Below are 105,675 nucleotides of genomic sequence, written 5' to 3' on the forward strand. Positions count from 1 at the left end.
TCTTCTTAACAAAAAAAAAAAAAAAAATTTACTCAAAGGAAGATGGAGCATAATCAAGGACCTTCTGGTTACTTACTGTGAGCACAGGAGAGAAGGAAAGGCATAGGATAATTGGAGCCCAGCACTCCTCACATAGTCCCTCCAGGGCTGTTTTGTGCCATTTCAGCTATCCTGATAATCTCCAGGGAGAGCTGATCTACCACCTTATCTCCTTGTGCTGCTGGCGTTGTGCTTTTGGTGCTGGCTGGAGGCAAAGGTCACTTCTCCCAGCAGCACCTTGGATTGGGGGCCTGCCCCTTCTGCTCTCAGTACCGTGTGAGGGAACGCAGATGTGTCCAGGAGAGGAAGGAAGGCAGCAGGATTTGTATCCATCATCTTGGAGAAACCAGCTGACAGAAACAGCACAGCAAGCCTATTCAACAATGTGCACGTTGTGGAGTGAGCACAGGTGTGTCTCCAGAGGGACAGCTTGGTACCTGCTACTCTGTCTCCTGTCAGATTACTGCCTGCCCTGCTTTTCAATCCGCTAGAATCCAACTTCTTTTCCAGTAACTTTTCTATCAACTGCAATCTTGTCCTCAGGTAGGGACAAACAGCTTAGAAACACTAGGAATAAAAAAAGTATCAGGAGTAAGTTGGTAGCGATCACCTTTCTGAAAAAGAGAAGAAAGGGAGCTGATAGATCTTTTACCTCAGAGTAGATTGACTGATTAAATACAAAAAGGTTCAAGATGCTCCCTGTGTGGTCCCGGGCCCTGAATGGAGAAGATTCTTCCCCGCCCCCCCAGGAATGCGGGGCATTCACATGCAAAAGATGCTGTGGCCGCGCCCGGGCTCGGTGAAGGATGCGGTTGTTTCCCAGATAAGGCACCTCTTATCGCAGCACGTGAGCCGCAGCCCCCGGCCCCGCTGCCCCGAGGCGGCTCAGCCCCCACCCCAGCTGCGGGATGGACGGGCGGGGATGACGCCTCTCAGCTTTCACCGTTTGCTATGCACAGAAAGGAAAAAATAAATATCAAAACACGTCGAGGGAGGCAGCAGCCAAGGGCCTGGATTCTCCCTTCAATCCTTTTAATCTCCTGTAGGAAAGAAGTGAAAGTCAAGTAAAACGGTGAGCTGTCCTTCGGTAGAAAAACGGGGAGCATGAGCAGCCCAGGCTCGGCAGTGGGCTAAGTTAGTAAACCCAGTAATGCTCAGCAGTTGGTTTGGGCTCCTACCTGAAGGAAAGGGTGTCTGTCCCTCTCCCCCCACTCTCCCCTTACCTCCAGGATCTCCCCTGCAGGAGCACAGAGGCTCATATTGCCAGAGCAGGAGAAAGGGCGGCGTTCCCTTTTCCCCCAGCACACACCACAAGCATTGTTGCTGCCTCAGGACTGTTCCTGCTCCGTGCCTGTGGCCACTGCTGTTACCTTTAGCTCTGCCCATGGCCCTGGTGCAAGGACTGGCCAGCACTCATCCAGCAGTGTCCTGAGCCATCTCCTCGTGTCCAGAGAGCTTTTGGGTTGCAGCTGCCTTCAGGAGGGCACGGAGGAGCCAGGGGAATACAGAGTAACACAGGAAGCTGGACAAACTCACCCGGGCAGCCTTTGTCCCCACCTCCCCAGGGCCTTCTCCCTCCCTCCCTCCCACTTGCAGGGATCTCCCTACTCCTGACATATTGCCAGCTGCTCCAGCAGGAAAAAGGCAATGGCCTGGTGAAGAATTTTGATGAATGGTGCTGAGAGCCCTACAGCTGTACAGTTGATGCCCAGAAGGCATCTTGGCTTTGAAAAGCTAAAGCAGCCAGTGCTTCCAGAGCCTGGAATCCACCTCCACTGCTACCCATGCTGGGAATTCAGGCAGTGGCTTTAATTCTCAACCTCACTTGAAGAGCATCTTCCTATGCTCGCCCTCTCTTTTCAAACCTTTTCCAAGGTAGTGAGGAAAAATGGCAGCTTTCCACCAACCCAGCTTTTGTTGACAGCCTGCCCTGTAAGATGCCAGAGAGACTTATAAAATGTTCTGGTGGCTTTGCTTTACACTGCCATGCAGAAGCAGCATTCTTTCAGTGGCCAAGGTGAAGGAAAGGAAACCTAGAAATGGACCTAAAAAAGTTAAACCAGAAACTTTCTGGCAAAATATTGGGAAAAAAGGATGGAGTTTGAAGCAGTGATTCTTTTTCTCCAGTCATGACAATGAGGACTTTTTCTAATAACACAGACAACTAGGAGGGGCTTTGTTTTTTCTGCATCCTGATAGAAGAGAAGGCTTTTCCTGGGTGGTACAGAAACACACACACACAGAGGTGCTGTGAAAAAAACCTCACATTTATTTGATTAAACAAAAATAAAATAAACTGCATAGGAACATTTTAAAGTCCAGAGAGACACTGACTTTGTTTTAAGGCTGCCAGTAGCTGATACATCGTCTCCTTGCTACATCCTTCAGCCTTCCCTATGGACCACAAAGATACATTCAGAAGCCTCCATTAATACAAGGGTTCTAACACTTTGTTCACTTATTCTACGTAAAAGTTTGCACATAACCTGTCATGATTTCTTCTCTGCAGTACTCAACATCTGACAAGTAAAAATTGTATCACTTTTTGTCCAAGTAGAAATGTGATGCCCTTTTTGGAGCACGGCAATTTTTGTCACAGTCTGACTCATTTTTAATTAGATAGAAAAGCTCTGAGCAGCTCATTAAAAGCAGAGCACTGTCTGACCTCCTGAGATATTTTATTATTATTAGGAGAGCAGCATGATTAGCTACTAAAGTAGAAAAGAAATAACAGAAGAGGAAACTAAGAAACCAAATCAACTCAAGATGCCCAACATCCAAAGAATGACAAGATCAGCCTGGATCCCAATGCAAACCTGCACTGAGACAATGCTACTTATAAATCAGTAGTGAAAATTTTCTAAGATGGGGCATACGTCTACAGCCAATTAAGGGGGAGGGGAGGGAGGGAGGGAGGGGAGGGAGGAAGGGGGTAAAAAAAGCATGTTTGACATTGGCTTCATGAGGCTGAGCTTCATTTTGTTCAAGGCTTGCAATTTTTATTTGAGTTAAACTGCAGGCATGTGTTTCACACCCTCAACTCCTCCAAGGACCTGTGCACGAAGCGAGCAGGGCATGACAGGTAATGCACAGTACAAACAAGAGTCACAGAAACCCCCACCAACTCAGGTGACTAAAGCAAACCTTACAAACTAGTTAAAAACCTCTTAGTCATTTTAGAGAAAAAAAACCAAAACAAAACCAAAAAAAAACCCCAAAAAAACCCAAAAAACAAAAAAAAACCACTAAAAAACCCCTCAGAAACAGGCATCTCTACCTCTGAAGGAAAAACTACTACATTGTCTGAAAAGTACTCTACAAACCTATAAAAGGACTTTTTTTTTTAACTAGTCTGGTAGTTCAAAAGGAAGTTACTTAACTACATCAGTACACAGACACTTAACATTCAGTCAGTAAGGCTCTATGAAAAGAGCTTAAAAAATTATCTACCTGAGTTTGTAAGTTGATACAATCATTAATAGAAGGTCTAAGACCATGCAGGTACACAAAGCATTTTTAGAACCATTATTGGTTGAACAATGATGGAAAAAGATGCCAGTCTGGCTTGTTAACCCGTAAGATCACTTAGAGACATCAATGTACATTTCCCACCATAACATTTACCAAACCCAACACAGCCTATTGTCATTAGGGGTCTCCTGTACCCACTTCTGCCACCCCTTAATATGAGCTGGGGAGGAAAAAGGACTTCTTCCTCCAACATAGTCTGAAAATATGCTTCTGCAACTTAACTCCACAGGTAAAACGGGGTATGTTGCACATCACTATTTAACTTGCCTAAAACCCCAGGACACTGGTTTTAAACTGCCTCTCCTGAGTATGTCTGAACCTAAGCTGCCCTCCAGGAATAGGAACTTGATTGCTTTGTCATGGTGGAAAAAATCCCATTGAGTCAAGCAAGCTACAAATACAATCACCAAGTCAATAAAATAAAAAACCAGGACCTTATTCCCTTCAAGCATTTGGTATAACATTGTGTTTACAGCAATCATAACACCAGTCCTCCCAAAGAGGACACATTGGTAGGTATGCACAAAAGTTTTTCTCTTGTAGAGAGAAGACCTAAAGGTCTTAGGGACATAAGAACACTGCAAATCAACATGAAGGATGTCACATCAGCCAGTAGTGTCATAATACTGAACAAAAGTTTACACTTCCATACCTTGTAGTGAAACCAGAACAAATTCAGAAGCATTTCAGGTCTCAGCCCAGTTTGCCTGAACATTTGGTTTTATTTACAGATTCTCTAGCAAGGGCAGCTTAATATCTCCATAGGCAGGCAGCAAAAACAAAAGCAAACAAAAGCGAGCAGTCACCACATAGCACACACTTAGTATCTCTGTTTCAATTAAAATGCTTTTCCAACAGGCAGGATGAATCCTTCCCCCAGGCAGATTCTCAACTATTTCCCAAGCCTGTCTGATGCTAAATTGAGGTAGATGATTTACTTCTGCAAAGTAAGGTAGAACTTCAAGCAAAAGATAGTGGCATCTCTAGTTGTGCATTTTGTACCACAGCAAACTGGGTTTCAAACTCCCAAGGACTCAAAGACCAAAGGTACAGTATTTGTGTAACTCAAGTACCAGTGTTCCTTTTTTATACAGTTCCAAACTGTTTGTCTAAATATCTCTACTTTTAAATACCCTATTACCTTTTGGCACCATTTGGCTTACACTCCTTTAAAAAATAAACAAAACTTTGGCACAATATTTTTTAAAACTAGAACTGAACAAAGAAATCTTATGATCAAAGTTATGGCAAGGTGAGGCTATAAACCTGCTCTCTTCAGAGATCAATTTTGGTTTAACTAACGTAATGCACTGGGCCCACTTTCCTTCAATTCCAAGGGAATGCCACATCCAAGTGACTTGTTCTTTCTCTCAGGTTGGTTATGTCTGGCCCTAATATGCATTGGTTTTCAGGTGTTATCTTCCTTTCCTTGCTTTGTTTGAAAGTTTCAGGTTTATGGGCCCTCCTTAAATAAGTTATATTTAAAACATACTAAATCAAAAGGAGCAAGTTATGTGAAGGACCTGCATTATCAAATACTGAATCTGCTTCAGTTTGCTACTAAAGTTCCTGCTTAAATAATTCTGAGAAAGGACAAGATTGCTTTATATGCTGAGCACCCAAACCGGCCACACTGATTGCTGATAACATTTTGTCAAGCAAAAGGTTTACAGAGAGCCACTGGTTTAACCTGGCATAGAGAAAATCCTTTGGGAGTTTGAGTAGACAGCTCTGTCCCCCACATTTGCTGTTCCCCAACCAAGAGGCACACACTCACTTTACCCTTCTCCAGGCCATTTCCCCTAGTTAAGAAGGTTACTCTGAATGCTTGTTTGGTTTGCAACCCAGCTTCCAAGCCTTGCTTTTCCTCTCTGCATGCATGTACATTATGATACTGGGGCATTGACCTGAGAACATGCATGGAAAATCAGAGCAAGGTTGGAATCTCGTTTATTACCTTTTAATAAGCCTCTACGGGGCATCTGATGTTGGCATTGTATATTAGCACTACTTTGTTTCATTGCATATAAAACACTCCATTTTATAAGCTACACTACCACTTTTCAATGAGACCAAGTGTGCTTAGCACTATCTATCACAAAGATAAGGAATTCTTTCGGGTAGCTAAATAGTAGTGTTTTTAAAACAAAAAAGCTCCCCAACAACATGAGGTCAAACACTCAAGGTTCGGTTTGCAAGCAAATCCCACTGAGTTAAATAGACAGCAACTTAGAGTTTAAGCCATTCCTCTTCCTGACTGAGCTGGGCTGGGGGGTTGTGCAATGGCTCCATTCAAAAAGCAAAGGGCAACTTCAGGGTCTGTCACCTTCCACATGGTGCAGGCTGGGGGGACAAAACGTTCCTCCAGTTCAACACAATCCTGACTGCACACTTAACCTTTTTTTTTAATGCCTGGAAAAACAACTCCGTTCTAGCCACAGAGAAGGGCAAACCCCACAAGCATTTAAGCACAAGAGCGTTTCTAGGACACTTCAACACTGTCAGCCACTCTGGTCAAAGCATTTAGAGACCGGGCATTTTCATTAAGACATGATAGGATAAATGCAAGGACACTGCAGACTAAACATTAAAGCTTTTTAAACCACTGTTCTTTGGTATCTAGATCTTGCAGGCTGTTAGTTTTCACAGCCCAAGTTGCAAATAATTCAGGGACATCTGTCACAGCTGTAGGCCACCCCCAAAAAGGGAGGTGTGCACACAGGCAGAACTTGCAAAACTTGAAGGTAAACTAGCTCTCTCTGATACATGTTTTGTGTGGCCACAGAAATTTATTGACAGACATCTGTATAAAAGATTATCCTTTCAAGACTGTTTTTAAACCATGCCATCCTAAGATTAAGCCTAACTGAAACACACTGCTTTGAAGAGTTTGCTTCCTTGAGGCTTTGGCTGAAAGGCAGCACAGTTGTTTTATACCATTTAATTTAGGTGGTTTTCTTCACCCTTCTTTTGAAAGAAGTTTTGCCATCTCATGAATCTTTCTTGTCTCTTTCTGGTCCTTTAGTTTAAGCCTCCTCTATAGTGGCAGCTCTCTGTCTGCACACATCATTGGTATTTCTACAAAACTCAGAAAGTTAACGCTCCTTGGAGGGGAAAAGCAGCAAGAAGGAAAGTGCACCTTGTGATTTCTCACAAACTTGTAAAGAGCCTTTCAACCTCAGGTCACTCTTGTGCATGGTGGCTGGCAGAGAGAGGAATCCTTTCCTTGCAGGATGGTTAAGGCTCTTCAGACTTTTTGACAACGACCAAATTTACATTTCAAAGATCTTCTCTTGCAAACAGTAAGGTAAATCCCATGGCATTTCCAAACTCAAGAGTACTGATACATGAGTTTTTCAATTGCAGAGAGCAAGAAGAGCCCTCTCTTGCCCACTTTAAACAATTCTTGTTTGCCAACATCAGAGGGTGAAGCTACAGGTCTGTAGAGACCATATCTGCTTGAACAGCTAAACTGGAATGCAGGAAACGAAAGAATAAAACCAAATCCTTCCAGGGACTCAAAGTCACATTTTGCTAAAGAGATCTCTATTCTCCCCAAAAGTTTCTGCTTCTCAGAACACCAGTTTCTATATCCCCGCAAGGGCAAACTTCCCCCTGCCTCCAAGCTTTTAAGGATCATATACATTAACTTTACACAGAAGTCTTTGGTACTGCCCTGGGAAAAAAAGCAGCAAAGTTTCACCTTGATGCAGTTTGCCTTTAGCTGGTACTGGTAACTCTTCACTTGGATCTGTAGCCAGAGATCCTGCAGCAGGGAGCTCCAGGCCCACCCCACCCATCCTAAAAGCTACAGTAGCTATTCCCAAAATTTTCAGTCCAGCTCTCTGGGGAAGCCAGAAGACAAAAAAAAAAAATTATCAGTGATAGAGTTATTGCAATCCTCTCTCAACAAAAAACCCCCAAACAAAACAAAACAACTGGTGACTTCTCCAAATCACACCCTGAAACTCCAAAGCTGTGCTTATTTCTTTCTTTTGGAAAAAGGTACCACTTCTAACAAATTAAAACATTATTCCCTTAAGGTTTCTCTATGGGAAGGGGCAAAAAACACTAAGCCATTTCACAAGAAAGTAAATCAAAAGGGTTTGATTTTCCCTGTTTCAATGCCTCTCCTAACCTCTTCTGTTACCTAGATTAGGGGCACTGCTAAAAAGAAACAGTAACTTTTTTCAAACTAATTTAGCTTTCAGGTGAAAAGAGGTAAATATGAAATTCTCAATGACAGGATACACTAAAGGAAGCCTTGCTTTTTATCTAAACTTTACAATGACCGCACTAAGCCACTAAAATGAACAATTTGGTTTAAAGAATTTTTGTGCATTTTCATCAGCTTCACTTTGTGCTGTTAAATTACTGTGTTTCAGTAAAAAAATACACAGAAATGCCAAAAAATATGCAAACTTGCTCTTCCTGGTGAGTGAATCTCACTCACTTTCATAAAAAGTTCAAAGTCGTCTGGGAACAAGATGCTGTGCTCACCAGTAAATCAAACACACTGAGGTATAAAAAGGAGAACAGGAAAAAGTTCTCTGCTGCAGCAGCAATGAAAAAAAAAACAACCAAAACCAACAACAACAACAAATGTCCCTCCCTCCCATGTCCCCACCCACAGAACTGCAGAATGGTCAAGAACACAAATTTCTCTACAAACACCTACTACCATTTTCTCCATTTAAAAAGTTACATAGCGCCTTTCTTGGCTTAGTCTAACAGAACTCACCACACAAACCACCTAATGTGCACGGCAATTCTCGTTTGTGCATGAAACCCCATCGGGGGAAAGAGGTAAAACGTTCTGAGCTATGAGTATGTGGGGATGGGGAGGGGGCAAGAAATCGGGGAAGGAAGGGAGGACAATGAGGTAGATAGAATTCAATTTTACAGGCTCACTCCCTGCAGAAAAGGTAAGTACATTCATCTGTAAAAAAATTAAAGATGAGGTAGGTTTGAATTAACGTTGTATTTTTTCATTTTCTCTTAGAAGAATTTCCCTGAGACAGTTTCTTCCTAATTCAAACACAGATTAGAAGACGAGAATTCGATTGTTTCCGAAGTCGACCACAACAATCATGCCATCAGGGGTGACAGCTATACCTGAAGGACGGTCCATCTGACCAAAGCCGCTTCCCTGAGCGCCAAACTTGCATAAAAAGCTACCATTGGACTCGAATATCTGCACCCGGTGGTTCCTGGAGTCGGCCACAATGATGCGCCCTTCCTGATCCACCGCCACTCCCTGCGGGCGCAGGAACTGCCCGTTGCCGGTGCCCTCGGAGCCCAGGAAGCGCGCCGACTGGCAGTCCGGGTGGATGACCAAGAGGCGATGGTTGTTGAAGTCCGTCACTACCAAGTGGCCCTCGTGATTGAACGTCACGCCTCTGGGGGAATCAAAGTGCTTCCAGAGTACCCCTTCGAAGCCGTACTTGTTCAGGAACACGCCGTCGGGCCCGAACAGCTGAACGCGATGGTTCCTCGTGTCAGAGACCAGGATCTTGCCCTCTGCATTGACGGCCACATCCCACGGGTAATTGAACTGCCCGTTCTTCGTTCCTTTCTCCCCGAACTTCAGAATGAACTGCCCCTCGAACGTGAAGATCTGGATGCGATGATTGTCCTTGTCGGCCACGACGATCCTGCGCGAAACGTCGCAGGCCACGCCGGCGGGACGATCGAACTGGCCCGGCCGGGAGCCCAGCGTGCCAAACTTGTGATGGAAGGTCCCGCACGGCTTGAACACCTGGATGCGGTTGTTGCTGCGGTCGGCGACGATGATGAAACCTTCCTTGTCGACGCTGACCCCCCAGGGGCGGCAGAGCTTGCCATCGCTGTCTCCCTCGCTGCCGAAGGACAGCCCCGGCAGCCCGATGCCGATGTAGCTGCGCCCGGACTTCACCATCACTTTGAAGGGGCTGTTCTCGATGTGTTGGTTGCACACAATCACGGACACCAGGTGCTCTCCCTCCAGCTGGGGACGGTAGCTGACCAGGTAGGTCCCGTTCTGCTGATCGCTGACGTCCGCCTCGAAAAGGTTTCCATCCGGGCCCATGACCACGGCAGAGATCATGTCACCCCCTGAGAGGCGAGGCTCCCCGTCGTGGTCGTAGCCGATCACAGTGAACGAGGCCACCTTGCCCTGCAGAGCACGCTTGAGACCTTCCCCCGTGGCTTTGGTCAGGGGAGCAAAAGCCCCACTGCTGACAAAGCCCATGGATTTGATGGCCATATACAATGCCTGGTCAGGGGGGGTGAACATGATCCTGTCGTCTTCCTGTGGCTGGAGAAGGCCTCTGACGTTCTTCAGCTCCTGCACCTGAGCCAGCATGCGGTCCCGAGCCAGAAGAATGTCCATGGTGCGACCCTCCTCCAGGACCTGCTGAACAGCACTAATGGTGTTATCCAGCTTGTTCAGGTTCTGACGTAACTTTTCAACATGCAAGTAGAGGGACTTGGCCTTGACTTGGCGAATCTTTTCCACCTTGTGGGAAATGGGGGAGAGAAAAGCGCACTTACATCAGGAAAGACAGACCACAACACAGATTTCCTTCAGTCTTCCTTCTACATAAAAGCCAGCTGGACAGTTGCTATAGTATGCTGACACACAGCTGCGGAACAAACCTCTAAAAATCACAGTGCAGACAAGAAGAAACAAGGAAAACAAATTACTTATCCAAATTTAGGATTATTAGTCTCTCCTACCCTCCAGGCAACAACATACATTCCTACTCTGCAGATCTGCTGCATCAGAGTGACATTTGAGAGCGAAAATCACTTGCTTACTAGTAATTATTTGCTTCCTCAAATGCTATTCTGTTTTCTAGTTGCAAGGTACTTGACAGATCATCCAAAGGCATATCTCATTCAGCCCCCAGGGAGGACAGAAGTTATTGCAGCCTCTGGGGAAGAGCAGAGGCTGAGGCTTCACTAACCAGAACTGAGGCCAATTTCAGAAGGTGGGTTGTTGTCCCACTGGGCTGAGCTGGGAGTCAGCACCAGCTAATGCACATGGGCTCCTGTCATTCCCCTGCCTGCCAGAACTGTTTTTGTGTGACTGGATAGTACCAGACATCTATCTCCGTGGATTTTTAGGGTCCAATTATTTTAATATTTTCTTGTAAATACCAGCAGTCATGCTGAGCTTGTGCTTTAAAACAGGATGTTTTGTGAATGTCACTTCAAATAACACAGAAGGTTGCTGCCAGTCCCTGCTTGAGGGACTGAAGTTGGTGAAAAAATGCCTGTTTTGTAACTCATCTATATAAGCCGATGTCTACCCTTACTTGTGAAAAACCACTTTGGACCATCTGGCAAAGACACCTGCTGCATAAACCTAATGTAACACATCTTTGTTTTATTGTTGCAAAAGTACATTTCCTGATGTCTGAATACTTGCTTGGCCTCAGAACAGTATCTGGAATGCATTTTATTGGAGGAAGACTCAATGTCTGAAGACTCCTCAGCTAGACACTGACTAGATAACATATGTACAAACATTCTGTAAGTTGAAGGATGTAGGTTTTATCAAGCTGTAAAAAAAAATTTGGAGATACTTCTTCCAATCAGTAATGCACCCAAGACACATTACTGATCTTAGGTCTTAGCTAAATCCATAGACTCAGTCCTGGTATACAAAATTGTTTATTAGCATGCTTGATACACAGTTTGTTTTGCTAAAATCATTTACCACCACCATGTTTCCTTCTTAAAATAATGTTTTTCAGCTTAAAGAGAACTTGCTCTCAGTGGATAGTCCAACAAAGTGCATTTGTACAGCACACTAGGATAAAAAGAGCTTAGGTGCAGATCTTACTCCTCCTGTATTAGGAGTACCTTAAAAGAGAAAGCTGCCAAGCTTCCTGCAAGAGGTTAACAGTGAAAATCTAAACCCAAACTCTCAAGGAGCATTCAAAGTACACTAACTATATAAAGCGCAATTTTATTCTTGCTATTGACACTTACAAAAGAAAACAAAGCTTCTCTTGCAGGGGACCATGACCACTGAATTACTTTTCTGGAACAAGAAACTTGCCTGTTACTTCCTTTCCTCCTCTCAAAATACCACACATGCATTGTTGAGCTGAAATGAGACCACCAGGTCAGAATGGTGCAGATACTCTTTTCTTATACTAGTTCAAGAATTATAATTACCTTGATTGAAAGGAAAGGGTTTTAAGGATGGGGACAGTGAAAGTTGGTGTCACAGAATTTCTACCAGCCTTTCTAAAAAACAAGAAAGGACAGGATAGGACATACAGCTTTGCTCCTGTCCTTTATGAGGAGTGGATTGGAAAACCAATTATACTATGTACCTAATTCTAGAGCAGCCCACTAAAGATATTTTGAAGACATTGTTTGGAGGGGATCTCCTCTCGGGGGCAGCTGCGGGGCCAGCAGGGGGAGTGCCCAGCCCGCGTGTGGGGCTGTGCTGCTCCCAGCATCCAGCAGCAAAAACCCCACCAGCAGCTCCGGTCAAGGAAACCTGCAGCTTTCCTCGGATATCAGAATCTCACTGTGTAGTAGTTTGAGCGATTTTTCAGTTTGAAAAGCACTTGTCAGCAGTGCAAACCACAAATGTAAGGGTGCGTACCTTCCAGAGCAGCTCACACTCCCGCTCTTCCAAGGCCTTCTTGTGTCTAGTGGTCACTACTTTGACTTCAGACTGTATCACCTTTGCTTTCATCTCGACTTGCTCTGCCACAGCCTGGGCCTGCTCAATACTCAGCTGGGGAGAAAAAAGACACACACACGCTTAGGGCTTGACCAAACCAATTAAAAATACACTAGAGGACTGCTGCTTACGTCTTACATTACATGCTACGCCTTCAGGTGAAGGCATAAAGTGACAACTCTTAGTTTCTTACTAGGCCTTCTTCACACATTTCATACACTGCAGCCTAAAAACTGACAGGATTGTTTAAATACATCTATTACCTGGAGTTTACACCTTCATTGTGCCTTGCACCCAACACAACAGCACTAAATCCCTGTGCAATTGCAGCGAGCAGCTAATGTGGTGAACAAGAGACTTGCACAGAAATTCATACTCATTTTTTCTTCCATGTAGAGAACCCAGCTTTTCTACCCCCTCAAAATGGTTCAGACTGTTGTTGTGTGAAGTTCTAGTAAAAAATGACACTGCACAGAACAAGACTGTGTTATCTATGCATTTGAGCTGCACAGAAATACCCCTAAAAGAGTGTGGAGATAATCAATTTTAAAAGAAAAGAACAAATGGTTATCAGTAAAAAGTATTAATGTCGTTATGCCCACCTTGGGTAGAGACCAAATTATTTCTAATATAACCGTGCAATGTTAGTATTTTAAACACATCCTGTAGTAGTATTCTGCAGAATGGACCCAGAAGGAGCATGTCTCTTCCCGCCCCCCCCAAGGAATTAAAAATGGTTTCCTCAAAAAATCTGTCCTAAACTACTCTCAAGTTTCACAAAATATTACAGAAAGAGGCATAAAAACAAAGACCAGGCAAATCTGAAGGATCACAGTTCCCAATGGAACAGGTTCAATAGCAATGGGTAACAACTTTTTCAACACCTTTGTCATACAGTGAACCAGCAGATGAACCTGTGACACTCAGAGAGGTTAAAAAGATAGTAACTTATTAGTTACAAAATTCTAGAACAAGATGATGACCTGTGAAGATATTCAGCCTAAAAAAGAGGGAGTTCTTACAAATATACACACACTTGAAGGGAGGGCACTGAGAGGGCAGAGCCAGGCTCACTCCAGTGGTGCCCTGGGACAGGACCAGAGCCAATGGGCACAAACTGAGACAAAGGCTCCCTCTGAGCATTAGGAAACACTTCTTTTTCCTCAGAAATGCAGGCTCATTGAGATCAGCTAAAAAAGGTTTTATCATACATTCAGAACCTTCAGGAAGACGCCCTCATTTTAACTGTACTTATGAGGATGCACCAATCTAAGAACCACCTGTTGCAATGGACTACCCAGTGTGATCTAGCATCATCTAGAACATCAGACAGTAAACACTGTCATATTTCACTAAATGGTTGTTAGTATTTTTGAACTCTCCATTCAGCAGCATCTAGTTTATGCCAACAACTGGAATGCTAAAACATAAAAACTTAAATATAGCGTTGCTTGGACATTTTCATTCCAGGTAAGCTATTTCAAGACAACTAGTCTGAACTAGACTTATTTTCCAGGTCACATAGGAGGTCCTTTTCTGAAAGAAAAAGGAAAACTAACTTGGCCAGGTGATTGCTCTCTGGAGACAAGCTGAAGACAACCCTGACAAAATCAGACAAGACAACATTTCTATCTTTACTCCAAAGAATTCTCCTGCAAACTGTCAGGGGAAAACAGGAATGGTATTTGACAGCCAGCCTGCAGCCCAGGGCTCAGTAAGAGGAACAGGTCTTTCAGCTCTTCTTCCTTCATGAACTTCACTACAGTTTTAACAGGGAATGTCTTCAAACTCATACAGCCAATATATCCCAGTCCCACTGGAGGCTGACCTGCCCCCTCACAAAGCTTCTGGCAGGCAAATTTGACAAAAAAAATTATAATCTTATTACAATATTTAGCAAAGTAGACATGAAGTCAACACTTCATAAAAGTTTAAGACTTCATAAAAGCCAGTAGGCTCAGACCTAGCTAGAACAGGCCACACATAAGAATACTGTGCCTCTATCACCTCTTCTATGCTATTTAAATACAGAAGCTGCCCTACAGCAGGGAAAAGGCATGCATTTCTTCCAAAACAGACCTGGATTCCCATCAAGTACAGCAAAACACCTTCCTTCTCTTGCAAGGGGAAAGAGGTATCACCTTGAGAAGTGTCAGGGAAACTATCCAGTCATATTCCAATTCTAACAATGATGTCTGTGAAAGCATAAAAATCTCAATTTACTTATTTTTGTTTTTTGTACTCAGTACCCATTTAGAACTATGATCTACATATATGCATAGGGATGCATTCCTTATTTTATCTTAGGGATAAGAGCAATCACAACTTCCCTCATTAATCCCCACTAAAACCAGAGTCCACCTTTCAAGAACTCCATCATAGCAGGAGAGATAGTAATTCTCTGTGGATGCTGGGATCTTTCAGCTATAGTTATGCACTAGTTGGTCATCTACCAACTACCCACATCATCATCTGGATTTATTTTTACTTGCCCAAGTATGAACAGCCCGGATCAGTGGGGGATGCCCAAAATGCTAAGATTCTAATACCATCCAGGATATTGGTGATGTTTTGGTAAAATTCAGGGGGCTCTGCACTCTGCCCAAATAAGCTAGAACAGCCTAGGAAGGCTGACAGCATCAAACACGCAGGGGTATGATGGGGGGAACAGCAATACAAATTTATCTATATCTGAAGCAAAAGCCAAGAGCATTAAGTACAACTTCTGGGAGTCTTCTTCACATGGAAATCCCTTGTTCACTTTGATTACTGTAAGGTGTCAGAGTTCTGCTATGAAAACTCGCTCCTGCTGTTCTGCAGGCATTTTCTGTGCTGAACTTGTCTTGGAGAGGGCAGCTTTTTAGGAAGCCTGTTAAGCAGCAGAGGTTCTTGTTCTGGTCAGACACCACACAATCTTTTTAATAACAAATCATTGTAAAGAAGAATAGCTTTTATCATGCTCTCTCCTCATGGCATGTCAATTTTTCCAGTGCTAGTGAATTAGATGGTCAATCAGTTCACACACTTGGGAGACAGAAGACAAGGCCTGTGTTTATCCAAGAATTGTGCAGGGTTACTGAGTGTGAGATGGAAAACAACTGTTTTGTTTCCTGCTGTTGGCCAATAAAGTAAATCATCTATTTGCAGCTGTACGTCTCCAGCTCTGGCCTCTCAGGGTTCTAAAGATGGCCAACATCACTCCCCATTCTCTTAGAGATGTCACCAGTGCCTTGTGTTTGTTAAAAACAAGTAAAAACAAAAACAACACTGCTTTGCAGTGTATCTTGTAAACTTTAGGGTTGAAACTGTTACTTCCAATTCCTCAAGAGTAAAACTGCAGCAGCAGCAGTCCTTGTGCAGGTGACATGTTCCAGGGGGCCCCCACCCACGGACACTGCACACAGAGCTTCCAGTGAGGCAGACAAACGTGTTTGCACGAAGGACAGCAATGCAGACATCCATCACTAGCTACTGCTACCAGCACATTTCCCTTTGGAGTAAAAGCTGAAGGGCAAAGTTGTATCAGAACCTGGGTGTCCTTCACAAGCTCCCTTTAGGGGGACACCTCTGTGAGCTCCCCTTTATCTACATTTCACCACCTGAGGGAAAAACTAGTGATGATCTTGCTCCAGTGGCCCCAGCAACTGATAGTACAACATGAACCTATGAAGGAACCAACTGCAAGAGCCAGAAGCAGCAGGGTAGCATTATAGAACTTGGCCATGCTTCTGGATGACTATGCTGACTACAGAGGTGCCCAAATCAAGACTTGCCATTTTGTAGAATGGCAACATTCAGTAATTTTTTGTATTTCTTGTCTTCTGTTGAACAGTAGGAACCAGAGTCTCAAGCTGAAAAACAAAAAAAAATTTATGATTTAATTTTTACCTAAATATTCCTGTGGGATATTTAATGTTCTAGACTTCCTCCAAGTTTTCACTAGTGCTGCTTTGTTAAATGAAAAAAAATATGATAGAAGCATTAAATGCTCCAGAAGAAAGAAAAACTGTTACAAAGCTTGTGCTCTGAAGAGCTACAACAGAGGTGCTGATGCCCTCACTGAGTGGTTTCTGCTGTCTGATGCTCAAATTAAATCAGTATGTCCACCCAGCACACAGTTATTTGAAGAGGCTACCTCAGGTCTCTGAGGTAGATCCAGGCTCTGAGCCATGATGTTAGATCGCACCAATTTAGTCCAGGAATTTATCCAATTGGACAAACTGCAGCACCACACAACACAGTGGCAGCACCATGAGAAAGGCTGCTTATGGTAACTGTACTGCAACTCATCAATGCTGGCTTGCATGAACATACTTGGAGAAGTCCCTAGGATTTTTTTATTCCATCCATCCAAAGAGGGGAGGGAGCTATAATTTTTCAGCCATTAATTCCAACACTTAAGTTTCCCAATCTCAAGTTTTCCAATGAAGGTGCAAACCTCTGGAAATTTGAAAAAATTCAAATTCAAAAGCAAATTTTGGTTCTACTGAGGAATTCTTCAGTATTTGAGGGGTGAATGGACCACAGGTATTGAATAAAGAATATTAAATATACACTTTCCTACCTCAAGTATGGAGGATTTGCAGTTTAACCATTAAGGAATTTAAGACTAAGTTACCCCTAATCAGAGGGGAACAAACAGCTGAATGCTTCTTCTCTGACAAACTCCTTTCTGGACTTCAAAAGCACATCAAATACAAAAAATCCTGAAGGAAACTTTTTGGTATGTCTCAAGTTAGCCCTCTTCCACCAAATGGAAGGTGTTCCAGCCATAAGTGGTTTGTTTTCAGTTCCTTAAGGCATAAAAAGATACAGCGGGCTTGTTTCACTGAACTTTTCCAGTTACTTATCACTGTGCCCAAGCAGGATAAAACAACCAGGACATAGCAGCTGGCTTTCTCCAGCATCAAGAACTGGCTACAAACCTCCTGATGTTCTTACCCTAGGTAAATTAACTGGAAGATCCTACATAATTGCAGTGAAAGGTACCAGGATTCGCAGTAATACTGGTGCAGCTATAGCACAAACCACAGCAGCTGGACCAATTTAAAGGTTTCAGTCTAATGTGTGTAAAACACTACAATATCCTCACTTGAAGTTCCTCACAAAGATAATTTTAAAAGAAACTTTGATGGAGGGAGGGCTAGAGGCTAGGTTAAGTCATGCCAGATACAACTAAACAATCATTTTGGTTTGTGCTGCAAGAAAAGACTTTTTGCCTACAGTTTTAGGCAGAACAGTAGTTGGGACAGTGACACATGTCAAATCCATCTCCCTCAGTAACCATCTGCTCATATGCTGCACTGAGGAACTCACTGAAATACCACACAAAACAGAGACTAAAAGTACAAAGAAATTCAGCCTCTTGATATAAATCCCAGCTTTAGAAAAGCACAATTGACTCCATTTTGTTGCCAAAGCTTCATTTCAGATTCTCAAACCTGCAATCCTGACTTCAAAGCCACGCACAGGGCTGCCTGAGCTAACTCAATGTGACAACCCCAAAAAGATCCCTTGCAGCACAGCAGTGCCATCCTTCTCAGGTATCGACCTCCCAGCAGCACACATCCATATGGCAACCCACAGGGAAGCTCCCACCCAAGGGCAGAGGCTCAAGGCAACAGATCAGCTTCCTCCTCTGGCCAGCTGAGTTTCTTACAGTACCCCCTCACCCCCTGCAAAGGTGTTAATCTATTTCATACCACTTCCCCCACAAATTTGGGAGGGAAGCTCCTAAGCCTTCCATGACAGATAAGAGAGCAGCTCCTGCTATGTTCTGCACATGCAGTGAGAAGCTTGCATGGTCAAGCACCCCAGCAAAAACAATTATAGGCTCAGCTAAGAAAGAATCTATTTTGTTTTCCAATAAACCCACTTTTTAAGGCATCTGAGCTGAACAGATTAAAATTTATTTTGACATGTTCACCTGGAAATTGACCCTAAACGAACACGAGCCCTCAGTGCTTTACTGTTACGCAAGTGCATTAGATTACATGCATACATCCATACATATATATACAGTTACACATGTATAGATGTATTTTAAGAAGGTGACATTTTGAAGAAGCCATCTATCTTTCACCATAACAGATTTACGTTCAGTTTGTGACCTAGTCCTTGGAAAAAATTCTGAAAGAAGACAGCTAAGTGTGCACTTTCGTGAGGTAAAACAAGGCAGCGGGACACGCTCCCCACATATAGAAAGGCAGCAGTCCTGATTCCTCCCACACCACTTATCCAGCGTCAACTTTGGCTTTCATATCACCCTGTGAATCAATCTGAGTCTCTGAAAAGGCTGGAAAAGTATCCCAGCTAGGAGTATAGCTTTCTGCTGAAATAAGAAAAGAGTCCTACCATCAACCCTGTTGGATGTTGCTGCTTCATTCCCTGGCACCATCAACAGCCCTTGCAGCACAGCAGTCAACCAGCCAGAGGGCTGACCCAGCCAAAAAGTAAACCCACAGAAAAGCTACCCTTTCAGCTGGATCAGTTCATCACACAGGCACAAGTTCTCAAGTTAGAGACAGGCTCAGGAATGCAGGCCAGGACCATCATAGCACAAGGAAGCATGGAAGGCTTTCTACTGCTGCAGAAATATCGCTGATGGGGAAAAAAGCAAGACTCTTGCTCTTTCTTACAGAGGACTTCAACTTCCTTGAAAAGTGATGTTTGGACTCTTCTGGAGTGACAGGCTACATCAGGCTTCAGTGGATCAAGAGGTTGAAATGTATCCCAACTCACAGCATTTTTTTTTAAAGTCTGAAAAACAATCTTTCCTCCAAAGCCACAGGAAGAGCTTAAATAAACATTTCTTCCTAAAAGCCTTCAACTTTGCTTAACCAGATACTCTCCAGCCAGTTGACTCATGGCTTGATTTCCTCTCTCCTGCAACGCCGCCCTTCAAATTCCACCTTTTCCCATTTACTCTCAACTACCCCTCCTCATCCATCCTCAACATCCCCTGTCAGGGGAGCTATCACTTTCAGAGCCTATTAAGAAAGAGTTTCTGGTACAGCAGTATGTATCAGTCCCACTAAGAAGTGTTACTACAACGTATTACTTTTCAAGCCTCTTACAGCTCCAGTCTTGTGTCCCTCATATTACAGCTTGTACTGGCATTTAATTCTCTGTTGGCTATTTCCATACTTTTAAGAAAACCACTCACACCAATTTCTTTTAATTTAGAGACTACTTATTTTAGAGTTTGTTTTGAATTCATGCTGACACCCTGTCTCCTCCCTACGATAAACATAGCTGCACAGCCATATTGTCCCAAGAATAAGGAGAGCTCTGCTCCATGAAAACTTTGAGTTGAGCACCTCTGCTTTTAACAGCATCACATGCTCTTCTGGTTGCTGCTGATGTTGCTTGGGAGTAGCTGCCTTGGTCTGAACAATTTCCCCATTCCTGCACAGGTACATGCAGATTTCCTCCCTGTTAACTTTATCACTGATCTGTTTGCTCACTACTCTTCTTTTGTGCACTGGTCCAGATTAAGAACCCCACTAAACTAATGAAACAACTCAGCTCTTGAGAACATGGTTCATTTTACAGATCTTTACACAAGCTGCTCAGCTAATACTTCCAAGACAGCCTCTTAAGCTGGATGGGCTGTAGCCAGACCTGGGCAAAGCTGCACGAGCTAAGTTCAGTAGAGTTGCTTGTTCAATTTACATGAGCATAGCCAGTACCATGACACTTTTACCTGCACCATCAAGCAACAATCAGCCCAACACAATGGCAGGAGCCTCAGCATAAAAGGCAGAAAAAGGTAAGGGAGGAATGAGCAAAGTAAACTCAGTGGGAAGAAAATCAGGCACAAAAGCATTTATGCAATAGTAGCAGAGTGGTGCTCCATGATCTCCTGCTAGTTTCTACTCCAAAACACAGTCCTTAGATCATTTAGCTTACCAGTTAGATGATTAAGAGCCCTGGAGGTCAAAAGCAATAATTTAATTACTAACAGGCAAGCCCTTGTCTAGGACAGCCTGGAGAAATTCAGTTATGATCTTTAAACTAGTATAATTCCTTCCTTCTTGTCATTTTGGGGGTGTGTAAAGCATTTCAGTATGGATACTGCTGAAGAGCTTTACAACCCAGTTTAAAACAAATCTTGGAAGATGCTATGTTTTCCAGGATTCTGCCTGAAGCTGCAGTTTAAAGTTAGCCATCCAGCTCCAAAAACTTGTTTATTGTGCCAGTGTAACAAATTAACATCAGAAGCTGAAGGAAAATGTCAACAACTGATTACTATCTATAGCAGCAGAAACTATTATCATTCCACTGGTGCAAAGACTTAATGAGAGACTAATTAGTTGCTCTTGTCTCACAGAACAAGCTTATTTCCTTCATTTACTAGAAACAAGCAGCAGAGGGAAGACAATGAGCTTTGGGCTATTTTAATTATTGTTTGTACCTTGCGTGTGCCAGGAAAGCCCACCCAATGTTGGAAAGTAAGTTATCTCCCCATCCATGACATTCTACAAGAGTTTACTCAAAAAATAAATAAAATCTTAGTAGTTAAAGCATATAGTGTTGAGTTTTGTAATATCCAACTCAAATTTAGGACATGACACTAACAAAACTACATGGCAACAGGTGTAGAGTGAAGTTTCCCACTATGGTCTCCCCATCCAAAGTCTCCCTATAGACCAAACTACTACTAATACAATATCAAACCTACCACTGGGTATTACTCAGCAAAAATAATTATCTACATTTCACTGCAGTTTAATTCCCTATGAAAATTCCTTCTCTAGTTTGAAGCACTGTGCTACCTTCTTTCCAGACCTTGCCAGGTATTTGTATTCGCACTACAAAACACAGCTGAGGTAGAAGAGCACAGTAATAGGCAGAGCGTGCCTCTGTGTGTGCAGAGCAATCCTCACATGGAGATAGATCTAGATCCTCTGCACATGCAGGTTAAGGAATTTCACAATAATCCAGCAGCTGATTAGTATTTTGTATTTGGTGGCAAGACTGAAGACATAACAAGAGTCAAAGGTAGACAGAGTGCTAGAAGCTATAGAGGCAGGAAGATCCTCAAAGAAAGTCTGATTCGTGAAAACAAAACCAGGTTTGGAACTGCCACATAAGATCTGAGCTTTCTTGAAATGCTTCACACTCCAGTGCATTTGTACAGAGCTTCATATATATTGTGATTTACATGACAGGATTATGCTGCAAGAATGCAAAACTCATATAACAGCACTTTATTTTCAGCTCCACTGCCACTTCTGTCAGAGATCTGAGAAAACAGAAGGGGTGAGAAGACTGACAGCAGAAGCAGAGAGCTTTTTGCCTTGACACCTTGCCCTGTAACAGACAAGCTGGGTGGGAGAAGGGGGAGAGGAAGGAGGGGGAAATAAAGTACTCAAGTTGGGAGTATCTTACTTGAATAGCCTGTCGTCCTTGCTGAGCATCTGCCAGGAGCTGAATGGTGAGAGTCCTGGAGTCTTGTAGGGCGTCTTGGAGGTAGATAAAGCTGTGACCCACATGTCGTCCCATGGTACATTCCCGACATATGGGGACAGAACAGGTATCACAGTAGAAATGCAGTACCTGGAAGAAGGGGGGGGAAAAAAATTCTCACTGCATAAAGAAGAAATTAAAACAGAGCCAGGATGTGTTAAAAAAAAATAAAAAATCCAAAAGCTCAATTATAAAGGAGGTGTTAGAGGCAGTAGCAATAGGCAAAGACTTCACAATAGTTTCTCCACAGAGGAAGAGCTATCCTTCCCAGTAAACTCCAAACCATGCCCTAACAGTTAGATGGAAGTGTCATTGTTTTCTTTGCAATACAATACTAGGAAGAGTGTCCACATCAGCTCCTCTTAAGAGGGGAAGCCATCTGCCAACACTTACAGACTGGAGATGGCATCTATGGCAAGTTTCAGGTGAAGACTTTTCCTGAAAATACAAACACCAAATTCTCTTAAGAGACCATTCAATAATCAGTACACTGGAGAGCTGCAACAGCAGCACACCCACTGCTCACAAGGGGAAAACCAACCATGCATGCCAAGAACCATCCTCTCTTTTCAAAATATGCAAATCCCTTATGTTCAGGACAGCAACAATATTGGGCAAAACTCCCCCCTGCCACTTCCATCGACAAAGCAAAAATCCTTTGCTATGACAGTGTTTTCTATGCTAGTGATGCTTCAAGATGCTTGAGTTGGAAAACAAGACTGGAACTTTATCACGCCCATCAGAGCGTTTGAATGCTGCAGTGACCTGTGGGTAACCACTAAATCCCCGTTCTGTTCACAAAGCACTCCCAAACCCTATATTCAAATCACAACTTAGACCAAGATGCTAGCCTAGAAAGCGGGATCCATTCATCAGCCGTAGCTGCTCCCATTCCATCCAGTAGAGGGAAGTAGCACACAGAAATAGCAAATTCCACGGAAGCCTGCCTTCTTAGAGGGAAACAGAAACCAGCTCTCTTAAGTTTTTCTTTCCAAAGATGCAAATGAAGGAGCACAACACTCCAACACAAGAAAATTCTGTACTCAAGTTTTGCTCTTAACTATACACACTATTTTTCTAGAGTGTAATAACAGAAAGTCTGTATTACCATGGAACAGTACAATGGCACAAGGTTTCATACTATGAACAACTTTTCCATCACCAGATATTTGAAGCCTACTTCACAGAAAGGAGCAAGAGCAGAACAAAGATTGGACACGTGTTTGATATGCCTGTCTTCTCCCAGCTGTCATCCAGCCACTCCTGACTCCAGCTAACAGCTCATGACATGGGGTGCATTATATCCCCCTTTCCCTTCTCCCTCAAAAGCAAGGGAAGGACAGGACAGGTGATTCCCCCCTTGGATTGCCTGGGCTGCATAAAGTGACATTTTAAGCTCCTACAAGCGCAACAGCTGAAGTGGTATATGGATTAATTTCTCAAAGGGGTATGTGTGTGTTCGTGTGCACATGTCAGATTTTACTAAAACCTGCCCTCTTTTTTTCTGAAATTAGGTTTTGCTGTAGGAAAACTGGAACAGACTTATGTTTGCTTCTGTTCAAACACTAAATCCTCAAGCAGTGTCTCAGATTCCCATTTTTGCAAGTAAAAAAATGCCTTAGGTCTGAAATGCATTGTTCAAACACATCATCTTCCTCAACTACAGGGATCCTTGTCCTTACACTGTGGTTGTCTAAATACGTATACCATGTCCACTTGCACATGAAGTTCTGTAATTTTTCTGTTGAAATTACAGGGAATGTTTATTACATGCTCCTGAGTAACTCCACTTAAACAACTGAGAAGTTGAGGGAGAATGAAAACCAAGACAAGGTATCAAGTTAAGTCATATGAATCTGATATACTTTAAAAACATACAGCAGGGATTTGGGGCCTCAGTCAAGCAGAGCAGCTGAAAAGAAAATGGTGACCATATGAACAGAAGACCAGAAGCAAGTTAAATCCATTACTAGTCCTACACAATAGTCAATACCAGGAGCAAAAGCTCAGTCCTGTCCTGCTGCAAGGTAACAGCATCCACTGGATAAGAGTCACCCAGCTGTTCAAGCCAAAGAAAAAAAACAAGCTTAAACTGTTTAGCTGCCTCTTGCCACCCACCAAAATGTGGTGGGAAACATCAGCCCTGAATTTTGAATGAAGAGTGACAAGAGCCATATTCTCATTTAGGAAATGGGCAGATTACACAGGACATGGCAGGGGAAGGTCTTGGGTAAGTAATATAGAGCCATTGCTAAGGCCTTATTTATTTCTTAGTCAAACAAACAAATAAAACAAAAAAGGAAAAAATAACATAGATTAAAAACAGAGAGCAAAAGAGTTAGCAAGCTGGGGCAAAAAGAAGTAGATATGCTGGTCTGATCTCCATCACTACACTTTACCTTACGTACACAGAGGGGAAAATCACAAATGTGCAATCCCTAGTGCTCTCTGTGGGGAGGGGGGCTAGCCAGCTAGCCACCAGAAGAGCACTGAAGCAGTCAGCTTCAAGGTGAACTAGTAACTCCCCATAAATTCCTTTCTGGGCACAAAGACTCAAAGACTACAAGAGAAGCCCCAAACTAGGCAGGGCTACAAGGAAGGGCAGGTCTCCTCCCGCAACCACTGTCACACACACTTGTCAGGGGCACCCAGCAGGCTGTACCCAGCAAAGGGGGCATGCTCCCAGAGAATAAACCTGGGAAATCTCTGGCTGTGCAGGGCACAACAGTGAGGGGGGGTTGTGCCAGCTGGGCTGCTGGGGCTTGGGCACAGCATCCAACTTGCCTGTGCTTGCAGCCACAGCCAGGAGTTTATTGTTAAGCTCAAGCCTGCTCACATCCCAGTCCCTAGGTCATGGCCACAAAGGTCACGTACTGCTAGATTAAGTTTCTATGCCTGGTTCTAAATAGAGGGGGGTGAGGGGAGCCAGAGCTCCCCTTTCCCCCCATCCCCCAAACAAGCAACTCCCTGGAAAAAAAGAAAAAAAAAAGATAATCATGCTGAGGATAGGTGTAGGACAATGCACAGCTGTGTTCTCAGTTCAGAACCGATGCACACACACTGCACCCAAAGCAGTTCCAGTTCCAGCAATGTGAGACGGCCTCCCCACATTTCAGTTCTCTGCTACTGCAGCACTGCAATGCTCCTCCGGGACAAACAGCTCCTGCTCCTCACAGGACAAATAACAAGACTGGTCTTGAAGGGTGGATGGGCAGAAGAAGCAGGAGGGAAGAGTCAGACTAAGTCTTCCTTAGTGGACATCGGCTTACACTCAGGTTAAAAACAAATTACACACCACCTCAAAAACAAACAAACAAACAAAAAAAACCCCACAAAAAAAAAACCAACCAAAAAAACCAAAACAGTACCTAAAGCAAAGTCCTAAAAATTTTTCCCCCTCCTTATCTGAAGAGGCAGAGATTATACAGCCAAAAGATCCATCAAACTGTAAATTAACTATTGTCCTGTTGATTTCACTATTTACCCAAACATAGGAAAAACTGGTTTATAAGCAAACACCTTCAAACATTGCGGGTTTTTCCAAACCACATGAATGCTCTGATGGGCAGCAAGGAAAGAAGTATGAAAGCAGAGACATTTCTCCTTTCAAAGAAGTTTATAATCTGTGTAAATTGCATTTAATGAATTGTTTCTTTCTGTAGTAATTATTAAGTAATTAAGTCAAAATACCATTTTAAAGATAAAAACTAGTGCCCTACAACACCCTATCCAGTAGGGGAAAAAAGATTAATAAGCAAGTTTAGGAGCTTTTATTTCTTTTTTTAAACTGTTCTACTCAATTAATTAGTATTTTAGAATTTCCACCAGAATTAAGTGAAGAGAGAAATCAGAAGGAAGAGAGGACTAGTTTTAGAGATAGTTAAAAGTGATTTATTTTAAAATAAATCAGCTATGGGTTGATTATTTCCCAAACAGGAAATATTTCCTGAATTGGTGGCATACAATTTTAGACACAAAACAATAAAGGGAGCCTACTTCAATTTAAACAGAATCAGTGAACCATGTTACAGGGCTATTCATCTTTTACAGCCACAGCAGCCCAAGAAATACAACAGCAAGGCCATAAATGTGATTGCTTCAGGAAAGGCTGTACAGTGCACCGTAAAAACATTTTACAACAGCAGGAATTCCTGGGTGTCGCTCTCCCCATTTTTTGGTCCATCTGCTTTCAAAGGGGGCAGGGGGATGGGCGGAGATGTTGTTAAACGTCCCCCGGGACTGCACAGCAATCAATCATCATCTGATGAATGGCCACTAAAGTTAAACCCTGACCCCACTCCACAATTCCCACACCAGCCCTTCTCTCCTTACTGCTGACCAGCTTCCAGCGTGCCCCCCCCACCTTCCAGCCCTCACCAAAAATTTCCCAAATACCAAGCCCAGACAAAAGCAATGGAATGTAGTAGGCACCATGACAGAAGAGAATTCAGCAGGAACAGCATCTGAGGAGGCTTATCCTTACACTGTGTTTAAATAAATGTTCTTTCAGCAATACTCTCAGTGCCCTTCTCCTCCCAGCTTGCAAACACTTCACTTCTCTCATTTTCAGAGCACATGTGCATGCAAATGGACAATAGAGCATGGGGAATCTAATCACATTAAAAATTTGTTTTCTGTCATGACATTTCAGTATCTTGCAAGGATTTTATTTAAGCCTACAGTGTTAAAGATTTGTACAAAGCAGCAACACATAAGGCCACATTATTTTTAAAATGCAAGTCTGCTCTAAAAGGTACCCTGTAATCTTAACCAACAATAAAAGAAGTCTACAGACAAACCAGTAGCCTCCTGGTTTCCACTTCTGGAAAAGTGTCAGTATGGTACTTATAAATTAACTTAGGTTGGTTTTATGATTTAAAAATAATCTCACTATAGTCAGTTTTAAGTTTTCCATTACTAAAGGTGTTTTTATTATCAAGTTCCCTTGACAGTGCCTCAAACACCAGTGGCTTTGTTAGGCAGTGTATAAGGCTTAGATGACCGAGTTTAGTATAAAGGAATTTTCTAAGGAATGGTCCTACTTCCCCAGCACTGTGGGGCTGGTTTTTTCTCCTTTTTTGCCTTTTTTTTTTTTGCTTCCTTCCCTCCCTGAAGAAAAAGCTGCTTCCCTAAATACAGCAATTTTTTATCTTTTTTTTTAAACAGTATTTAAATGAACTAGTCCTCTTGAGTGGTGTAGAGTTTGATACAGACAATTGTTGCAGGTTTAAGCAAAAATAAGTAACATTTTTACTCTGTAGGAAACCGGTCCTTAGTTTCCACCTCAATGGCAATTTGTAACAATTAACTTGATTCACACCGTGATGAAAGTGTTTTAGGAACCTTAATTTGAAATTTGAGTGCTAAATATAAAGACTGAAGGCATGGACAAGTCACATGATACACATCAGAACTACAAGCAAACACATCAAACTACAATTTCCCAGTATACCTTAAACATTTGGCATTCAGAGATACCAGTTAATGATCTAATTGCTCCTAGACCTTGTATTTTAACTTGATGCTCTGGTGTAGAAGAGACTGGCTTTTAACACCAATCTTCCTCTCTGCATACAGTGGCAATAGGAAATTGCACACCAGCTCCAGAAGGACTCCACAGCAGACATAAGTTACTCCTTGAACTTAGGTCAATATTCTAATAACAAAATTTCCACAAAAGCATGGGCACTTTGAAGTGTTACAGCCCTATCCTACACAGGGAATGCAGCATGCACCAAGTGGCAATAGTGAATTCAGTTTATTGTTACCTTCCTTTGCCACTTGGATGAACAGAGGCAGGTTTTGCTCCATTTAGAAATTTAGAAATTCAACTTTGCTCCATTTAGAAGTGCAAGAGGATAATTCAGCCCTTTTGTTAAATTCACCTTGATTTCCTTACCCCACCTGGAATAATAAAAGCCCAGCCAACAGATGACTTGGCTCATGCAAGTCTGTTCATAGGAAATAAAGCTGTAATTCCACACGCTTTTTTTCCAGCACTACTGTTAATACCCTTCCTTCCCCAGATGCTCCAGTGGGTTCTGTTCCTTGTTTCTCAGCCACACAGGTATCTCTTGGCCCAGCACATGAAGGGGAAGGAAGCTCACAAATACAACCCCAAATGTGAAACCACACACAGCTCAAGGCTGCCACTTCACTCCGCAGTTAAACTGACAGCCACTCTGTGAGGAAGCCCTAAATCTCCCCTGCCTTGCTCCTATCTCCCTCCCCTTGCTGATCCTGTCTCAGTGAAAAGATCTGGCTATCTTTACAAAAAGCATGAAATTCATTTTTGAATAAACTATTTTTAATCAGCTGAGCCTGGGATCAGAAGATCAGTAGGACAGCACAAGGAAGGGGGAAGAACCCATAATTAAGGGCATAGAGACATTTGATGACAACTATCTGGTACCTTGCCAACCTCACAGCTGGAAATCAGTGTAAATCTTCTCGTCTCAAGTTCTAACTGGAAGAGAACAGTAACTAACTGGAGTGGAGTTAAACAGGCTGGTAAATCAAACAGACTACTATACTCTTAAAATTCCTAATGTTTACCTTCCTCAATCCTCCTGTGATGTCATGAAGCCAGTAAAAACAGCTACATATTTTAGAGTGGTGACAGCACTGAGTCAGTCAAACCATCCAGGTTAAAAGCAAAGTTTTTTGAAGGACGCACAGCCACATTAATCACGTTTAGAACACCCAGTAGGTATTAACAGCCAGCTGGGAGTGGAGCAGAGACCATTTTAATTGCCTTTGCCAACACAAACAGCATTTGCAAATTTAACTGGATTTGGGGTAGAAGTGACAATCAAGTTCCACTTCACTCTGATCACTGAAATGGTGTGACAACAGACTGCCAAGCGGGCCAGGAGACAGGAAGTCACACCTTTGACAAAGCTGTTTTGAGGATCTGCTGGCTCCAGCCTACTATGAAATTGCATTCTCTGTGTTTTAAGTTAAAATCTTATAAATGAAACTTCATGTGATGACTGCAGCTTCTGGTTCTAGGCACTTGCCTGGCACTGCAGCTTTCCAAGCATTTCTCTTTGCATAGATTTCTCTTGCACTACGCCCCCATTGATCCACTCTGATTGTGGAGGGAGCACCACACCAGTCACAGACAGACTTTGGCCATCTCATCAGCTAACTTTCTAAAAGCTCTTGGGTGCAAGGTAACTCAGTCAGCTGATCTAACTCACCACCTCAGAGATTCCAGTTACTGATGGACTGGAAAGGGCATCTTGCTTCCAACTTAACTCATTGGTCCAATTTTTCCTAAATAGGAATAAGCAAGGCTTAATACTATTTTTAACGTTAAGACTGAAGTGATGCAGGGATAATTATCCCATAGTAGACTATTGTTTAATTATTACATAATGGCAAGCTGACATTCAGCAATTTTCTTTTAAATATGCTGTTTGGACTAAAAAAAAAAAAATCACTATTTTGTTTTTAAAAAGTCGCAACATCTGTTTCAACACTGAAGCAGGTAACACAGCCAGTCTAGGGAAAGATGCAATGGTATCAGTAGCTAGTAGATTACTCAGTCCAAGAGAAGTCACAGCTCTTTCAGGGATTTCAATAGGGGAGACCAGCTAGTGCTTCAACATGCAACTCATTAGCTGTTTAAATGCAGCTTCTGTGCCAAATCTGCATGACATGAGTAGCAGCAGGGTGGTCTTGGCACACAGGGGACAGTGGGTGGATCTAAATATTCAACAGTTCAAGCATGCAAGCTAATAGCCTGCTGTGGTAGCTGACAGAGTGGGTCAGGACACAGTTCTACTTTCAAGCCTATCTGTCCAAGGCACTGCTGTGAGTCCCTGCACATCCTCCACGGAAGAGTCAGTAAATTCTTCAGCTCTCTGAAAACCAGAGTGTCTTCAAGTTCTGATCCAAAGCTTGGCCATGATTTCAGCAGTGCTGTAAACAGCAACAGGTTGATAACTTCTTTGCTGTTGTACAAGGTGTTTTGTATTTTAGAGAAAACCAAATGTTAACATATCTACAAACCCCTTATGTAACGTGTTCTCCCCTTTCCTGCACAGCTCAGTGTAAGGAGCTTGTGAAATTTTTCCTTCTCTGCACAGAAAGGGTTGGACTAAGAGTCAGGGTGCACACAAGGCTCCTGTGCCATCTCTGCGACTATCATCAGTACAGGCCTCACCTCAAAATCCATTTTCCTCAAACCTGTGCTGTTCCCACACCACTGCAGAGAGCACTTTCTCTGTTCGGGTCCTTGGCAACTGTTGATCTTCACACGGAAATATGACAGCAAGGATGTCATTCTGTGTCTTGCAAACAAATAAAAAGTTTTTGTCTCTTAATATACTGGAGACAAACCTTGTTCTTTTTGTGATTTGCTGGGGGATGGGAGCAGGAAGAGAAACAAACAACCTTAAAGTTCCCATATTTCACTCAAGGGCAGCTAGTCCTCATGGTGAGGACAAACCAAATGAGAAACAACATTAAGCAGATGGGCTGTGTGCAGTTTGACAGAGAGACTTCCCTGATTCCAACACAAACAGGTCTTGAGTAGGATTGATTTTCTTATACAGCTAGTCTCTAGTCAATCCTCCACTACCTAACAAAATTCATTTTGATGCAACTGATTCCCATTAATATTGTTAGAGGCCTTCTCTGGGGGGTCAGAAAGCATATCAGGATAGAAAAATTCATAATGTTCAACTGCTGGGGAAAAACAGAGTATGAGAAAAAAGAACACATTTATCCAGATAAGCTTCTGCTTTATCTATTTGAACTTTGTGGTAGGTTCTATTTCAGGGGTTTTTCAAAAATTTTACTTCATGCGAGGTTTTGGGCGGGGGGGGAGGAGGCTTGTGCCTTTTTTTTTTTCTTTTCTTAAGCAATATTAGAAATCTTGGTTCAGAAAAGCATTTCTTCAGAACATGAGTTTGGACTTTTTCACACCATGCAATGCTTCAATTAAATGACCTAGTACTCATTTGCTACAAGAAAAAAAAAAGATTGAAAGCACGCATTTGAAAACTCCAACAGCTGAAGCACCACATGAATAAGTCAAACTGCAGAAGCTGGAGAATACTGAAAGACAAAGTACTAGAAAAGCAAGCAAGCATGAATTCTGAGCCCACTTTCCAGCTTCACTGTCTCCTTGTTCCCCCTTGCTTATGTGGCCTTACTGACACATAAGTCAGTAGGGAAAAGCACAAGAACCAAGAGTCAAAAGAATTAGTAGAGACCAATGCTTAAAAATTTTTAAGTTTTAGATAAAGTAGTTTTTACATGGAAGTAACATGAACATAAAACCAGCAGTAGACAGCAGCTCAACATGTTTAATCTCTAGTTTTCAAGAACATACATTATTTGGGGAGGTTGTCTCTGCACTGATTATTCACTTAAAGTAATTTTAATAGCATTATGTAATCTCTACGTAATTTTTAAAAACATTTCTCCTTATACTTTTTCAAAGGAGTATTTGTGTTAGGAAGAAAGAAAAATGCACCAACTTGTAGCCTAACAAATCTCAAAGCCCTTTTAACAAAGAGGATTGGTGGCACACGTTTGGCAAAGTGAAGTGATTCCAGTATCGAACACCACCACTACCAGACTCGGGTAACTCCACTTTGAGTAACAGCCTGGTAAGCACAATCATAATTTGTACAAGACACTCTCCCTCCTCCCCTGCTTTCCAGTATCAGCTGTCCAGAGAGTGCCCCAGTGTTATGGGGGTGAATATCCCCACAGAGATAGCACAGCAATTACCGAAGGAGGATTAGGCTGCTTCCAATGAGAACTAGATTTTTACATTTTACATGCAAAACATTAAACACACCTATCAGGTTTAAATTTAGCTTAAACTTCCATAGGATTGCTATGGTTCTGTTTTTATGTGGAGTAAAAGCAAATAACAATAAAAGTAATTTACCCATTAGGGCATAAGCTGACCACCTGGGATACTATAGGAAGGAATTCCTCCTCCCTCCTTTTTCTCAGTGGTAAACTATCCAGCTGGCCAAGTGTACAGGCAGTCTAGGGGAAGGGGTAGAAAGTGGCATCCTTTTCTCCTCTCCTTCTCCCCACTCCATCCCAGCACTGGGCCCTGGGCACTGCTGCAGCCCTGATATCTAATGGGAACAGCACAGTTCTGCTGCTCCTCCCACTCCTGCCTCGAATCTCTGTCTTCAGAGAAAAGCTGTAACAGGAACAGCCATGGCACTGAACCCCCACTGCAGGAACTGTTAAATTTTTTCTTCTTTAATTGTGAAACAATTCATTCCTATTAAACAAGTCCAGTTACTACCAGTGCCATATGCACATCAAACTCAGGTCAAAGTGAATATGACCAACTATAGCCTTTTATTAGGAAATACAGGCAAGATGCTTGTCTGGGAAATCTGACATATAAACCCATTCCAAGTGTTTTACACCACAGTGTTTTTAGTTACTGCTTATGTGGAACAGCTTTTGTGGAAAGCACAAAGGCAGCACCGAATTGGCCCACTCTGTTCTTTACCTTACTGTATCCCAAACACTCTTTTTACAACAACCCTACACCTATATATGAAGTCCTAATAGAATAGGGCATTGTAGGGAACTTCTTTCTTCACCAAAACAGCCAATATGTACATTTGAAAGGTATCTTCAAAAATATTTTGAGTTCTACCCCTATACCAACATCCTTTTAAAGACTAACACACCAAAAGTATGCAAGTGTAAAATTTTTACTAGCTTAAGGGCACATGTTTCAGAGCAGGAAAAAAATTACAACACGTTGAGGTTTCATTTGGGATTATTCATAAATGAGGAATCTTAATTAAGCAAAGCCAAATTTGGATAGCATTTAAAACAAAAGACAAAATTGGTTTGCTCCAAATCCAGGCTGTAGTTTCTGGAAGTGTATTATTATAGGCTTCCTTAGCTAACACCAACAAACTGTACTATCCATGTCAAAAATAATCATTATCTGCACCCAGTATAGGGCTTGGCACATACTCTGGAGTATCTTATTCAGAGAAACAATGCTGTCCTTGAGGACCAAAACTCTGATGCTTGTAGTAGAATGTCAGACTGCATTTGTCAGATTAATATGCTTGTTACAACTCCTCTTAATTTTAAGGAGGATTATACAAATCACATTGTATGAAAGACTCATGCAAGCATTATCCTATGGGTGCTAGTGCACTATTACTTCCAACTGAACTCTAGTATTTAATGTTTGTTTTGGAAGACCTAGCTGTCTTAACAGCCACAGGGCATTTCAATAATCATATAACAAACACTACTGCAGGTTACTCTTTAATCCCTTGTGAGTGAATGAGTAAATTCTTGTCCATCTATCATATAATTACACAGCTCTGTAGTTACAGCCAAAAAAGGTACTGTAAATCATAAAGGAAAGGCATCTAAGAATAAGACAGAGCTGTTCCAGGAAGTAAAAAGTGTTTGCACAGAATATTTTTTTTCTCCATCACCATTAAAAAAACCCCATGAACAACAGAAAGTTTTTGTTAACAAGACATTAACATAAAGTGAGAGAATCTATATTTATATATGAAAAGACAAGTCCTGGTGGACAATTTAAATTGTGTCTTTATTTACCCCACTTCACCTCTCTGACAACAGAGCAAAACCTCGAAGTTTCAGAACTCTGAACGAATTACCTACCCACTGCACACTTATTTCCAAGTGGCTAATATATAGGTACAAACAAGTTTAAAGCCCCTCTTCCACCAAGTGGTCTTCGTTGATTGTGGGAGGATTTTTTTTTTAATCCCTGAAAATGTACTTTCAGCATTTCTGTCAAAGACTTAAGAGCTGCACAGTGCCCTATTCTAATAGGCTTTTTCCTCATGGAGGGGACTTCAGATAGCTCTCCTGAATTTGGGAATGCTGGAAAGTGATAAGCTTTCCAGGAGGAACATTCAAGTAAGTGGAAACTGACAGCATGGTTACTACTCCTTCCAACCACAGGACAGATGTGAGGTGCTTACAGATAATAACACTAATAACTACACTTTGTCACTGTGCCATAGATGCCATTATTGAGTAGTAGCTCCAGTTCTGGGAGAACGAGGGCAATCTTCTATCACAGTCAAGGTTTAAGTTATGATTGATAGGCACTATTTTTAATCAATTCCATGGTGCTCTCGTGGGGCAAGTGTACAGTGTGGCATTCCTACAAACACCAGAATGTTTCTGCTACAGAGCATTACAGCTTTGGTCTAACCAAACTTCAGCGGTTTGATGCCACCCTGTCATGGTTCAGCGCTATATTCCAAGGACCTTTTAAAGAATTTAAAGGCATTCTGAATATTTAAAATGCTTAAAGACTCTGAATCCCTGAGTGAAAGCAGCAGCCTTTTCAATAGCAGCATCCACCTTCCACTAGCTTTAGACTGCTTCCACATTGTGCAGACAAGTTAGCCTTATCCTAAACTTTAGCTGTAGCCGTGTTTAAGCTTTAAATCAGGATAAATGAAAATACAGAAAGCTTGCTCAATCATCAATGAAGGGAAGAAAAGCTACCCAGGCTGAACTAGAGGGGAAGATTTGAACATGACTCACTTTAGCAAAGGAAGAAAAAAGAGGGAAAGGATGGCTAAGGTTAAACCTTTGCCCAGTTCTTGAAAAGAAAAACACACATTCGTCTTACTACAAAACAACAAAAAACCCTATCTACACTTTCTTGTGATATAAAATTTTAAGAAAGAGGACATTCTTACATTTAAAGTGCACCATTAACACCTAAATTAGAAACAAGCCATTTCTGACAAGGATCAGCAGGACTTTGATGCAGTTTAGGTACATGAACTAGCCAAAAGGCTGGGTTAACACAAGGTATGGTCTCATACACCACACACATATCCTGAGGGAGGAAGTAGGTCGGCAAGGCAGAAGAAATTTTATTATCTCTGCACAATCAGCAGGTTGTGTTTTTATGAACGCTCTTGTGTAAACAAGTCTTGCATGTTATGCCATGATCATTAATTTTTTATGTATTGCCAAACTAGTCCTACGTGTCCCCTGTTGACTAAGAAGCAAGTCCCAGGAGGTCATAGATTAGGTTTATCCCCTGAAGAGGAAAAAGCTTTTCTGCAATCCAGGCACAAAACATGCTTAACCACATTTCCAAGAACAGGACAATTAAACTAAGAGTCAACCCTGCTCGGTCAAATGAGTTTCAACTAAGTTACCTGCCTCCCTCCAGAAGATTCTTTTATGTACTATATTCTCCCAAAGACAGTTATGCTGAATTAAAGAATAGGAAGGAGGTCAGGCTTTTGGACAGTGCTGCCATGCAGTTCTCTCAGCAACTGTGCACAGCATTAAGCACCACGCTGGTTTCCTAAATTAGTAGTTGTTAATTTATTTTAAGACACAAATGAGCACTGGGAAAGTACAATGGGTGTGCATGATTAAGAACGCAAAGGAGAATTTAAACTCCTGAAGCTAACACAATTAGGGTTTCAGGAAAAGCTGCATTCTACCTTAGTGCTGTACCAAAAGGTTAACTCGTTGCACCCCACATACCACCTTTGCTATCAAAGTAAGGGAGCAGCTTCAAGAGCCACACACAGGCAAGTACCTCTGGTAGCTTACTGCCAGGACAGACCCACTGCATCAGGAACATCACTTCCTGTAACACTGCTTTCAAGTAATAACCAGACCCACTGATTCACTTAAGATTTAATGAGATTACAGCTTGAGGTGATTTGACTGGAAACCATAAAAGTTTTAGGAGCCCATCTGCTCTGCAAAACTACCCTCTCACACACAGGCCCGGGTATGAGCTGACCTTTGAGAACTGCTGTGTAGTTAAGGCAGGAATGAGTCCAATCAGTGCTCTGGATGGGCACACAGGCCAGGCAAAAAAAAGAAAAAAGAGATTTGCACTTTCAGGCAAAAGGAGCTTCCATATGCATCAGCACTCAAGGGGGAGCTTCCCAAACAATCAGCAGTCTTTTCATTAAGAAAAGGAGAGTCACCTCAGGGTGCTTTCCCCACCATTATCACACCATTAACAGCAAATGCAAACTGTACTGGCAATGGTCGCAAAATCACCGGTATTGCAAAAGCCTAATCCATTATTCACCTTGTGTATACACCAAAAATCCATGACAAAATACTCTTGAGGAGTGCTGCGGTTTTTTTTTTTTTTTTTTTTTTTTTTTTGTTTTGGGAGGGAAAAAGAAAGAACTTCCCAGTCACAATAAAGGGGTATGACACTACTGGTTTCCATCTCACTTTACACTTCTTTCAATTCCCTAACCCAGGGCAAGCATGTGCACTTTCAACAACTAACTGGTTATTTTTTCTATATTTCCCAGTATCAGAACAAACACTGACTTTTATTCCAGTGGGAAAAAAAATACTTATTTTGAGAGATTGAGGGCAGAATGGAGGGGAAAGAGCTATTGTTTTTCCTCTGTTACTTTTTACAGACACGTTAAAAAGCAGCATTTACCTAAGACTGCTGTTAACATACTTTAGATGTGAATGTTGGCACAAATATTCACATTTTGTTATTCTAAACCTGACCTTGGTTAGTTGCAGAAGCATCAGTGTCAGCAGACAGCTGTATTTTGTAGCGTAAGAAGTAGGTGCTGTTATTTTTCCTTCCCCTTGTAGGCTGAGATGTTTTGTTGTTTTGTTCTCACTTCAGTAACAGGCCTCAATATGCAAGTTACATCTGGAAACAGACAAAAGCCAACTGCCCAGCAGTATTGGAAAATTAAAACATTGGGTCAGACTCAAACGGACTAGGAAGGCAAAGGTCAAAGCAGCATTAAATCATTAGTTTCCCAGCTGCCACCAAGGCATGGAGTTGACCTTTGATTTTGTAAGAAGTGGTCCAAGCAATTTTCTGGTGGCAATATGGGCAATCTGGCACAGTGGAATATTATCCTTGAAAGGGGTGGGTGGGAAGGAGGAGTTTAAAGTCTTGAAGGCAAAGATTAAACTAACTTTCATCTCTCTAAACCAAATTTGCACTGCGAATCTCTAAGTGCAAATAACGAATATTAAATTATCAAGCTTTAAGGAAAAGATACTCCAACATTTGAATCATTCAAGTATTTTTTAATCAATCACATAGCAGTGACAGCAAGAAGAATTTAAGAACATAAAGAATTCACTGCAGAGAATCCTAGAATATTGTGTTTATTTCCTGAAATGAGTTCAGTTTTTAGAAATTACACTTTAAATCAGTTTACTTAGTGTTTTTTTTTTTTAACAATACATCTGAGATGAACACATGCTTTTTCAGAGGAAGGACTCGGAACAACACTTTTAGTCTAGCTCTACCTCCGCTACTTTTTTATTGAGGTAGGAAAGACAGGCTAAGCAAAAAACTGGCCTCCACTTTCTTTCTCTAGCTTCCCTGATCTTAAACTTCATCTACTACTGCCCTCTGTTTCCAACTGCTCCTTATACACTGCTCAGCTGAATGTTGGCATTGTACGTGCGGAGCTCTGCTCCGGCTGCTTCCAAGTTCCTAGAAAGGGTTTGGTTTTATTGCTGCTTGGCAAAGGGCAGCACAGGTATCAAAGGGGCCCCAACCAACCAAAGGACACTTGGAGAGCATGTCTGAGCCTCCATTAGCAGCTGAGCCCCTGCACACACAGGGAAAACCAGTTTGCATGCAATCAGCTGTTAAGGTATTTCTAGGTGGATTTAAGACATTTCTATGCATATTTAAGCAACTCCAAGCAATTTCTTCAGTCTAAAAGGGTCACACAACTCATGCTTTATTGCCAGGGCAGTACAGGCTGGTGTTTACCTTTGTGACAAGAGCACAAGTTTTCCAAATAGAACATAGAGAGCTCCCCTCCCCATCCTACATCAGTGTCCCAGGATTACTCATTGCCAGCTCTTCGTGTGAGAAACTAAACCACAGCAGAGACTTTGGGCATGGACTGAGTTGTATATCCACAACCTCTGATGAGGAAGGGGGAGGAAGAATATTTTCAGAGAACTGTAGTTTGGCACTAGCAACTTCAGTAAAATACCTCCCTGTGCTGTAAGCCACATGGTAAACTGTAAGCCAGTTGGTCAGGGTTCTTTCATATGCAATCACTATATTCACCAGCAAGGGGAAAAGCACACCACCTTTAACATCTACCTTAGAGAATAGATGAGCAGAACCACCTCTCTTCCCACATCCTTTCTCTCTATGAAAGGTCTGTGATCACAAAGACAGCACAAACAGCACATTCTGAATATTTTCTGTGCTACACAGGCCACTGAGCTAAACCACTCTGTTAAGACTTCTCTCCTCAAAGAGTGTAACAATCTAATGCTCAGACAAGTAAAAGAATATTTAAATCTGTTTTAATAACAGATACTACCAATAGAATGCTGAAATACGACAGTGGTAATTGCTTAGAGAAAGCAACCTCAAACTTAATTTACTTGCCAAATCAAAACGTACAGGTGGCACCAATCTTAGTCCTTTCTGCACTCAATTCAGGTAGCATTGAAGGAGTAAAACAAGTCACCAGAAGCCTTCTATTGCAGAAGACACATTTCTCATCAAGACCATTCTGAGAAACATACAACAGATTTTTTTTTTTTTTTTTGGTTGTTAGTGTTCTGGTTTACTCACACAAACTCAAATTCACTGCTGAGACACCATGGAAGTATCACCCTGGCTACATGCAGCCTGAACATGCCCACTGTTTCCTAGACAGAGAATAGGTTCCACTACTGTACATTTTCCCTCCAAAAGAGAAAATAAAATCAAAGCTTGCATCAGGTCTGCAAGCTACCTCAGTTAGCTCTCATGGTTGATGCTGTATTAACTTCCATAGTTCCAATAGGAATATAAGACCACAGAATCACAGAATGGTTTGGGTGGGAAGGGACCTTAAAGACCACCTAGCTCCAGCGCCCCTGCCAGAAGGAGGGACTGAGCTTCCACTAGGACAGGGTGTCAGCGCCCCATCCAACCTGTCCTTGAACACTGCCAGAGATGTGCCACCCACAACATCTCTGGGCAACCTGTGCCAGTGCATCACCACACTCCGGGGAAAGATGTACAAAGCTTAAAAGAGGCATTGCTGGAAATAGCTATTCCTCACATCTCTATTTAAAAAAAATAATTCTCATACAAACAGGCCAGTTAGCAAAATACATTGGTTTCAGACTGGATAATAAGGCTATTTCTGGAATTGGGATACTGCACTGACACAGCTTCTGCCACAAAGACTTATAAAAATCCAGCTACTTGGATACCTTCTTTCCTGAAAAGAGAGTTCTGTTTCTTGTTTGAGCTAGAAATGAGACTTGACAATGCCCTAGAGTTCTTCAGGGGTCAGGTATACTCCCTGGACCAGAACAAGCAGCCAAATGCTGGACTAGCACTGCAGGTAGTCAGCCATGTGCTCTTCAGCAGAAGATGGCATGGGACTGGAATAAGATGTGAATCACACAGGTGTGACTGACTGACTGACCCTGATCCTGCCTCAGCCCTATTCTGACTGCCATGTGAAACTGAAAAATATCTTCTCTGCTTAAACTGGGAAAAAACCCCATTTTCCATGAGTTCTCATCTGTGTAAATGTAACTGGAGGCAGGACTTCGAATTTACAGTGGAAGGACATCTTGTATCTTGAAACCATTCACAAGGAACTCCTGGAGAATCACTGCTGCAATTGCAGCACTTTTTTGCTGTAATTTTTGCGAGCATGTAGTCTCAATGCTGAAAACAACTTTATGTATGCCCACACAGCTGAAGCTCTAGAAACAAGTCAATAGACTTTTTTTTTTCCCTGATTGAACAGGCTAATAACTGCCAAGACAGTCCATCAAGATAACGCATGAAAAGAGAGGCATGTTATGCAACTACCCCCTTCCACACCCCAACTGAAGGGGCCCATGTGATATCAACCAATGGCAGTAAGGGATCTTGCAGCCTTCCACAAGGAAGCTTGGGGAAAAGGAAGACAGACCTTTGGAGCTGGACCAGGGGCAAGTAAGAGGCCCCCTTCTGTGGCTGCACAGTCCTCCTCATCTTTGCTTTGTGTCCCTTATCACTAGAGCCAGATGCTAGGGGAGAACAACAGCCAGCAGCAGCAGCCAGGGACAATAGCCTGGATGTTCGGGTGTGGTGGCCCAGAGCAGCCAAAAACAACTACTTAATGCAAGGTCTTGGGCACGGCTGGAGGCACCCCCAGGCCACAGGATCTCCTGACAGGAGAAGTAGGAAAGATGTACAGCTCCCTCCACCGAGCTCCAGCCCTCACATGCAGAGTGCCAGAGCTATCAGCCTGAACCCCGCCTTCAGAGCAAGTGATTTCTTTGGCTTTGTCTACTACCAAGCATAGGAGGTGGTCTTGTGAAAGGTTTGCCTCACAACACAACAAAAACGATGCCAGAAAAGACAAACATGGAGCTTTCTCTGCTAGGAAGTATCCTGTATTATCTCAGAATTCTTGCCCCAATTTCTTTGTGACAGTGAAATGCTGCTTTGTGGTGTGGCCTTTTTGACTGCTCTTAACACACAGCTCTGGGAAGCAAGAAGACATTACAAGCCATCATAATTTTTTTACTGAGAGGACAGTCCCACAACCTACCTCAGGGCAGGAAACAAAATGGAATTCGGCGATTCCTCCAAAACCAGCAGTTAACAAAAAGCTAACAATCCCCACCGCTTCTGGAACAATGGGCTATTGTGTCTCATGCTCAGGTGCCCTGGGCTTAGTGGATGGGCTAAGTCAGATCTCTCACTCCACAGGACTACAAATTTATCACTAGACAGAGTTTCCAATTAATTTGCTTTTGATAGGACAACTACACCCAGTTTTATTTCCAGCTCATGGCCTACTTCTAGCTTTGCCATTTCTGCTATTCAGTAATCTGTGCATGGTCAGTCACATGGCTCAGTGCCCTTTGGAGCCATTCTGAGCCTCAACGGGGGTACAAAGATGAATCCCCAGGTAGCCCAGAGCAGCACAAAGTACTCCTGGAAATACTCCTGGCATTCCTCTGATCTCAGCAAGGCCATTGCACCCAGAAGAGTTTATCAGCCAGCATCACTGTTCAGAGATACAGGGCAGGTTAAATGATCTATTTCCAGGAGATGAGGTCTTAAGCAAGGGCTAAGAGTGGAAGACTACTTCTGACATGCAGCCCCACAGAAAGAGGTTCTATGAGAACAGGAAACAGACCTCTGCTTTTATCCCATTGCCTTTCTTCAGCTTAACTCTCTCCCTTGGAGCTGCTGTTAACACCTTAGAAAAGGAAGCACAAGCTGCAGCAGCCTTCTCAAAACCAGACCACACTTGGGCACAAGTGGGCTGGAACAATTAGGTCATGCAGAAGTAAAATTTGAAGTCTAGAGAGGTCTACTCCTGTGAGGTCTGGTTCAGCTGCCAGCAACAGGTAGAAGGGGAATACAGAGACCCGTGGGTGATTTAAACAGAACAAGTCCTCCTTTCTGCTACTGATATAATCTAGGACTGGCTGGCAGCAGACCCTTATACCTTAAACTCAACAGCTCCCTTAAAGGCTTAATGAAGATCTTGTCAGTAAAGACAAACATGGAGGTTTCCCCACTAGGAGGTACCCCATATGATCCCATAAATACCTTCCCCTCTGCTGGCATTAAAAAAAACTAGAGGGAAATTAAGAGTCACAAGCAGTATTTTGATGCTGCCTTAGCTATGATGGAAATACTGCAGATAAGATTAATAAAGTGCTCTAATGTGGTAGATCAGTAGCCTGCGAAAGCCTCAGCTAGGCAAAGCTTTAAATGTGACCTTTCTAAGCAGAGCTGATCTTGCAGGAAGTTGCATGCTCAAAAAAAGTAATTCCAGTGGAACAGAGGCACTCAAGATGCTTGAGATCTGGAGCTAATACATACCAGGAAGGGATTTCTTTTCTTGGGAGAAGGGAGGAGTCAAGAAGGGAAAAAAAGGAATAAAGCTTACTAAGAATGTTAACAGCAGACATTATATCTAATTTCTTTGCATTCCTTCCCCCCTCCTTTTCCTCCCGTTCTTTAAAAAACAGGAGCAAACTTGTGAGTTAAGGATTCTGATCAATGCAACATGTTAGGAAAAGAGAGCAGGAGGTCAAGAGGAAATGATTAATCCTGTGCAGAAGACTGGCAGGATGGGTCCTGGAATGGCTTACCAGAACAATGCCCCCACTAATAAGCAGGTCAAAAGACCCTTACAGTGAACAGAAGCCCCAGTTACACTGTACATTAATATTCTTCCCTTTACCCCAAGTTATATTTGTTTGTTAAAGCCACATTAAAAAAAACCCAAGTATTGAATTAGAAAGACAGGTGAAAAGTTGTGGTGCCAGACAAGCAGGAAATCTGAAAGAATAAAGGATTACAACTAAACAAGTCAAAGTGTAAAGAGCTCCACTGTAAGATGGTATCTGCAGAAGCTTTGGTAAACTGAGGAACAAGGCAAGAACCCTCTGTTACAGATTTCACACTGACTTTTGTGTTCAACTCATGCAGCAGACCAGTGTCTCTTCTGATAAAGACTGCTCTTCTGTTAGTGGCATAGTTTAATGAGCTGAAGAAAAAAAAAAAAAAGCAAATTCACAGCAGGCAATACTTTGGACCTGAAGGTGCATGTGGTTCAAGGTTTACTGCAAGAGATAGCTGTTTAGTACTGTGGTTTTGTGATATCCAACAGAAGCTATTCAATCCCAAGAGGCTCCAAGTTTCAGGTAATTATCCCAATCCCGCACCACTTCTCTCCTCCAGTTTAGGCAGAATTACAAGTCCCCAGGGCTGTGTTGTGGATGCTGTAGGGGAAGGCAGCTCTATTTCCAAAAAGATTCTGGACTTGAATGAAGTATGTATCTATCCCACGATGCAGCACCCAGTACAGCCTCAGACTTGCACTCACAAATACAAGGAGTATTTGTGAGAGAGGTTTCACAAAGGCTTCACGGCTGACCCAGGCAAACCCACCTCTTCCGGAACCACCAGCCTTTCAAGCACACTCCCAGTTTGGACAAGCAAGCACCAGCACCTTGTGGTGCCACCAGAGAACTGATGTGAAGAAGATTACCCTGAAAACTCATCCACAGTCTATAAAGGATGAAGTTACTCATCAGTTCACTAATACAGCCTGCTGCACTGATGACAGGAAAGTGACAGCAATACTACTAGAGGTAGAAAAGCTGGTGCTGGTGGTACCAGCCAGGGGTGGGCAGGAAGAGCAGGGCAGGGAGGAGAGGGGCCAGCCTGCCCCTCCTCCCAGCCCAGCGGCAGCAGCGCTGCCCTTGGCTCTCGGGGCCAGCGCAGAATCAGCCCTGAAGGAGCCAAGCGCTGGGGAGGGAACGCCCTCCGGCAACAGCAGCATCGCCTTTGTATCAGCACACAGCCTCCATTTTGAGCAGCTGGAGGCACTGAGCCCAGGCTGGAGGGGGCCAAACTTCAGCTTCCCAAGAGGAGGAATAAAAATGGGGAGATTGGTATCAGCGCTGACACAGCATTGTTAGTGCCCTCAGTACTCCCCCAGCTGTACACTACTCCTGTGTGCAGTGAGTGTCCATCCAACAGAACAGGGCTGCACACTGAGCTAACTATGGGCCAAGTGCAGGGTTTTTGCAGTGAGACCCATCCTTACAGCATAATATGACAGAATTCCTCAGCTTTTAGCAAACTGAATATTAAAGCAAGGCTGATAATTAATACATTAATTTCCATCCCTATCCCCCAGCCCCCCATTTTTCTGCAGGGGAAAAGGCAGAGTCTGTAAAATGGGACACTGGAAACAACATTGAAGGTTGTTTCAGGGAACGCCACACCTCTTCAAGAGAAGTCTGAAAACAAAGCTACAGCTTAACTTGCAAGAGAATTTGGACTCTTAAGGGCTCCACAGCTCTCTTGGTTGAAGAAAAAATCTAGCTAGTGTATGTTTCACCTTGTGCCAGCACTGTTAAACCCACCAGTAGAGGCACAGCCTATTCCAGTTTGTGACCTCTCTCAGGTCTGCTGAGAGCCAGCAGATGTCAGGCCACTAATTTTTATTAAATCAGTGAATTAAATTAAAATCTACCCCTTCAAGTCTGGAAGAAATTTTAATTGAGTCTGAATTGTTAAATTCACTTTTTGCAAATCTGCTTTCCTATTTAATTCAGCTTTTCACAAGGAAACGCATTTTAAAAGTGCTCCTCTTGTTCTAGGAGTAAGCTACACATTCCACACCAAATCCTGCAGCGTGCATTAAGGGACTGGCTTGAGGTAGAGACTGTCCTTACAACGCATCCAAGAAGCAAACTTCAGAGTCTTTGTTCCAGAACACAAGCCAAAACCACCTGAGAGCTGGGTGAGGTTATACATCTCTGCACAGAACCACGAGTGCAGCAGCACGAGGTTGGTGGAAATTAAAGCCCCAGCAAGCTGACCTGCTCCTGGTGTGCGAATTCACAGGACAACCCCGTGTGGCTGGCTCAACATGCCAAATACAAGGATGTTAAAAAGCCAAACAATTGTTATCTGAGGCTCAGTGCACAGGCTGAGTTCAGCACAAACATCCATTTTGCTCTGCCTCCCCACACAAAAGCCAGGAAAGTGGATTCCAAAGTTCAAACACTGTAACTACAGAGGAAATGCTGCAATGACAGAGTTTCACTCTAGCAACATTTCCACAAAATTTAAAGGACAAGGTTCTTGGATACCCAAGTCACACTAGTAACATGCCAACTATTTAGGGTGCATCTCCTACACACTTATTTTCATTACTAAAAACATCACAGCTAGCAATAAAATAGAGCTCATACACAGAACTATTCATTGCAGTATAAGCCTATAAAAAATGAAATGGCTAATAGGTTTCTTAACCAATAAAATAGTAACAACCATTATTTAATCAAGGGATGATAGGAACTCTTAAAAGAGCAATTTCTTCTGCAAGTTGTTTCTCCTCTATTCCCTGCAGTTCATTATAAAGATGCATTTTCTGGTATGGGGGGGTGGTAAAGGCACTACTAACCAAAAGTTAGCACCTCCAGCCAGACACACACAGGTTGTGATGCAAAAACATCAGCGTCTTCTCATGCATTAAAATACAGTCTCCTCCTATTTTCTGTGCAACAAGATATTGTCACAAGGGCAAATCCATTTTAGCTATGGCTGAATTTTATGAACAGGATCAAGTTGCACAGCATCCCCCCCACCCAGCTGATGAACCTTTAAAAAACAGAACCACCACCCCACATTTTTCTAACTCCATTCTTGACTGGCAGAGATTGTCATTATTCCAGCCCTAATCCTGCACTCTAAAAGTATCAGATGATTCCCCCAAAAAGAGGAACTACTCAGTCCTCCATCTGCCCCGTATAATTACTCTTTCCCTGACAGTCACCATCTTTTTCACCACAAAACATCAAGTACTGCTTAGGTCCAAAATCAGTTTTTAATGCTGTCCCTTTTAACACAAGTACAAAAGCCCAGTCTGCCATCAGTGTAAGTATTTATGGACTTGCAAACCTCCAAATTCCACCTAGAGCCACACTATCCTCTTTGAAACTTTTCCCAATGGTTGTCTCAAAGCAAGAGCCCATAAAGAGTTTATTTCATCAAATTGGAAGCTGTATAAGGGGAAACAGAGCTTGTGAACACCACCATATTTAACTCGTTAGACTTTCTTCAAATGTTTTGGATTTTGACCATTTCAGGGAGGAAGGGGATTGAAAGCATTTACCAGCAAGAGCCGTGATTGATTTAAAAACAGTTTAGAGAAACAGGCAGAAGCAAGTGCAGGGCTTCCTTTCAAATTTGAAAAGAAACATATCTTGTTGTTGGCCCTCCGGTCACATTCAGTGCTGTTTTTTCTTAGGACCATCTAAACAAGACAGATGTAGCCAGTATCCAGGCAGCAGCTGAAGCCTGAGCACTAGAAAGGCTCTCTGGGGTGGGGGATGGAGGGGAAAAGAGGCAGAAGAGAAGGAGGAAGCCATTTGGCTATAAAAAGGATCTTTCTTTCCTGTTGAAATGCAATGGTAAAGAGTGTCAAAATGGCTTAAGGGTGGGGAGGTCAAACATGTTTTGAGATGTTAAAAACTCTTAAGCTTTGTCCAAAAGCCTGAAAAAAATCCTTAAGGTAGGTTTTTGTTCTTCCATGCAAAATACTTAGCCATCATAATAGCCGGGAGCAATCCTGAAATTTCCATTATCTGTTCACTTTTATCACAAATTAGTCAAAACTATTCAGTTATCATTTTATTCTAATGAATCTGCCAGAGAGACACTTCTGAAAATTACCGTTTTCCAGTAATTTTTAGACACATCATGTATTTGCCAATCCTCCCTCCCTCCAGCAAGCCTCCATTTTAAAAATCCATCACTGCTGCTTATACAGCGCGACTGACTCTGCACTAATAAGGATGCTGAAAAATAGGCACTAAGTAGTATTTTCATTAATGCCACAGCACCAGCAAAACACACCTTTAATCTGTATGCCATCAAAGCTAAACACAACATGGAAGGTTTTCCCCTAAACAAAAATATTTTAGTAACTTCTAGACTATCAAATTACTTGTCATTTAAATACAATAATGAAATTTCAGCAGTTCTAAACCTTGATTCACGAAGCCAGACAAGAAAGCTTAAAAAGTTTGTATGGTAACTTTCACCCTTTTCTGTTACTTCACTAAGATCTGCAAGAAGGAAGCATATAGCCTGCACAGTGAAGCCTCATTTGCTATGGCTACAGAAGGCCTTTAAAGCTCTGCAGCTTAATTTTCTAGTTTGTAGTGCAGTAATACAAGAGTCCATGTTTTGTTCTTTTTTTTTTTATTTTTTTAATAAGTAATTTATTTAAGTGGAATAAGAGCCACTGAAGTACTGACTGGTACCTCGAGTCCCCCATCTCTCCTACTGATGAGGAAGCCAGGCTCTTCCTTACTGTCCTTCTCAAGCCAGTCACTCTTGTTCTTCTATGAAAGTCTCCCCCACAAGGGGTTTCAAAACACCATCTCAGAAGTTATGTTTGAAAGTTCATTCACAGGAAATTGGATTTACACCTGCCTCATTTTTGAGATGTGCATAAAACAGGGATACAGCAGCACAAAGCCACTTCCCCACCATGACCTCCCGCCCCCACACCTGAAGGGGCTGGGGTAGGGGGTGTAGGAAGGAGACCACCTTTGAGAAGGGGTTTTGAGATGCAACTTATGAACAGATGCTGGAAACCCAGACCCTCTTTTACTGTTATGAAGCTTAAATTACACATCCAGAAATTAATTCCAGTTGCTAATATAAGAGTCAGGATGTTGTTAGCATCCTGACAATCCCACTCAACCACTGAAGTCCTCTCATGTTCTGTAAGCACCTTGTCTCTCTCTCAAGTTTCTACATTCCACTAAAACTCGCTGCTTGAGGTGGGGATTGCACTGGCTGGTGGTTACAGCCCTTTGGGCTACGGGTGTTACTGCTTTGCACCAGAATTTTCTACAGGAAAAGTCCTCTGAGAAGTGGCACTTCTCAGAGAGAAGTCAGAGAGAGAAGTCAGACTTCTCTCTCACATGGGCAGATACAAGTAGGTGTTCTTCCCAGCACTCACTGGACTGGCTTGTTAGAGAAAAAGCCAGCATTGGGGGGTGTTCCTCAAGGCTCACTTTGTTTGTGGCACATTAACAGGGCTGAAGAAGTCACCCTTCTGGGCATCTTCTTGAGAATTAAGTTCACTGCACAACCAGACAAACATGTGGCCAGCAAAACACTGGCTGTTTACAGAAAAAGACAAAGCTGCTTACAGCCTGAAAAGGGTTTTGAGTAGAAGCATAACTTCCCTCCTAACTGGGAAGCATTCTGGAATTAACAGCTAACTATTATAATCCCGCACAATATCAGGAATCCTAAAACTGCAATAATTTAAACTACTTCTCAAGCCAGCTTCACTAAAATTGATATTAGAAACATGGTCAGAACCGCACACAGCCCTTTATCCCCAACTGTAGAATTCACCATTTGATCAACACATAGCTTTGACCAAAACCAAATAAAGATCACTAGAAAATACTTTGTCAATTCCCTTTTAATGGCATAAAGGCTGAATCTCTTTTGTGCCAGACATTACTTTCAGATGCCAGCACAGTTGCCAAACTGTGTGGTCAGCTAGTCTAGTAAGGGCAGAATTCCATCTTAACTTAGTACATTTTTAGGGGATGTATACTGCAATGGGTCAGAGTTGAAAGTCACTTGACCAAGTAATACTCCATCTTTTTGTTCCAGGGTAGAATCCACAATTATTAGGATGTCCATACAAAATCTCAAGTCTACAATATGGTATATTAAGGCTTTCACTACACCATCACCTAATTATTCAGGAACACTGCACCAGAAAACATCACAAGAACCAACAAAATTTTCAGAAAGGTCAGGATGGTGAGTAGCCAAGAGGTGGCAGTGTTCCTACCTGGTAATCAGGAAAAAGACTAATTGTTAATAGCATTCTCTTTGGGTAGGAAGTCCAGTGGCATCAAAGTGATGGACTGCAAAGGCACACTTTTTAAACTGCTTCTCTCCCCCTTTCAGCTGCAGCCCAGTAAACTGAATATCCTGTGCAGGCACTACAACCAGCTCCTGGTCAAAGCAATTGCCTTAAGAAGCAGTAGTAGTATATTACTACAAACATTCTAATTAGAGTAATTGAATGCATCCAGACAAGAAGGTGGCAATATTTTAATGCTTTAGTTGGCTTCTATAAATGAAAGGATTTTAAGACATTGTCTATGCAATCATGGAGGTCTTTTTAATTGACAAAGAATTTTCAGATTTATATTAAAAATTGTACCTTAGACTTAGCACAAAAAAAAAAACGGAAGAGTAACTCTATAAATCAGTAGTTGAATTTCACTTGGCATTTAAGCTAGCCTAAGGAAATCCCAAGACTGCCTAACCTCTGAATTTTTAACATGGTTATTGAACACTGGAAGATGAAGTTTCAGTTCACATGTTCAGTGCAAAGGTCACAAGTTCTGCAAGACCATGATCAGAAACATTCCAGGGCAGCGTTGCTTAATTCATGGCAACAGCTTTATTTAACAAAAGCACTCGAGGAATGGTTTCCCTCCGTAACTCCATATGGGATCAAACATGAAACAAGCCAGCTTACTCCAAGAAGTGGCTTCTTTGACCACATGAGATCTGGGTGTTTTGAGAATTTATTTTGGCTGGTTTTGTTTCTTTTTGTTTGTTTAAACTTTGATTTGCAAAGATCTTTCATTCTGAAAGCATTTCCACCTAGCTGTAGCAGAACAAGAGAGATGGCATACATATTTGGCAGGAATGTCTCCCCTGCCTGGAGAAAAACAGATACATGAAATGGGGAAAAACAACAGACACACCATGATATTCTGACTCTTACTGATCTAGGAAAGTATCTTCCAACAACAGCCATTTGGTCCTAATGAATGACTAGCAACAGTTTTCCTGAGCTAGACAGGAGTTTCTGAAGAGGAGTTTCCTTTCTTAGATAATAAATGTAGGATTTTATATAATTTCACATCATGTTGCTCAAAAAACTTGGACTACTTTATTAGAACATGTGCATCCAAAAGAAGTTACTAGATTTGGAGGTGTGTCAGTCATCTTGGATTATTTCCCCTTACTACCTCCCTCCTTCAGCAAGGGACTACGTAGCTGTCTGTCAAAGTATCTCTGCCAGGGGAGCCAAATGGAAAGCTGCCCATCTACACCCAAAATCTGAATCCACTAACACAGGTGGATAACACCTTAAGGAAAAAAATTCATACCAGGAAGCTTTGGAGCAAAATCATACACCACTACAAATAATGAGAAAATTGTTCTCAAAGGGAAGAATAAACTGCAAAAAGCTGAAAATTAAGATAAGAGTTATAATTAGGGAGGTTATCATTATCCCAAATAGTTTGTCTGATTTCCATCCCAGACAAGCCATATACAAATGTACCTGAATTCTGCAATGAGGGTAACGCTGTGTTCTCATATGCTGAGGAATAACTGGATGTAAAAAACCAAGATTTCCAAGACAGCATTCCATGTCAGTGAGTCTCTCACCTGCTGACAGCACATTTGGATAGCATACAGTGATCTCAGCTGGAAGGTATCATTATTCTTTTTTTTTTATTTTGGTCTTTGTTTTGATATGCAACACTTCCTCTTCACAATCTATCCCCTAGCTGGTGAAAAGTGTTTCCTTTTATATTTCCTCCTGGGATGGTGTTAAAATGAATTTAAAATTCAAACAACAAACACACTGATGAAAATATTCTGTTCTCCTATAGACAAGATCATATTGAATTTCATGCATGATATGGTATTTTCAGTTGAGACCATGATTTTTTTCTGTTGCTTACACCAAAACCTAATATTAAAATAATATAAGACAGGACACCATCAATGCTTCCCCATGATAATTTAAAAATTTAAGTGGAAGGACACATTGTAGACCAGTTACTCTAAAATACGTTCTAAACAGCTTTCCTTTTTTTTTCTGAAACAGCTGTCTAGAACATTGGTGAAGACAAAACAGCAGTTCTGACAGGGTACTGGTTCAATACATTGTTCCTAGATTGATTAACTGTCAAGATTTATCTTTCATTGAGGAGAAAATAAGTTGGTCTTATTATGCTAGCCAAATCCTCATAAATACCTTATAAAAATGATGTTTACATGCATACACTGACAATATATAATGAAGACAAATGAATGGCAACAGAAGTGTATTACTGAGCAGCTGAGAGGAATGAACACTTGTTCCACATTTACACAGTGACCTGCACTACCAAAAACCATGACATTTTAGAAGTGAGATGCTTAGTCACAAGAATATGTGCTTTATAATGAAATGCACAACTATGGCTTTCACCAAAAACTTATTCAAAGCATCCATGTTCAACTTCCTTCTCTAAGTTTAAGGCAGAGCTGGGGAAGGAAAGGAGATGAAGAGGTTTGGACCAGAAAAAGGGACCTTCAATACGTCTTTGGTCCACACCACTGAGGAGTTTCATCAGCTGAAGCTCCTTAGCAGCCCCTGTTCTCTGCTGAATGGAACAGGCTGGCATCAAGAACAGGTGTCAGAAGTGAGATCACGCACAGAATAAAAATGCTATGAATTGTATTTACAAGGATGTTGATTGAAAGGCATGACTTCACTCTAAGAAACTGGTGGCCAAATGAGGCAGCTGAGTAACTCCTCCTCACAAAGCTTCTGCAGCTAGATAAGAAAATTGGAAACCAATTAAAATAAAGCTATAAGTAGTTTAACACTCTAAATAACTTCTACAACAATAGAAATTATGGTACTCTCTGAAGAAAATATAAGTTATTTGCTTGCATCTAAGGACTGAAATAGGAAAATGAAACTATTAACTTAAAAATGGCTCAAGTTAGTTTTTTTTATTGCAGTTTGTGAAAGTAAGCACGTGTTAACACCTGCACTTTTAAATTATGGTTCTCCTATTTGTTCTCACAGTGTATAAAGTTTTTTGGCATCATTGCCAAGAGACAGAGATAGGAGCACTAGTAAAGACTATCAGTAATCACGTACTACTTGAACTCCCTTCACTGGCTCACAGGCATAGGAAAAGAAATGAAAGGACTGACAAGGAAGTGTTCCAGTGAAAGAAGAGCCTCTGGATCTAAGCCAAGCCCAAGTATGCCACTACAAGCTCAAGTGGCCAGCCACAGAATCCAACTACTCCAGTCTTTGCAAAGATATGCTGACCTTACCTATATCCCAAGTCAATGCCAAAGCCTCCTACAAGGGGAAATGAATTGCACATATTGTCTTAATTGTAACTGCAGTGCTTCATCACTTCCAGCAAAAATCTCTCTAGTGGTTCTCTAGAAGACCTAGGCTCCTAAATCAGAGAATTTTCAATTTTACTACAAGATACTGACATGCACTAACCATGCACCAATATGTAACAGCATCAAGGCGTACAACTGCTCCCTGGAAACATTATTTGAAGAATAAGCCACTTGGAATGAGGGGCCCACATGTACCCCATCAGGTTCAGCAGAACATTGCCTTATAGGCTTTCCACTTGTTTTGGCAAGAGACAAAGAAATTCGGCTGACTTGACACAACTGCTCCTGAGGAACAGTTCAGGTTCAGAGGCACGTAATGAACTACTTTTGACAAGATGCAAAGGTGGGATAATTCCACCTTTGCCAGAAAAGCAATAGAATGAAGATAAAGTCACGTTTGTTTTGACAAGTCACAATTGTCTAAAACTCAGGAAGTTTATCAAATTTGTATGCTTTGGGAAGTGCATACAAATGGAAAAAGCACATCTCAGGAATGACTGGAAGTTTGGAGTGGACAGCCCTCCAGCAAATTGCCAGCTGTGCAGCAAAAGTCAGCTCAAGACACTTCAGCCTTGCTTCCACTCAGCCCAGCCTGCTGGGACTGCCCACTATGAACCTCCCTACGAACCATCCCACCAACCACCACTCCAGTAATTCAAGTAAGGGAGCCATGCTTCAGCAACAGAAAGCTCAGGGGCCATACATTAATTATCCAGCAACAGGCTCAGAGCCCTTGAAAAAATTAGTAATGCAAGAAGAGTGCAGCAACTACCATGAAATATTGTCAATTAAAATACACCCTGTCTGGAACAGAGAAAGAATACAGCACCTTCATGCTAAGGGAGGGCATGTAGTTACCTTTTGGAACTCTGTCAACAGCCACTATATATAATTCTAATCCAATTCTTAATTTGAATCTTATCAATGCTTCCATGATATTGAAGGAGGCAGGGATTATTACATCTGCCCCCTCAATGACAACTGTATTGAGTACAAGAGAGGAAGAAGCAAGGAGAGTATTAAATCTTACCCCCATTACCATTTTAGTACATACAAGAGCTGCACAAGAAAGACTGGGACCTCAGTGTTCTAGGAATTCTTTTGTACTTCATCCTTTCCAATTCCCAAATGTTTTGTTAGTGTTGCTTGTTAATTCTTTCAGGGTAGAATCCACTCCAGACCACGGCCTGATCTTTCCAGTACCAATTCTTTTATTATGACAATTTCAGTTTTGTTTTTCTTTTTTTTCTTCCATAAACCGTCCCTCCTTTCTTCCCATCCAATATTTTCCCATCCATTTAAAAGCCTTTAACAGAAGTTGACACCAAATACATCCTGTTGGGACATAACTGCAACGCTGTAGGTACTTCTACAGTAACTAGCCAGGGGAAATTATTTTGCATTATTTCAGTCTAGTATTCAGTCAATTCAATTGAATCCTCTTGTATCGTTACCTGCACAATCGTGTCTACGACTTGCAAGCACTTCAGTGGGAGAAACAACAATTTTCATTTTCCCCTACAAATAACCACTTCTCTGAGGTGAGGCTGTTCTGTTCTTACAACAACTTCAGCTAGCTTGCTGGTCAGTCAGCCATCGATTACAGAAAATCTGGTTTGCAATCTGCTCATCTAGCCACAAAAGCTGTGTTTGGGACACTCAGCCGGCTCATTCGGCAACCGGTTTCTTAGCAGAGAAGCCATGCCTTTCTCAAGTAACATCCTTGTATGGATCAAGTATTCTTGAAATTTGAGTGACTTTGTCTAGCAGGCTGCAGACCCCCTTCACGCTCCAACTTCAATGTATTAAATCTCCAGCGCCTTTGGGCATACCATATATAGCGGTGGGGGCGGGGTGTGCTGCAGGGGGCTGGAATTTAACCCTTTACCAGCACTGCTTTTAAAGGGAAAAAGAAAAGGAAGGCTTGGAGGGATGCTGCTCCTTCTTTCTATGCTCTGACAAAAGTTCTTCCTCAGAGTAAGAGACCTGCTCTGCCTCACATACACATGTACTTACTACAAGGAACTATACAGCTGATTTCCAAAGCACAGCACGACACAGCAGCAGCAAGACCCCAGGAGCTACCTGGTGGCTGTCCCTTACACCCTCCACACCTGACATGGCATTATTCAAGGTGACAGAAGATCAGCAAGAGTAACCTTGTCAGGCAGCCCGTACTGGCTCACTCACTGGTGCTTCCCACTACCAACCCTGACACAAGGCAGCAGCATTTCTCTAGTCTCTGATGCAGCACTAGGTTGGGTTACAAAGCTTAAGGGCATCCATAATGCAGACAGCTTTTAAGCTTTGCTCACACCCAATATTTAAGGCTAGGGATTTTTATTTTGTACACTTAACTGTCTGACAGTGTGAATAGCTGTGTAAAAAGAACCACTGAAGTGAAGGGGGAGGGAAAAGGGGAGGATTTGAAGTTTGATAGCTGACATTTTACCCTAAATAATAGTTTGCCTTTTGTTAACCAAGAGCAGCTGAACAAAAGGCTGTATAACATTAGTTTTTTAGCATATGCCAGCCACTCTGGACAGCAAGTGCCTAGACATCCAGACTCCGCAAAACCCAAGACAACATAGGACATGGGGAAGTTACAGCAACAAGCTCCAGCACCACCATCCAAGAATCACACTGAAGTTTGATTGCTAAATTTCAGGCCCCTGCCAGTCTTTTAATCCAGCCAAACACAGCATTGATAGCTCTGTACCTTCACAATACCTTGCCTAGCAAAGGGAAATATTTACAGTAGATGGTAGTTTATAACAACATTGGCTATCCACAAAATATATTGGGGGGGAGGGGGTATGCAATACAAGCAACCAACTGAAAAAGATAAGGCTTCGCAAACTTCACAGAACACCTCTAAATATTTTGGTTACGCATGGAGACTAACCAACATTAGAGGGACGATGCAACACAAATTCAGCTATCACCTTTAGCTCACTAAAGCACCCTTCTCCCCGCCAACACAGATTAAAGGGCAAGCATTTGCTATTCTCACATCCCTGGAAAGCACTGGTATAAGAGCAGCCTTGGTGATTGCTTGTGTGCTCTTAGGAGAGAGAATACTGTAGTAACAAACAGGAGTAAAACTGAGCTGCTGAGGTGACAGCAGCTGCTTTGGTTGGGTTAATTTGTCTGCTTCAGAAATTAGTTTAATGACAATTCACGTGTTTCTTCAGTTGAGGCTTTCTCTGTAGCATTCAAGGCATATCCCAGAATTTTAAGTAGCCAACACTGAAAAGTGATTCTCACCCATTGCCAGTCTAACAAGTTTAGAGCTTGCCTCAAGTCACCTCCCTACTGCTGGGAGGTAATCCATTTTCTCCAAGTCAGCACCAGTGCAGAGGCATATAGCATAAAGCATACAGAGCCATAAAACAATAAGCATTTGAAGTTTCCATTTCAAGTCTTAGTCACTTCAAAAACATTTCAACCACATATGAAGGAAACTGCTAACTAGTCATCATCCTAGCCAACAAGTTCACCATCTGGGGTTTTAGCAATGCATGTTACACACTCAAGTGAAATAAGAGGAATGATGCTCTTATTTCTTAGACCTGAACACATAACTATGAATTAATTCTTCTGTCAGTATTGCACACATATCCAAGATGCCTGAACAACACAGAACATATATTCATGAGCCTCATCTGTGGGTACTGGCTTTTATTCCTTTTCATACTAGGCTATACAGCTAGAGCATTTAAAGCTGGCCAACATTTTTAGTTGCTAAAAAAGATTAGCAGCTATAGACACTATAACTGAAAAGAATTTATTTTGTTGAGGTTGATAGCAGAGGAAGAAACAAGCAGATGAGAAGCAAAAGAACTTTAGAAAAGAAACACACTACTGTCTTAGCCACATACAATTTCTCTTCTTTAAGATGGTAGAGCAAAGAGGAATAATAAAATAACTTCTGAGGTGACATTACACAGTAAAGAAGTTTTTGTACTCAAGGAGATAAGGAATTGGAGCAATACTATGTTTTTTGTTCCATTTCTGTAACTTGATTCTGATGCATAAGCTTAATTTGTTTGGAGGACCAAACCCATCCCACCCACAGAGCCCTTCTTCAAGCACAGCCAGAGAAAGGAGAAAACAAGCCATGGAAAGGGCTGCAGCTGAGCCCACAACGAGAACAGCTGAAACAAAGTCAATATGCCTAATATATTTTTGGGACGAGGGACATCCATTCATCACATTAACCAATACTTGGATTGCCAAGCAGTAACCAGTCCCATCCAGTATTTCTACACTTTTTAATTAAAGACTTTGAATGATAATTTTTACTAGTGCTTTTAACCTATGTACTACATAATTATGATCCAAGACTATATTTGTAACTGCTCTACTGGAAATGGGTTACAGCTGAAGACAATAAAGCCCTTCTGTGATACCTTATCTGTGGTAACATTAGTCTTGCATTCAGTGCATTGTTCATGCAGCTTAAGATCTGTGGTCTCAACACATTGTGATTCTTTCTTTGCCTGATGGAAAGACACCAACAGCTTTGCAGGAAGGAAGGGAGTATGGGGGGAAAACTAGGAAGAGACTGGGTCAAGACAGTATTGAAAGAGGAATGATACCTCCTTGACTTTAAAACAGAGGAACTAAGTAGTTTTCCTTAAAGGAAGCATGGTCTAGCAAGCATGTTTACATGCTCTGAGGATTTAGCTGAAAGGAGAAACTGCTACACATGATGAAAGATTTCATCACTAAATTGAAGCAAAAATTCAGCTAGACCTTCTCTCCCAGTTACGAGAGGCATCAGTTCTAACAAAACTGTAATTTTAAAAAATTATGGGTATTCAGTAGTCTAGTTTCATGCCTATTTATTGTATGCACATCACCAGCTGTATGCCACTACAACCTCAGAGGTCCATGCTGCCGCCTGCAAGCATTAATACCCTTAACACGCAGCAATTCTCTTGGGTTTTCAAAGACAGGCTCTAAGTAGACACAGTCCATGAAAGTTGCCTGAACATCCAAGGCATTTATGCTTCTTCCAATTTTTACTCACTGAAAATTGTCTGAAGTCATGTTTAATTAAGCCAGTAGTGTAACAACATCCTATTATCACCAAGAGAAAAACCTGACAACTTTGTGGTGTTTACCCTAAAATGGTGAGTGGATTTCAACACCAGTCAACTGCAAAGCAGCAAGGGGGGAATCAGATTCTCCAGTATAGCTTTAAAGCTGTTTAAAACACAAAGTTCTAATTCTCTTACTAAAGAGGAGGAGTTAAATCAAAAAGACTTTTGCATGCAGGGAAGAGCCAGGAGTTGAAGATGTGATGGTGAAGAGGCATCTAAAGGGAAGGTAAGGCAGAGTAATCCCACAGGTTTAACACCTGATAGCTGAACAGTATTTGTAAGTTAAAAAATATTGTGAAACAAAAGATGATTCCAACCACTTATCTTTCTAAGGATGTTAAATCCACATTCCATAAATAATATATGAACAAAATAACTCACTATCTTGCTTTCTTCATCAGGAAAAAGTTAAAACGGAAAACACAGCTGTCAGTAACCTAATCTGAAGCACTGTCCTCAGATGGACACCTATATGTGCATTTGATATCAATAGAGGAAAGACAAAGTATGATAAATGAAGGCTGCATGAGGACAAAGAACTATATGCAGTTTCTTACATAACCTGGAAGTAGGAATTTCTCTAGCTCATGTGCACATTTTTTCCTGTAAAGCTGAAGCTCTAGCAGTCACAACACCAGCAACACAAAGAATTGCATTTTAAAACCACTGCCTCTGGATACACTCCTAAAATTTTTAATCTCTTTGTTAGGTGGTTAAAAACCTTAATCATTACAGAGAGAAACAGCAAGAGCCTGTACCACACACTGCAGTTTCACACAAATAACCCCTGAGCAAAAGATGCAGAACTGGAACTAGGAACTCAGGCATGCACCCTCTGCATCAGCCAGCCACTTTGGCGATATGTGTGGGTGGATGGCACTGGAAGCTCAGCATTTGGCACTATGGAAAGCCATTACACAAAAACAACCACATTTAACCTACCATTCATGTCTAACCACTCCATTCCTCCTCTCCCCTCATACTAGCTCAGCCTGCAATTAAAATAAAACTTATACAAGTGCTAGCAAAAGGGAAAAAAGTTTCGTCATGTTAAGCGAGTTAAATTGGCTCACAGAAACATCTCCTGAGTGTGCACAGCCAAGCCTGGTGAGAACAGAGGAGGAAGTGAGAGCCCCTACTCTCTGAGTAGCCATGAGATGTGAAACCAAAGCTTTACCCTACATTAGAGCAGCTTAGACATAAATTCAATCAGGAACCTTAGCCAAGGTACCAGGTATGTAGCTTTCAGTTCAGCTGACAGCTATGCAGTTGAATGCTTTCCCCTATACATGTACAAGCCTCCAAAATTTGCATCTTTCACAATCTGTAAAATAATAAGAAGGAATGCATTTTATTTGTAATCTAAAAAGATACGAAATCCAAGAATATATGCAACCCCAGAATTCAACATAGCAATCTGATTTTAGTGAGTCTTGTCTGCATGCTCCAACAGCCCTATGAACCATTGCAAATCACTGATATGGCAAAAAACTTAAAGAGTTTGTAAATTAATCTGATCAGTTAATAACCTAACCAAAGACAAACATGATGCAAGGAGAAGGAAGGAAGGAACAGTGTGTCTTAAGGGCAAGGGGAGAAAGGATTTTAAAGGTCTTTCTTGCAAGAGAGGGAGCTATGGTGCTAGAGGGTTTTGTCTTGTATGTCTTGGTAGTCCATGAACCACTTCTAAAATGGAATCTGTAGAGCAATATGAGAACTAGAAGGGTCACACACCATTAAGCTGACTGAATTTGGCAACTCCACGCTTTCCCTAGAAAGTGTTAGAAGTCTGCTATTGAAGTGTTTTGACCATCCACCACTGTTATCATGAAATGATATTCAAGCGCACAGGAGCTGAGCTCTGCCATAAATGAAACCCCAATTAACTTGCAAGTTGTGGCATTTTCCACTTTCGGCAAACTCACTTGAACTCAGATAGTTTATCAATACAAGCCAAGTGTCCTACAGCTGTTCCAACATTTTCTAAGATTGTGGTTTAGTTTACAGCCTATTCATCCTTCCAAGAAAAGAAAAACAGAGATGCTCTTTCAGTCTGAGATGAAACAATCAAGAACACATTGACATATCAGGGAGGATATTTGATTTAATTATGGGTAAGACTAAAGTAAAATCTTTTTCAAGTCCCCTGTCTAGTTGGATTTTATAACAATAACATCCTAGTTGCTACTGTAGCATTGATAGTAAAAAACGCAAGACAAAATTATCAGGGTTGCAACATGGTCGCTTTTGTAGAATGCTTCAAAACATCTGAAATTAAGCATTTCCCCTGCTGCCATGATAGCATTTTACATCAGACAGTGAGGGTCCCAGTAGTAAACCACCAATTCTATGACAAAGAATTGGCTTTTGCTTCCTCCCAGCCCACAACAGTTTTATTCACCTTCTTTCATGCATCACTGTAGCATCTGCAGGCACTGCCACCCTGAAAGCCGTGTTCAGGGTTCCTCTCTCTAATGTTTGCCACTACTGTAACAGACAATATTCTCTGTTTCAGAGACTGTTATGTACTCATAGCACACAACAGGAGTCAACAGCTCAACCAAGACCAGAACCATCTCTACTAAAAAGAGACTCCACGCCAGACACATCCCAGTTAAGAGCTGAAATCTGCATTTCTCTGCATTAAGAGGATGAGCAACTACACTGATCTTGTCTGGCAAATGTGTATGTGTAGTCTTGTTTTGAGACTTGGAACACCCAGTAAGTAACCACCCACGGTGCTATTTCCCTTCTCACTCGAGGGAGTCTAAAAACGGAGGTGGAATGAGGGAAAATTATGGGGAACGGACAGTGATTTCCAGAAGGAGGGGTGGAAAGACCAGAGAGGAACAGGATGAAAGGTAACAAATGAGCAGCAATGTTAAGACAGGAGTATCATGTTCTAGGCAAGGAGGCACAAAATAAGGGAGGAGCCAGCAACTTTTGAGCAGAAAACCCTCAGGGATGGGGTCAAACTCCTTATAACAGGGTAAGGAGGATATATCCTGGGAAAGGAGAACTCTGCATTTAAGAGAATTACTCTTCCAGCAGCTTGCAGATGAGATCTGCCTATGCCCAAACCTTACCTGCACTAATTAATCAGGGGGAATATCCTGCTCACCAGCTTTTCTCACATACTGAGCAGAACCCGAGTTTTTAACTACTAATATTAAGGCTACCATTCCTGCCTTGCATTTTAGGTTTGTTTTTACACTATTAGCCCAACAAAGTGCTTAAGTGATGCACTAAGTACTCTCCTGGAAGGCTGCCTTTCTATTATCGTTCCTTTTATGAGGCTGTAAATAGCATTCTTAAACAAGCAATAACCCTCACAGTTTTGCAGCCGCTCTTTCTCAGGAAAAAAAAAAAAAAGTTGTACACCTCACGCATATTTTTAGTCAAAGTGATAAAGATTTACAGGACAAACTGTTCCCAACAGTCAGACTATCCCAAAAATTCCTCTCGAATGAATAATAAATACTTGCAAATACTGATCAGGTACACCCGCATTAAGGAGCCACCAAAACGCACTAATCAAGAACAGTAGAAGACCATTAATTTGCAGAATAAAAGCCTTTCTCAACAGGAGCTGAAGGCTTAAAAATACTTAGTTGTTTTAAAACAATTTCTAGGTCTACAGGACACAGGAACACCCAAACTGAATCCTTTAAAGAGGTGTACTCTTTTCAGAGTACACTGTTGAAAGTAAAATTATTTATGTCAAATAAATTAAGCTTTTTCAGAAGTTACTTCTAGAAAATCCGTACAGTTTAAGCAAGGCTAGAATACCTTTGTTCCCTTTGCAACTTAAGCTTTTAAGTCCACAAAATACCTAGGAGCTCCTATCCCAGCTACTCTTTTACTCAGTGGATTCAGAATACATTGCATTAGAAGCTGGATACTCTATGCTATGGCCAAAAGCACTCAATTGTTTTACTTTACACACTTCAAAAAGAACTTTCATCCTACTGAGAACACAAAAACTAGAAGCTTACTAGCAGCATGTACCACAAACCCGAAGTTATACGCCAAAATGAAGTCAGAAAGATGTTTTTTCCTAGTGTCTTAAGAACATCATGCCTCATTTCAGTCTAGCATTCAGTATTACACAAGTCCTTTAGGAAGCCCACTCTTAGGGAGATAACTGAGATACCACAAAAAGCTGTAAGCAGCTCAGCTGCCATAACGTTTCTGGACTGATTTTCTTTTTGTTAAAAACTTGATTGTTCCTCAATCCCACTTCATGCCCCCCAAATGTCATTTAAGGTCTTTCTTTTTCCACAGAATTCATACGGTCTGTCCTCTGCCACTAGCAACTTAAAGAAACACAAAATGCCAGACCTTTCTAGAATTATTTCATACCTACAGCAACATTAGAGGAGATAGACAAAGTGCCCCTGAAAACTGAAGACAAAGGCATCACCACATTTCCCTGGGCTAAATACCTTCGTTTATCAGTTAAGCAAGCATCCCACAGGAAGCTCTTGTATCACCCCTGTCCTCAGGCAGGTTTTCCCTGAAGCCCCTTGTGCTGTCCAATTTCATCTTGGGAGGAAACTACCTCCAACACCAGTTACTGGAAAATTCCAGCAAAATCCCCCCGCGCTGACCCCCAGAGCAAAAAGGGAAAGCCAGCAGATCGCCATTTTCCAGCTTCAAACGAAAAATCAAGTTTCAAACTATCACAGCAAGAAACTATCCCAATGAAACTTCAGACACTTTCAAGTACATTTTGAAGAAGCCACTGCCTCTTTTAAGATCTATGAAACAATACTTAGGGTCACCAGAATCAAAACTCGCAGAGCCAAAGTGTTTTAAACTAACACCACATAAAGCAAGTTCCTGTTTTTGCATCAGTAGATGTTTGCCACCACAGAAACAGACAAGATGTTGACCAAGAGCAGTAGATGTAGCTGGCATTTGCTAGCGTATCTCTGCTAACTTTTTCACTGCCTTTTATTTATTTATAATTAATTAATCAAAAAGGTGTCTTTTTCTCAACACAGTTATCTTCCTTCCCTGTTTATTCGTTTTTCTTCCTCCAGTGGGTTACACGCCGAACACGGGTGTGCAAAGCAGACTCCACAAACCAGCTTAACTCAGCATCGGGACTCTGGGGGACCCCAAACCTATTTCCCTTGTATCTCCACGGCCCCGCCACCCCTCGGTACGCGCCGGACAAGCCCGCTCCGAAGGGCACAGCTCCCGCAGCAGCCCAATGCCCCCGCTGCAAACCATTCACGGGCAACCGGGGCTCCGGGGACAGCAGGTCCCGCACCTCGCGGAGGGGCCCCCCGGCTCGCCTCCTCTTCCTCCTCCTCCCGGGCGGCGGCTCGGAGCAGCGCCCGGTGCGAGCGGGGCGCGCCCGGGACGCCGCCGCCTCTCCGCATGCCCTCCCGCGGTGTGCCAGCGGCTCCCGCGCCCCGCGCCGGCCGCTGCCGGGGCGGCCCTGCCCCGTCCCCAGCCCCGCCGCCCCCCGGCAGCCAGCGATGCGGGCGGGGGCCCTCTGGCGCCGGCCAGGGCCGGGAGCGCAGCCGCCCCTTCCCTCCCTCCCTCCCTGCGCTCACCTCGTCGTCGTGGTGCTGGCAGTAGCTGGCCCGGTCGGGGAAGACAGAGAGGATGTTGTATGGCGAAGCGGGGTAGGGCGGGCTGAGGGCGAGCGGCGCGGCGGGGCCGCCGGCGGCGGGGCCGGCGGCGAAGCGCTCGATGAAGTGGTCCTTGGTGAGGCGGACGCGCTGGTGCGCCCGCACACAGTTGTCGCACAGGTGCTCCTGGCAGTCGAGGCAGCGGGAGCTGGCGGCGTTGCCCTCGTCGCAGGAGCTGCAGCGGGGCTCGCCCTGCCGGCTGTGGGGCCGCCGGAGCAGCAGCGCCGCCGAGCCTCCGCCGCCCGAGGAGGAGGACGACGACGACGTCGAGGAGGGCGCGGCCGAGGCGGCGGCGGCGGGCGAGGAGCCGGCGGCGCGGGGCGGCCCCGGCGGCGGGCGGCCGTGGTGCCGGTTGTTGCCGCCGCCGCCGCCCCCACCCGAGCCCGCGGCGGGGCCGGTCCCGGCAGCGCGGCCGTTCTTCTGCTCGTCGGCGGCGGCCGCCACGACGACGACGTCCAGCAGGTTGCTTAGGAGGAAGTTGGAGGAGGGCAGCGCGTCCATGCCCGAGGGCTCCGAGATCACCACCTTCTGGTCGCAGATGGGGCAGCGCAGCTTGAGCGCGTCCCCCGCGCCGGGGTGCCGCTGCGCCTCCAGGCACTGGCGGCAGAAGGCGTGCAGGCAGGGCAGGACGTGGAGCCGCCGCGGCGGGCCCCCGCAGGAGGAGCCGCCGCCGCCCCCGGAGGAACTGGAGGTCTGCGAGGAGGACGAGGAGGTGGAGGAGTTGGACGAGAGGGGAGCCGGCGAGCCGCACATCTCCTTGCACAGCGGGCAGATCTGGAAGTCGGACTCGGGAAACGAAGCCATTTGCGATGGGCCTGACTCCCCGATGGGGGGCAAAAACGTGTCTCTCCTCCCTCAAAAAAAAAAAAAAAAAAGAGAGAGAAAAAAAGGAAAAAAAAAAGCGTGGGCGGAAAAGCAGAGGCGCGGGGAGAAGGTAGTTCTGCAAGCAGCTTACGAGCAAGCTGGCATCGATCAGTCGTTTTGCCAAGTGGGATCGATGGGCCGGTTTTGCAAATACGGTGTCATCGATCCGGCGGTCTGCAGGGAGCTGGGTCCTCTCCTCGTACCTCGCTGCTGCCGGGCTGGCTGCTGCGGGGAGGGGGGAGTATTTTTGGTATCAAGGTGTAGCTGTCCCGTTCTCCCTCAGTAAATGGATCCTCTCGTCCCTCTCATGTACTTAACCCCCGATCCCCCGTTGCATTAGACAAATTGTATCGATTCCCGGTCAATTGTATCGATATCCGGTCAATACCTCACACAGTCTTCTCATCTCCCCCTCGGGTCAGCAGTTTGACAACGTGGTTTGGTTACTTGTCCTCTTCCTCAACGGAAAGTGCATGGGCGCCGACCGCCCGATCCCCGCCGCATCCAGCGGGGACCGAACTCTGTCCGCCGGGGCTCGGCTCCGGTTCCCACGGCCGCAGAACCGGGTCGGGGCGGCAGTGCAAGTCCCTCTCGGCCAGGCGGGCGGGGGGCAGCAGGGGCTTAACTCAAGTTTCGCTCTTTCTTCTTGGGGCGTTGGGTTTTTTCCTCTTTTCCTTTAAACCTGTGCTTGTCGGGGGGGAAGGGGAAATTTCGTTTCAGTTCCCCCCTCCACTTTTGCAATCCAGAGCAGCTCTAGGAGAGAGAGAGGCACTGAAACACAGTGGCCAGGCAGACTTCTCCGGCTCCAGTCTTCCCCCGCCGACGCCTGCTCCACCACCGCATGACTGGGGGGTGGGGATGGAGGGCGGCGTTGGTGCCCACCCCACCGGCAGAGACTCACGCTGGCGGGACGCGGAGGAGGAGATGGGAAGAATAAAAGGGCTCCGAGGACGGCCGAGAAGGGCAGTCCCCTCTCTCGCCTCTCCGAGTCCCGGCTCCCCCCGGACGCCTTCCTTTATACGCGGGGCTTCCCGCGGAGGGCAGCGCCGAGCCCGCAGCAGCCCCGCACACGCGGTGCCCGGCGGCTCGGGCGGCTGCTGCCGGCCGGTCAGTGCGGCGGGCTCGGCGCGGCTCGCACAGGCTGCGGCGGCCGGGCAGAGGAGCAGCGGCAGGTCCCCGCCGGCCGCCCTGAATTATTCATGGGGGGTGTATTATATTCGCTCGCACAAATTGGAGCCGCTGTGCAATGCTATCCGAGAGCGCTACGCTCGCCCCCTCCTCCTCCTCCTCCTCTCCGGTTCTCTCTCGCTCTGAGCCCCTGCAGCGCCTAGGATCACATTTCCTTTGTCATCTCGCCTCTTCGCGTGGTGTTTTATTGAGAAAACAAAAATAATATAAAACCCGAAGAAGAGGCGAGAGGAGGGGGGGGCGGCGGGAGGAAAGCAGCGAAAACCAACACGCCCGCCTCCCCCGCGATCTGCCGAGCCGGAGCCCACCGGCCCCGGGGGGTAAATTAGCAGGAATTACTCACTGATGCGGCAGCACCGTCCCAGGCGGCGTGGGATCCGGGGAGAGCCATCGCGCCGGGCGCCTTCCCCGCCGGGCGGGGTGCGGAGGGCGGCCCCGGGGGGGGCGCGGGGCTGGCGGCGGCGCTGGCTCCGGCCCCGCTGCGGCCGCCGGCACTGGGGCGGCGCGGCGTGCGGGAGCCTTTTAAGCTCCGACGGCGCGGGCTGACTTCCGCCCGGCTGCGGGGGGCGGCCGGGGGGCGGCGGCGGCGGGCAGGAAACATTCGCCCTCCTCCGGCCCGACCTGCCCCCATCCGCCCGCATCCAGCCCCTTTGGCCCACCCCCCATCTTGTAACACCGCCGGTTTCAGCGCCGGGGACCCCCCGACCGCCGCGGGTCTGACGCGCCGCCGCTCGGGCGGTCCGCCAGACCCTCGCGCCCTTTTTGGGTTTGGGATGCGAGCGGGGCTTCGGGGCCGTTCTTTGAAAGCACCGAGGCGTTAATGCAGCTTTAAACATTAAGTCTCTCGAGTAATCGAGCATTTTCCCTTTTTCTGACGCCCAGTCTAGGGGTGATGGGCTCCTCTCCGCGCTCCTACGGTTGCCGCCGGGTCTGCCGTGCCCGGGCGGGCGAGCCCGGGGGGGTTTGCTTGTTGGCAGGGGCAGGCGCTTCCTCTCCTTCAAAGTGACGCGATGAAGTTAGCGAAAATTAGCTGGTTTGCCGTTTGCGCTGCTGCGAGACCGCACTTAAAAATCCGCAACAATTATTTTGTTTTTAATGAAATGTCCCGCCACCAGCAGCGTGTGTGTGGAAAGTTTCGGCTCTGCAGCACGACCGAGTGGCCACCCTCTTGGTTAGCGGGGCTTGTGGTAGCAAGAGAGGATGCATGGCATTGCATCCTTGACTAGGAAACTGGAGATCTGAGAAATTTTAAAACGTGGAACTGGCTTAGAGATTGGAAAGTCGAAAAAACAGGAAAAGTGATCAAAATGGGAAAATATACAGATGAGTGAATGGAAGCATCGGTATAAAAATGTGAAAATATACAGATTAGTGAATGGAAGCATCTGTAAATAACCAAAACAAACTCAAAACTAATTACTGTTCAGCAATGATAATAAATTCTCAGAACCATCACAGAACAGGAAAACTGGTTATTAAAACATATTCAGTTACGTTTCTCGTTTGTTTAGCCCTTAGATGTACAAACAACTAATGCTACTTAGGCCTTAGACACACAAATAACACTAACTTAAATTGTCTACTTAAAAATGCCTTTTGTCTTCTGCTGGCAGGTACTAAACACAGCTCAAGCCATATCTCAAAAAGCCCTTCAGAGAACTGAGAAATTCAGGAGTGCTAACACCCTTATGCAAGACCAAGCAATGGGAATCGTTGATGAAGTCCATGGGGCAAGACAGATGCATTAAATTGTAAACAAGCATGAATATTTATTATGCCTCTCACTAGTATGTTCTGCTGAGAACTTGCCTTATGTATCAATAAAGGATTTGGCTCTGGGGCTGTGTTCTTTATATTACATATCTGTATGTTCCCATTTGAGCATGCAGGTGAAATCCATCACAGCTTTGAGTATCCAGAGGTTAAAAAATCATTGAGCCTTCCCTCAGCTCTGTTTATTTGTCCTGTGTTTGCTGCAGAGAGTTATGATGCTGCAGAGCTTTTTCTTTCCCCAATGAAGTCAGTTGTGAAGAGCTGGAATTCCCTGAACAACAAGCTCACGGTTGATCTGTTTGGGTTTCCCAGATAACGCTTTGCACCAGCTCCCTCAATGGAAACTGTCATCTTTTGTGTTCAGAAATATTTTAATTGGGCAGAAATTCCCAGATGCGTGTCTCCAGGCATATCTGACACCCCTGCCTCCCTCAGTGACAGCTGTTTGCTTTCCAGCAAGCCAGCTGAAGGGGGCAATTCTGCACATCGATGCTTCAAATGGTCCTTAGCAGGCTCATGACGCTACCTATGTGCTGTGGAAGGTCCTTTTTGCTGACAGGATCCACTGTGTTTGTGCCAAGGCTCCTGAAGCTCGTTTACATCTTACACCCTCCCTGAGCTTGTAAAAGGCTATAAGCAATTCACTGTCCCTGAACAGAGGGTCCTTATTCTCCAGCTGTCACCCTCGTACGGGAGCACCTCTGTCTTGCTGAATCAAAGTCCTCCTTTTCTTCTCTCCCCACTTGCACCACTGAAGGAATGCAACATTTTGAGGCTTCCTCCAATTATGGATGGCTTTCTGTCTTCACTATGAAAAATGCTGAAATAAAGCTACAGGGAACACACCGGCATTATAATTCTCCTGAACCATTGGCTGCTGGAGCACTTGTGCGCTTAACAACACAGCAGATAGCACCGTGCATTTTTCTGCTTAATGCATTGACTCAGTGGTTTTCGATTCAATTAAGTTGTTGTGCTATAACAACGCCCTCAGCTCTCCTCAGAGTAAGGCCTCAATATATTTCATTTGTTTTCTAAGCCGACAAACACCATGAGAGAGTAACAGCGTGGGGGCGATAGGTGAAGTGCGGGAGGCTTCTCGTTCCTTGTTGGACAGCAGGATGAGAAGTTATTTTTATGATTTTTCCCTGGGAAGCTAGTGCTTTGCATTTTCCCTTTTTGTTTGTTAAAAACAAAAGAACAATAGCTATCCTGGTTAGCAAGGCTATTGTCCCTCTCTGCCAAATAAATGAAATCTCCCTGCTTACGTGAGCGTCTGAGACATTTCTCTGCATTCTGCTAGCTCTCCTTTGTGTCACTCTGGTGAGGTTTCTCGCACTTTATCCCCCTTTTTCCAGTCTTTTTCGACCCATTTCTCTCATCTTTCTTTTGTCCTCCATTCATACACGGTTGCTGGTCTGCATTTGAAATGATGTGGTTTGTACTAAAGGCAAACCCATCTTTTAAACTGTGTTGAAATCATAACTGTGTCATGATCAGATCAGAACTGTGTTAAAACATTAACCATTAAAACATTCTAACAACACTGAAACCTAGGCATGAATGGTCAGATCTTCAGAGACACTTAACAAGAATTGAAATAGCTCTGATGACCTGGGCCAGCTTCTACCTAGTTGAAAAATCTCTATTTGGCAACATTTGTCTGTCCTTGACTAACTGCCCAGCCACTGCAGCTAAAGGATGCATTTAAAATGCTTTTTTTTTTTATTTTTTCCCTTAAATTTTAGTGGGAAATAGACTGCACCTGAGTCATTCTCTGGCATCTGCTTAGAATACCAGGATGTGCTTTCCACTTGGAAGCTCCGTTTTCTTGAAGGAAAGCATCTGCTTTCTGCCAGCAGCACTACAGGACAAACAGAATGGTGTTCCTGCCAAAAGCAATACAGCTGGAAAACCCAGGGGTCTGGAGGTTAAAAGCTTTGTTAAATAGAACCAGGTAGAGTAATCATGAGTTTGGGGATATTTTATTGTAATTTTAGAGGCAAACATTCAGAGAAAGAGCTCTCCCCTATGCCAACTGCATGAAGTGGTCCAGCAGCCTGATGTGGTTTGCCCTGCTGTGCTGAGCTCCAAGGCAGCGTTGTGAGCTCAGAGCTCAGCAGGTCTTGTGAGCAGGAGAAGCTGAGGAGCTGGTGCAAGTCCCCAAATGTGCACAGGTAATGGTAAACTGGAGGGGTCTGAACTCCTGTTATCATTGTTGTTGTTTTGCACCTAAGGACCCAGAAAACAACTCCAACTCCAATATTGCTATACCACAACCATAAAAAGCCAATACAGTGGTTCATAGCTTCAAATTCTGCACAGTCTTTCCTAGGGATTACCAAGATCTGAAAGTCTCCCTGTCCTGCTGCCCCTGAGAATCCCCTTCCTGCTTGTATCTTTGCCTCTCCTGCTCAGGAATTCATCTAGTAAATCAATGTATAAAAACATCAGTTACAACAGATCTACTCACAAAGAAAGTCTTTAGCAAGATCTTGATGCTGATGTAGCCTTCGGAGATTTGGCATTTGTCAAATAGTGCCAGACAAATGAAAGAGGAAAGTTTTGTTGTTGGTTTTTAGCTCGCTGTTATTGACTTATTCATTACGCTCAGAGGAATATCCATCTTTTTTTAGGTTTTCACCACAACTGTGCTCCATGGACAACTGTGCCACTTAAGTTCAGCCACTTTAGCTCTGATTTGTGCTGGGTTTTTTTTCTCCTTCCCTCATTTTTCCTCTTGTGAGCACAAACTTCTAAATTTGCCTCAGATTCCAAATTTGCCATGCCTGCTCCTGCACACTGACTCTGGCTCAACCATATATCTGTCATTGGATCCATTAGTAAGTACAGTAGTAAGCTCAACTTTCTGCATGTGTTGCTGAGCTTCCTGTAGGATATGCTGGATCTTGAGCAGGGTGGAGGGTTGGGGAGCAAAGAAGCAGTAAGTGTTCTCCCCATGGTATAAATCATTGGAAACTGGCTTGCTCAGCATATCAATTCAAGCTCTTGACACCCCCTCCTCCACCCATCCATCTCCCCTACAGCAGGGTCACCTTGAGTTTAAAGATGTGCTTGTTAGGGTGTGATGGGATCCAGAAAGGAACAGAGAGAGCATCCTCTGTGCACATGTGCAAGTGAAATCTATAGATCTTGTTGGTGTGCATCTTTGCATCTGTACAGTCTTCAAGGGCTGGCTTTGGGAAGCAGGGATCTTGCACTCCAGCAGCTGACGTTACTTTTAACCCTAGAGACACTGCCAGGTTTACACATCAGTCCTCTGTTCCCACAAAGAAGCAAGCACTTACTGTCCTGCTTTACAGCACTAAGCTCTGCAGGCAGCTGATGCAAAGATGTCATTTTTCAATGTTCTTTTGGGTTTTTTCACTTCTATTACCATGTCTCCAAGAGCACCTTTATGCTTAGGCCTTGCTCTCTTTCCTACTGCACAATATGCATTTGAGATAAAACTAAATTACCTTTCTTTTTTTTTTCTTTCCTGTGCATTCTGATAAATTCCTTCATCTTTTCAGAAATTCTGGCTGAAAATCATCCATTTCTAACCACATAATGGGATTTAGCATCGCAAGGACTTCTAGCACTTTTACCTCCCAATGACTGTATCTCTAAAGCCAGTTTCCTCTTCCAGACTTCTCAAATCTCTTCCTATTCACCATCTGTTCAATCAGATTTCTTGTTAGGCTAAGTACCTGTGTTGGCTTTAATCTTTGATGATGACAGCTCAACTATTGCCCCCCAAGGATGGGTTCAAGGCCAGAAGATGCAAATGTCTGGTTCTTCTCACCCTGATTCTGTTCTAAACAGCTTTCAAATGCGATGCCTACCATTAAGAATGGTCTAAATCCATGTCTCAATCACAAGAAGTGACTTCACTGACTGGGAGTGAAAATTGATGCTGGAGTAGTCTTGAAGGTTCTCAAACTCACCTTCAACAAAATGTCCCATCAGATTACTTTTCCCTTTCAGGAAAAGCTTGGCAAAATAGACATACCTGGCAAACATGCTCTGCAGGTGAAGAAATGCAAGCTCTGAGCAGGTGGAGGCAGAAAGCAGGTGCCAACATTATGGGCTAATAACTGCAAAAATTTTGTTATTAGCCTCCTGTTTCCTGACACTGCTTCTGCTGCAATACCTCACTCCACATTTATCCTCTCTGCACAGTTGGCTGGGCTGTAACTCAGAAGTTCTCCTTGCCTTTGCTCTTGTTCACATCTGCAAGATCCTTTTACTGGCTGGGGGAGTGCCCCTAGCAGGGAGAGGTGGTGTATGCTGACACTTAAGGGAGAGTGGCTTGTCAGCTGCTAACGCTTCCCCACAGCTGTGTAAACTCTGGGCGCAGGCAGCTGTTCCCCTCCAGATCTGGCGGCGGGAGCTGGGAAGCCTGGCACCCTCAGCTATCCATTACCAGCCCCCAAACTGGGAGGTGGGAGTGTCCCCTAACAGGCTGCAGCACTGCCGTGCCTGACCTTGTGCTGGGAAGGGTGAAGTGCTTGTGCAGCGTGTTCCAAGGGACAATAGAGTCTCCCATCTCTCTGAATGGTTGTGAAGGTCACCTGCATCTTTGTACATCTTAGGACTGCCTGCATCCAACACTGCCTCTCCCCTTCTGCCTCCTCATCATTATTCCTTGGGGGGTGTGGGCAGATGCTTCTCCCTCAGGGCCATGCAGTGTAATTCCCTGAGCACTGGCAAACCGTGGTGAACCTCAGCCAGTGGCAGGCTGCCTCAGGTGATTCCATGTAAAATACAGCACTAATCCTGACCCACATTCAGGTGCTGCTCTCTCCTGTGCCTGCTCTGATCAAGACAGTTCAGTTCCAAAGGTGTAAATTGAATGCTGAGAGGGAAAAGCAGTGGTATTTCTGCATTGTCCTTAGCAGGAAAGATGCTTGGAGCTAATTTGGACCTGAAATGTTTAGGGTTTTATGTGTTAAAACCAACTCAACTCCTTTGAGCACATTACCTTTGTATGCACTGAATGAACAAGTAAGCAGCCAGGTGGGGTGCTAATTAAACTTTCTGGTTCATGTGAATATTTATTGTAGTTATAATTGTGTTTCCTGTAGGGAAAGCTGTAAGGTGGACCCAGAGGAAGCTTCTGCTACCTTGCAGCATGCTATTCCTCCAGGCTCAGGTTACAGGTTGAGGCTTTTGTGTACTCACAGACATGCAAGAGGTTGGAGTCTCCTGTCTTGGCTTCTCTGCAAAGACTCTGGGGCCAAGAAGTGACCTGTGAAGAGGCCTTTCTCCTCCTCACTGCTCTGCCAGGGAGCCTAGGATGAAGAAGTTCTTGGCCTGGCCAGCTCTCTCTGGCAGTGGGAGAAGGCGAAGGCAGCTGCCTCCTCTCCTACATGAGACCCCAGTGGCATCCCTACAGTCCTTCATAAAAGTGGACCTACAAAACCAGCCGGCGAGTCACGTCATGGCCCAAAGCCCCCGTGGCATACCACTGGGAAAAAAGGCAGCTAAAACTCTTTGGGTGGGAGTCCCCTCCCAGAAAACGAGCCCCAAGAAGCCACATGTTTCTTGGATGCTATTAAATATCCCTTTGCATGTGCCTCCTCACTGAGGACGGAAGGGCCCTGCACCTGCTGGTGTAAAGCCTTCCCAGTATACCTCCACCACAGCAGCTATAAATAGGCTGGGGGATAAGACAAAGGGAAACTTTCTTAAAATGGAGGATACCACAGGTCCTGTTTGCAGGAGCAGGAACTTTATAGGGAAGTTTTAAAGCTGTTGATTTGGCTGACACGGTAGGTCTTAGCGAGGGGAACACTGTCACTGAGGATCTTTTCCCCTTTTTGCTGTACTAAAGCAGGGAGGATGCTGTCTCTCCTTTCAAATAAAACCCACGTGCATTTATGGTGATGGATGTCTGTGGGAAGAGAAGTTTGTATATCTTCAGTTCTCTGCTAGCTGCAGAGCAGTAGAGCTGTGCTGAGCCTGGCAGCCCCTTCTGTGAACCACTGCCTGGCACTACAGATGCTCCTTTATTTAAATAAAGCAGCCAGGGGGCTTGTGTGGTCTCTGCATGCAGACCCTGCCCTTCCAGCATGTTTCACAACTACAGGCCTTTGGATGCTACTGCAAGCTGGAGAAGTAAAAATAAGGAAGGAGGGAGCGAGCCTCAGGAAGCCAAATCAAATGGCGGTAGCAGCATCTCAGGAAGCTCGCCCAAGGTGGTGGGGTGCAGGGCAGGTGAAGAAGATCAGAAGAGTAGGAAATCAGGGAAACAGATGTGGCGATGCCAGGCTTTGGGGAGGGAGCTCCTGAGATGCAGGGCCAGCATTCCCATGCGTTCCCATCTGGTGGTGAAGGAAAGGAAATTATGTAAAGTGGAGGGGCCAGGGGCCCCCTTTCTTATTTTTTTTTTCTTCCAATTCTTTTCTCCCTTCACTTCCCATGATGCAATTAAAGAGCCATTGCTGACATCATCATGTATGCACGCTGAATGCAGGCATTGTGTCTCGGCTGCAGTGCTGTACTATATATAGATTAATTGCCAATCTCTGCTATGTATCAGCAGGGAAGACACCCAAGGAATTAAGAGAGCAGTTGCACTATAGGACTCCTGGCTTTTGTCCCATGGCTTCAAGACATGGTGGATTATACAATGAAATTAGAAATAATCAAAGGTAGGTTACTTGGAGACCAAGGCAGGAAACTTTTGACTGATTGATTTGCAGCAGTGGTAGGGAACAATCTTCTGGGTTGTGATGCACAAAGAAAAAAGATAATCTGACCCATTCATGTTGCTAGCTTCTTTTGTGTAAAAATTAGTGGTTAGTCAATAATCTGCTCTCACCAGACCCTATGCCAGGCAATATGAGATAGCTTGCTTCCTTGGCCTTGGGTAGATGAAGAAAAAGCATCCACCTGGGAATTATTTTGGCCTTGTGGGCCCTTGAGGGGACAGAGTCAGTGACTTTCCCTCTGAAAGTTGTAAATGCACCCTGCAATCCCCCGTGCTGAGACCAAGCAGAGCAGCCAGTGCCTGTCCTGCCATTGCCAGTGGCAGTCTGAGAGGACCACTGCTCTGTCTGCTGCCACTACATCCCAGGGAACCTCTTCCACAAGGAGCCTGTTCAAGTGACCTTGCCAGCACTAGGTTAGGGAAATTTGTTCTTGTGCATTTCCAGCAGTAGCATTTTCTTTTGCAGCCAGACAGCTCCGTCAGCTCCTTCTTCCTCCCACCCAGCCCTTTGGCAGGAGGTGACAGGAGGTGGCTGAGCCGATCTAACAGCTCAACACATCAGAAAGGGGCAAGTCCTGCTCCTTTCCTCCAGCTCCTGCTCTTTGCTGCTCATCAGTGGACACCCCAGGCAGCTGACAGCAGGGTCTGATGAGGGCTCGAGCAGAGGAGGTGATGGGATGGGGAGCTGGAGCACCAGGAGGTCGGGGGTCCTTGGAGGTAAGCAAACCTTCCCTGTTCAGAAATGAGCTGTTAGATTGACTCAGACAACAGACAATTTGAGGGTGTAAATTGACCCCGAAAGGAAAGCTTTGATGTTAGAGGCTTTTTTCTTTCTTGTTGACTTCACTCCAGGCCAAATTCCAGCTAAACTGTGGCCATAGCAGCTTTTTCAATCATTCCATGGAGTCCCATACCAAGGTGATGAGACCAAGTGTTGCTGCAGCCCCAGGCACTCACCTTCCTGCCCTTACACTGCCCATGGAGCAGTCACAGCATCTCTCTTCCTAAAAGACATTCAGGTCTTCACTGAGTAAATGGTACTTTTTGCCACTCTTCTGGTAGGAATTTGAAAATAAGTCAGGTAAAGATGTTTATTTAGCCCCTGTGAGAGTGACTGATGCAATGGTAGCAGGCACAGAAAATGCTGCCAGGGTGGTTTTAAAAATCTTCAGGGATGGAGGTTCCCCAGCCTCTCCTGCTCCTGTGTCTGACCCACCCCTCACAACAAAGGCTTTTCCTTTCATCCAGGTGGGATTTTCCTTGCTGCAATTCCTGACTGCTGTCTCTTGTCCTCCCCGTCTTCTCAGGCTAAATTAACCCAGTTCTCTTAGCTTTTCTTTACACATCACCCCTCAGTCTTCCAACCATCTTAGTGCTCCTCTCCAGCACTTCCTTCATCATATTCATAACTCTCTTGCACTGGGAAGCCCAATCAGGACACAGTAGCACAGGTGCAGTCTCACTGCTGCTGAAAACAAGGAAAGGAGCACTTTCCTTCACCCACTAGTTGTGCACTTGCTGAGCAAACCCAGTCTGGAATGAGCCTTCACTCTGCTGTCTTATGTTCAGGCCATTGCTCACAGGCACCCTCAGGTTGTTTTGTGCAGAGCTGCTCCCCAGTAGGTCCCCACTCACGCAGGGAGTTATTTTAGATGAGGTGCAGGACTTTCCATCTGCCTATGCTGAACTTCATGAGGTGCCCATTGCCCCATTTCTCCATCTTGTCCAGGTCCTGAACAGCAGCCCTGCTCTCCAGGGTATTGACCTCCTCCTGTTTTGACATTGTCTCTCAGCTTGTTGAGGAGGTGTTATCCCTCAGTGTGCAGGCTGTGTGTGACATTGGTGTAAACCAATTATAGCTTCAGTATTGACCCCAAAACTCACTTATGGATTGCCTGATGGACTCTGAATCTGTGACCACTCCCTCCAGAAACTAAGCATGCAGACAGTTTTTCACCTGCTTTTTAGTCCATCCATGCAGCCCGTATCACCTCAGTTTGGCTACAAGGATGCTGTGGGAGACCATGGTGGAAACCTTGCTAAAGCCAAGGGAAGAGGCATCCACTGCCCTCCTTATCCCTGCAGATCAGGGCCCATATTCCATCAGCAGGGCAGGCAGGAGGCTGGTCAGGCACACCCTACCCTTGGAAAACCCATGCTGGCTATTCACAGTCACGCTCTTATCCTTCATGAGGTGGACATAGAGTCCCTCAGGACTTGCTTCATAATTTTCCCAGGCACTGAATTGAGTCTGACCATCTGGTCCTTCCCCAGATTCTTGTTTCTGCCTTGGTTTTTTTTTTTGTTGTTGTTTTTGGTTCTTTTTTTTTTTTTTTTAATTTGATCTGCAGATCTCACGTTGAGCATCGATCTGCAGATCAAACACAGACCTGGCTGAAGCTGATGGATGTACAAAGTCAGCCTTCAAGTATGATAAAAGCAGCAAGTGAAGACCTCTATGCAGAGTGAGAGCTGCTGCAGAAGCCACCACACTCGGTGAGCATTGTGCAGCCTGGAAAGCACAGCCCCGTGTTGTCTCCTTCTGGAGGACAACACAGGACAGATAAAGTTAATAACTGCCATTAAAATAGTAGAACTTTTGCAGTTTGACCAATAAATACTCCAAGGTGTTACAGTCTATTTTCAAACAATGGAAAAACTCACTATATTGGGTTCCTCAGGTTGAAGAACTACTACTAGCTAGTCCTCTGAAGTGTTTCCGTTTCTGCTGGTACTCGCTAATCCTTTCAATTGCATGTACATTGCAGAGTTGAATGAGAGGCACAAATTTGGATATGAGAATCCAGTCCAGTTCAAGCCTTTCTGATCTGGCTCTTTCAACAGAGAAAACAAAGGCAGTATCAGAGCTGTTGGGGAATACCATGTCTTTTCTGGAGATATGAGGGAATTATTTGTATTTCCTGGATGCAAACAGTATTTCTACTTGGTAGTGCTAGATCACTTTTCACTTATTTTCTTTTAAATCCCAGACATGAAAAAACTCTATTTTTAAAACTGATTTTATATCTTTCCTTGATGTAGCTATATACAGCACCATAAAAGCTTTCACCTAACTGGCTAATTATATTTTGTTTTTGAGAGAGAAATGTTTTAAACTTCCCATAATATTAAACAGCTCCCAAAGATACTTTAAATATTGGCCAAAGGCACGACATGGGGATGATTGGCTCCATGACTGTCAAAACAAAACTAGGAAACTGGGCATCTCAGGGCGCCTGACAGCAGGAGCTGAGGGCTGAGGCAGCATCTACACTGCCTTGGTTGCCCTTGGGCACCCCGCCACGCTTGCCCTAGCAGGTAGCTGCTCTGAACCAAAAGCATAAATTTGTCTTTTAGGATGAAGTTTTGAACTTTTATTCTCTGATCGTGCAGATCCCAAAACTACATGGAAAACTGCTAAAACTGTAGTTCCCCACCAGCAAACAGCAAAGCTTTTACCTTTGTGCAAAGCCTGAAGTGCTGACTCTGTCAGACCTGAGGGTGTCTCCAAAAGCCAGTGAAGAGCTATCTGATGCTGCCAGCAGAGATCTGCAGAGCTATGAAGCCCTCTCTGCTTTTCAGGTTTCTGATGCAAGTGCCTTGCATAACACCACAGGCTTCCAGGTACAGGGAGCATGGCCAGCCCACAGAGTGAGTGCATATCTTAGCCACCTTGGGGCCAAAATAACCTGACCTCTGGATGATCTCAGGAGGATGATGAATAATGTATTGCATCTCCCAGAAGGCTGATTTCTGCCCGTTCAGTAACTGACAGTTTTCCTGACATCCACCAACTGTGTCAGCTTGTATATTTTCAAAAAGGGTTCTGGGGTTATTGAAGGGGAAAACCTGAAAGGCAAAGGAAAGATTGCTTCAAAAAGAAATCAAAAACTATCAAAGTCATCAAATGGGTGTGACTTTTGAAACACATATTGGGATTCCCCTGAGCACAACAAAATCCATCAATGAAGAAATAGCAGGGAATTGAGGGCTAGGAGAGAACTTCCTAGCCAGGAGTTAATTAGTGCTGCATTAATGTTTGTGGGCAAGCAGACACAGTAAGTAAGGACATACATTTGTGAGGTCATTTAGAAATTCCCAAAGAAGATCTCTTTGTTGGCAAATGCCAGTGCTGACACACAAATACCCGCTATGAGAGATAATTTACATGTCATTCATTATGGAAAACCATTACAGGGTAAAGTCCTAGTCCTTTGGTTCAAAGAAATCCCCAGGACTGCTTCAGATTAGTTGCCTGCCATCTACAGCTGTTTTCTACTGGGCTGGGGTTGTTTTTGGGAGCCATTGGATCCTCAGGATCAGCTGGGTCAGGGCAGAATCATCTCCTAGTGAGGGAACGCCCTACAGTGGACAAGAACCCTCTCATGCAAGGAAAGGCTTGTTTCCCTCTGCTCTCCCTTATCCTGGAGTTAAAAAAGTTAAAAAACAGCAGCCTCATGTCACGAGTCACAAAAGTGACTTTTAATTCCCAGAGGGAATTTTTAAAGTGATTTAATGCTTAGAACTTTAGACTTGTTTGGGGATGGGTAAAGCTCTAAGCCTTGCTTTGGTGCTTTCAGAAATGTGCCATGCCAATTACCTGCAGATGTGTTTTCAGGGTAAGAAGGGTGCTACTAGACATCTCCCTGCTTTTTTCAGCTGGACCATTTCCTGTGAGCAAGCTCTGCAAAATGTCTGAGCTCTCACCCTCATGGATGGCAGGAATGGGCTGCACTTCTGGTGTGGTTTTTGGGCAGTGCTGCCCTTTCATGATCAGTCCTGCTACTCTTGCCATCCTTCTCCCAGTGCTCCACTGGGCTGGCTGCCTGTTTGCTCTAGCTGGATGCTCACTGCAAAGCTGGGGTTGTCCTAAACACTTTTAACAGTGAGGTGGCCTGCTATTCTTAAATGAAAATATATACTTAGACACAGCAAAAGCTTTAGCTTTTGGGGAATAGCTAATTTTGGGGGAACTACATTTTCTGCCAGCATAACGTCAATGGAGTCAATGCAACAACTTTTCCAATAAAGCCTGTATGCAGGGGATGGCATCCATTATCAGGATTGGAACTGCTTGCAAATAACAGCACAGACTTCTTTTGAAACATAATAAAAAAGAATGCTTCTGTATGATTTATTATATATTCATTATGCTCAGGCTGACAGCACTTGTGCTTCTTATGTGCTTTTCTCAATTACATTCTTAAGCACTTGTATAATTTCAAGCACCTGGAGACCTTGGCTTGCTTTGCTGGATGCTACTTCTGTTCAGCCTGATGCCAGGGTTTTGCTGCAGTGTGTGCTACAGTCTAAACAGGTAAAACTACTGGTTTTGACTTAAGTGTGATTTGTCTCTTATTTCTCTTGGGGTTTTATATTCTGAAGTGGTTTTCTGGACTAAGCACAGCTCCAAGGTCTTCTCCATGCTTTTGGAAGATAACATCCTCCTTGTTGGGACTTGCTGATTAAACGGTGTGGGAACAAAGGGCCATTTGCCTCCCCAGCTGCCTTAGGCCTGTTGTGATCCTTTAACAGCTGGGTGACACAGCAGGAGCTGCCATTTCCAGGGTCTGCACTGTAGTGCAGAGAAGCTGGATGCTTAACTGGAAGAAAGCAGGGATACATGAGATGGGAATTGAGTCTCAGCACCAAGGGCAGTGGGTAGGAAAGCAGCTCCACAAACACAACTCTGAGTATGGACAACCACTACAGGAGAGGGTGTGTGGCTCCCCCTGTTCCTCTGACCAGCTGGTCGGTGCTCACCCCTCTCTGAGGTCAGGGTAGGCTCCTGTTGCTCCCCTGCAGGCTGCACCCACCTGGCTGAGCTCAGGCAGGGGCAAAGCTCACTCCTGGGAAGGGCTGAGGTGGACACAAAACCTTGCTCAGCCTTTTTCCAGCCTCTTCTATCACACGGAAAGATGACAAATTTTTTGTTAAATTATTTAAGATATTACTGACTGGTCATGAATTATTAAAGTGTTTATTACTTACCATTTGGATGGCAACTCAGGGCAGAAAATCACAAGCCTTTCAGGAAACCTGAGGCCAGCCTTTGCGTGCCAGACATGCCGGGGACTCGGGGCTGAGCCGAGGTGATGGGCGCAGCAGCATCTGGTGTGAGAAAAGGCACGGCTGGAGCCTGGAGCCTGCGCTGCTGCAGATGGCTTTGCCACTGCTGCTGCAGTCTCACAACCTCCTGCCACTCCTCCCAGTGCTATTTTTGTTTAATATTTGTATGATGGCTGTGCTGGAACCCCTTTATACCATGTGCCATAAAACCTACAACACAGACAATCCTTATCCTGGTAGTTTGCTTCCCATGACTGCAATTTTCTTATAGATTAAACTATCTTTAGGTACACTGGGAAGCAAGAGTGTGCTAATTCTCATCAGCAAATGTATGTTTGTTTATGGTATTGCTCTGTTGAAGATATTTGAAATTTTTTATATTGGCCTTATTTCTCCCTCCTTTTCGGTCTCCCTCATGTTTAGTGGGTTTTTTTGTTTGTTTGGAGTTTTTTGTTTGTTTGTTGGTGGTTTTGTGTGTGTGTGTGTGTTTTTTGTTTTGGTTTGGTTTTTTTCCTTTTTGTTTTAATTTTCCCATTCCTTGAAACTGTAACCACGTGCTGATCATTAGGACTTCTGTTCAATGCATACTTATCCTTTGTGGTCAACGTTCACCAGTTGGAGGTTAGTGATCAAAGAAAGAGCATACCTTATCTTCCAGTGTTATTTTGAGGAAGACAAAGCAAGGAGATAAGCATAGTTTGGACATGCAACTCTGCCTAACAGTGTTAGACTGCCTCCACATCAGAGTCGAGACAGTCAGGATTGGGTAGTGGTTAAAATACAACTACTTGGAGCAAAAATTCTTCTGGTGGGTTCTGACCAAATAACATGGCTGCTCTAAACTGAGAAGAAGCTCACAATTACCCTTTGGGCTGTGAGATGAGTTTGGCTTGCAGGCATAGACACTTAACAGCACTCAGAATCCACAGAGTAGCCAGCAATTGCTGGAAATCTCTGAAAATGTTTGTGAAAACAGTCAGCTGAATATGTTTGTCCTTGAAATGCACTGTTTCTTATTTAGTATCCTGTGCTCATTTTTCCTCCCTTGCAAACATTTCAGTCATTCAGCCCAGGAACTGATTAAACCACCCAGTAAACACAGTACAGATGTCAAAGTGAAAAATTCACAAGCTATTCATAACAAGCCATCTGCTGAAAATAATTTGTCTAAACTATTTGGGGAAAATTTACAAAGTAATGAAAATGCTCAGAGATATTTGGGAATATTCTGACTACCAAAAATCATGAAAGGGCCTAATGATATGTTTTGGATACAACTGAAACCTTCACAGCTTGCTGCAGGATTTGGGATACTAAATTCTCTTTGGCTGCTCAGTTTGTAAGCATGTAAGCCTTCTTCACGTTCATGATTACCCTGCAAGAACGTACAGTTTGGGCATAGTCCATGGTCTGATTTATATTCCCAGGGTGATAAATGGCCAAATTCCCACTCAGGCTGTATTTGGACTATATTGGGAGCCCAGCCTTTAGAAATTCAATCCATTCAAACAGTACCAAGTCATACCCAACCTTCGCAGACCTTGCTCAAGAAAAGACATAGACATACCTAACCTTCAACATTTTTTCATTCAGGTAAAATGCTGTTTTTCCTTGGCTGTTCAAACAGTTTCTGTCATGCATTATCCTGGTTTTCAGAGCTCATGCTGAGTTCTGAAGATGGGCTCTTCAGTCTGCCACGGCTCCAGGAGCATGTTTCTCCATTCTCTACATCTTCTCTTTGCCTTGGTTTACACACTGGTGCTTTGACAGACACCTGCGCTAGCTAAAGTGGGGTTTGTGTATGAAATGCAGATTTGGGCCCCTGGGAGATGTATTTGCTGGTACATCAGAGATCTCAGTTTTGAACCACAAGCAATTTCCTGAAGAAGGCTTAAAGTGAAATAAGAAAGAAGTGGAAAAGATTAGTATCTCCAGGGGATGTTTTCCAGCACATCACTTAAATCCTCCTCCCAGCCTACAGGCTGAGTAAAGGTTAATCCTATAGCAACTAAAATCCCATACAATCCACACTCCCTCAATGTACACATTTCCAGGAGGAATTCCTCTGACTGAGCATAGTTGGCAGCCTCACAGAAAGGTATCTCAGCTTAATGGCCACAAGTTAGTGGATATCTAGATCCATCAATCTCCAATGGATATATAAGTCACACAGGGACATTGCTGCTGTGCATGTGCAGGATGGGGGCTTCCTTTGTGAGGAAACCATGTGGACCAAGAAGAAAGACCTCTCTGAAAGCCCACACCCTCTTGGGTTGTCAGACTTTTCACTCTGGGACTAATGTGCCTGGGGGTCAAACAGGTAGGTACTTAATGAATTTTTCAGTAAATGTTACTGAAAGTCTGTGTTTACCGAGTTATTCCCATGACCTGTTTCTTCTTTTCGTTGGAAACTGTCAGTATAAATATTCTAAATAGACTGCAAAGTCCATAAGTAAAGCTGGTTGCTGAACTTCACCAGTGATGAACACAAGGAAATTTGTTTTATGTTTGTAGTCAGAAATCCCATTTTTAAGTGACTTCTGATATTGAAGTTCTAATTAGGTATTTTTAAATAGAAATGAGCTCATGCATTGTCCAGCTGCTCTTGCCACTATCCTGTGCTTGTTGATAGTTGCCCATCTGCTCTTTGCCAGCATAAAAATAAACATCCACTACTAAAATGATGTTCATTTAGAGTATTATCCTCATGCTACACAATTCGGTGTTTTCCATCTAAAAGTTCATTCAGTTCAATAAAAAAACACCAAAATATGCAATAGTTTGTGTTACCAGAGGGACAAACTGAACTCACTTTATGAAAATCTGCCATAAAATGTAGTTGCCAAACGAAAAGCTCCAAAACCCGTGTTAGCCTACTTCCCTCGATCTTTCGTCTTCTAACACCCTGATCCCCGAAGTTGTTTTGAGTGTCGGATTTCCGTTGAGTGTGGCGGGAGTGCAGCGCCTGGGTGCTATCCCGTCCCTATCATAAAACTTTGTTCTGGGGTCTCCAGCCTTGCCCTGCGCGCAGCCCTGATGGAGCTCCGGCACGTGCCGCAGCCTGCGCTCCCGATGGGAAACGACGGGAGAAGGGGATCCCGGCTGCGGGTCCTTGGGTAGAGACCCCCGTCTGTTTCCCCGGCGGTGGGGCTGGCACATCGCGGTCCCCGCCACGGAACAAGGCGATTGCGGAGAGCTCGGGCTCGTTCCGGAGACAGGAACAGCGGGCACACGGCGCGGTCCCGGTGATGCTCCCGGGCAGCGCCGCTCCCGCCGGGGCGCGTCCGGGCCGAGGGCAGCGGGGCCGAGGGCAGCGGGACCGAGGGCAGCGGGACCGAGGGGAGCAGAGCCGAGGGGAGCAGGGCCGAGGGGAGCGGGACTGAGGGGAACGTGACTGAGGGGAAAGGGGCCGAGGGTTCCCAAGGCGGCGGGGCCGAGGGGAACGGGGCCGAGAGGAGCGGGGCCGAGCGCTCTCGAGGCGGCGGGGCCGAGGGGAGCGGGGCCGAGGGCTGCGGGCGGAGAGGCGGCGGGGCCCGGGGTCCCGGCAGCGGTGGCAGCGGCCGCCCCAGGCTCGGCGGGTTCGGCGGGGCGAGAGCGGCACCCAGCGGCACCCGGCGGCACCGGGACAGGGACAGCGCCGCGGGCTGTGCGGCCCAGGGCACGCCGGAGGGACGGGGGCACCGAGTTAGCAGCGCAGCGGGTGATGGATGCAAAGAGACGGAGGGACGGCTTGGATTGGATGTAAGGAAAATTTAAAGTTTTTTACAGTGAGGGTGGTGAGATGCTGGCACAGGCCGCCCAGAGAGGCGATGGATGTGGCGTCCCTGGAAACATTCATGGTCAGGGTTAGAAGGCGCTCTGAAAAACCTGATCTAGCTGAAGATGTCCCTGATTATTTCAGGGAGTTTGGAACTAGATGATGATAAAAGTCCCTTCCAACCCAAGCCATTAAATGAATTTATGATTTTATGATACTGCGAGTCTGTGTTTTGATAAGTCTGTTGTTCTGTGACTCCCAGCCCTAGGAAGGCCTTGAAAACTGGTGTGGCTTTCTGCTTTTGTTTCTGTTTTAATAAAAATGACACACACATGGAGGAGTGGAAGGCCTGAGGAAGCCAGGAACAAGGTCTGGGCTTGCTGCTGCTGTGCTGGGGCAGGAAGGGAAAGGGAGCTACAGCTTTGGGACCTTACAAATATCAGGGAGCATGGTTTCTCTACCCTCCAGCTTTGTCCTACCAAGAGGGAGCCAGAGGTGCTTCAGGGCTGGATTGCATGAGGCAAACATGACCTTTCTCTGCCAACAGCAGAAATGGAAGAGGACATGAAAATCTGTCAGATTTAACTGTAATCCCAGCCAGTGACATTTCAGTGGAGCTGCTGTGGGCTGGAGTACTGCACTTAAGAACAAATTTTTTGGCAAAAAGAACTTAATCCACTGCCTTAGAGTAACAAACACCACATCAATCATGTCTAGAATGGTCTGCATGCTTGTGTGAACCAGCCACAAAACCCATAGCTCATCCCTCACCTTCCTCCTCTGGGTCTGATCCAGAAACTGTGCCAGTTCTGCCATGTTTTGCTCCAGTGAAACTCCAAAGGGAAGTGAATCCTAATCCTACCCCTGTTTAAGGTGTTGAACTTTGCTGTCTTTGTAAGAAGGGATTGTCGATAAGGATGATCCAACTGTGGGTTTGGAAACATGATAGATAAATAGATAGTGCTGAAATGGCTGCATTTCAATAGAAGTGGTGTTTGGAAAAAATAGTGATGGAAAAAATATTTTAGGAAAAAGGCCTGTATTTATTATTGGTTTAAATCTTTTTAGTGTGATTACAGACTGGGCAGACAATCTACTTTTCATGTGGTGTAAAAGAATCCTCCTAAATGAATAAAATATGGGATATGTTAAGAGCTCAGCTTAAAACCTAGCAAAAAAAAGAGGAAAGAAAAAAAAAGCAGAGAGAACACAGGCAAGTCCCTGTCTTAGCTCTCATTGCCATCTGAGAATTTGTGGTTGGGATCCTACGAAAGAACAACCCCTGGTGGGACAAGAATTAAAATTAGAAGAAGAAGAAAAAAACCCCTAAAATACAGAGTGACCCATGAAACCTAGCCTAGAAAGAAGGAGGGCCACCAGAGGAAATGAAGTTAAGGATATGTTTGGAAGGAGTTTGTTTTCTCAAAGCCTTCTGTTTCACTGCAGCTGATTTAAAACCAGGGCTGTGTTTCAGCAGCAGCAGTTGTAGGAGTGCAAGAGGGAGTCTGCCACCTCGGGCTCTGCCAGCATGCCTCACACTCAGTTGTTTCTGGGATTGGGCTCAGAAGCTGTTCATAGGACCAGACCTGGAAGAAAAGCTGCCCTTTCCTTCTGGTGGCCCAAGAGATGCTGCACAGCTGCTGTCGCCAGGCTAAGGGGCACAAAAGGTGTCCCTTAGCCTGGTGACAGACAAATCCAGGAGTTTGTTGCCCAGCAGTTTTCCTCACTTGCAGGAATGGTCAACAGTGATGCAGGGCTGTGCCCACCAACAAAGGGATTCTTGCAGTGCTGGAACTGAACCAGATTTTGCTGAGGAACCACTGCAATGCCATTAAAATGCCATTGTGGAGCCATCATTCCCCCATCAGCCCAGCTTCTGCCCTGTCGCATCAATGGCTTCACACGTATGCCTACTTATTTATTTTGTTTACTTCTTGCCTATGTTGTACAGACAGGAAATCACTGAATAATATTTTTTTTTCAGGACAGTTTGTCTATTCAGCTCACTTACTGTCTTGAAAACGTCACTGGAGGAGACCTGAGCAAGCTGTCACAGAGCAGAGCTGACCCTGAAGTGCTGTGCCAGAAAGTTAGCTGCAAAATGGTCTTCAACACAGCAACTTCCCAGAGGGAGATTGGGAATGGATACAGAGCAGAGAAGGGGTTTATTCCAAAGGAATGGGCCCTCAGGGAAGAAAGCCAAGCATGTTGTGTGGTGCTGATGAGACAGCCTTACTCCTGGTAGTGACTTCCGTGCAGTGAGATTTCCATGTTGTGGCTACACATGAGAATTTCCTGATGGCCAAGTGTTGGTTAAAGCAATGCCCTGCTTGCCTGATCCCTGCCTCTCCTAAACACACTGGGCAGTGCCAGGGGCAGGACATCAAGCCAGGCTGAAAAATAATGTTTAAGCAACTTCAGTGAAAATGTCGCTCGTCCTGCAAGTGTACCTGGTTACACAACACACTCCATTCCCCTAGACTGGCTGTTTTCCAAAGGCTGGGCTGTCACAAACTGCTAACAGCAGCACTTTTCATCTCACAGTGCTGCTCCAGGTGGGCCACCTGTGGGCTGTTCTCCACCTCTGGGCACAGACCTGTTCTCCTCAGCGCAACCCCACTACAGCCAGCATAGCCTTGCTCCTCTGCACACTCCCACTGTTACACTCTCCTTAACCACAAAACGCTTCTCTTCTCTCCCCACACTGGGAAAATCTGTAGGGACCATGGCAAAACCAGCTGACCCCTGGGGATGTTGTAGCTCCTTTCTGGAACAGGATGGTCCTGCAGTGGCAGGTGGTGCCTGCTGTTGCATCTTTCCCAGTTGATGGCAGGCCTGTTTCCCAGATGTGTTTTTCAGGGGTCCAGGTTCCAGCCCTCCTCAGGGGTGTGGTGGGTGTCTGTGATGTCCAGTGATGTCAGCTGGGGGTTGCTGACACCATTGAACAAACACATTTCAAGGGATGGTTCTAATAAGAGATAAATTATGGGAAGGTTTCTGCTTAGCAAGGATCTTTACACTTGAAATCCTTGTACTAACCATGTCTGAAAATAGTGGTGTGGACAGGGAAATATAAATTACACAGCCAAAAGCTCGGCTGAGTAAATGCTGCAGCAGGGATCTTTCAAGTTCATTAGCTCTTTACAAAGCCATGCTTATACTGCTTTGGACAGACAAGTATCTCCAGGGAAGGGGTGCAAATCTGCCATCATGGTCCAGGGACTGAAGAGCCTGGTTGTCCCTTGGCACAGCACAGGTGCCTGGGTGCTGAGCCGCACTTGGGAACACAACATCTCACTGCATGTCATGGCTGAGGACACTTTATTGCTTTCTGTCAACACTCCAGCACTGAGCTAGGAAGTAATATGTGCTTCTAGAGATGTGATCCCTCAGACAGCATTTTAAATCACGCTTCTGTCTGTGGGGAGGCATGAGAGATCCCGTGACACCATTTTTATTTCAGGAAGAATAAAGGCATTCATCTGGCAACATTGGATAGATTCACTGCCTTATCCCAATAGGGCATCTTCACATAAACAGCTGAATTAAACTGCAGTCTGGAATAGCAGTCAGGGGTTGGAAACTCAGGCACTAATTTTACTTCTGCACTGAAACTATCTGTGTTTTATTGCTCTGAAGGAGGGTAGCCAGCAGTTTGTGCCGTGGTTTCCAAATAATGGCACTATTTTTCCTCCGAGTCATTTTTGTTTGAATGCTGATAACTGGTGTTTATATTTTCAAGCCCAGTTGTGGCCAGGACTCTGAGAAGAAAATCAAAAGCAAGTTCCAACCTTTATTTTCAAGGAATCTGGCTGACCTATGGAGGTCAAACTGCAGTTCAAATCTTTAAAATGCAGTTTTAGTTCTAGGACAATTGCTCTAAGACAGCCAAAAGTGGAATGGTGATAACAATTTTAATACCAATGGGGACAGCTGATTTGAATTAAGCCTTTTCTCTCCAGTGAGAGACAGCAGCCCTTATAAGGACCACAAGTCTGCCGTGGTGAAGCTTTTCATGACCATTCATAGTCACAACCTTCCTGAATGCCATGTAAGCTTTGAAAACATTATCCCAGTTTTACACATGTGGGACTGTGGCCCAAGACTTGGCCTGGGACCTCCCCTGAGAGCACTGAGAAATCTTGCAGTTGAGCTGTAACTTGTGAGAATCACTCCCATGCCTTTCTCACTTTCCTTGCCCTACACCAGCATCCTCCAGGCTGGATCTCACCCTCCGCCCCTTGGGCTGATGACAGCCCTTAGATGGATATCCATGCACTGCCCAGTTGCTTTGAGGGAGGGCAGAAGAACCAGCAAGTTCCTCTGGTCCTTGGACCGATTTCATTCTCCAAGCAGTAGAAAATAAAGATAAGGAGAAAAAAAAATCAGTGTACAGGGTAGAAAGCAAAGCTGATGAAGGATATAAATTTGTATGCTCAACACAGCCTATGGTGTACTTAAATAACAGCAAGGATTTTAAAAATCCAATCCTTTCATTTTAAAAGTAAGCATGACTTGTGAATATACAGGTGTGTGAGTTAATAATTTGGTGCTATTTTTAGTTCTTTGATTTGTTTATGCATTTTGAAAGCTGCTTCAGCCTCAGTGGGTCTAACAACCCAAGAGGACAGGAAAATGTGAAGTGTGTTATCCTTATATCTTTTATCTTTTTAGGTTTTGCATCAATCTGATTTTTTTCAGGTCAGTTTCTATTACTGTTGGATCTGAGTGTGTCCATCACCACATTGTAAAGATGCAAAGCTGCAAGGCCACAAATGCACAGAAGGTTGCTGCCTTATCTCACCTTTTCACAGACCTGGCAAATTTCCTTGTCGTTGGCAGCAACTGGGGATAAAATCTGCATGTGAACTGCTTACAGCAGGACCTGCCCTATTCACCCCGTGGAATAGGACTTCCCCGCCTTCCCTTTGCCTGCCCTTTGCAGAGTTTCCAACAGCGTCCTGGCTCTCAGCAGCTCAGACTACCAGGGTAAGGGGAGAGCTCTGCTCCAGGCAACCACCTCTCCCTCCTCCCAAGCACTGCTGCTGGAGAGACACAGAAGTTTAGCATCTCTCATCTGGCACCAGGGTTATTTATGCAACATATTCCCTCTCCTTTTGTCCAGAAAGCTGCATCTCTCTCTCCCCACGACTGGGGTGACTCCTGAGGAGCAGAAATCCAAGCCCATCCTGCAGAAACTGTACCTTGCTGGGGACAAGGGCTGCAGATGGCCGCAGCTACTCAAGCCAACTGGGACGGCAGCCGCCGGCCCCCACGCACCAGCCCCGCGGCTCAGGTGTCCTCAGGAAGGAGAGAATTAGTGAGCACTTTAATGCTGGATTAGGCTGCCCCAAGTTTTCCCTTTTTCTCCTACCACCAGCTCAGCCTGTGGAAGCAGGCGGTCTCCGGTGTGGGTTACAGCCTGGGACTGCTCCTCAGAGTGGCCACATCCTCTCCTTGACCCACAGCCCCTCTGCCTCTCAAGCATCTTGAGGTGGCTGATTCCTGGGTGTGTGCCCCAAAGGCACCCCAAGGGCACAGGGATGGGAGCTGCTGGAGGCTACAACTTACAACCCCACTCTGTCCTCTGCTGTGCAAAGCCTGGAGCTGAAATGGAGCATTTTGCAAAGAAAAAAGGCTTTTGCCTCTTCACTCTGTCTTTTTCAAAACCCTCCACCTGAACACATCCATCCTCATGGGTAGAGCCCCTTGCACTACATGTTCAAAGTGCTCTCCACTGTGTTTTTAGTCATTCCCTTTTTCGATGAAGCCCTTGGGATATCCCACCAATCTGCAGAGAAATCTGCAAATCTGCTGTCCTGGCAGACTTTAATGGCCCTTCAGCCCTGGAGGACTGAGCAGCCCAACGCTGTGGCCTTCCTCTTGCTCCACAGGGGGAAACACGCCATTCTCCCTGTGGTCAGACCTGCCACCATTAACGTAACTGCTGGGAAGCTGGAGCTGGTTACTCTGGAGTGGTAGCTGGTATAGGCTTCTTGGCTGGATTTAGACAGCCCAGCAGGCTGCCCTTCCACGGCAGTCATGTGGAAAGCCACAGAGAAGGTCAGGATATTGCAATAATGCCATTTTTCAGAGTCTTTCTGAAAAGCCAGTTCAGTGGCTGAATGAGCTCATGTGGATTCAGGACAAAAATCTCACAGTCATGCATCACAGAAATAAGAATTATAAAAGGCTTAATGTATGATTTATCCCTGGGACTTAGAGTTTGCCAAAACCACTGTGTGCTGAAATCCAGGAGACCATACAAGGATATCACTTTTACCCCGTTTCTCATCTTTCCTTGAACATCTGCTACTCGTTGCTGCTAGAGGGAGGTTTGGGATGAGGAGACACACCAGATCTGACCCACTACCATAATTCTTTTGCTTTCTGCTAGGTGGTATTCACTTTTTAACCCCAGTTGACTTTGAACAACTCAGCAAGGCTTATCTGCCCCCCTCCTTGGGAGCTGCTCCTCACCTTCTGAGAATTGCCCATCTGAGTTTCCTCCTGATAATTCATCAGTATTTCCCAAAGGGTAATTAAAAAGCTTTTGTTAACATCTGTCAGGTCTGCCTGCCAAATTGAACACACCTTGGAGGGTGCTGTCCTCTCATAGAAGGATTAGCAGCAGGATTTACAAGCCAGAAGGAATCCAACTACTTTTTATGGAGATACAACCTCAGAGAAACCTCTGGCCCTGGGGATTTGCTTTTCATTTTCTGCTCTACAAGTGCAAACAGAGTAGAGAAGTTGCACCCAGGCTGATGGCTCCTGACTCTCTTCCTGCTCAAGATGTGAGGCTGAAAATCACGGTTGTGACACCACATTAATTAAGTAATTGAATTCCATCTGCCACAGCAAGAGCCATGCTCTGTGTACCACCACTTGGCTGCTGGCATATGAGGTTTCTCAAGGACAGCTGAAGTAAAATTTGCACTTTGGGAAGCTGATGGAGATTTAGGAGTTCATGCAAAAATACATGAGGAAGGAATCAGTGTTTTTCACAAGAAATGTTTTAAAGTAAGCCCAATTCTCCTTTAGTCAGTGTGATTATCCCTCAGTATTTTCCAACTTGTCTAAACCAGGCTTCAGGAAGGTTCCATTTCCAACACACATTTTTCTTCATAGGACAAGTGAGAGGAGGTGGGGCAATCTCGTGGTACAGACACTGAGCTGAGCTACAAAGTACAGAGACAATTCATAGCCCAGGCCACAGACCCTGCCTATGTGTAATTGTGCCACTCAGAGCAGAGCCCCAAAGAGATGGGGCACAAGCATGTTTGGCTTCTGTTGAATGTGTCAGAGGTCTGACGTTTGCGTCAGATCACACCATGGGCATGTGCTTTGTGTACCAGAGCCCAATTCATTGCACATTTCCCATGTTCTTGTTCCCCTGCCATGTGCTCTGCAATGCTGCTGCTCTGGGTAAATGGCCAATGCCAACCAAAGCTTTGGGAAAAACCTCAAGAAAAACATCCAGAACACAGCTTACCGGCACAACTCTTGTCTGCTTGAAGAGGTCACACTGCACATCTCAAGGTTTCTCAGCTCAGCCTGGTTACCCTGTTCAAGCTTGGTTACCCTGTTCAAGCTGCTCCTATATCCATCCATTAGCTTGGATGGATATAGGAGCAAGTTTTCCTTGCACAAGCATGTCAGTTTCTGGGAAGTTTCCATCAAATTTTAGGAGAAGTTGCAATCTGTGCTAATAAAAATTCACATATTTTTTGGCCTGACACGAGGTAATCCTGTGACTTCCAGCCCTAACACAGCCCCACGCATTCCAGCAGTCACGTGGCCAACAAGATACAGTTTGGTGGACAACCCCTCACAACTCCAGTGGGAACAGGGAACCTTGAAAGCCCTCACAGCTTGGTAAGAGCAAGGTTTCCATCCCCAAACAATATTCCTCACTCACCAGCAGCGTGGGGCTGCTGTGCCAGGGTGCTCTAAGCCAGGACACACAGTGCTCAAGTCCATAGAACCAGTTGCCAAAGCCTTTGGGGCACTGCTGTCCCTGGGGGGTCCTGGGAGCCCACAGGTGACTTGGTGACGATGTCCCTGTCAGCTGAGGCACTGTCTGTGTGAGCTCCATGGAAACAGCAGCCCTTGAGCTCCCACATCCTTCTGTAGGGCTGTGTGTGGTCTGGCACTGAGTGCTTTCAGTTCTGATGCCCCAGAGATCTGGTGGAGCGAGGGGGAGGTGTGTTGGCATCTATAGTTGTAGCATGAATTGGCCAGTATGAAGAATAAAAATAATGATCAATGGATCCCATTTTACAAAATGCAGGTCAGAGGGGCATGAGTGCATTAAACCTGGGGGTCTCACAGCACTGCCTTGCCTTTTCTCCAGGGATCACATAGGGTGTTTTGGAGATGGTGGCCCACACACTTCCTTTTGGACTGTGAGCAGGGGTCACTGATGCCTGGGGACACCTTTCAGGTTTGAAGATACTAATGGCCATGAACTTCCCTGTGCTCAACTGGGAGTGCCAAGGGCTCATGCAACACCTGATGTCTTCGGGTACCACTTGGCACCACTGGCCAGGCTGAGCCAGTCTCCTATGAAAACTTTTTCATCATCTGCCATAAATTCCCATCTGGGTCAAGGAAACTTCCTTCTGGAAGGGCTCGGCTTTAACTTTTTTTTTTTTAAAGCAGCTCTTGATATATATTCTGAACTAAAGATTTTAAGGATCTTGAAGCAAATCCTACCTCAGATGGCAGATCTTGGTATTGCAGATGAAGAAAATAACCAGTAGTAAATAACATGACATGCACCAGGTTTTCCACACATCATTATGGAGGAAGCCACGTGCCCAGAAAAGATTTACGACATACAGAAGCAGAAAACTGCAGAAGTAATGAACATTTTAAAGCAAAGAATATGACTGTTTAATAGATAAATCTTCTTAATTAAAGGGGATATTATTCTGAATATACCCATTCAAAGTGATTTTCTAGTATCAATACTTTGGATTTTAAAAAACTATCTGCTATAGATCCCCATGCATCCATCCAGGATATTAGCTGATGGCAGGACAGCTTGTGTAAAATGTGTGCACACGGCTCCTGGAAAAAAACTTGTTTTCTGTGTGACAGCCACCACGTCTCTGTGTGCCATGGTTATTTTAGGCAAGGTTGAGTGGACTGGTACAGAGACAAGCAGCTTTGAAATCCTCCACTGTGCTTTGTAAGGCAGGATCCCAGGGATGCCGGATGCGGGAGGAGGGCGGAGGCACAGGCAAGCCAGAAGGAAACACCGGGAACACGGAGGTGGGAGCTTTAGAGCATAAAAGCAGGGGACAAGGACAAACTGAGGGTACAAATAAAATGCTGAAGACACAGTGCTACATTGCTGAATATTTCAGGCAGTTAGAATAACCATTCACACCTCAGAAATGCCATGGTTTATTTAACATGTCATTTTTTGCCCTTTTCCCCCAGCCCTGAAGAGGAGGGAGTAGCTGTGTGGCATCCCCAGAAACCCAAATCCTGCCCCCTCTGCCTTCTGCAGAATAAATTTGTTATGGGATCTTTGATTGCAGTATTTGTGCTTTGCCAGCTCCTGCATCTGCAGGTCAGGACCTGGTGTGGATTTTGTCTGCCCCTAGGATACTCTGAGCTGACAGCACCCACAGATTAGTTTTGCTGCACTGTTACATTCTCCTGCTGCAGTAAAAACTAAACTATTGAGTAAAATACTCCCAGTACGAAACATGGAAATCTGCAAATGGAAATCAAGGGAAAGGGCTTTGTTGCCACGCCAGCCCCATATGCGCTGATGAACAATGAAATATAGTGACTTCTGCAACATTCATAAATGCAGAGTGGTAGGGCAGACTTAGGGCTGGCAGAGGCAGAGAATAGGATCTGTGGCTGTTTGGTTGGATCCAGAGGCTGGACTGTGTGCTCTTCACTGCGCAAAAAGGAAAGGGAAGGCAGAATGTGAGTCCTGACTCATACCTGCACTAAGCACATAAGCACAAAAAAATTACCAAAGTTTTTCAGATGTTATTTGAGCAGGGAAAAAGCAAAAGATGATGGAGGGATTTGTCACCAGCTGGGAAAAATGAGAATGTAATTGCAAAGATGCAATATCCTCTACCTTCCCAGCTCCAGGTCTAGAGTTCCCAACATGAAATGTGCTGCTTTATTCTGTTATGATGGGGACAAAATCAAAGAGAGCAGTGCAGCCATGTGGGCCAGCCATGGAAAGCCAACACTTTTGGGCTCATAAAAAGGAACACTCTGGGTGCCTCCCTGCACCCACCTGCTACAGAGTGGGGCTCAAGCACCCCAAAATCAGTGTGGCTCTGGCAGGTGGTCCAGTGGAGGGGCTTGGTCCTGTGAGGTGACTGCAGCAAGGAGACAGGGATGGAGTCCTGGGGGCCCACTGCTGCTTTTTCCCAGGCAAAGAAGGAGTTGGTTGCAGGCGGCAGGAAGGCGGATGGGGAGGGATGAAAAGGAAGAACCCCCCGAGCAGAGGCCACAGCTGATGGCCGTGCCCAGGGCGCGCGCTCCGGCTGCTTCTGGTCCGGAAACGCCATCGGGGGGCCCAGCGAGGGCGAGTTACACCAGGAGAAAAGCAGCCTCAGAGCATGTCTAAGGTCATGACACTTGACCTTTCCATTTCTTTTCCTTTTTGAAACCTGATTACATCTATTTTTAGGCCCGTGCTTGAGGAAGGAGGGGGAGCAGGGGTGGGCTGACCCTGCCCGATGGCGCTGCTCTGCTGTGTTCCCTCCTTGTGCCTGCCCCTGTTTGCACGTTGCAGTGATGGCCCCGTGTGCCTACGCACACTCCAAGTCACTGAGTGAGCCAGGAATGGTACCAGGGTGCTCTCACCACCCCCAAAACCCCTGCAGACTGAGGTCTGCTGGGCATGTATGAGGAGCAGGAGCATGTGTTACATCTGGTTTGGACAGGGAGTAATGCTCCATAGTGAGGGTTCCAAGGGGATTCGCTCTGGGTGCTGGGGAAGACACGGTTTGGTGCAAAGGAGTGAGGTTGCTGCAGATCTGTTCTGAATTGAGATAACTTTGTGGGTGCTGCTGGTGAGTGAGGGGCTGCTGGGAAGGTACTGGAGTGGAGGAGAGACTTGGGGATGTCAGAGTCAGAACACAGAAATTGCCAACTTTGAGACTGATATTTGCAAACCAAGTTAGCCTTTGGGTTTTTAGATTTGGGGCAGGCCAAATCACACTTCAAGCAAAAAGGAAAAGGGTGTGAAATAATCATGGGTGGTGAGAAGAAAGCTGGTTCCCAAGACAACATTGTCTTCATCAATTATATTGTCTATTTTATTTTGCCATTTTAGCTTGTCTGAGCAATAAGAAAATAACAAAAAAACCAGCATAACCTTCTGGGAGACTGTTTTACCAGGCAGACACGGTTTTTCTCCCACTTCAGCTGCCTGACTACCAGGAGCACAAAGGGAAAAAGGCAGCAGCGTAGTGGGGGTCCCCGTGTGGGGCTGGGCTTTCCCTTCTCTCCCCTGGACCTGGTGTTACTTCACCCAGTATGAATTTTGCATCCTGCCTTTCCCACAGCTCTGGCCAAAAGCAAGCTGGGAACAGCAGTGGTGAAAATAAGGGCTGGGGCTCTCCAGTCCTTTGCTCTGTTTTATACATTAGTGTTTGGAAAACAACAATGCTAAAGGCGACTTTGGGGATAATGCTGGGAGAGGGGTGGACTTGGCTCCCCAGAAATCAGCTCCTGTGGTCAGGAAAAGCCTTCAGCGAGGTCATGCCCTAAAGGGACAGTTCCATGAGCAAGCATTGAGAAAGTGCTGCTTGGTCTTTCTGTCCAAGGCAAAATCCCTCTCTCTCTCTTTATTTTAAAGCAAAGGTTATCCTGCCCACCCAAGGCCTGACTTGTTTCACATCATCCATGCATCAACATCTCACAAACATTCAACAACAACAAAAAATTGTGTGTCTGTTTTCCAATATGATGTTTACATGTTATTTCATATACCAAACACAGACACACAGACACACACACACAAAGCTTTCTGCTTTGTGTTTTTTCTTTAAAAGGCCCAGGGTATGGTCAACCAATTCTCTTGGCTGCTTAGCAACAGGCAATTGAGCCTCCCTATCAATTCTCAGTTTATAATAACCTGAGGCAGACCTAGATTTTTGTTTTCCCTTGAGCTTTTGTCTTCCCTTCCCTCTATAATAAATACCAGAAATGTAGGGGCAGCATGTGTCAGAAATCCCGCAGTGGAATATCTTTCATCGCGCTGCCGCGGCTGCTCCTCTGGTAGGACAGAGCTCCGGGTCCCACACGCCCTGCTCTCCCTTGTTAAAACATTTGAGATATTCATTCTGCATCAGACCACACCCATCATAGATTTATCATTTAAATAGCTCAGTTAAAATCAGAAATTTTATTTTTAGTGTGAAAAACACTACCCAAAGATTTCACCTGGACAGAGACTGAACTCAACCCTCAAGATACAAAAGTAACCTGGATATCTCTGCCTTTGAAGGTGATATAAGAAAAAACCCAGAATATAATTAATTTTACTGGCCAGTGGAGCCCTAAACACCATGTCCTGCACTGCTGTGGCTTAAGGGGCTGGAGCTGAGGGGCCTGGCTGCGCCCTTTGGGGAAATGGCAATGGCAGAGCATGAAGGGGTTTGGAACAGTGTTGTGCCTTACTGAGTGCTGAGGAACTGCTTCCTTGTGTTGAGGAGGCAGCACATGGTGATGATGGAGAGGTGGGTATTCAGCCCACCCTGAGAGGTGCCTGATGGGCAGTGGGCGGAATGTGGTGGGGTCTCATGGTTTTGCTGTAACAACACACTTCCTATGGAACACTCTTGTTTTCCACTGGCAGCACCTTAGGGGCGCTGCTTGCTATCACTGCCTGTACTCAGGAAGGAAAAGCAACCTGTAGGGCCTGGAGACAAGGCAAACCTCTGGAGATAAAACCTGAGCAAATGGGAGAAGCCTGTTCATCCACCTCTGCCCCCTGAGCAGGCCCATTCACAGAACTTGGGTGGGGATGGTGTGGTGTTTTTAGATGTGACCCCTCCATACCAGGATGATTACAGTTCTCACAGTTACCCTGTACCAAACCTAAGGATTCCCATCATAATGGAACATTTCCAGGAGGCTGACACATTTTTTACAAGCAGGTGAGCAGGAGTAGCCCAGCCACTCCATGTGTTCTGGATCACTCTAGAAAGAATCAACATTCCTGGTGCTGGTCCACAGCCCTCAGCCTCAGCACAGCTGAGGCACACAGCTCACACAGCGTGGTGCAAATCTGCAGCCTGCAGCACTCCTGCCCACAGCCATGCTCTCCCTGCCCATGGAATTCCTTGCCTAATCTCCAGGTAGCCTCCAGCTCTCCTGGATGGGCTCCTCACAGAGGATGAGCATTTTCCCTCATGTGGAGAGTCCTGGTTCTTGGGGAGAGGCTTGGCACCATCCAGCCCCATACCTTACCACGATATCACTGCCCAGTGTGGGTCCCTGCACTCCCCAGGCATTGCTGGCCTGTGACCCACAGCAGCAGCACATGCAACATCAGATATAGAGCACTGATTGCTGATAACCAGTGTGACAAGAACACAGCACTGTCCCTCATGTCCTTTATGACATCCCAGCCTGTCTGAAGGGGAGCTGCAAACAACGTGTTGCAGGGAGGACTGAAATGCTCTCCTTTCACTCAGGTCTTGGCAAGTCCTGCAGGCAGACTGATCCTTACCTGGCCTCCACTGTGGAGCACACATCAGAGCACCAAGTGCTGTTTCTCCTTAGAGCTCCTGACCTGAAGGATGGTCAGAAACTGCTGGCAGTGCTTTTGCTTTCTTGATCTTTCTGTGTGGACCAATGGGTCATGCTGATTCTGGAGATGGCAGAGCTGCTGTGTCACTGACATATTTTATGAAAATCCTTTCGCTAGGATTTTTCTCCTGAGAAGCCTCAGAAAAGAAATGTAAACAATAACTATTTGATGGCTGTGGAATGTGGTCTAGAGGTTGCTTACCAACAGGTACATCTTTGATTGGTTTCATGTGGATTGTTTTTAATTAATGGCCAATCACAGCCAGTGTTGGAATCTCTGAGTCTGTCACGAGATTTTATTATTAATTCTTTTCTAGTCTTCTGATGTCTCCTTTCTCTTTCTTTAGTATAGTTTTAGTATATAATTTTCTTTTAATATAATATATATTGTAAAGTAATAAATCAGCCTTCTGAAATATGGAGTCAAGATTCTCATCTCTTCCCTTGTCCTGGGGACCCTCAAACACCACCACACTGCTATGAATGGGGAAACCCAGTAATATGCATGGATCTCCTCTCACAAGCACCAGACTCCAGAATGTTCCTCTTGCAGTTTGAGGCGAGGTTGTGCCAGGGAAAGAGACCTGGGGGTCTCCATGGTTCCAGCACAGCTCATGTGCTCACAGCCCTCCCCTCCAGGCTGGAGCCTGCTGAATTGTTCTGAGCTGCTGGATCACGTAATACCATCACTCAGCTTTTGTTTGCTGGAAATTTAGCAGAGGATCCAGCTTTTTATAAAACAGAATGTCTGGAAAGGAAACATAGGCAGGCTATAGAAGAGGACTGGCCTAGGTGTTACCTCAAGTGTAACTTAATGGAAGCAGCGCATCACTGGGAATGCACATGGACAGGACCTTTCTCCAAGAGGCATCCTACAGGAAAGCCACATCCCTGCATGATGAAAATGCAGACAAGTGAATTTGTCAGTGTGAAGCTCATGGTATGTTTCTCTTCAGAACCTTTTTACAGTGGGAGGGAAATGTCACATTTCTTCGTTGAAAGTTCAGTTATAACCGTGCTGAAGAATGTACCAATCTATCTTCTCCTTCATGTTGTGCCCTCCTGTTAGGACAGTAAAATTACAGGACAAAGCAAGCTCTTCCTTTCAAAATAGAATATTAAGGGGAAAAAAAACCCAAACAACTTTTCACAAAATCTGTGCATTTGACCTGTTATAGCAGGAACTGAAAATCTACAAAGAATCCAGGACACTTGGTGCAGTATTGTTTCAATACAATTTCTGGATGGAAAGCATCCAACAGGGATTACAGAAATGTTATGCAATCCTTCAGGAAAGGGGAAATATTATAAAATACATTAGCTGGCTGTCATGTAAATGAGAAAGAACTTCACTGAAGCCGAACAAGGGCTTGTCATCACAAAATTGACAGCAATTAAACTGTACATTTAGCTTGTAATGTACAGTTTAGATTGTAATGTACAATTGCACCAGTAACTCCGGTGCAATTCCCCACTGGAAACCCACTTCTGCAACAGTTAATAAACTTTTAAAAGTTTACTTATGGCTTAAGAGTATGCGTTTAAGAAAATAGAACAACCAAAAAGAAAACAAAATATGGGAACAAATACTCAGACAATAGTATTTTAGCATCCTAGATTCAACTTTGGCTCTCAGAATGCTGGCATTTTCCTGGATACACTCTTCTCATAGATCCTTGTATATTTATGCACCTGTACATCTGATGCACAAAGTGGAATGAGACCCTTTCCCACAGCGAGGATGCAGCACTGGGAGTATTTGAAGAAATCAGCTTTGCTTTACCAAAAAAGAATCAGCAACAACTACAAAGTCCAAACCAGAATAACACTGAGGATAGAATAAATGCAACTGGGAGTGCAAACTTCTGAGAAAATGGCTCCAGTGTACAAGAAAATAATTAATACTGAATCTTTGTGTGTCCTCAACTATTTATTATGCTCACACACCTGATTATATATTAAAATTCTCGTTGGCAAAATGTCCATTCAAAATTAAATGATGCTTTAGCCTCACCATGAGGATTTTTGTTGTACCAAGTCACGTTTATAATAAACTTTATTAAATGTGATAAAATATTTCTCAGCTCAAACAGAGAAATCCAACAGGGAAATCTTGTCCATTTTTGTTAAACTAAGTGGTAGAGCTTTGTCATTGGCATTAGAACAGCTCTGAGCTTTGCTAGAGATACGTTCTAGAAAACCTCCCCATAGCTCTTAATGAATAATTGAAGACAATTTATAACCCAGATGCTTGTTTGCTGCCTCCAGAGTTGGATCCTAGAGGACCATAAAATTAATTTTTAATAACATATGCTATGGCTAAAGTTATAGGACACAAATATTCATTCTAAATATACTCATCATCTAGAGAGTGATCCCAAGGTTATAACCTGGTTAGCAGGAGGTGCACAATGACTAACAAAGCAGAAAGGGAAACATTAGCACAGCTTACAGCTACTCCAAGTTATTTTTCAGATATTGTCTGTTTGTGCCTCTTACCTACCTGTTCCATGACTTTAACAGTGCACCATGGTGTGAATGCTCAAATTTTCCAGGGCAGTTCTCCTTGCTTTTGTGGTCACCTTTTCCCTCCAGAAGCTGGGAACTGATGAGGCCTTTGAGTGTACAGGGTCTGCACAAGATCTTACCCATCTAAATTATTTATCAGTGAGGAGGCAATTTCTGTTAGTGCCTCAGGGTGATGCTGCAAATGTTTCACAAATTTATCATCCAAGAAAAATCCAGTCTAGTAAGTTGTCTGGAAAATAAATTTGTAGAGAACAATGTAATCACTTGGAAATCCAGCCCATTTTAAGTAATTGCTAACTGCACCTAGGCCTCTATTAATCACTGCATAATTGAGTTTCACCTTATATTAACTCTGTCATCAAGAAAGGTTGGTTCTACTTTGGAATAAATGAACATAATAAAAGAAGGGAACAATGAGGGAATGACAAAATCAGCACAAGTTTTACACCAAAAAAGAACAGAGGAGTTACCAAGTACCCTGTGCCATGGATGACTCAGTATTTGTATAGAACGTCTACAGTTTACCACTGAGATGAACAGCATGCAAGAACCTATTTGAAGGCAGGTAGACTACATTTTGAGGGGCTGTGATGGGGGTTTAGGACACTGTGCCTGTGCCCAGCAAAACTTTTTTTTTTGTTGTCAGAAGCAGAAAGCAGTTTTGGAAACCGTGGCTTGCAATTTCTTTTATGCAGATATACCGTGCTCCCTGTACAGACTTACACAGCTTTACTTGGATGAGAGAATATATTTTCATTTTGGTATTTGAGAGAGTGTCTCCAAGAGATTTTTCAAATAAAGGCATGATTAAATGTCAAGGCTTCTAAGAGAGACCCATGAGCTGAGAAGGTCCTTTAGGACTTCTTGAAGACATCTGAAGATACCTGCAAATGCAGTAAGGTCTCCGTGGCTTTCCCCTGCTACCCAGTTAGGGATATGTTAATAAATTAGAATTAGAAATCTCAGCTACATTAGGGAGGAGGTGGGTAAAAAGTCATAAGTGCCAAGCTGAAGCAATCCTAAACTTGGTTGTTTTCCTCATTTCCTTTTCCTCATTTTTAGGCCAGAGCATAAACTGTAGATGAACTGTGGCTCCTGTCAGAAGATTACAGTTATGGTTTTTATACCCAGTAAAGAGGAAAAGAACCATACAGTATATGTAATTTTTTTTTTGACCTCCTGCCTTTGGCCATGAGGGCTTTGGACCTGCAGGGCTTGTTGTCCCACTCACTTTTCCCCATCTCAAAATGAAGCACAGATTCCTGGCTAAAACCAGGATGCACATATATCCCTCAACTTACAGCACAGCTTATTTTCCCTCCAAAGTCTGCATGCCAGGGCAACAAAGACTGAGCAGTGAAGAAAATTTTGCAGTCATATGGGCTTTTAAATTCTTATTCATTAATTAGGTTTTATTTTGTTTGTGGAAATACAGAGTGCAAGAGACTGAGCTATTCCAGCCATCACACAAATACTGACCAAGACAAGCTTTCCTGTTACTAAAACCTTTGTGAACTGGTTAGTCACATTTAGATTAACACTTTGTGACCTTTTAGAGAAAGGTCTTACAAGCTCAAAGATTAAACAGAGAGGAATGTGTATCTGATCATGCAATACACTAATGGCCCTGTGTTTAAATATCACCTGGCTGGAAGGATTGTGTATTTTGAAAACAGCAACATCACCCTCCAGGAATCTTCCCTTATTTGAATGATGCAAAATTTAATCAGAGAATTGACTGAAAACACCATATGCTGTTAATTCTGTCAGCACTGCTACAAACTCAGCTAATAATTTAAGAACGGCCATTCCTCACTTTTGTTTCTGTGATTATTTTTATTTTTATTTTACTTATTTATTTGTCCTTTTTTTTAGACAAGCGGGGCTCTTGGTCACTCCGCCTGGAAGGTTGCTGTGATCAATGTCCTCCCCTGCGGCTGCACAGGCACTCCTGATGAAGAAAACATTGGCTCACCTGTGGTAGCTCAGCTTCTCTGAGACATCACCTTCACTGCCCCCTGCTAGCAGGATGAGCCCCAAATCATACAGTCTATGCACAGTAGTGCCCTAGCTGCCAATTGGTGAGAGAGATCAAATTAAAGTACACCCAGTGCTCCTTGTTAAGTACTTCATGGTGCTTTGAATTGTGTGAAAGTGAAGTGCAATAAGAATGTACCAATCTATCTTCTCCTTCATGTTATGACAGTAAAATTATAGGAAAAAGCAAGCTCTTCCTTTCAAAACAGGATACTAAGGGGAAAAAAACCTTTTCACAAAATCTGTGCATTTCCTTTTTTTTAGCACTGCATAAAACTTGCAGTTCTGTCTCAAAGGACTGTCTGAAATCAATGCAAGCTGAAAACAGAAGTTACCCATGCCCTTGGATGATAGCACAAGCAGGATTCAAAAACTCAGTCTACAACTACAACCCACTGACTCAATGAACTTGAAACATCCCATTAAAAAAAAAAAACAAACAGCTCTGAATGAGAAGTTCCCAGGAGCATGACAAACCAGTGGGTAAAATAACGTGTGGGCTGGCAAAGAACTATCAAGGAAACACCTTGATCTTGAACTGTGGCCGCCAGATCACAGAGCAGTCTTGAGGGAGGACATCAGGTTCCCATCCGATTGCTGCTTTTATTAAATGGTCCCAGAATATCTCATTACAGAGAGAGGGTGCACACAGCTACCACAGGCATTAGCTGACTGCTCAACTATGTCCCTGCAACATAAAAAATCAAATGACAAAGGAGATGATGAAAGAGAAACAATCAAAAAGAAATTAAAAGTGACTGGTATCTTAATCTACAGTATATTGCCTTATGTTGTCCTGAATAGCTAGGCAGGGATGTTGGTACTAAATAAGAAGAAAATTAACCCTGCTCTTTTTATTTAATCTTGATGTTAAGAACCGTTCATGTGGCCATTGCAGCCATTACATCTGGCACAAACTTGGGCTGCTCTCACTTTTCTGAAATCTTATTCCCTGTTCTGAGGAATCTTATTTCCTGTTAGAATCCAAGAGAACTTTACAAAGAGGGTAAGCAGCCCAATTTCAGGCATGTTGGGGGAGTCTGCAGTTAGCACAGTTGATAGCATAGACATTTAAACCTCTTTTGGTAAATATGTCAGGAAAAGCAAATGGGTTAAAAATCATTTAAAGTCACTAAAATATGGAGCCACATTTCCATAGCCAAAAGCTATGGAAATGGAAGATGACAGAAAAGACACTTTCAGAATATGAAAGTTGGCAAGAAAATATTGAATTTCAGCTCTACTAAAAAAAATATCTTCTAAAGGTTTTTTGTCTTAAAGAGATTGCTGAGCTCATAATCAATCAGTCTGGCTACTTAGACACAGCACCCCACTGGAGGATTTAGCAAAAATGAAGTACTAAATTATTCAGCATTTAAGCAATTGTGTAAGGAATATGTATCTGAAAAGGACAAACTGCAAAACAAGATTATTTCCCCAATACATCAGTATATACTGTAGTTTTAACAGGGCTTTCCAGGGAGGTATCTAGACATTTTTCCCATGCACAGAATTGAGATACCAGCTTTTAATCTTGCATTTTAAATTACTGTAGTACTTATATGTATCTGAAAAGGATCACTGCTCTCTCAAATGTTAAAATTAACATTTTAACTGTATTTACAGCTATGTTTTCTCTCTCTCAGGCCACCTTTCTATAAAAAAAAACCCAACAAAACTACCTGCCCTTCTCTATTACAAATTTGCATAATGTTAAGCTTATAAAGAAATACTAGGAAAGTCTCATCGTTGTGTACGTGTACTGCACACATACTGTACACGAGTATGTCCAAGGAGTCACAGAGATAACACTTTTCAGACAAGTATTTTCAAAAAGACAACTGGAAATTACTAAGTGTAAAAATTTCAGTTTCCTCAGAAAGGTTTTTCAAGTTGTCATGTACACAAACCAGATGAGATTTACATTTTTCCATTAAGAATTTTGATGAATTTTGGATATGCTTTGATACATCAGCTCTAATCTTCTGGAAGACTTTCCCTTTTTAAGTCTTACTCCAGATTCATTATCAACCTTTTGAATGTCTTACAAAACATGAATACAAGCCTACTAGTGCTGGAGACTGCATCCCAGCTGTTAATACCCATAAGAACAATGACAAAATGGGCATTATTGCATGCAATTTTCATACACAGCTGTTAAAACACAGGCAGGAGTTCTGTAACACTGGAATTCACAAAGAACTGATACTGTAAAATGTTACACCAACACCTGACAAATGGAAAATGTTGTTTGCCAGTGCCTGCATGTCAAGGTCACAGCATTAAACAGCATCAAAATAACTTGTTAAGGTGATAAATTTTGATTCAAGCCCCCATCTCTTTTATTTTAGCATTGGATTTCCTTCTGGCAGCTGCACTAAAATACTAAACCACTCTGAGAGGCTGAATGACACGATCTGGGCATCACAGTTTATTGACTCATGATGGATAACCAACACACATTTCAATTCTTTGATCAGTGGTAGGGTTTCTTACTTACCTTTTAAATGTATGCTGCAAATTTCTGAACAGTAGAAAACCTCAAATCTAAGCCAAACAATAATGATTAAAACAGCAAGACATCAACTCCACCTAATTTAATATTAGGATTTGTTTTTAAAGAGGATGCTTCTTGAAATTTCATACCAAATGTTTTCAGTTATTGGTCACAGAGCAAGCAGGAGTGTTGTACTGGATAAAACTACGGTAGATGTCAGTACTCATTCAAATATATTTCCACAGAGTTGTGACAGCGCTGTCTGTTGAACAGAATTTGAGGTGCTCTGCACTATTCAAAACCACAAGAGTTTCAATTCATCATCTGTTTCCACTCTGCCATAGTGACAAAAGATTTTCAGAGTTCTAACTCCTTTTTTCCCCTGGCATATATAAAATGTTAGAAATCAAAATGTAATTCTGACAGATTTAACCCATATACATTTACCTAAATGGATAATTCTGTTACTTTGGTGACAGTCTTCAAAATAAATCAAACATGACCAAATAAACACCTACATGTACCTTTTTTCCCCCACTGTTTTTCTAAATATGTTAAAGAATGTAAAGAGGCCCATATGTTTGTAAAGGCAATTTGATCAGCAGCAAATTCAGCAGCAAAACCAACTTACACAAAGCGCACTATAAAAAACTAGTTACACCCAGACCTTACACTGCTGAATTGCTGACCTGCACTCACCCTTTATTTTTATATTGCCAAACTTCTGAGCAGTTTTGGAGATTTCATAATGCATCTCCTTCAGACCTCGGGGAAAAAAAAACCTAACAGAAGAGGGAAGGCACATCCCCATGGCATGTGAGACAACTACCCTGCTGGTTCCAGGACTGGAACTCTGGTTTATTAGACCCAAGACCCTAGCCTGGAGGAACCATCAGGAAAGTAAGCTGCCATGCTACCCTTTGAGGGCTGACACATTCTCCCAGAGGATTTTGGCTATTTTCCCTTAGAGGGAATAGTGAGAATCTTCAGATGCATCCCAGACTAAAAATGTTTTACAGCAACTGCTTCACTGCTTCTACACTTAAGCTCAGTCCCATTCCCCCTCATCAAGCTTTGCCTTCTCCAACCCCCATTGCACATCAGGGTCTCTATTACTTGTGGAAACATCCCATGCCCTATTTAATAAAGGCCCTTTATGTCTTCTTCTCCAGCCAGCTCCAGTAGTCCATTCTGTGCTGAAAGAGAAGGTGCAGTCACTGCTTTCAGTGACATTAGTGTCAGTCCTCACAGGATGGCCTCAGGCTCTTGTTTGCATGCACTCACCTTCCCTTAGACCTTTTATCATCTCTACAGTCAAACTGGACAGCTGCTTCTTCCCTCAAGCTCTGTAAGGGGTCATTCAATTCAAGCAAGAAAAACCCACCTAGTACAGCCTTTTTATTCCCAAAGACACCCTACTTTCCAAGAGCTGAATGAGGGAATTTTGCTGGGCTATAGCTGATGGCATTGGCTGACTTGCTTAGCACAGGTGGGACACAGAGCAGCAGCAGTGCTAAATGGACTGAGGGAGGGCATGTGCCATGGAAGTCAACTACTTGGAAGAAACTGTCAATTGATCTTCAAAACCTCTCCAGGCCTTGCCAGTAAATCCCTGGACTGAAAGCCTGAGGAAGTCACAGCTTCCGTCCAGACATTTTAGAACAGATATTTTTGAGATCACAGTGGGGGTTTTTGCTTTGACATCTTAATAAACAACTTGATACTGAGCCTTCTAACAGGAGAAAACAGAGAACCACACCAATTTCCCAGCTCAATACAAATAAAAATACAAGGCAAGTAAGCATTTGATGATTCCTTTTCTTTTTGCCAGTTATGGTAAATTCAAATCCAGAAATGTTAAGCAGTTGGCCTTTCTCAAATGATATTTTGCTAAGTAGTAATCCAAATACCAAAATGCATCTTGGCATGTATTACAATGAAAAAGTGTTGACATGCATTCACACTTTATTTCATTTTTTTTCAAGGAATAAAGTACCAGTAAGGATCCACGCATTTGCCATACTGCAAACTCCTTGTTCTTACTGACTTGTACTTACTCTTGCAGACAATCCCACACAAATCAGTGCTTCCTTCCCTTAGATGTCACATTACACTACTCAGGGTTTAAGTGTTGTGTATGGGACTTGCAATCTGTTATAGTGTAAGTAAAGAGGATTGTTGGTATTTATGGAGCAAATGCTGGAAAAC

At 44.1% G+C, this 105,675-nt stretch overlaps 1 protein-coding gene across 3 annotated transcripts; it reads right to left on the minus strand.

The window, feature by feature from the left end:
- Nucleotides 1-2,255: 2,255 nt before the first annotated feature.
- On the minus strand, nucleotides 2,256-64,750 carry TRIM71 (tripartite motif containing 71). Of its 3 annotated transcripts, none has more exons than XM_030970368.1 (5): nucleotides 64,628-64,750; nucleotides 62,155-63,778; nucleotides 21,650-21,817; nucleotides 12,176-12,310; nucleotides 2,256-10,066 (listed from the first exon to the last, which is right to left on the minus strand). In XM_030970368.1, the coding sequence occupies exons 2-5, from the start codon at nucleotides 63,034-63,036 to the stop codon at nucleotides 8,615-8,617; spliced, it is 2,637 nt and encodes an 878-aa protein (XP_030826228.1). In that variant the 5' UTR covers nucleotides 63,037-63,778; nucleotides 64,628-64,750; the 3' UTR covers nucleotides 2,256-8,614. The 3 variants fall into 3 exon arrangements, with proteins under 3 accessions (XP_030826228.1, XP_030826241.1, XP_030826236.1); XM_030970381.1 differs by having other exon boundaries at nucleotides 62,155-63,783; nucleotides 64,628-64,665; XM_030970376.1 differs by having other exon boundaries at nucleotides 62,155-63,849; nucleotides 64,628-64,647.
- Between the last annotated feature and the right edge of the window lie 40,925 nt (nucleotides 64,751-105,675).

This window comes from Camarhynchus parvulus, chromosome 2 (assembly GCF_901933205.1).
Source record: "Camarhynchus parvulus chromosome 2, STF_HiC, whole genome shotgun sequence".
Taxonomy (NCBI): Eukaryota; Metazoa; Chordata; class Aves; order Passeriformes; family Thraupidae; genus Camarhynchus; species Camarhynchus parvulus.

What these genes read in the sequence shown, in the direction of transcription:
- TRIM71 (XM_030970368.1), bottom strand. Translation starts at nt 63,036, where the DNA reads ATGGCTTCGTTTCCCGAGTCCGACTTCCAGATCTGCCCGCTGTGCAAG. An exon ending in AAGGACGACAGGCTATTCAA is followed by an intron (nt 12,311 to 21,649) that starts GTAAGATACTCC and finishes TTTTCTCCCCAG; the next exon opens with CTGAGTATTGAGCAGGCCCA. An exon ending in AGTGTGAGCTGCTCTGGAAG is followed by an intron (nt 10,067 to 12,175) that starts GTACGCACCCTT and finishes ATTTCCCACAAG; the next exon opens with GTGGAAAAGATTCGCCAAGT.